General features: G+C 37.8%; 1 protein-coding gene across 1 annotated transcript; it reads left to right on the forward strand.

Moving 5' to 3' along the window:
- The first annotated feature begins 17,113 nt into the window (after positions 1-17,113).
- On the forward strand, positions 17,114-119,958 carry LOC125228594 (LIM domain only protein 3-like). The gene is made up of 8 exons (XM_048133222.1): positions 17,114-17,487; positions 40,117-40,149; positions 81,895-81,980; positions 102,674-102,905; positions 103,431-103,556; positions 106,194-106,335; positions 117,453-117,626; positions 119,373-119,958. Exons 3-7 carry the CDS (start codon positions 81,935-81,937, stop codon positions 117,594-117,596), a joined length of 690 nt encoding a protein of 229 aa, XP_047989179.1. The 5' UTR covers positions 17,114-17,487; positions 40,117-40,149; positions 81,895-81,934; the 3' UTR covers positions 117,597-117,626; positions 119,373-119,958.
- The last annotated feature ends 24,221 nt before the right edge of the window (positions 119,959-144,179 follow it).

Here is a 144,179-nt window from a genome sequence, read left to right on the forward strand (position 1 = left end):
CGGGAAGTGGGTCAAATTTAACTCGCAAGTTTTGATTACAGACAGACAATGGGACAGGTGAAAGTAAAGAAGGACATTCCATACTGGCGCTTGCACTTTCAAGTAAGGATTTGACTTATCTGGCTAAGACGTTTATGTTAACAATTGACTATTTTACATTTACTTTTGTTGTTAATTATATTCAGTCATTTATAAATTATAGATTGGTTATCACGATTTGTTAAAAAACATCCATTAACATACATAAAACATGAAATTAAATTTGGGCGGTGATAGCTTCATCAGTTTTAGTAGTAGCAGCTATCAACGACCCATAGGTCGGTAATGACTATAACGTCATGTTAAGTTTTTTCTTTCTTTTACAATATTATTCTTTAGAAACATAAGTATGTTTATAGATTATTTGAGACCCAAATAATAGTTTTTTTTCAAAAAGCTATTAACGACATACACATTTGTACTTAGTTTTCTTCTTTTGACGTTGTAAAGTTTACTAAAATAACAATATTTTTGGAAAACGGATATTGTGTAAGACATTGTTTGTGAAGGAGTTTTACCCATAAAAACTGATTTTATGTCAAAAATTTTGAATATCACGTAATAACAAAGTGTTTAGTAGCCACAACAATAATAAAATAACAATAATAATGTTGTTTAATATGGGTCGGTCATACATTTTACGTTAGTGCTTACATATTCTTTCAACGACTCATAGAAATCGCTATTACAAACCATGAGAAGGTATAACCGATCGTTCCTAAATAAGTAGTTACGTTGTTTCTAAGCTTGAAAAATACTGTTTTGTTTAAAATAACACAATATATAATTGTTTTGATTTGTGATTTCATTTTGTTTTATTTCTTAGTGGGCATGATAGACGTGAAAAATGTTATATGAATAGGTACAAAAGTAGGTAGGAATAGGTACAATAGAAATGAATCTTCGATGACAATGCTGAACATGTTTTTAATAAATTACCCGTTACCTGTGGACTATGCCACTATACTAGGTGTTGCTGTACTGTGTACTCGCTGGGCGTTCAGGTAATTACTCATACTTATAACACAATCGGTAATAGCTGCTTAAAAATCGTTGATAGCTTCATATGCATTTTTATGGGTCGCTAATGGTAGCAATCGACTCAGTAATTTAAAAATAGATTTTTAATATCATAATGTTTAATTTGAGTACAAGTAACACAATATTTACCTTTTTTAATTATCATAGTATCACATATAATAGGAAAATAAAATGTTTGAACAACGTGTATACTTAATAATTAGACTCGATTGTAAAATTGCCTTAAGGGGGGCGTTAATAGCTGCGTTTACCCTAAATAAAAGCTTGTAAATAACATTAGTTTCCTGTGACTGTGAAGTATTCTACAACGCAAAACTCGTGGTAAGGGGCTCCGTTGTAGATTGTTGTAGATTCGACTCCCGATCAAACAGTTAATTAGACTTTAAGCGGCTTTGAACCCTACCTTACCATACATAAAACATGAAATTAAATTTGGGCGGTGATAGCTTCATCAGTTTTAGTAGTAGCAGCTATCAACGACCCATAGGTCGGTAATGACTATAACGTCATGTTAAGTTTTTTCTTTCTTTTACAATATTATTCTTTAGAAACATAAGTATGTTTATAGATTATTTGAGACCCAAATAATAGTTTTTTTTCAAAAAGCTATTAACGACATACACATTTGTACTTAGTTTTCTTCTTTTGACGTTGTAAAGTTTACTAAAATAACAATATTTTTGGAAAACGGATATTGTGTAAGACATTGTTTGTGAAGGAGTTTTACCCATAAAAACTGATTTTATGTCAAAAATTTTGAATATCACGTAATAACAAAGTGTTTAGTAGCCACAACAATAATAAAATAACAATAATAATGTTGTTTAATATGGGTCGGTCATACATTTTACGTTAGTGCTTACATATTCTTTCAACGACTCATAGAAATCGCTATTACAAACCATGAGAAGGTATAACCGATCGTTCCTAAATAAGTAGTTACGTTGTTTCTAAGCTTGAAAAATACTGTTTTGTTTAAAATAACACAATATATAATTGTTTTGATTTGTGATTTCATTTTGTTTTATTTCTTAGTGGGCATGATAGACGTGAAAAATGTTATATGAATAGGTACAAAAGTAGGTAGGAATAGGTACAATAGAAATGAATCTTCGATGACAATGCTGAACATGTTTTTAATAAATTACCCGTTACCTGTGGACTATGCCACTATACTAGGTGTTGCTGTACTGTGTACTCGCTGGGCGTTCAGGTAATTACTCATACTTATAACACAATCGGTAATAGCTGCTTAAAAATCGTTGATAGCTTCATATGCATTTTTATGGGTCGCTAATGGTAGCAATCGACTCAGTAATTTAAAAATAGATTTTTAATATCATAATGTTTAATTTGAGTACAAGTAACACAATATTTACCTTTTTTAATTATCATAGTATCACATATAATAGGAAAATAAAATGTTTGAACAACGTGTATACTTAATAATTAGACTCGATTGTAAAATTGCCTTAAGGGGGGCGTTAATAGCTGCGTTTACCCTAAATAAAAGCTTGTAAATAACATTAGTTTCCTGTGACTGTGAAGTATTCTACAACGCAAAACTCGTGGTAAGGGGCTCCGTTGTAGATTGTTGTAGATTCGACTCCCGATCAAACAGTTAATTAGACTTTAAGCGGCTTTGAACCCTACCTTACCAATCTATGGCTTCACTTGGGAGCGTTTAATTACCTAATATGCGCGATTTTTTTATCAAACTATCTATCCTACTATCGGACTTTTCACGCACGGTCAGAAGACCGATTTTTGAATTTTGAACGCACGAATTCGAGGTTCGAAAGTCTATGGAAAACGACAAAATGCTATTTTTTTAAACAGGACTAATCTAGTGGTAATGACCACTCGTTTTTGATTCTGTTACTAGAATTTAAATCGTTAGTAATGGAGATTTAATTGAACGAAATTCACGAAATCGAATGGAAAATATTCAAAAATCGACTCCCAGTTTCTACAACCGTTTGGTAGATATTCCACCAATTCGCACGAATTCGCTTCTTCTTTTCTTATGCGCACTGCCAAGGAGTGTAATTCCTTGCCAGCGTCTAAGTAGGTATATTTCCAAGGCGATATAACCCGGCAACCTTCAAATCAAGAGGGAGAACAGGCAACTCCTGAGCGAGCTCTATCGTAGGCCACGTCTTCGCCTCAGCTCGTCATGTAATTTAAGACGCTACAGGAGCGAAAATGCTAAAATGGAAAGGATCCCCCTTTCATTTTGGGAATTTTTTTAAATATACTAGTGTTATTAACCAGATTTATTAAAAAAAAAATGTTCATTCAGAACAACTCAGTTAAAAGATATTGCCAATAAATCTTTAAAATCGAAGGTCCGCGTAACAAAATTTGAATAACCATGAAATAAACCGTGTCGGACCGTTTAGTTTTTTGGCTAATTGTTACCAATTTTGAATACCATACCTTTTTTGCGCCATAAGAAATAAGGCCGTTTTAGGAAATTTTTGATGGGCTCTAGCATTTTTAAAAATAAGAATATCAAAAAAATCAAAACGGTGCGACACTGATAATAATAATAATTATCTGTGTTGAAAAAAATCATTGCTTTATCTTCAAAAACCAGGGAGGAAATAGTCGAGAGCGTTTGTTTGGAGAATTGACCCCTCCTGTATCGTATTAAGCCCATTTAAAGTGAAAAATATAATCTAATCTTAGACCGGAGTTTTGCGTTAGCGTCGAAATTTCGGGAGCTCAACTAAAATCAAAAAAGTAATCACGGTCAATATAAGTCCTTTTTCACCTTATTCGATCCGATATCCAAGATGGCGCCTATAATGTATGGGATATCGGTCCTACATCCGATAACGGATCGGAATATAACCGTGAATTATATAACTATTGAAAATAACCGTGAATTATTCAAAACTCTTAATCCAATCTTAAGACTATCGACAGGAGGGGTCAATTCTCCATACAAACGCTCTCGACTATTTCCTCCCTGGTTTTTGACGATGGAGCAATGATTTTTTCAACACAGATTATTATTATTTTTATATGTGTCGGACCGTTTTGATTTTTTTGATATTCCTATTTTTAAAGACGCTAGAGCCCATCAAAACTTTCCAAAAACGGCTTTATTGATTATGGCGCAAAAAAGGTATGGTATTCAAATATGGTAACAATTAGCCAAAAAAACTAAATGGTCCGACACAGATTATTTCATTGTTATTTAGATTCTCAAATATCTTTACGATTGATTAAGTTTTGAAGGAGGAAACAGTCGAGAACGGAACCTCGATTTTAAAGATTTTTTCACAATATATTTTTGCTGAGTTGTTCTGAGTTGTTGTGGACAATTTTTTTTCTTTAAATCTAGTTAATAACACTAGTATATTTAACTAAAATTCCCAAATTGAAAGGGGGGCTGCTCTCCATTTTAGCATTTTCGCTCCTGTAGCCTCTTAAACTGATTAAGTTATCACCAATCTGGCTGATTGTTAATCATAAATGAATCTATTGAGACTTCACTGACTGTAGTCATCAAATATTAATAATAAATGCCAGTCTAATGACTCCATTACATTTATACCTAATCCGTCCAATCGAAGCCGCACTGAGCACCATAATGATGTTAATGAAGGACCACTTAACGCTAACTTTAATCAATATGTCATTATTTATCTCACGCGACCATTAGAGCTGCATCAGACGTTTATTTTTGTCCGATGTTCGTTATGAATCCAAAGTAACATCCGTTGTTGAGGTTCGAACTAGAGATGGGCGCATATGTGGCAAGTTTTTCAATGTTTGTTTCTGAATAGTACGGTTACATTGCCAAATATTTATCGAATAAGCAGCATTGTAAGAAACTATCATAAATAGATAAATATGCGTGAAAAATAGTTGAGAGTTGTGGCTGAAGAAAAAAACCTTTTGAACTACTTAAATTTAGTTTCAGCAACGACGATTTAATACGGGACTGACAAAGCCTATACAAAAAACCGTACCCCTGAATGGGCCTTTTAGGCTTACAACTATATAGCGTAGTTTCGCAGCCTTAAAGTGGCCAAAATCGTATTTTACCAAAATATTTTTGCGTTTTTATTTTTTATAAGAACAAATGACATATTTCTTTATGTTAATATCATGATATCAAATCAATATATATTTTGAAAAAAAAAAAATCGTAGGCATCATCAGTGTTGTTATGGTAGTATTTAATAGATTGTAAATCCTATATGTATAAATCCTTGGTTTATGGTTTCAGTCACCTTTATCAGTCATCTACTTAATAATAAATAGGAATCATAGTAACGTCTATAACCATAAACAATTATGGAAACGTTTAAACCACATCCACAGTTGATTTGAAATGATACGACTAGCTCCCAACCCCCCTTCTCCTCACACGCACGCAAGAGGAAACTCTTGACCATGAACAATCCTGTAAAACTTTTAAAAAAATATGGCGGAACCGTATTCGGCCCATCACTAGTTTCGCCCCCGGCCCCCCTCCCCCTCCCTTCCTCAACAAAACGAAAGTCATGAACAATCCTATAAAAATTGTAAAAACATCAGCTTTATAAATATGGCGGAACCAAATTCACTAAAATCCATACTCGGCCCATCTCTAGTTGAAACTAAAAGCCTGAATGATGCCCCCCCCCCCTCCTCTCCTCGGCAAGTGTTCCGGTCGTAATTACATTCCCGTGTCTAACAAATGGAGAATCGGTGTTGATTTGTGTTTAGCCGAGTCCGTGATCCGCCGGCGGCTGTGTGAGTGCGCCTTTATCTTTATCTGGTGTGGACGCTGGTTTACTTCAAATTACGTCATAGTGATTTATCTTCGAAGTTTTAATTTGTGTAAATTGTGACAGTACAAAAAAGAGCTGGTAGCTAAGCGGTACGTGCGACTTTCGTTCCGGAGGTCGCGGGTTCGAACCCCGGCTCGCACAAAACATAAATAGTAGAGTAGGCAGAACACATAAAACTGTTCAAGTTTTAGCGCCAGTCTTAGCAAGGGGTTGACAGAAACCGAAATTGATATATGAGATGTGTAGTTATTGTATTAAATATGACAATTAATTCATATTCATAACACATTCAGAGTGGGGCCTGTAACAAAAGCAAAAAATTAAACTGTAGGCTATTCTCCTTATACTGATCAACATTTGTTCAGCGACTTTTAAAAATAACTTGTATTTTGATTTTTATCACCCTTGAAAGTTTTTTCTAAGAGGTAATGTATTGCGAATTCTGTTAAGTCTAAAGTGTGACAGACAACGTCAATGACAACAATAATGGCGTACATTGAAGCTAATATTTATTTTGTATGAAAAATTGAAAATTTAAAGACTTCATAATTTTTAAAAGTCACTGAACAAATGTTGGTCAGTTTAAGGAGTATAGCCTACAGTTTAATTTTTTGCTTTTGTTACAGGCCCCACCCGTATGGATTGGCTGTCACGTAAAAAGTTAAAGTAAGTATTTTTTCTCGTCGCCTTTAATCTCTCAACTTTTCAGTGTTGGATAGTCTTTAACATTTAGAGACCAATACAACAAGACGGCCCTTACAAGGCGACTCGCGGTCACCAAGCATACGACAAATCAGGTTTATAAAAGTTTGAACGCGTGCGACACCGATCAGTAGCGCCCAAGTATACGACCCGCTAACAGTGTTCGTGTCCGCTCGGGAAAAAATCTTAAATAACCAAATTTGGTTGCAAACAATGGTCTCTTGCAGCATAAAGTGGTGTGGCAAGTCTTCTAACACTTCTACATATAAAAAAGATGGAATGACATTCCACAGTTAAGTCAAATTAATTATTTTGTTGAATATTGTTTATTATCCGCGGAGTTCATTTATACTGGTCAATATGGTTGTGCTGAGCGGCGCCGAGGCGCGTCCATCCCTTTTTGCCTAGTTAACAATGTGATATGCTATCCCTTTCACGTAAACGACTAGGCATGGGGCCATATTAGTTTCTGTCTGTTGCCGGAACTTCGCACTACCGTTCGTACCATGTGCTACCATTTTATGAAATATAAAAGAAAGCAGATTTGTTATTGTTAATAATTATCTAGAATCTGTAGAGTCTGTAGTGTTATTTAGTTCATTGATTAGTTTAGAATATTTAGTTGGTAATTTAACTTGGTAAACGTAAGTAAAAATGCACAGTTTAGTTATTAGTTACTAGAATGATTTTTATTGAGGTGCTATCACAATCATCATCCTCCTTGCGTTATCCCGGCATCGGCATTCGCCACGGCTCATGGGAGCCTGGGGTCCGCTTTGGAAACTACTCCCAAGATTTGGCGTAGGCACTAGTTTTATGAAAGTGACTGCCATCTGACCTTCCAACCCGAAGGGTAACTAGGCCTTATTATAATTTAATTATAATATTATTATAATTTGTTGTAAAACAAATTCACCACAGTACTGGTACCGGTACCATTGTCTATAATAGACATGTCCCATTCCCATCCTACTGCTAATCGTAAAGGCGCGCCATTATTTGAAACGACCAATGGTAGCACCGTTCGCGCCCGCCTCACCCCGCAAGGATTGGTGATTTGCGTCTCGAACAATATCGCTTGCATTTGGCTTCTAGTGGGGTGTTCTGTGTGGATAGTCTTTAACATTTAGTCAACTATAATAGTATTTTATACAATCGTGATATAATACACAGCTTTTCAGTCGAGTACCATGTTTAGGCCACGAAGCTTGCTGAGTGGCCTAATAGTACGTTACGAGAGTGAAAAGCTTAATTATATCACTATTGTATACAATACTTTTTCTATGAGTCATCACAAATACACATGAGACCAATATGTATATGAAAAACCTTTTTACCCTGACAATGCCTTTTCCAAACGTAATATAAATTGAACGTGCAATACCTTACTCCGGTAAATTAGTTGAAAGCCTACCGTCATAGACTAAGAGCCAGGCCTGGAAATGGTACCCATATGGAGTGCAACGGAAATCTATCGAATTGTCGATGTTGCTGTAAAGTCAGTTAAAATAAGGGAACTCCAGAAAGAGCGATCATATTTCAGCTACTGGTTACAAATTCACTCAAAATTTTATGTGCGATTCAAAAGTTTGTCAAATTCAGAGGTGGGTGAAATCGCACATACATAAACTCATGCCTCAATTCCCAAACGGGGTAAGCAGAGTACATGAAACAGATGAAGTTTCAGTACCACTTTTGGTAATCAAGGGATTGAAAGAAAATTAAATTGTGATGTTGCAGTGACAGGTTACCAGCTCATCATCGCCTACACCACGGTGGAACCAATATCCCACAATCGATCGACTTCTACGATAGTAACGACACCCACCGGAAGAAAGTTTATTGCTCTCATATCAATCTACTTGCGTCTTCGAAAATTGCGTATGCTCAATACAGACTTCCATCCCCCCATTTTAGGGATTTGGGGGGTTAGAAAGAGACAAAAAGTAGCCTATGTCACTCTCTGTCTCTTCAACTATCTCCACTTAAAATTACGTCAATTCGTCGCTCCTTTTCGCCGTGAACAAACAGACACACGCTTTCCCATTTATAAAGTTAGTATGGATCATATACCATTTCCGGGGCTACCTCTCCGTCTACCATTGCATTCCGTGCAAAGCTTAGGCCACTAATTGCGCGTATAACGACTACGTTGAAACGAAACCGTAGCCTAAAAGGTTCGAGGAAGATAGAATCGGCACACGGATTTTCCATTAAGCTTTTTACTGTGATGTGTGACGAGTTGGCATATTACAGCGGCGGAGTAAATATAGACGCAGCTCTTGGTACATTTTTTACTTCAAAATATTTTCATAAAATCTCTGCACTTTATCACGCAGTTTAGAATGATATTGAGGTATTATTATTTACCAGTAGCAGTAGCAGTAGCAATGGTAATATGAAAAGCCCACCCAATGAAAAGGAATAGATTAGGTATTTGAAATAGATATCATGCATCGAAGAAAAAGCGGTCAAGTCCACTGGCGGCAAATTGAAATGTCTCAAGTAATGCTGTCCTTTGCGAACAAGTGCGGAAAAAAACACCATAATTATGTACTGTAAAATGTCGTACGATACAGGTGCGAAGAAGGAATTCGACACTTGCGTTAGTATATTTTTTTTCTGCTTTGCCTAGGTTGACTGTTAACGATACAAGTGCGAAAAAAAGGAAGTTCGAATAGAGTGGCGATAAATTAGTAAGCCTCATTATTTCGCACTTGTATTGTAATGTAGGTACTATATTACCACTTGTTTCGAATTTCCTCTTTTCCGCATGCGTATCGTAATGTACTACAATATCTGACTTAATATTTTTAATGAAACATGTTTATGCATGCCACAACGGTCCTGTCACGGAACCTTTAATTAACCCAGTCGATGGAATAGTGTTCCAGCACTAAGTGGAACTTTACCGCAAGCGTTAATTATTATCTGCGAGGAGTGCTCTTTGTTTAGTTGCCAACTCTAAATTAGTTTTCGAAATGGATCATTCGCACCCTGGTAACCTAGCCAATGCCACAACTTACGCTTCGTAAGCGGTTTGTAGCTATCCAAATTGCTCGAGTGATTTCATAAAATAAGTCTAAATTTATCAACGCGCCATCAATTTACCTCAGTTTAACCAGTAATAATATTATTGACTACTCGGTGTTTGCGTGTTATTTATATTGATTGGTGAAGTTTTAGTGCTCCGGTGCATATACTATACTGAAATAATAAAAATAATGCCTAGAAAACCAATAAAGTTGTTAAAATATGGATTAAGACGGTAATATTCCATGTAAAAAACAGTCGCCAAACGGTCACCAAACGGTCGACAAACGGTCGCAAAATGGTCGCAGCGTACACGCGTGACTGAAAGCAGTGAATATTTATTATATTTTCAAAATGGCTTCTTGTATTAATTTTTTCCAGGTATCCTCAAACTTTATAAACAATTAAATATGCCGTCGTACTCAGTTGCCCTCACTAAAGAAGATTAAAAAAAAATTGTAACGTGCGTACCGAGCTGCTGGGTTGTAAAGGATCGGGGATCATATTATTATGGTCTTCTATAGAGCAACTAGTATTTTGCGGCATTTCACAATTGACACTTGTTGAAGTAGTCTTATATCTTATATTACTATCAACATTCATTTCAGTTATCTGTACTTCTTTTGTCAAGATTTTTGTATAGATAAGTGTCTACAAATTTGTAATGTTAAAGAGACATAAATAAAACGTAGTAGAGTAAATAATGTGTTTTTTTTTTGTAACCCAAACAAAATACTTGTAGATACGAGTGCGGAAAAGAGGAAAATCGATACGAGTAGCGATAAATTAATACACGAACGAAGGGAGTGTTTTAAATCGACACGAGTTGTGAATGTCCTTTTCGCACGTGTATCGTACGACGATTTTCAGTACCTAAATCTAAGCTAAGAGTTTCGACCAGACAAGAAATGAATCATTGCTTGATTTGCTCGCACTACTGCGTTAAAAAAAGCAGCATCTGTACTGAAAAAACTATCATTGCGCAACAGAAATTCTATTAATATCACAGTAAATACTCTATTTCATTTGATTCCTACTTTTATTGTGTAAAGCAACACTACACTTCATTTTTATCAATAAGAATTAAAAATTATATATTTAATACATTAAGTAACTATAAAGTGATGCTTATCTATTTGTATTATCATTCTGCACTTTTCTTAACTTTCCCACATTTCTATAAAATGTCGAAGAGTGCTTAAATGGTCGTCGTCGTTTATTATTATTTAATTCGCTCATATTTAAATGATTCAAAGCAACCAGTCCACAACTTCACAAGACAGTTGGAGAAACCTTCGTATTTCAGATTGTCATTTGCGGATACAGTGGTTTAGGAGCAGTTCGGTAATCAGACCTACACATGTGTGTACAAATTCTGTCAATGTCACTGTCAGAAACCGTTCTGACAGTGACAATGACAGCCACAAATTCGTCCACATGTTGTTACCGTTATGTGTGCAAACGTCGACTAATAAAGTGTCGTTAAAAGTCATTCTGACAGTAACATTGACAGCCACAAATTCGTACACATTTTGTTACCGTAACGAGTGCACACGACGACTACATTTTGTTATTGTATCAATACGGTCGCATTGTTTGCACGACGTTACCACGCGTTATGTCACATTTGACAGTTAGTTACTGATTTGAAGATTTTGCGACTGAAATGGTTGTATGGGATGTAGGTCTCTATTGCTCTTTAGGGTACGTAGCCAAATTGACAGACGCTTACGATATTAGCTAGCTATGGATGAAGTCACATCTATCGGCAAATCGGCATCTACGTAGCTGCATTTTGTGTATGAAAAATTGCTCTTTAGTATTGAACATGCGTACAGCTACGCAAGCTTTCAGCTTTCCGATGCGTAAAGCGTCTTTATACTAACAAGCCATTTGTCATACTTACATAACATCAAAGATTATGGATATAGTAGATAGGTCCATCCCATACATTAAAATGCGATCGCCTAAAAACGCGCGAAATGTAGATGGCGTCACTACAAATGCCTTGTTTGCGAGAGACGACTGTTAGATGGCGTTAAGTGTCACTTTCGAGCCATAAATATGTTGTTTGTGATAACATGCAGTTCGATGCCGATAGACGTTACTTCATCCTTCTACCGATCTTCCGTATTGACGCGACAGAGCCATAGTTTGTTTTGATTAGCGTCTATAGCGTTAACGATTGTCACCGGTTATGTTGGCTATAGTCGCACCACAGAGCCAGACTGCGTTATGATCGGCTCTAGCGTCAACGATTGTCACTTACGCCAGGCCTAACGTCACTCGCTCGTTAAGTACCTACAGGTTAGCCGTTCATTCGAATAAACAAGTGGCCGAGGGGCGCCACGCGCCCGCCTGTGTGGTCGCGTGGCACGTACCTACTATTCATCTGAGTTTTACGTAGTAACTAATAATTAGTATTATGAAATAAAACTCTGGAAACGGATTAAATCGCGTATATGAATTTACAATTCATCCCGACGTTTCGAACACTTTACAGCATTCGTGGTCAACTCATTATGCGCGATTTAATCCGTTTCCACAGTTTTATTTCATGAGTAACTATCGCAGAAACGGAAGATAATTAGTATTAGTTAAATAAAGCGTAGGTATTTGTCGTTTTGCGGGCAAGTGAAGGATCTGTTACGTTAGTAACTTATTAATAATCTGTGCTTCCGCTGGCTACATTGGCACGATTGAGCCAGACTGCGCTGCGATTCGATCGCCACATAGCTTCAACTATTGTCACTTCGGCTATGCTGGCTATAGTAGCACGACAGAGCCATACCTTACGGCCCAGCCACGACATTGGTCTAAGCGCGACAGCGGTGGGCGGCAGCCATACATGAAAAGTCCCATCGTTGTGTCTCGCTCCAATGTATGGCCGCCGCTCACCGCTGTCGCGCTTAGATCAATGTCGTGGCTGAGCCGTTACGCCGTGTCTTGCGTGGGCGACGGTCGCGCGATCGTCGCCGTCGCCTCTCATCGCATCGTCTACTTCCATATCGATAATGTTTGATTTCGTATGCGTCGCATCGCCGTCGCGCGACCATCGCGCGACCGTCGCCCACGCAAGCCACGGCGTTACTGCGTTTTGACGGGCGTCTAGCGTCAACGGTTGTCCCCTCGGCTAGCCGTACAGTCCCCCCTGGAACGTAATTGGAACGTTCTGAGATGACACCACTCAGCTCTAATCAGTTAACAAGAAACCCACTGTACGCCATTGTGATTCGCGAACGCCACATTTCAATTGCAACCTACATGAGGGTAGTTCGGAGATTAATTTAAGTTTCGCCTTTCTGTAATTAGATATGTCTATGGTAGAAAATAGCGTAAACTTTACTCATCTATTTGCCCTATTCGAAGTTTAAGATAATTATGTAAAATAAGATTTACATACAATATGGTTCGGATATGTCAGAGTCAAAATGTGATGTTTTTTGAAGGCACGTAATTTTTTTTTATCTCGAGCTAATACGTGATACAAAATAATATTTCGAATCAGGCCGTTTGTTGAAGAATGTATTGAAATACTCTGCAGATCTACACACAAAATACTGTCACAGTCCATAGTACGAGTAGTTAAATGAATTGATAAATCTATCTGTTGACTCATATTATTGTTGTGACGACCTAAACTGGATGCCTCCGATTAGGTAAAAATTTTCAACATAAGAAAACAACTAAAACTTTCCTTATACGTATATTATTTGTATATAGAGATTGAAATTTCCCATTTCATACATTTTAAGTTCCTGTATTTCAGGACAGGTAATAAACAGCAAAGATCATTATTTTTCAGGTTGTAAGTTCATTATATATATTATGTTTTCACCACACCAACTGGTAAAGGCTTTCTTTGCTATTCGAACACAGATAGCAAAATTGCATTTATCTACAAGGGGACAAAGTAATTTCATACAAATTTTAACTCGATGTCTTAATCTGGCTGCTAGATTTTACCTATAAATGATGATTTTGAATTATAAATATTGAATAAATTGATGGATTTAATTTATTTCATATTTTTTTTGATGTTTTATAGTCAGTATTTTGTTCGTGTCGGTGTGGTGAAAAATTTTTCCCCTCACTAGCTCGGAAACACGTGTTTTGTCCTTTAATACCAGCGGGTAAAAACGCGTTTTATCCACTAGTGGGTAAAGTAATTTAACCTTGAATAAAGTCAAATTAACTGCTTTAAAATTGATAAAAGTAGGTGAATCTAGTAATAAAGATGATTTACCACCTGTGGAACTACTGGAAACAGTGATAAACGCATTTTTTGCGTTGTAGTTTCCTCGCTATAGTGAGGGGAAAAGTTTTGTGTTACACTCTCAAATGTATTTTACTTCTCGTGTGTTAAAAAACTCGCAAGTTCAGGATTCTACTCTCGAACCACTCGCTTCCTCGTGGTTCAACTAGAATCCTTTCGCTTGAATTCCACACTCGGCGTTAAAATATTGCCCCTTGTAAACAAATAACTTTGTGTTTCACTCGGTGGCAAAGTTTGTTTAACCTTCATGCCTTGATACCCTCGCAACGCTCAAGATTTCACTTTTTGGAATACACAATATTGGAATCTTTCGCTTGCTCGGGTATCAATATTGGCACGTGTGTTTAAACATTTTAAACAACTACTCTGCCCCCTTGTAAAACAAATAAGTAATATATGTAGATTATACCTACATAAAGCTATAACCTAAATACCTAGCAAGCTGCAGGACGAAGTCAGGGCGGAGTCGACACGCGTTAAGCTAAATTAATAAACTTGCAGTCCGGCGTTTATTAAAAAACACTCATTAAAGCAGAAAGTAGGAAGTCGCCGGTGGGGACAGCGGCGCTAATTGCGCCGCCTTTATTGCTTAAATAAAGTTTTAGTGGGGGAACAAGTTTTAATTAAAAATGTGAGAATAGTTTTTAATAAAGGACCGGCTCGGTGCGCGTATATTGCGAAACTTTGAGCGATACAGTACTGGCGTCGCCTGGGCACGAGGTTACAGGAATTGTAAGGCTGTGCGCACACGATCAACATATCGTCACTACTTTTAAAAAAACTTGTATCTTCGTCTGTCAATGAAAAGAAAATTGTAGTAAGTATGTATGGAATGCATATAGACTTACTGCGTTTTAACTTTGAGGAGCAGCGTGAGATACGAGATTTTTTCAAAGTAGTGACGATATAGGTACGCACTGGCCAGAACATTGTAGTCACCGATCTAGCTCTGGGTACGTGGCCGAATGGCACAAACGCTCACGAAACGAAACGCTCGTAGATATCTTTCTCTAACGCTCTTGCGTATTGGCGCGACAGAGCCTACCTTTCGCGGCGTTTCGTTTTCTTTTCGCGCCGCAGAAATGCCATTCGGCTACGGCACCTGGTCTGGTGACAATCGTTCAAGCTGTGTTGTCATCGAAAGGCCCTGTCTCACCGATACGGATGACAGATAAAGACAGATACTGTGAGTGATACCGTCGAAGATTACACTCTTGGCTGGACGGCCAAAAGCAGTGCTTCTCGTCGCCTGGACAGGAGGTTACAGCGGTTTTATAGGCGGAGGCCTGTCGAAACATTCTAGTCATCAGCGCCTGCAGCAATATTACAATCTTTAACGCTCTGTGGCAACAGATACGTAATTACATAGCTCTGTAGTTATAGCAAAAAAGGTTTGGTGTCGGCTGAACCGGATCAGGACAGGCATTGGAAACTGCTCATCTCTGTGGTGCAGATGGGGATGGCGCGAGTCTGCGGAGTGCCAGTGTGGCCACCCAGATCAGACGGTGCACCATATAGTCTTCGAGTGCCCCATCACCAAGTTTAGCGGAAAAAGGCCTGATCTTAAGACACTTTCGATAAATGCCGTTGAATATCTTAAATCTAGTCTTTTAAAAATTTAAGTAGAGAACAACCTGTATACGATAAATAAAATAATAGCAATAAACATAACCAATATAAGCATTTAGACAAATCTCGTTCAATAAATCAATACGTTGTGACAAACGGTAGAAGAAACTAATAATGCTGATTTACGCCCCTGTTATTACGACTCATGTGAAACGTAATTTCGGCGTAGCTAGTCACACACGGACGCCATGCAATACGTTTAATAAAGGAGGGCCGGGAGTAAATCCTTCAATTTCGCCGGCACAGCGTATTCTCGTTAACCGTGGCAATAAGTTAAACGGGCGGTGCGGCCCGGGCCGGTCGCTCCAGGAAATTAAAAAGGTTGCGCCCGCCGCGAGTGACGAACTCGCCACCTTACTAATCGTATTAATGTTAAGGTGATTCACATTTAGATACAGTGGTCGAAATATCTGTCAGTAAAGTTTGGGGTGCGTAAAGATAGCGTCTTGTTTTTATGTCAGCATGATTACATTATACATGACCGGTCTAGCCTATTTTATGACGGGTCTAGCCTAGCGAGTACTGACCTTGCCTGCTAAGCCGCGGTCCTGGTTTCGATCCTGGTACGGGCGCTGTGTGATGAGTACATTGTTCCTGAGCCATGGATGTTTTCGAAAAATATTTGAACATTTTATATTTTGCAGTAAATCTGTGTGAGAATGTCCTGTAATATTTATTTATTTATTTAACTATGCTGACAAAAAACATTTAATAAACACCTTGAAATACCAACTTCAGATGTAGTCACAACACACGACTGCCACTGTGTAGTTATTGTAATGTATAATAACATAGTTTAAAGTGGCACTGCAAGCGGTCGATTTTAATCAAAGTTCCTTCATTTCAAACTTAGCTCCGGCAGTGCGCGGTGTAATATGGGGCAAATGTAACTCTCGAACAAAGAATACAGCTCACGTTCCCGTTGGCTGTACTCCTAATTAGATGTTCGATGAAAGTGTAATCAGACGGCGGTCGGATCCGGGACGTAATTAAACGGCGCAGGCGAAGAGTGATTTATTAATAGAAAAGCTCGAGCCGTAATGAAATACTGGGCGGACAATGGCGAGGGCGGCCGCTCGGTGGAAATTAAATTCTCAGCGGCGATGCACGGAGCCGGACACCGGACGCCGGACGCCGCGCCGGCCGGCCGCATCTTCGCGACCACTGACCGACACTCGCTAAATAATTCACGCGGTGGTCACCACCGCACCCGGCCGACTCCTATTACCGAGAACGTATGGAGGAGTATAAATTTGTCGGCGAGGGAATGTAAAGAAGATTGGTTTCTACCGGAGCGGGCGGAGAAAGGGGTGGAATTGAATTTAGGCCCGAATCCACTAGCGGAGTGATATTACTTAACTATGTATGTAGTACGTGACGCTTTTACATCCGATCACGCACTCACATTTGATTGCGGCTAAAAGTGTTCGAATACACAATGCACTTCGCTACACGAAAGTGGTTCGATGTAGCTCTGCAGCGAGCTAAGCTGTGTTGTCAGAGTATACTTTTTCAATTAGAGTATTGAAGCGTTCCGACCCCGTCATTATATTAGAGTGTTGTTCCATTCCACCCCGTGCGGGACGCCCGCCCTCGGCGCCGGCCGGCCCGCACACTCCGTCGCGACCTCTCCCCGAGAGCACACGCGTTTGCTCGCGGCCTCCGCTCCGTAAACTTTACTCGAGAGCTCGCCGGTACCGGTGTCAACAACCAGGATTGTTAATCAGCCCTATCCCAAATACACATCGCGCGCCATCGATCTCCGTGCGTCCGTCTACTTCATCCCATTAAGGATTTTCCGAGTTATCAAATAAATCTTATTGAAAGTGCCAACTGGAGTGGACAAATACAAATAAGTGCTCCACTATCGTGACTGTGAAATTGTTTGTGGTGGATTGTTGAGGCCAGTTCGGAGAGGACCGTTTAATAAAGTGCTTCAGATATTTCCTCCTCAACGGGACGTAGGAAAAGCCACCGGTAAGTCGAATCTCCTGAATTTCAGGACTTGGGCGCTAGCGGTGGATGCTAGCGCACAGTAACTATTGTAACTAACGGGATATTTTCATACAAAATTTTACACAATGTTTTTAATTTTGAATTAGATAATGTGATAAGTGAAATACTATACATATAAGCGTACATGTAGAGCTACTTTAATTTTTGGTAGAGAAAATAACCTTTTTTAATAATTGTCAATTTTTTTTTCTGAAAATTTTCCCAAATCGTGAAACTTTAACTACCTAACAGTTACTTACTTTGTTTGTAATGTTTGAGCTCGGAAAGAGTTCATACAATATTTTTTACCCAATAAATAAATAAATATTAATTGGTTACAAAAGCAACCAATAAAGGTATTAAGGAAAATAAAGAAAAGTTTTGTGTAATGGCGCGCGAAAATGAACCCATACAACTGGGGTCACTGATCTTTGTTATTAGATAACTTTCAAAAATTTTGTATGCAGACATCAAAATGATATTTGAATCATATTTAGTTGTATAACATATGATTATTTGTCATCAAAACATATTTAAGGTAGGTACTGGCCTAAGATTCTTAAGCAATCTCTATATTCCATTAAGTATTTTGCAAGTGTGAATAAGCTTTAGTTATGTCTGTTTTAAAAACTTTTAAAGACTGCATGTTTATATTAAAAATAAAACAAATAAATACACTAAATAACAATGGGCCGTTTTAGGAGCCGGTACACCTTATTAACTTATTATCATAATACATGTTTTTATTAGTGATCGGTTGATCATGCTACTGGCCCGTTGTTACAGAAAAATTGTGCTTTTTCTCTGTGGTGACGGGCTAAGAATTTTACCACTTTCCTCCCGTGGGTGTAGTGAATCGACTCTAGGATAAGGGTTCTATAGTGAATTTCGTCATATTATTCCGAAATGCATGATATCTGGTTGATATTAGGGATTGCAATCCGGTCCGATATCCAATCCGGTCGGATCCGGCCGGATTTTGGTCCCAATCCGGCGGATCCGGCCGGATTGGCCTTGAGGATTAAAAGTGCCCAAATAGTAACTTTTTTTGTATGTTTTCAGCATAATATGAGAAATATGATGGTATTTTGCTTCGCGACTTGATATAAATTTGGTATGGTTATGATTTTGATATCGAATCAGCCGGAAAGTAATTAAACTAATTAGTGAACGGTTACTGGGGCAACGTGTCACCTCTCAACTTGTGATAACGATACACTTCACTAATAAACGGACATGACTAGGTGCATCTTCCTTTGATATTTTATATTGTTGTCATGAACATGCAGTAAGATATTAAAGATATAAGTACTAAGCATATGTGCCGTGTTTTACCCAACGTTTCGGACGTGACGTTAACTTAATACTACGTGGTCACAGTACATTTACGGTACATTCATTGCCGCGAGAGTATGTCGCCGCATGAGATAGATCACAAATCTTCTAGTTGCTGATTAATCACATAAGCCCCCTAGCTAGGTCGTCCATCTCGCGGCGACATACCATCTACCGACAATCGGATGTGCGTAACCCGTGGCAGACAGGCAATCAAAAGTACCTAAGTGTTACGACTCGAGATTAAGTCCCGTGTTCATATAATAATACATACATATAATCATGCCTGTATCCCATAAAGGGGTAGGCAGAGCACATGAATTACTAAGTTGGATGAATTGTAAATTCATTATACGCGATTTAATCCGTTTCCATAGTTTTATTTCATGAGCTTAATTGCTAGTTAAGCTGCCTAACCCTTTTGGAATACAAGCGTAAGTTTAAAATGTATCTATTTAATTAAAAGTACATTTAATAGAAATAATTAAAAGAGGCCGACGATGTTTTCTACTAGGTACTTCCCTGGCTCTAAGAAAGTGGTAAAAGTAGATCACTTGGTTCCCAGACTCCGCAACAAAAAGAGATCCGCATTAGATTAGCTCCTTCGCACTCCGTTGTCATTAGGTGGCATTGTGCCTGTTGAAAATGACACTAGATGACTATACTTATCAGAGATCGTGTTGTTATCTACAGCGTGTGGATTCCATACGGGCTAATAATGTATCCAGTTATAGTATCTAATCATACGAATCATATAGGATAATCATTTTATTAAAAAGTGTTATTAATTAAGAGTAATTATTTTTTTAAATCTGACCAAGCAGCAATGTACGCCGTCCATATTGACTTGACATGACATAAACGTCATGTCGTAATGACGTTTAGGTAGGTACGCTAATTGATGTGGACGTAATACATTGCGTGCTGAATTATTATGTATGAAAAAAATATCTCATCTATTCAATAAAAAAACCATGTAGTTATGCTCCTTAGGTCCAATACTAATCGTTATTCAAATATTCGCCCGTATGGAATACACACGCTGTATAACCGAGTAGAAACAGTCCTAGTTAAACCCTGACCAGAAATATATGACTATGTGCCATCTTACGGAATTTTATTAGATCTATTTTCTTCATACTAAACTGAACTATCATCACATACTTACATCAGAATAACAGCGCCCCCTGACAATAATCATATATTTCTATTTAGCTAAACCGTGGAATGAATTGTCGCCTGCGGTATTTCCGGACCGATACGACCTTCAAATCTTCAAGAAAAGAGCGTACACCATCTTAAAGACCGGCAACACACCTCCAACACCTCAGGTGTTTCTGGTGTCCATGGGCGGCAGTGATCGCTTACAGCAGGCGACCTGTCTGCTCGTTTGCCTCCTATCCCATTAAAAAAAAACTGGACAGGCTTTAGAACGGTTTAACATCGGATGTAGGAAGGTCAAAGGTAAAAGTCAAAAATGGTGTTTGATTATAAACTCTGTCAAACAAGTCTGGCAGTAAATAAGAACAAAGAAAACTATATGCATCCTTTTCTTTAGGGTGCTAGAGAAAAGGATACCTATAGTTTTCTTTGTTCTTATTTACTGACAGACTTGTTTGACAGAGTATATATCGACCCTGCAGCCGGATCGTATAATGTGAAACTCAGGTCGGATTTAAGAGTCAAGTCGCCAAGAAGAGTTAGTAAGTAATTATTATAAAAAAAATATATATAGTCAGCTGATCAGCTCTCAAGCTATCATAAGCGAAGTACCGTCACCGGCAATAACATCGCACAAAAAGCAGGCAGCATAAATATTTGAAAATGGCTCTAAAAATAAAATTGTGTCAGATGTTTTTGCGGCCTTTTTTGTGCAATATTATGATGCCGGCCGGTGACTGTACTAGGACCTCAGTACAGGACGGTATAATGTTCAATTTCCATGTGCGGATCCAGGGGGGGGGGGGGGGGGGGGTCATGGGGGTCATGATCCCCCCCCCCTGGAGCCTAAGTTGGCCATGCAAATAGACCACGTGGACCCCGCCCTGGGGCCCCGGGCCTTTACCACGTGACCCCCCCTGGGCACGAAGCTGGATCCGCGCTTGTCAATTTCACTTACTGATTTACAAAAACCTAAAAGACCGCATAAGTAAATCATTCATGATTTTTTTTACGAAGCACTATAAATTGTAATTTCTCCTAAAGGGCCTATTTTAGACATTAGCTAGCTTTTAAGTTGAGTCTTAGTTTCTTATATAATTATGTAAATATGTTCATGTAAATAAAGAGATATTTCTCCTTATTGCTCAATAATTACAGTTTTTTGCACAAAAACCAATTAAATCGAGGATACAAGTACACATGTAGCGCTGATGGCAATAAAAACAGAAATTGTATAATTTGCTCTTAAACAGATGTTTTTAATGAAGTTATCTCATTAACTTTTGATTGCTCGTACAATTAAGTTTTATTATCCGGAGATAATTCACAGCGTGGTGCCATACTGAAGTCATTAGAAGATAAACATTTATGTAAACAACTGTTTAATTATGAATGCGTGTGACAGAAATCGCATGATATTATAAATAAATAAAAATTGGGGACACCTTACACAGATCAACTTAGCCCCAAACTAAGCAAAGCTTGTACTTATACTCATTGTCCGCACTAGTTAAAGTGGAACATTTCTTGTTAGATCGATTTCAAAGGGCATATGTAATGAGAAACGTCGTACGCTACACGTTTTCCACACTTGTATCATAATGTACCAACATTGTATGTCATTGTACTACACTTTAATGAATAGGTATATTTTTCAACGTTTGCATAATAAGTTCTCGTTAATTCTTGGAGTTGTCCCTCGTATCATGTTATTATGGCAGGGCTAGTACAACGCGACGCGTAATGACGGCCGGTCAAAGATATCAAAACTGAGGATAAGGCAACTAAAATTGTACTATTATATACATTCTATGCTAAAACCCGATTGGTTGATAAATTTCATCGCGCATCGCACGTGATGTAGAAGTACCTAGTGTAGTATAAAGACGCCTGGCCCCGTAGCCGAATGGCACTAACGCTCACGAAACGCCACGAAACGAAACGTAGTCCGATATCTATCCCGTCACTCTTGCGTATTGGCGCGACAGGGATAGCCGGACTACGTTTCGTTTTCGTTTGGCGTCGGAGTAATGCCATTCGGCTACGCACCCTGGTCGGAAAGAGTCGGCTGTCGATCGCGTGCTGCGTTCGTTCAGCCCGATTCCCTGAAGTTGGAGCTGCAGGTTATTCCGGCGGCCCTCCCACACTTCTCTCCCCAAGTCTTCTCGTTTTCCTGCAGGACAGAAGGATATCTTTGAGTTCGATGTCCTTCAGCGGTTCTTCTCTTTAACTGTCTGTGTGTGAGTGAGTAGTATAGAGTGCACGCTGGCTACATAGCGGTTTGATGGCTAGGGGCCGAAAATTGCATGTCATTTAGAAAATTTTACCCTGCTCCGTACAACAGACTTCCATTTACTTATGTCATATATGCCCTAAAACGGGTGGAACGCACAAATTCGACTAATGATTGATTTATATCATGGAGAGGCATGGGAAAAAGAAATATGTGCTGCGCTGAGACCAAGTATTTGTGATAAGGGCAAGCGAATGATGATGAATTAGGTCCTAAATTATGGTTATGATTTCAAAATGGCTGGCGTATACCCGTGTCTTAATACTCTGTATGACGAGATCGCATCACGCGCGCACGTTGTAACTGCACGCTGGTTTCGTGTGGTGTGTTGGTATTTTGGTGAATTTATGCCACGTCCTTACTTTAATATATAAGTCGATACGGACAGTGGATTAGTCGCGCGTATGCGACCCCACGCCCGCTTGTTATTTTAATTATTGTGTCTTAATTAAACTTGGCTCGGGCTTTACCGCGCACAATGGGCTAGTTAGTGCGATGGCTGTGATGGGATTCGGTAGTGCGGTTATTGTGAGATTTACATCTAGATGATAAAATAAATAAGTATAAATAATATATGTAAATCCTAGGTAGTAGATTTTTAAATGGGTTGTAATCAGTCAACAGATATAACGGAGCGGTCAAGGTGCTCACAAATATCTGAACATGCCTCTATTTAATAACAAATAATAATAAATAACTAGATAAATACTATTAAGCAAAATACTTACACGAAATCGAGCGATTAAAGTTAAATTTCAGACCTCAGAAATTATAAATTACAAAAATTGATGGTACTGAGGAGTGAGTGGAGGTGGTATTGAGGAGTGTACAAGTTTCTAATGGGTCGGCAACGCGCACGTGACACCCCTTGAGTTGCTGGCGTCCATAGGTTACGGTGACCGCTTTCCATCAGGCGGGCCGTATACCTGTTTGCCACCGACGTGGTATAAAAAAAAAAAAAAAAAAAGAATGACGTAATTAACCGTGAGTCCCATTATCGGTCAAAAAAATAAAATCTTAAAGTACTTAGTAAACAATTATAAGTAGAACGAACATTAATGGATTCATAAAAGCTGGTAAATATGCAATGAATTCAATAAATGCAACAGTTTTTAACTTTTTACTGATTCGAGTTCTATGCATGCTATTAAGGGGAAAAGAGGCGGCCGCTTCTCCATACAAATGTAGGAACACTATGGACTTTTTTTTCCAAAGTTTGATGCTTTAATCATAGCTATGGTTCTACGTTTAATTTTTTCTTTAATTTTCTACTGTTATTAATTTTATAATAGTTGAGATTAAATTGTATTTATTAATTTTCCCCTCACTAGCTCGGAAACACGTGTTTTGTCCTTTAATACCAGCGGGTAAAAACGCATTTTATCCACTAGTGGGTAAAGTAATTTGACCTTGAATAAAGTCAAATTAACTGCTTTAAAATTGATAAAAGTAGGTGAATGTAGTAATAAAGATGATTTACCACCTGTGGAACTACTGGAAGCAGTGATAAACGCAATTTTTGCGTTGTAGTTTCCTCGCTATAGAGAGGGGAAAACTTGTGTGTTGTTACACTCGGGTGCAAATGTATTTTACTTCTCGTGTGTTAAAAACTCGCAAGTTCAGGATTCTATTCTCGAACCACTCGCTTCGCTCGTGGTTCAACTATAGAATCCTTTCACTTGCTCGTTTTTCAATTCCACACTCGGCGTTAAAATACAACTTTGCCCCCTTGTATAACAAATAACTATTAACAATCAAAAAATAAAATTAAATCTAATGCAGTTTTGGTTAAAACTTTATTTCACCCCAATGAAACTCATCGAAATGAACACAACCTAATAGTGTGATGGCTGGTTAAATATGTAGGTGTGTAGTGTGTACATCAAATTGTGTGTTTTACAATACAAGTGCGGAAAAAAACAACTCCCTTCGGCCGTGTTTTTAAATCGACACGAGTTACGAACTTCCTCTTTGCACGTGTGTCGTACGACGTTTTACTCTAACAGTAGGTACCTACATACGTACATAATATGGCCATTTGAAGTAGTAGTAAGAAGAAGACACGTTAAATATTGTACTACTTTACAAACTAGTGCGAGAGAAATCATCATTTATGTACTTTACAAATATTTCCAGTATCAATGTCCGGAGAGGAAAATGAGGTCCACGTTTGTAACTATGGAGAATCGATCACTCATTTCCTCTTAAAGATGGAACAGTTGCGATATCCACAGCAAAAACTGAAGCATGCGTCTATTGTTCTTACATGGTTACTAATAAATAAGCTATTTATTACTTACCTACGATTGAGTGAGCATTCATTAGTGGAAACAATACTACATAAATTATTCGCTTTCATTAGCTTATTTCACACGAATTCATTTACACAAAATAATTGTTAACGTTTATGAAAACGACGGTTCAAAAGTACATTTCGTGTGAATAGTATATAACTAAGTTGTCATTAATGTCGGTAATAAATAGTCTGTGAAAACTAGTCGTTTTTACTACCTATAATCCATATATTTTATAGCCTGTTACTGAATGTCTTCATTGGATTATGATCCACGTAAATGTAAAAAAAAAAAAAAAACGTTTATTCTCAAAAAAACCCTTATTTGACAACATTAAATCTTCTGACAAACTGCAGGACAGTTTGTTGGTATGATTCTTATGTTTAAAATAATGCTTTTTGTTTTCCGTATAAATTAAAATAATAACAGTTTTAAATAATTCACGGTTAGTTTCATACGACTTATTATAAGGGATATTACCAGGTTGATGATGAAAACTATTACCTACTTGTAACACTTTTACTTTATTCGTAAATTACAAACATAATAACAACCAATTTACAATAAATATTTCAAGACTTCTTCACTGCAACTCGTCTGAATTCGAACTGGCCACCGTCACTGCATGTCCGCCATTTTTATAACAATCCAAGATGGCGGAAACCAGTGACTAGTATGAGTCAATTGATATTCTTTAATACTTTCATCATAAATAACAGTAAGATAAATCAAAATATAAGGCATTAATAAATAATTACTCTTACATTATATTGACCGGGATATAAACCGTTATTACCTTTTTGATTTTTATTGAGGTCCCGATATTGCGACGCAGTTGCATGCATCATGATCACGGGAAACCGAAGACGTCGGGTGATCATGATGCGTGCAATTAACTGCGTCAAAATGTCGGGACCTCAATAAAAATCAAAAAGGTAATCACGGTTTACATCCCGGTCAATATAAGTCTTATGAAAAGAAAATAATATAAGGAATAAAATATAATGAATGTTTACGCCTCTAGTATTGTATTGGAGGTATGCGTAGCTCAGTGACGTGATGCTGTTGATTAAGAATAGGTACCGTTTAGGTACTATTGCTCATTTGAGGTTTCATAATGACTCCACGAGTTCCACGACCCACGCGACAACGACAACGCCCAGTGAACCGGCTACTAAACCTACAAGCGACAATTGTACTAAACTTAAATTATTATAAATTAAAACGGGACTTCATTTAATGAAGATCGTGTTAGTTTAAATCAATAAACTTAATTTACTATAAATTGTCTGAATCTGAACGGTGTATGAAAGTTTAATCAAAACATTTCACTATTGGAAATTATATTAATTTCACTCTATTGAACGAAGATCGAAGCGCTGGTAGCCTAGCGGTAAGTACGTGCGACTTTCGTTCCGGAGGTCGCGGGTTCCTAGTGTTCCTACTCCGGCTCTAACCAATGAGTTTTTCGGAATTTATGTGCGAAATGTCATTTGATATTTGCCAGTCGCTTTTCGATGAAGGACATCGTGAGGAAACCGGACTAATTCCAATAAGGTTTAGTTTACCCTTCGGGTTGGAAGGTCAGATGGCAGTCGCTTTCGTAAAAACTACTGCCTACGTCAAATCTTAGAATTAGTTGTAAAAGCGGACCCCAGGCTCCCATGAGCCGTGGCAACGCAAGGAGGATGATGATGATGAAGTAGTTTTTACAGTTATTTTTATATTTGTATTAGGTACAAAGTAAACCGTGACATAATTACTTAGTGCCAGAAAAGGCCCATAAACATTTATTATTAAAAGTTTCTCCGTACATAAATGAACTGTCATACAAATCATCATTCCCCGCATCACTTTTATCCACAGAGTTCATAATCATAAACCTATTATTCAAATATCAATATGTCATAATTATACTACTTGCGTAGTTTAGTGACGTGAAGCTGTGTCGATTAGGAGTACCGTTTACTACAGTTGCTCATTAGAGGTTTCATAATGACTCCGCGGCCCACGCGACAACGCCGAGGTTACATCGCCTTAATTAACCGACTACAAGGGACGATTGTACTACTTAAACTGTGTCTGAACTTTGTCTATGATTTAAAAGTTTTATTTGAAAGATTTCACTCTTTTTGAAGGTGTTCATAATCTGACTGACTGTTTTCAAAACCAAGTATCTGACTAACCTAACAGAATAGAATTTATGTTCCATAAAATTTCATAATATACGTTTAGTGACCAATTTCACTACAGTGACACGATACTGATGATAATGGCCATTTCTGGGTCTCAATACCATTGGTACACATGTATCGTTGGTATTTATATGTTAGACGAGAAATGTACGGCGAAGTGAAACATGAGACTAATTGAGTAACAAAAACACAAGATTTCCCTTTGTTATGTAAAAAGACGACCTTCAGTTTCAGGTTTTGTAGACGATTCGAAATTTGTTATAATTTTGACATTGGCCTTTGTGACAATGTTTACCTAAAAGCGCATTTCATGTAATTTTTGGGTATTTATCGCCTTACTGGTACACTAAATCCTCACCAGTACACTGGCATAAAAACCCAATTTTTTTTTCTTGTAAGTAAGAAGATGAACTTGAGTTTCGGTGGCGATTCGAAATTACAAACTTCTGTCGTCTTTGTGACATTTTTTAACAACTCTAATGCCACTCATGTCTTATCATTTCCTGGTATTTATTAGCTTGTTGGTACACTAAATCTTCGCCAGTGCACTGGCACAAACGAGCACCATGTTCGGCTCAGAGTACGTAGGTAGGTAACTATGTTCAGTGTACTTGTCAGGCTCCGCACTACGGCAGCACCCAATTAGCGTAACAACAATAAATTAATTAAACCATTGTAAAATGATTGTCGGAATGCGAATAGACTTCACATCGTGTCTCAATTATAATTGATTCCATTAACAAAGCTTCGCCCATAATTGAAAGTAGACAGTTTCAGCAAAAGGGAGGGTAAGGTAATTACAAGATCCAATTTAGAATTGCCAACTCTACACTTTGCTGTTAGTTTCAAACAAAAGCTTAATTAATTAAGTCGAGAACAATTAAGCTCACTGCCGTAATATTCTCAGCAATTACTTGGAATTCGACGTATTTTGTAGTCGCCGGTAATTGCCAGCGAGACTCGAATCTGATTCTATCTGACGCTAATGCCAGTAATACTGCACACGCCCATTAATTATACGCGAATACTTAATTGGAAATCTACGCGGTAGCTAATTATTTAGGTAAGGAGATACGTAATCGATTATATTTATTTATAAATTAACAAGCGTTTCAAACGAAATATCAAATACTACTTTAATTGGAAATTTGTATGTTTATGAGTTATGCCGCCGAGCATGCTAGTCACTGTGATTGGTGTACTCACGTATTGTGTTTGATCGGAGGGTGGTAATGAGAGTTGTTAGTCGGCTCGTACACCTAGTTTAGGTTTCGGCTGTCAATTTGGATGTATGGGGCCTAATAAATCAGCGGCGTCGTTAGGCGCGCGGGCCGCTAACTGGCAGGTAGGCGCATGTAACGAGACACATTTCCCAGCGTATCCTTTCAATTAGAGAGCGGGCGCGGGCGCGGGCGCGGGCGCGGCGGCGGCAGCGGGCGCTGGACATCGCCAGCCTCGCTCGTTACCCGCCCGCCTCGTTAGGGGAATTGTTTGTTCGAGTATGTAAAAATGTGTTTATTTGCACATACGCTCTGGGGTAAAAATATATGAAAAGACCCTTTTAAGACTTTTAATGATTTCCCGGCAAAGGGAAATTGGGTTAGTTATTTTCCCCGGGGTTGCCCCTCGTTAAGTTTTAATGGGGTAGCTACGACGTAATCAAATGTACTTATTTAAGTTAACGACGTTTACTCCCTAAACGTTCGTGTACTTTGTCGTCTATAGAACTTATTAAACGCTCCCCGTCGGGCGCGTGGTCATGTGGTTTCTTTGTTCTTCTGGCATTAAAAAGCCGGACTAATTAAGGAGCACGATGTTGTTAAACGACGTACGAGGTATAGTTAATTAGGAATATGCGTATTTAATGTGTACTTTCTAAGGAACACGGTAACATAACGAGCGAGCGGGCTTCCGGCCGGCCCGGGGCGCGCCATATACCTGTTAGAACGTCTAATTAATCTCTAGTAAAATGTCGACGTCTCGCTTGTTTTTGCTGGAACTCGGCTCATTAGACCGACGAGGCATGTTGATTACATTTTGCAGCGCTTATTAGTGCAAACTCTCATTAGGGGCCACTATTGTTGTAATTAAACAAGAAGCAACATCGAGGACGGCTTAGCCGAGGCGGAGTGCGATCGAATGTCGCCCCTGCGTCGCGGCGATAAGCGCGCTCGCTTTGTTTGTGTGTATTGTGTGAATTTAATTAACAACTCAATAGTTACACAGTCGAAGAATGGAGCGAAGGGGGAGTTCTTATGGCGTCTGACACGAATCTATTGTTAGCGCGCAAAAACCGGAGGTTTGTTTAGAAGTGGTTTACGCAATTACGGAGGTGCTCCGTTCCGGTGCGGGAGAGCCCGGGCGTCGGGCGCGGGCGTCAGTTTAATTGGACAGCGGGCCCCGCAGCGCGGGTGCTCATCCTAACACTTCTAATTGGCTCGCCGCGTGTGAGCTTTTGTCTGAACACCTCGTCGTCGCTACTTGTGTCTGTATGACTTATTACTGCGCTAAGGGCCTTGTTAACTCAAACCCTCTACTAAAATACCTACGAGATACAGTTACGGTCATAATACTCGCGAAATAAGTATCAACTGTCAAAATTTACGTACTGGAAATGTCCAGGAAAAAATTGTCATGCAAGCGTTCATTGAAAACATTTTCTTGAAAATCAAGATTACGCATGTTCTCAAAGGTTGACGATCGCTTCATTTGATGTTCGAGGTACACACTAGTTTTTAATTAACACATCTAATGCCATTAAATATTACCTAAATAAATAATAAATATTACCTATAGGACATTCTTACACAGATTGACTGAGGCCCACGGTAAGCTCAAGAAGGCTTGTGTTGTGGGTACTCAGACAACGATATATATAATATACAGGGTGGGGCCTGTAACAAAAGCAAAAAATTAAACCGTAGGCTATACTCCTTAAACTGACCAACATTTGTTCAGCGACTTTTAAAAATTAATACGTCTTGAATTTTGTAATTTTTCATACAAAATAAATATTAGCTTCAATGTACGCCATTATTGTTGTCATTGACGTTATCTGTCACGCTTTAGACTTAACAGAATTCGCAATACATTAACTCTTAGGAAAAACTTTCAAGGGTGATAAAAATCAAAATACACGTTATTTTTAAAAGTTGCTGAACAAACGTTGGTCAGTATAAGGAGTATAGTCTACAGTTTAATTTTTTGCTTTTGTTACAGGGCCCACCCGGTATAAATACTTATATACATAGAAAACATCCAGGACTCAGGAACAAATATCTGTGCTCATCACACAAATAAATGCCCTTACCGGGATTCGAACCCGGGACCGCGGCGTAGCAGGTAGGGTCACTACCGACTGCGCCAGACCGGTCGTCAAAAACAAAAAAATGTATCTAAACTTTGGCAGAAAAAGTGCGAACAGATCCATTGGCAATATTTAATTTAATTTAAAAATATGTAATTTCGATAAAAAATAAGTTTATAAACTTAGTTAGTTTAGTAGTAGTACACGTATAGCTTTTTTTATTGATTTGTTCTCCTGAATACCGTGTTACTAACGAGTTATTCCGAGAAATGCTAGTTAGTAGCAGTAAAAACAAACCCACGCAGGTTGAGATTCTACCGCCCATCTAGATGTTCATATTCTCATCCATTGTTACTGTGCCCGTATTAGCAATGCACGGTCGAGAAGTTTCCAAAGTTGCAGAACATTCCTCATGAGAATTTTCGGTAACTTCTGAGAATGTTCTCGAGAACGAGAATTTATCAGAATACTTAGTAACTTCGTAGTTTATACCATAATTTCGTCGAACTCAGCAAGTCAAGACGTAGACTTATATTGACCGGGATATAGACCGTCATTACAATTATTGACGTGATCATGATGCATGCAACTGCGTCGAAATATCGGGAGCTCGACATAAATCAAAAAGGTAATCACGGTCTATATCCCGGTCAATATAAGTCTAATGAAAGTAACCGTGAATCATTCAAAACTCTTAAGTCAAGACGTAGTCCCGTGGTAGTGCGCTGGCTTCGTATGCCGATGTTCTCAGGTTCGATCCTGACAGCGATCTTTTTGTTTTTATTTTTTTTTTGTTTTTTTTTGTATATACATATATTGGCATGACCAAAAACAGGCATCAAGAAATAGTAGTTCGGTACCTAATTTAAAAAAGTCAGGACTAAAACTGTGAAGTCTGAAAGTCGAAATGTTCCCTGAAGTATAGTGAGAATTTAAGCAACTTATAGTGAGAATTTAGGTAACTTATCACTTATCAACAAAATAGCTAACTGTAATAGACAATATTACACCTATAATAACATATAGTTTTATATTATGCCCATTTAAACAATATTTCAAGTATATTATCTTGTTAGTATGTCGCAGTTTCGTTTTCTTTCAACCCCTTATTTGCCAAGAGTGGCACTGTAACTTTAGCAGTTTCATGTGCTCTGCCTACCCCTTTATGGGAAACAGGCGTGATTGTATGTATGTATGTATGTATTATCTTGTTTAAATAATAAATTGCATGTTGCGGGAATGTTCTGCGAACATTCTCAAGAATGTTTCCGCTTTTTGGGAATGTTCTGCAATTTCTACATTACTAGCCCGTATACGATGTTTACATGAAAAAACTTACATTAGGTATGGAAATTAATACTACAAATACAATTGAATTACTAGCTTAAATCTAAAATATACCTACTATTCAAGCCATATACCAAGGATATTCTGCGAGTCGTTGAGCGAAGAAAACGCCAGCTCTTTGGTCAAAGTTTTTTTGGGTTGGTTAAGATCCAGAATTTCATCACCCCAAAAAGGGAAAGGCATAAAGGTGCCTGCACTGTTGCTAACGTTGCGTCGAGCAGCAATCCTAAATTGGTATAGACGCCTAAAAATTCAAATAAACCAAAGTCCCCAAGAAGTTTTTGTTATTAATTACTTGCTATTCTACCGTAGCGTGACCTAGTGTTACAGTGGCGCCCAACATGGGGCCAGAACCCGCGACCTTCAGCTCAAAGAATTATACATAGTTTAACTCCTTCCGTATAGACAGATAAAGTCTAAGAAAAACACACACGTTGAAATCCTGTATTGAAAGATGACAGTTTTACACTGTGACTACTTACACATTTTACTTTGACAATTTTATTATACTAAAGTATTTGATACTAATTTCTGTGATACTGGCGCCCAACATGGGACTCGAACCCACAACCCTGAGTTTAAGAGCCTAATGCTCTACTGACTGAGCTAGACCGGGCTGGTAAGTAAGTATAATAAGTATAGGTAGCCAATAGCCAGTCTTATTATAGCGGCTTGCCCATTAAAGTATTTAAAACATGTTAATTGATCGTTAAAATGTTTTAGCCGCATGGCTGTAAGGTAATAGTGCGCTAATGAGAGAAGGTACACGAACGCTGAATAACAGCACGAATGTGCTTCCTTGTAGTGTACATTACTCTTTAAAATAAAAGGTAAAAAAATGCAAACAAAACCTGAACATGTACTTTTAACGCGACGCCAATTTTATAAGCACCAGGGAGACTATAGCTATACAAAGTGACAATGACAACCGTTTGCGCAACGATAAAATTAATGAAACGCTTTCTATCACTCTCATATTTTTGCAAAAGTAACTGCTCTGTTGCGTGTCTTCGTGCCAATCCTTAAAGATTTTGAACGAACGAAACGCAACTATCTAACTAGATAAACAATTTTAATGTAGATAATCAAAACAGAATGTACAAATGCAAACCTTGTGTTCCCCGGGTGCATTATTTAAATTATCTTCTTTGGCATATTATACGGCATATATAAATAGATAATCACTAATATGTCGTTTCGTAAATAGACATTATGCGGGATTCTAAAGCCCGGTGCCGTAGCCGAATGGCATTTCTGCGACGCGAAACGAAAACGAAACGCCGCGAAAGGTAGTCTGGCTCCGTCGCGCCAATACGAAAGAGCTATAGAGATAGATATCTACGAGCGATTCGTGAGCGTTTGTGCCAATAGAACTATTTTTTTTTTCATATTCCTGAACTGTCACTTCATACATCAGCATAAAACCGCCCTTGGCAATAGGCATATATTTCTGGTCAAACTTTTTAGTCTTAGGTCCACTTGCACCAACCACTTAACTCAAGGTTAGTGGGCTGTCATATGTCAAATTCCATATCAAATCCATTTTCGTTGGTGCAAGTGGCCCTTAATGTTATTTTAATCTGTCATATAACCCTACTGGACACTGACAATCCATTTGTAACACCCCCTACTGGACGAAAACAAAATCATCCATTTATAACCCATCTTCGTGCCAAATTGATTTTTCTACCTGAAACACTTTTAGACGAAATCGCTTGCGACGGGCAGCCGAATGCCGGAGCGATCTTGAAGATTTTGTTTCATATTTCAAGTTTAGAAGGGGAGGCAGTCTTGTCTAGATCTAGTAAACACATATTTGTTTTAGAATTTCCTTTAATTTTATTTTATTTACTCGGGGCATCAACAGCAATAAATAAAAAAATGCTTATTTTAAAATACAACACAGGAAGACATTTATCTAGAATTTAATATTATAAATGGGGAAGTGTGTATCTGTTTGTCAGTCTTTCACGGCAAAATAGAGCGACGAATTGACGTGATTATTAAGTGAGTTGAAGCCGTTGAAGGGATGGAGAGTGACATAGGCTACTTTTTCTCACTTTTTTATCCCCCTTTTCCTTAAAATGGGGGTGGAAGTTTGTTTGAAGCATTCCGCAATTTTCGAATTTAACGCGAGCGAAGCCGCGGGCAAAATCTAGTATTTAATGAAATATACCTAAAACTCATACTACAATATATTACTTTAATTGACTAAAGTTTGCGTAACGCAGATAAAGTTATCAAAATTAATGTTTGTGTTGCAGCCAATTATGTCGCTCAGTAATTGGACTAATTAAGAACTTTAATTAAATTAATTAGTTGATAGTACCTAATTGTGATCATTCATCAATCGTAATTGGGCCCTGTTCCTGTTTCGTGTTTCAATAGCAGGAGTCGAAAATTTTAAATTTTGTGGCTGTGTAATTTGAGAGGTTTTACATTAATTAACTTTAATTAGCGATATAACGTGAAATGAGGTTATGTGAACGCTCAGTATCATTATTTTTAACATGAATTGACAGTTGAAGTAAACACAAAACAAGTACCTACTCAATAGGCTACTTTTCTTCTACATTCTTCTAGGGTACATAGCCAACGTCACAATCGTTTCGTAAGCTAGCCCTCCTTATCACTCTTCTGTAGTGGTGCGACAGAGCCAGACTGCATTTTGACGGCTACACGTAGCGTAGTAGCGTTAATGATTGCCTTTTCGGCTTGGCCGGCTGCTGATCAAGTTGAGATTTTTATACGTACAATCAACCAATATGAACTAGGACCACAGTAAAACCTTTTCACAGTAAACGTCAAAGTGAATTCAATGGGAAATAAAGCACGATGTCAATGAGACACGGTTCTAAAGTAGCCTAAGGTTCAAATTGGTTGACAGTACAGTCTGACATTGTAGTGTCATCCCTTTCAAATCAATATGTGTGAGAAAATGCGACGACACTAGGATGTTGCCACTTTTTAGGGTTCCGTAGTCAGCTAGGAACCCTTATAGTTTCGCCATGTCTGTCCGTCCGTCCGTCCGTCCGTCCGTCCGTCCGTCCGTCCGTCCGTCCGTCCGTCCGTCCGCGGATAATCTCAGTGACCGTTAGCACTAGAAAGCTGAAATTTGGTACCAATATTTATGTATATCAATCACGCCGACAAAGTGCATGGTAAAATAAAAAGTGGAAAAAAAATCTTTGTTAGGGTACCCCCCCTACACGTAAAGTAGGGACTGATTTTTTTTTCATTCCAACCACAACGTGTGATATATTCTTGGATAGGTATTTAAAAATCAATAATTAATATTTTCGGTAATAATCGCTGCTAAAGGAAAAAAAAGTGGGTCCTCCCCCCCTCTAACTTTTGAACCATATGTTTAAAAAATATGAAAAAAATCACAAAAGTAAACTTTACAAACACTTTCTAGGAAAATTGTATTGATAGGTTCAGCAGTTTTCGAGAAAAATACGGAAAACTACGGAACCCTACACTGAGCGTGGCCCGACACGCTCTCGGCCGGTTTTTACCCGACTACGGCAACGCAAAAGGAGAGTTATGATTTTGACCGGTATGTATGTGGCTATGTATGTATGTATGTATGTATGTTCATCTGTTCCCTCATAACTTCTAAAGTACTCGTTAGAATTTGACAAACGATATGTCATTCGAATCGTCTTAATCGTCCGCTGGTTATAGGCTATATGACGTCACCGCAAACGAAACATGGCGCCCTCTAGAAGGCATAAAGTAACGAAGCAAAAAAATAAAATGAAGTTAGGATGACACGTTGTATATGATTTGAAAGGGCTTAATTAGCACATTTCAAATATGTATATATTGTTAGATTTTATTTCCAGCTTTACTTGATTACACCGGATAATTCATTAATTTCTCGGAAAAATTTACTATTTGCAAATCCGCAAGCGCTCTGCCATAGTTCCATGCATTCTCCGACTGCGGTTACACAAGAAGGCTTTTGCCAAAGGAAGTAATTTGGCTGCTTTATATAATTATTTTATTAAAGACTTGCAATATTTTTTCGACCTAAAGTTCAATTTCGTACAGCAAATTGTCACAATAACAACAAGATGTACCTAGTTTGACACTGTTTTGACATTCTGACATGTATCATAGATTGTAGTAAACCCTAGATAAAGGGTATGTTACGTCATCATGGCATAATGAGTTTCCATTACGACAATATATTATTGAAAGCCAGTATATCATCCAAAATTAATATAATTTTCATATAGAGAGAGAGAAAAATGCGGTATCACGATACTGATTGTCAGCTATACCTGTCTCTTTCAGTATACTGTATGCTTCATAAGAGTCTATATAAGTACATACCGTAACGCGGTCCTAAATCTACTTAAAGACCCACGCGGTCCTAAGCCGGGCGCCGAAGGCGCCCTCAAATTTAAAGTATCGGGCGAAGCCCGACCCACGCGGATCTAAGCCGGGCGCCTTCGGCGCCCTCTAACTTAAAGTGTCGGGCGAAGCCCGATGTACGCGCTTCTAAGCCGGGCGCCCTCGGCGCCCTCTAACTTAAGGTGTCGGGCGAAGCCCGACGCACGCAGTCCTAAGCCGGGCGCCGAGGGCGCCCTCTAACTTAAAGTGTCGGGCGAAGCCCGATGCACGCGGTTTTAAGCCGGGCGTCTTCGGCGCCCTGTAACTTAAAATGTCGGGCTAAGCCCGACGCACGCGATCCTAAGCCGGGTGTCTTCGGCAACCTCTAACTTAAAGTGTCAGGCGAAGCCCGACGCACGCGGTCCTAAGCCGGGCGCCGAAGGCGCCCTCAAACTTAAAATGTCGGGCGAAGCTCGACGCACGCGGTTGTATGCCGGGCGCCGAAGGCACCCTCTAACTTAAAGTGTCGGGCGAAGCCCGACGCACGCGGTTCTATGCCGGGCGCCGAAGGCGCCCTCTAAATTAAAGTGTCGGGCGAAGCCCGACGCACGCGGTCACAAGCCGGGCGCCGAAGGCGCCCTCAACCCTAAAGTGTCGGGCGAAGCCCGACGCACGCGGTCCAAAGCCGGGCGCCTTCGGCGCCCTCAAACTTAAAGTGTCGGGCGGAGCCCGACCCACGCGGTTCTAAGCCGGGCGCCTTCGGCGCCCTCTAACTTAAAGTGTTGGGCGAAGCCCGACGCACGCGGTCCTATGCCGGGCGCCGAAGGCGCCTCTAACTTAAAGTGTCGGGCGAAGCCCGGCGCACGCAGTCACAAGCCGGGCGCCGGAGGCGCCCTCAAACCTAAAGTGTCGGGCGAAGCCCGACGCACGCGATCCTAAGCCGGGCGCCTTGGGCGCCCTCAAACTTAAAGTGTCGGGCGGAGCCCAACCCACGCGATTCTAAGCCGGGCGCCCTCGGCGCCCTCTAACTTAAAGTGTCGGGCGAATCCCGACGCACGCGGTTCTATGCCGGGCGCCGAAGGCGCCCTCTAACTTAAAGTGTCGGGCGAAGCCCGACGCACGCGGTCACAAGCCGGGCGCCGAAGGCGCCCTCAACCCTAAAGTGTCGGGCGAAGCCCGACGCACGCGGTCCAAAGCCGGGCGCCTTCGGCGCCCTCAAACTTAAAGTGTCGGGCGGAGCCCGACCCACGCGGTTCTAAGCCGGGCGCCTTCGGCGCCCTCTAACTTAAAGTGTTGGGCGAAGCCCGACGCACGCGGTCCTATGCCGGGCGCCGAAGGCGCCCTCTAACTTAAAGTGTCGGGCGAAGCCCGACGCACGCAGTCACAAGCCGGGCGCCGGAGGCGCCCTCAAACCTAAAGTGTCGAGCGAAGCCCGACGCACGCGATCCTAAGCCGGGCGCCTTCGGCGCCCTCAAACTTAAAGTGTCGGGCGGAGCCCAACCCACGCGATTCTAAGCCGGGCGCCCTCGGCGCCCTCTAACTTAAAGTGTCGGGCGAAGCCCGACCCACGCGGTTCTAAGCTGCTCTATCTTAAAGTGTCGGGCGAAGCCCGACGCACGTGGTCCTATGCCGGGCGTCGAAGGCGCCCTCTAACTTAGTGTCGGGCGAAGCCCGACGCACGCAGTTACAAGCCGGGCGCCGAAGACGCCCTTAAACCTAAAGTGTCGGGCGAAGCCCGACCCACGCGGTTCTAAGCCAGGCGCCTTCGGCGCCCTCTAACTTAAAGTGTCGGGCGAAGCCCGACGCACGCGGTCCTATGCCGGGCGCCGAAGGCACCCTCTAACTTAAAGTGTCGGGCGAAGCCCGACGCACGCGATCCTAAGCCGGGCGCCTTCGGCGCCCTCTAACTTAAAATCTCGGGTGAAACCCAACGCACGCGGCCCTAAGCCGGGCGCCTTCGGCGCCCTCTAACTTAAAGTGTCGGGCGAAGCCCGACGCACGCAGTAATAAGCCCGGCGCCCTCGGCGCCTTTTAAGGTGTCGGGCCAAGCCCGACGCAGGCTTTCCTAAGCCGGGCGCCTTCGGCGCCCTCATACTTAATAAATAAAATAGTAACCCCAAAGTAAGTTAAATAAAAAATAAGTTCAAAAACTAAAACCCGACTACTATAAAATGTGCTCTAAAAAGTATGAAACAAGATAAAATTGTTTTATGAAATTATCATGCATGAAATTCACAGCTGTGTATTCTTTTCAATACATAAACTCAATGTTATAATAAGTTTGTAAATTTTAGAAATACTTGCAGAGATTCAGAAGATAGCCGTGGTCGTATGCCACTTACCTTAAAGTTTATAATTGTGGCATACGACCACGGCTATCTTCTGAATCTCTGCAAGTATTTCTAAAATTTACAAACTTATTGTAACATTGAGTTTATGTATTGAAAAGAATACACAGCTGTGAATTTCATGCATGATAATTTCATAAAACAATTTTATCTTGTTTCATACTTTTTAGAGCACATTTTATAGTAGTCGGGTTTTAGTTTTTGAACTTATTTTTTATTAAAGACTGTACTCGCAAGGGCCATCAAATGTATGTTTCGTATTTACAGCATCTCTAGTATTGCAGGGCAGTACAGTTGCCATTTAAAGTTAAAATACTAACATTGAGTAATTTAATCCGTTGTTTTGTTTGTGTCACGTCCGCGCCGCGTGCGTACAATGCATCAAGTCCAGAAACAATGGCCGTTTAGCCGCTTATTAAGACAACCTAATTAAAATCCCTTTTGTATTGAAAGGAAAGTTTTACATTTTGTGCTGGAGTAATTATTTGTCAATTAAGGTTGGAATTGATACCCATTGTGAGAAATACTGGTTAACATTTTCAGTTTTTACTTTTTAGCGTAATGCCTGAGTGACGCTCATAGGGACCGTCCACATACAGGCGACGCATGTCCTGAGACGCGGAACGGACGTCAGCACCGCGTCGCTTGAGTGTAATTTAAAAAACGTCTCCTTAGTAAGGGACGAGCAACGGACGCGCAAGGGACGTCGCTTGGCGCGCCCCAGGCGACGCGGCGCGCGCCAAGCGACGCGTCGCCTGGGGGCGCGTCTTACGTCCTTCCTATACAAAATATACTGAGGAGACGGTTTTTAAATTACATTCGGGCGGCGTGGCGCTGACGTCCATTCCGCGTCTTACAACATGCGTCGCCTGTGTGGATGGTCCCATATAGGGCGTGCAGCGAGTGGTGTATTTTTTACATACCTAAAGATACGGACTTTGTCTCGTACCATATGAGTACCTACTCGTAGGTACCTTATACGCGTTTAAATTCCGTGAACCTTGCGGACTTGGTCACCCTCCACAATGACGTACCTAGTCCCATGGATCCAGAACCTCTGAGGTTCTTGGATACTTTTGTAAACGGCTGAACAATTAAGCATTAAATAAATCCCGTGTTATTAATAAGTCAATTAGTGATTGATATAAGGTGCTTTGGGGGAATTTCGAAAGTCGTCTAATTTCGAAAGTCGTATAAAACCACCATTATTTCCGTCATATCAAGATTCCCCTTTCATAATTACCCGAGCATTTCTGTGATTCGAAATTACCCTAATGCACCTTAATGCATGACTGTGAGTTCAGTTGCGCACCAGGACACTACATAAACCGTGCACACAAGACAGCTATGAGCCGAGTTCGAGAACGTGGTCTCTTCGACACACTTCACCGGGCGGATATGAGAGGCTATTTAATTTCCGCGCCTTCTGATCATTCTGTATTCAAATATATCAATTCAGGCAGTTTTCACAAGCTTTTGGTACATAAAAGCGTGGTTTACATATGTAATAGCGTGGCCAAATAGGGGTATTAGGTATTCCCGCAAAACTATTATTCGGTGCATCTTCGAAGGGCTGTGGCCTGATTCACCACAGTGACAGTTGTCGTCCGACAGTGACTTCGCCGTTCATTGCATGTTTAACAAAGAAATATTTTATGGATGCTGAGTAATAAGGTTACTTATCAAGCCAGAAATAAGCACAGAATTGTCAATGTTACTATATGGTGAGTTAGCCCACTGATGCAACGCATGAGCTGAGAGGCAAAGGGCGCATTAGGTAGGGCAGGTCGGGTGAACAATGCCTTCATGAACTTACACCCAGAGGCCAGAATGCTTGTAGATAGTAGATCTGCTTAAATTATGATTTATCTACAGACTTATGCAAAAAAATGTGCACCATATTGATGATGTCAGGTTCTTATAAACTTAGGGCTTAACTAAAACTTATTTTGAAAGGTAAAATATTAATACTATATTTCTTTTATTTCAGATTTTTTATCAACTTTGCTGTATTTAGCAGAAGGTAAGCCATTATGATGTATCAACAAATTTTATTCTGTTTTTTATTGGTCTCCATCATGTCCATAGTCTATACTTAGGTATCTATAAAATGCAGTTCCTAATGTCCTATCCTGTTTAACCACGGCAACAGAACCCGACTTTGACACTTCACCTTTCATTGCTTGTCCAACAAGTAAAATGTTGAAGCTGAGTATATAGGTAGTCACCGGCATAAATAATAGAAGATTTCTGTGCCTTGTCATATTAACGTATTGTTTGAAATGTCATACGAAATTGTCAAACGATTAAAAGCGACCAAGTACAGAAATCATCACTTCCTTATGCCGGTGACTGTACCAATACTAATACGAATGTTAATTATCAATCAACTAAAAGTATAAAAAAAAAATCAGTATACACTCGGGTGCAAAGAAATCGGACCACCCCAGCAATTTTAACATTTCTTCAATTTCTGTAAAAACTGTAAGCAACACCGCGATGTGTTATATACCAAATGAAAGCTACGGCTTTTCTTTACACATTCATATGCTTTTCAAAAGTTTCCGCCCAACATTTTCAGATTTTCAGGGCTTCGAACATTGCTGCCCTAAAAATGCGTACTGGAGTTAAACTTATGCCTAACGGGAAAAGTGGGGTTGCAGGGAAAATAAGGAAAAATGAAAACAATTTTCAGCTTTTCAATAACGTGTATTGCCTCCTCTAGCCTTACGATAAGCAATCATTCGGTTTTTCATTGACCTTATCAATTTCACCACGACGTCTTGAGGGATGCTCGCCCATTCTTCTTCAATCGCATGCCGCAACTGCAGCAAGGTTTCAGGGGCGGGATTTCTGGCCCGAACTCTTCTTTTCAACTCGTCCCATAGGTGCTCGATCGGGTTCAGGTCTGGACTTCGTGCTAGCCAATCCATAACCTCGATGCCGACCTCCTCCAGGTACTCCTTAGTGATCCGGGCCGTATGTGGTCGAGCGTTATCTTGCATGAGGATGAACTCGTCGCCGATGTATCCCGCGAATGGGATCACGTGTTCATCCAGGATTTCCTCGATGTACCGACGAGCAGTCAAACCACCCGGATTTGGCCTGGTACCTGGCCCTGTGATGAAAACGATGTCCGTCTTTGCTTCCAAAGAAATTCCTCCCCAGACCATTATTGATCCTCCTCCATAGGCGACACGTTCTTCGATGCAGCATTGCGAAAACCGCTCTCCAGGTCTTCGGTAGACTTGTGTCCGCCCATCGTTGCCGAACAAAGTGATCCTGCACTCGTCAGAAAAAAGCACAGGCCTCCATTGCTGAACGGTCCAATTTTCATGTTCCCGAGCGATGGCAAGTCGTGCAGTTTGGTGGTCTGGGGTGAGCTTTGGGCCATTGGCAGGTTTGTGAGCTGTCAATCCCTTCTCTAGCAGTCGTCTTCTGATGGTCCATCTGCTAACAACCACATTCCGGGTGTCTCGTAGCTTCTGCTGAAGCTGAACAGCATTCAGTCGACGGTTTCGCAGCGAGCATGTTACGATGAATCGGTCATCTCTCTCTGAAGTGATGCGATGTCTGCCTGATCCGGGTCTTCTGGAGAGAATGTGATCGTTGAGAAACCTCTGGTACACACGTTGAACTGATGATTTCGATAGGGTTAGTTGGCGAGCCACTTCACGCTGACTAAGACCATTTTGCAACAGGGCAACTGCTTGGCCAGCTTCAGCCTCGGTGGTATCCATTTTTCTTCAGTTTTTCCGGGGCAATTCGATGAGAGCAGTATTCAAGATGACGTATCAATCAGGAATGATGCACACACATTGACAATTACTGATTTTATGCCTAATTGCAAGTTCTTGTCAGTACATGTCTCAACGAGACATTTGGAGGGGGGTTGAATTCCCCGCCCAAATTTTACTCAATATCCACCCCCACCCTTGAATATTGATGTCATTTGATAGGGCAGAAAATTATCTAACACGTGGTATTAAAATTATTTCAGTCACGCTTATAGTTTTTACACAAATTGAGAAAACGTTAAAAATGCTGAGGTGGTCCGATTTCTTTGCACCCGAGTGTAGAAACAAACCAGAATAGATCTGCAATAAGTATATTAATTTCGACATACCTTTGAATTAGCATGCCACTTGCATCTTTTGTGCACTGGCAATCGGTAATATCGTTGATTAAACTACACCCCATCTCCGTGACGTCCCATTAGTATTAGTACCCTGCCGCAGGCATCAGTTAAGATAACGCACCCTACCCGCAATGATATTTACATTCAATTTAAACGTCGGTATGACGTGTGGCGGGGTGAAGTAAACACCTCAAATTTGAACCGACGTATATTGCACTTGAGCATACAGTGTAAGAGGGCAAATCTTGCGTTAGATTTAATTTATGACTTGTGAGTGTATGAGTGCAAGGACGCAATCTAGCGAAAGTTATTATATTCTCTATATACCGCGAATATTCGCAAAGGTTGTGTACACACATGTGGGGATACGGCGAATGTTTGCGACGGCATCTCTTGCTACCCAATGACGGCATAACCACAGTATAAGGACGACTCAGTAGTTAATCGGTATTTGGCTCTTTCGCATGCGCCGCGCGCGACACCGCAGCGCCACGGAGCGTACTGACGCGACCGGCATCCTCCGGTTCCACATGTACTTTCTGCACCTCGCTGCGTGCGAGCGCTACTCAAGGACAAACCGCGCGACGCAAAATTTGTTAGAAGAATTATTACTGGTTTTATACTGTGGCATAACTAATGTTCGCGCGGCGAATGTTTGCGTATCTCGCCACGCAACGACGACGCCATCTCAAATGTTTGCCAAATTCCTGTGTGGATGCAGCGTTTCATGCTGCTTGACGAATGTATGGTAAATGTTTCGCCGGCATTATTTTGGTTTTTAGGGGGGTGATGATATCAAAATTGGGGGGAGTGGAGTGGTCGGTGGTGATAGCAATGTTATTAAACTTATCGTTTGATCAGCTACCATCACCATCACTGTCGGACTAGCCGGGAGCCCCTTTGACGTCGACTATGCAAAAGGGGTGCAAGGGAATGTTGCATCGAAAACCTACCTGACTACTGTCTTAAGATGAATGACGCTATTTATGATTATGGGGAATTGAAACTTACAACTTTGGATAGGATTTAATAGGGTTGAGTAATAGAGCTGCTTAAATGATTTTTCCCCTCACTAGCTCGGAAACACGTGTTTTGTCCTTTAATACCAGCGGGTAAAAACGCATTTTATCCACTAGTGGGTAAAGTAATTTGACCTTGAATAAAGTCAAATTTACTGCTTTAAAATTGATAAAAGTAGGTGAATCTAGAAATAAAGATGATTTACCACCTGTAGAACTACTGGAAGCAGTGATAAACGCATTTTTTGCGTTGTAGTTTCCTCGCTATAGTCAGGGGAAAAGTTTTGTGTTATACTCGGGTGCAATGCAAATGTATTTTACTTCTCGTGTGTTGAAAAACGAGTAAGTGAAAGGATTCTATAGTTGAACCACGAGCGAAGCGAGTGGTTCGAGAATAGAATCCACACTCGGCGTTAAAATACAACTTTGCCCCTTTGTATAACAAATGACTATTTCCCCTCACTAGCTCGGAAACACGTGTTTTGTCCTTTAATACCAGCGGGTAAAAACGCATTTTATCCACTAGTGGGTAAAGTAATTTGACCTTGAATAAAGTCAAATTAACGGCTTTAAAATTGATAAAAGTAGGTGAATCTAGTAATAAAGACGATTTACCACTGCACCTGTGGAACTACTGGAAGCAGTGATAAACGCATTTTTTTGCGTTGTATTAGTTTCCTCGCTATAGTGAGGGGAAAAATTTTGTGTTACACTCGGGTGCAAATGTATTTTACTTCTCGTGTGTTAAAAAACTCGCAAGTTCAGGATTCTATTCTCGAACCACTCGCTTCGCTCGTGGTTCAACTATAGAATCCTTTCACTTGCTCGTTTTTCAATTCCACACTCGGCGTTAAAATACAACTTTGCCCCCTTGTATTGTAAATAACTATTCTTCACTATTATTTACAAGGATTTATCAGATTTGTTTTTTAGGTCCAGGTGACTTACCAGTCTTACCACGTCACTGCTATATCATTTATACCTGTATATTCTTGTTGGCACAATGAATAGGTACCTACTTCGTTGGCACGTAAGCGCCAGGAGATAGCGCGCGTTGCACCTCGGAGACCAAAGATAAGAATAGGTAACTTCGTACAGCAAAATCTGTAAACAGAATCGAGCTTATGGTAAAGTACAGTAATGTTATTCATAAATTTTACTTAGCTGTTTTTTAACCTACAATATAATACGAGTAGTCTTCAATGCCCAATTACCGCGCATAAGTTTTAGTGTTTTTAATCCTTATTTAATAATTATCATAAATAAAAATATAATTTGACGGCCATAATATAATTAACTTATTTAATTTATTTTCTATTAATTGAAAAACCTAAATTATATAAGCAATTTATAGATTCATATAGATAGTAATCTTATAGAAATTAATTTTGAAATACATGTTGATTTAATGTTGTAAATATCGAAATAGATTTAATAATTTTAATTGTATCTTTAATTTAATTTAATTTTTTATATTTAATTTAATGTCTGAATTTTATCTTTATTTTTAAATTTTTATTGACGATTTTTCAATGTTTAAATTCTGTGCTTTTATTTTTATTGTAATGTATATATCTATGGGTCATTTGCCTAAAATAAAATCTTTGATTTGATATTTTAATAGCGAGCTTAGCTAAGACGCCAAAAGTTGGTGCCTTAGCGAACGAAACGAAAACCTATCTTTGAGATAGGTACGTAGCTATTTTCATACCTCCATTATTTTACTTTCAACTGGCCTTTTCTATCGGTCGTCTTTTGAACAGCCCCTCAGGTGTGTTAAAACAGTAAAAATGCATTTATTTCTACCTTCTTATGAAAGTTAAGGCCGCCTTATGTTTTGAGTGACAAATCCAATTTCATTCTCGACTGCCCCTGCCCGCCCCGCGCCCCGCGGACCGATCAGACCTTATCCAAATTGGATCTTGAATAATAAAGAATCGGGCCGATTGGATTTTATTCCTTAAATTCAATTAGCACGAGGGTCGTGTGTGACTGCAGACGAAAGATAGAGGCATATTATCGTATTAAAAGGGTCGCATGGGTTTATTTTGGACGGAGTGTACTTTAAGCTGAAGACTAAATCGCAAATCACAACACCCTCCATTTTATCGGATTAATCTTTTTAAATCTATTTTATACCGAACTTAGAAATGCTTATTAAAATGATTTATAAACACCAAAAACATTAAGTTGGAATATTTACAAACGTTTATAAATAAATAAAATAAAATAAAAAAATAAATAAATATTATAGGGCATTCTTACACAGATTGACTGAGGCCCACGGTAAGCTCAAGAAGGCTTGTGTTGTGGTTACTCAGACAACGATATATATAATATATAAATACTTATATACATAGAAAACATCCATGACTCAGGAACAAATATCTGTGCTCATCGCAAAAATAAATGCCCTTACCGGGATTCGAACCCGGGACCGCGGCGCAGCAGGCAGGGTCACTACTGACTGCGCCAGACCGGTCGTCTGAAGAATATTTTAATAATTTAACCATTTTAAAAGATACCAACCAGTTGTTTCTATTTTACAGTTAAGTCGAAGTCATAGAGTAACACCGACCTAAGCTGACCTCAATAATGGCATTAATTCCTAATGCATGTTTTAATCTGTTCTCCATATAAGTTGCCTTGTTTTGAACTTCTCTAACGGTTCTTTGCTCTTTATTCCTTCGGTCATCCAAGTTGACAAATTTTTTTCATTGTCATATTTTTTGGAATCTAGTACCTACTGCCATTTTATTACTTATCTGTGTGGATAAAGTATCCGTCACGCTTTGGCAAGTATGTCAGTGTGAGAGTGACAGATGTCTTAATCCACATTATGATAAGTGATAAAGTGATAACATACACCGGCGGAAACAGTAAAAAAATAAAAGAGCGTGATTTTTATAACAAAAAAAGTTTATGAATTTCTAAGCGTCTTTTATTTGATATTTTTCGTCTTCGTACAAAAAATGCTGTACGAGTAGATTATCTTCTTAGGCCAGAACCAAAATATACCACAATAATGGAGATGAAACAGTCACCAAATTAAATGAGAATTAATGTTAGTTTCGAGACTTGCTAATGGAAAAATATTGTTAGTTAGATTCTACATATTGAATGTTTTGTAAACATCAGCTAAGTCCGAGATTTTAAGAGACATTCGAATTAAAAGCATTATCTTGTCTCTCAAAGTTAACGTGTTATATTTTATAAAAAGCTTAAGTATAATAGTTATAATTTATATAAGGAACTCAAAAAACCGGCCAAGAGCGTGTCGGGCCACGCTCAGTGTAGGGTTCCGTAGTTTTCCGTATTTTTCTCAAAAACTACTGAACCTATCAAGTTCAAAACAATTTTCCTAGAAAGTTTTTATAAAGTTCTACTTTTGCGATTTTTTTCATATTTTTTAAACATACGGTTCAAAAGTTAGAGGGGGGGGACGCACTTTTTTTTCCTTTAGGAGCGATTATTTCCGAAAATATTAATATTATCAAAAAACGATCTTAGTAAACCCTTATTCATTTTTAAATACCTATCCAACAATATATCACACGTTGGGGTTGAAATGAAAAAAAATATCAGCCCCCACTTTACATGTAGGGGGGGTACCCTAATAAAACATCTTTTTCCATTTTTTATTTTTGCACTTTGTTGGCGTGATTGATATACATTTTGGTACCAAATTTCAGCTTTCTAGTGCTTACGGTTACTGAGATTATCCGCGGACGGACGGACGGACGGACGGACAGACAGACATGGCGAAACTATAAGGGTTCCTAGTTGACTACGGAACCCTAAAAAAGGTGTCAACTGTCAGTTACTCAGATCTGTAACTGTCAATGTTATTCAACACTCCATTTGTAGGTTCTAATCGCATTCAAATAATATTTGTGTACTTTTGTAAACATTTTTACAAATTGTGCAAAACCTTATAATTCACTTTGAATGTAAAGATAGTTGTAGGTAAGTAATTGATTTACTTTAAAACCACTCTAGACATAGTTAGTTAGTATAGCTGTGTAAGAATGTCCTATAATATTTATTCAATTTTATAGTTACCTTGTATGAATATTCACGTATCATACTTCTAGGTGATTTCTTGTTTATTTATATTGCAGTAATAACAGTTATGCATACAATTATGTAAATAATGGTGTTTATATTAGTCTGCTAATTCGAAACATGCACTTGACATTCTTACTTGTAAGTAAGAATTGATATTGAAATTAAATCTTAGCTCTTTCACGAAGGTAAAGTTCTCATAACCCCCCCCCCCCCCCCCCCCCGACATAGTGGACCGATTTTCATGAAACATGACTAAGAACACTCCCGACTAACTCAACTCAACTTTCAAACGAAAAAACTTAATATAAATCGGTTCCCCAAGCTAGACGAACAGAAATAAAAATCTATGAAAATAATTATGTTAGAGTTTCAAATTTCTAAATGTCATTTTTCAATAAAGGTCTTAGTCAAGTTACAAAGCTAAAGCCAGTAATTAACCTCAGTCCATTAAACTGTAATAAATTGCGATATTATCGGCTGCATGTGACATTACATCGAAATCTACTCAAAGTAATGGAAGCGATTTAAAGAGAATCGGAGCGATAAGAGTGTTTTATAAAAGGGTCCGTTCAGATTAGGACCGCTATATTTCTAAGGCAATTAAAATATTATTAATGTGTATTAAGCCTATCACGTCACGTTTAATTGGTCTGAAGTTTAAAGCCGCTTATCTTGAAGCCGATTGCACGAACGCCAAAGATTTCGATGGTTAGGATAAGGCAAACTCAAAATTATTGTAGAAAAAGTACCATTTTTTACATCAGCATTGTTGAAATTTATAATTATAATAATTTTGACTTATTATTCTTGTTTCTTGCGCCTTGGTGGAACGCTGCAATGCGATTGGTTGATGAGTACGCATCGCGCGCGCGATTGGTATCATAGATTGCACGCTTGGCTCGCTTCGCGCATAAAAGCGACAATGGTCACTGTAGGTACTGGCAGCATTTTTAGTAAGTACCAGTTTATGTTCATATAGTCTTACTTTAGACCATATGTCAGGCAGGTCCTTACATAGTAATATAAATATCAATGACGAACGCTATTTAACTTTCGTTCCGTAGATTTTAAATGTTAAAGTAACTTGCAGCAAGTTCAGAGAGCGGAGTTTTTGAACAAATGTACTTAACGCCGTGGCTTGCGTAGGCGATGGTCGCGCGATGGTCGCGCGACGGCGATGCGACGCATACGAAATCAAACCTTATCGATATGGAAGTATGAGACGCGACGGCGACGGTGGCGCGACGGTCGCGCGACCGTCGCCCAAGCAAGACACGGCGTAACGCTTTTATTTATACCTTCGAAGACCGGAAAAATTATGTGACACGCTCTTATGGCTCTACAAATAAGATCGTTCATGTTATAGATTAGATAGCATAATTGCAAATGACATCCAGCCCCTCTAACACCACTTGCCTTGTCGCGCGCGAGTCCATACTTGAAGTCGCGCTTGATGTATGGACTCGCGCGCGACAAGGCAAGTTGTGCTAAGGGTCAGGTATATACTGGTACGCTTAAGCTTCGTTAGTTTGACGGAAGAGCGTAGAGAGAGCTAGCTAGAGCGTATTTATGTTTTATGTGGTACGTTTTGCTTGAGAACGCCACATATGGTCTGTAGCACACTGTCCTTATGGCTTAAACTCACATAATATGGTGTTAATTGAAACAGCATGCTCCGTTGGTTCACACTTCGTAAGACCCTGGACTGTTCATGAAGATAACTGTAAGTCAACACACTAAGAGCTATATTTGATTGGCTGACTCATTAAAAGGATTACAACAGACAGTACCGTTTTTTGTCCATTACACGTCCATTAATATCAAACTGTAAGCATAACAAAACGTATGCTAATTATTAGAATTACATGTACAGGCACAGACAAGATGATATTGCGGTATTAGAAGGTTAGGTATATCATGAAATAGTAGTTAGCAATATTAAAACAGAATAACTTTATTACTAACTGGAAATTAGTAATAATGTCATAAACATTTATTGGCCTGATTTCTGCGCTTTTGCAAGAACTTAATTAACAACAAAACTAAAGTTCCTTTGAAGTCATGTTCTTATAGAAACTAAATTAAAAAACCGGCCAAGAGCATGTCGGGCCACGCTCAGTGTAGGGTTCCGTAGTTTTCCGTATTTTTCTCAAAAACTACTGAACCTATCAAGTTCAAAACTAGAAAGTCTTTATGAAGTTCTACTTTTGTGATTTTTTTCATATTTTTTAAACATATGGTTCAAAAGTTAGAGGGGGGGGGGCACATTTTTTTTCCTTTAGAGGCGATTATTTCCGAAACTATTAATATTATCAAAAAACCATTTTAGTAAACCCTTATTCAAAATACCTATCCAATAATATATCACACGATGGGGTTGGAATAAAAAAAAAATCTGTTCCCACTTTACATGTAGGGGGGGTACGCTAACAAAACATTTTTTTCCACTTTTTATTTTACCACTTTGTCGGCGTGATTGATATACATATTGGTACCAAATTTCAGCTTTCTAGTGCTAACGGTCGCTGAGATTATCCTCGGACGGACGGATGGACGGACGGACAGACGGACAGACGGACAGACAGACATGGCGAAACTATAAGGGTTCCTAGTTGACTACGGAACCCTAAAAAGAATGTATTGTATACGTTCTATATATAGCTTTCATCTAGCTATAGCTGGTCGCGCGATAGACGATAAAATATCAGGCCGTCCCTATCGCACTTACAAATAGTGTGCGATAGGGACGGCCTGCTATTTTATCATTTATCGCGCGACCATAATTGCCTGCCTGAACGTTCATTTATATACACCTTATATTATATTAACCTCGTAAGGCCACCATAGTTAGTTATCCTATTTTCAATTTGAACCCTGTTATTTATATATGTAAATTGGTAAGAATTTCGAGTGTTTCAAAAACCAATGAAACAAAAGAAATGCTACGTTTAAAAGATTCAAATTACTTAGGTTGCAACAACTATGTACATTGTAATGTACATTGGGCCTTACGAGGTTAAAATACTGAATGTTAGGGATGAGTGTTGATGGACGCAGAGGGAGAAGTAAATCCAAACAACGATGGGATGACAAAGAGATAATAAGTGAGTAAGTGGTGAGATGTCGAAAGATAGAGGAAGATGAATGTAACTTGTACCAACCCCGTGGGATAAGGGTAGGAGGAAGAAGAAAGTTAGTGCGCTTTCACATTATCTGATCCGATATCGGATGTAGGACCGATATCCCACATATTTGACAACCGGTCTGGCGTAGTTGATAGTGACCCTGCCTGCTACGCCGCGGTCCCGGGTTCGAATCCCAGTAGGGGCATTTATTTGTGTGATAAGCACAGATATTTGTTCCTGAGTCATGGATGTTTTCTATGTAGGTATATAAATATTTATATATTATATATATCGTTGTCTGAGTACCTATAACACAAGCCTTCTTGAGCTTACCGTGGGCCTCAGTCAATCTGTGTAAGATTGTCCTATAATATTTATTTATATTTATTTATTTGAGCCGCCATCTTTGATTTTTGCCTTTGAAATGCTTTCTACATCCGATATCGAATCGGATAATGTGAAAACTCACTTATACTGAACAAACAAACGGACGCAGCAGGGATTTTGTTTTATATTTATTACTAAATTAACTACGACTCGCTCCCATGAATGAATAGCTACTAGTCCGCCAACACTGGTCACTGCAGTCGCGTGATGTTAGTTAATTAAACTTTAAGCTTAACGGAAAATTTAATTTCCGGAGCGCACCAAGGGATCGTGTTTCTCTTATTTTGTTTATTGCAAACTTGCTCATTCAACTCTATAGAGATTCTTTTTGTTTACAGCATTTCCTTAATTTAAGTCAGGCCATCTGGGGTTTACAATTATGGTATTTGGACTGTGTTACGCACCAAGCTTATAATTATTTGAAGGATAGTTACAATGAGGAGGCACACTTAAAGGTTATGATAGATTTAGGTTATGATTTTATAAACCTTACAAACAAACATCATCGTTTTAGATCAAACACGTAGTTGGTACTTAATTCGGATTGGTCATGGCTCGATGAAGAATTGAACATAATATCTCGTAGTTAACTATAGCTCGCGTTTTCATATTTTGTTAGATTGCGATATTCGTTTTTAATTTAGGAAATTTAATCATATTTCTTATCAGTATTACGATCTCATTCGATTGGGTTTATTAGGGCTGGTCTGGTATGTCATTATCAATCGATGTTCCCTTTTGGATGAATCTGCCTGTGTACATTGTACAGTGAATGTTATTTGTAACCAGGTATAATATTTAATATACTGTTTACATTTACATACAGTATACTAACATGGTTTGTAATATTAGTCTAGCGCCATTTTTGAATTATAAAAATGTTTCAATAAAGGTCTTTTCAGACAATGTGACGTTAATTATCTCTTTCCAAAGACCGATGTGCATTCTTTACAGCCCTTTAACCGCACAAGATTTGCAATATGTCTCCAAATAGGTACAATAATTGTAACTACGTGTGCTAGGCGTGCGGCTGGCGTATGATGCGAGTACCAGACCAGCAATGGCGTGCACCACCTTAAAGGCAATATCCGGCGCCCGGCGCGCCGCGCGGAAATGAACCGGAAACGGCGGTGTATTAAGCCGCAGGTACGGCCCTTCAATTTATAAACGCTCCTCCTGAGCTCAGATATCCGGCGCAGTTAATTTGTAACTTGCACTATAAACAAACTGTTATTAGGTGGTTTATGAGACGCAAAAACATATGAACTCCGTTTAGACAGATAAAGTCTAAGAAAAAAACGTACCTTCAGAACCAAGGATAATTTATACTTAGGATTTACAGTCTCCATAAAAATCGTACCTACACATTTTTTTTCGCAATGTGTATTGACGTGATATCACGATATTAAAATGAAGAAGCATGTCACTTGTTCTTATAAATAAATTTTTCGAAACAGCGCCATCTAGTTTTAAGCTTGAAAGGCCCATACATTTCAGGGATACGCCTTATTGTATGGGCTTTGTTTGTCCCGTATTATATGGTCCTAGCTCAGAACCGTAAAGAAAAAGGTACGGTGGCTTACATGGGACCTTACCTTAGGGGCTTACCTTTGGGGGACGGACGCTCGGATAGATGGCGCTAATATTAATATTTGACATTTTAACACATATCAAGTTAAGAATATAGGCCAAATTGTCAAAACTGAGGTTCAAAAGTTTCAAACCTGTGTCGAGAGATGGCAGTCTATGCACTGTGATTACACATTTTACTTTGGCAGTAACTCTATAATACTCGATCCTCTTTGATGAGAAGCTAAATTACCTGTTCAATAAGCTAGTGAAGATGATCAAAGACCGCTTTGATTAGGACTCTATAGGGCTTCTCTAGCAAAGGTAGACTTGGATAAGGTAATGGAAGTGTTCGATCCGCTAATGACCAATAGGACAACCACACTGCCACAGTTTTTAGATAAATTAGTAAACTAGTAGTAGTAATTTAGATAAGCGAAGACATTAACCAAAATTGCATTCTCCGCAAACAAAAGTTTTGCAAAGTCGATTTGATTTGGTGCGACGGTAAACATTGGTATCCCTTGGCATCCCCGTCAGTGACTTGAGATTGAAAGTGTCATCTATTGGGACACTGTCGATCAGTGGGTACTTTAAGACACTAACTTACCCTACTCTCCCTCAATAACTCTCGTCCAGCACGGTAATTTAGATAAGCGCAAGCTTTTGCAAATCAAATAGTGCGATAGGTATCCCTTGATCGGTGACTTGAGATTGAAAGTGTCATTTGGGTACTTTAAGACACTATTTTATCGTCTATCGCGCGACTTTGTTTCCCGTGCAGATAGAATATTATGAAGTAATTTAGATAAGCGCAGATACCAAAATTGCATTCCCCAACAAAATAAAGTCCGCAAACAAAAGTTTGCAAATCCAATATGATTTGGTGCGACGGTAAACATTGGCATCCCGGTGATATCGAAACGAATAACATTAAACTTTGTATGGATTGAATGTAGAAAACCAATTTCGGTGCTCGGCGAGTGCCAGCCCGGGATGAGGGTGTCAGAACGCTTTGACAGCTCCCTGATTGAAAAATACGGAAGGCTGTTTATGGAGCAAGTGCAGACGCGGGTGATGCTCATTTGACTCCTTGAAACGCTTAAATCTAGGCGTAACTATGAGTTTTTATTACGTTTCTCGATAGCGAGACTGTCACCGAAAATGTAATTGTTCGTGTAGGGTTGACAAAAGGCAGTAGGCGCACCATATCATATTTATTTTATTTTATTTATTTCAAAAGTAGTGATACAGCATGACAGTATTAAATACTAACTCACTGCAAAACTAAAGTACCTAATCATTTGAAACTGCTAAAGTTTTACTGTCACTCTCAGCAATTAAGCAATTAAAGAAAATGAAATTCTATTAAGACGCTACAGGAGCGAAAATGCTAAAATGGAAAAGAGCCCCTCTTTCAATTTGGGAATTCTAGTTTAATATACTAGTGTTATTAACTAGATTTATCGAAAAAAAATTGTCCATTAAGAACAACTCCTTTAAGATCTTGCGAAAAAATCTTTAAAATAGAGGTTCCGCTCTCGACTGTTTCCTCCTTCAAAACTTAATCAATCGTAACGAAATTTTAGAATCTGAATAACAAATGAAATAATGTCTATGTCGGACAGTTTAGGTTTTTTGGCTAATTGTCACCAAATTTGAATAGCACACTTTTTACGCTATATACGCCAATAACGCCGTTTTTGGAAATTTTTGATTGGGCTCTAGCGTCTTTAAAAATAAGAATAACAAAAAAATCTAAACGGTCCGACACAGATAAAAATAATAATAATCTGTGTTGAAAAAATCATTGCTCTATCTCCAAAAACCAGGGAGGAAAAAGTCGAGAGCGTTTGTATGGAGAACTGACCTCTTCTGTAGCGTCTTAAGAACTATTTCTCATAGAATTTTGTCGAACAGCGCCCTAACACAAAATAATAATAACTGATGGAGGATACAGAGTTTGGCATATATTTTGACGGAACCTATTCATAGACATGCGGTTCACTTTACAATTTAATTTTAGTTTTTTTCTTCACAAGTCCGATAAAAACCATCTGTTGGTAACACGAATGCTTAAAAATTATCGTTAATAATACATATATACCGAAGGCACTTTAACAAATTTTCACCTATCTGTCAAAAGCCACTAACAATGTGTGCTTCAAGCTAAAATATATTCATTAGCGCCGTGCCAATTTGGTACGAACCATTAGCGTACAAAAAATGTGTTGGCGACACGGCCATTTTTAGAGGCCGCACGGCTGTGTGTAGTTTTGAATAGGTATCTATTCAAAACTGACATTAAAACGATATTAAAAGTAATTTGAAAATTTGATAGGACTATATCAGCTCCTTTTGAATTATTTATCTGATTAACTATACTAAAATCTTATAAAAATACATATTTTATTAATCACTCACAACTCAAGTGTCAAAACTAAGTTAATATTAACTTATTTTCTTTTTAAGACGTTATTAAAGAGGGTATTGGACTGCAAAGTGCTTTTCGGCGTCAATATCGCGTCAAGTGATAAATGGATTGTGAATTATGCACGTTATGAAATATCTTATAAACAGGCGAGGCGATCACGGTCCGATATATCACGGTTTTGGACATCGGCGCCCTCTATTGGAATTTTGCCGAAGATATTTGGAATTTTTACGATTGCGGCCATCTATACAGTGTAGTTAGAAACGGCAAACAATGGGAACAAGAAGAGTTTTGAATGAGTCACGGTTAATTTCATTAGATTTATATTGACAAACATCGAAAAGGTAATCACGGTCTATATCCCGGTCAATATAAGTCTAATTGTAACAAATAATATAATTATGACGATAATAACTTGTAAAACGGAATTTAATCGCGTGAAGTTACGTTTTAAAACTAACCTCTGACATTTTAAAGCCGGTGTAGTCCCCGTGGTCTCGGAAAAGACTGGCCAACGTTGACTAATATTAGGTATATTTTTAGGATTTCATACTTCAAAAACAAAACACTTCTAAGTACTCCTTATAGGATCACTCGTGCGTCTGTTTATTCGTCCTTAGGACTTACAGGCGATTTATTTTTCTCGATTACAAGATATAATAGTACGTGTAAATGTGTAAGATACCTGTTCTGATATTTATGTAGGTACTTATTACTTATCTTTTGTTATTAAGGATCAAATTACTAATGGAAAGTTATTGTTGCCAAAATAGCCAGTCAACCTCTTCATACCCATAAAGGTTATATTATGTAACAGAATACTCATACCCACATCAATTATTAAAGAGTATTAAAACCGAAATATGATCCATTTGCGTAAAATTCCATTCCAGCAATAACTTTTTTACGACAAATTTAGTTATTTCGCCGGTGGTGAGTACGCAAGTAATGTGTATGCATTTAAATTACACTCAAATGCGGCATATGTGGTCCCGCTCTCGATGTGCACTCGCGATAAATTACCTTTTACTGTAGTAATGACATAGCCAGCCATTCTTTTCAACTTATCGATTTAAATGAAGAAATATAGCAGTTAAAAGTAAGATATCCAGTGCTGGACACGTTCCTATAGTGGACACCTTATTGTTACATTTACAGACAAATAGGTACTTATAATTGAAAGTGACGTCTACTGGGATAATATCGAGCACTGGCCATTTAACCTTATTACAACTAAATTACCGGGTACTGTAGAAATAACCTATTGCCTATTTGCACTATTGCAGTCAGTTGTCCTACTTATTTAAATATATCTTTATTAAGTATAACAACTATCTACTTTCCTCTAGCGGTCTCCAAACTACAGTCCGTAGACCGGTTCCAACCAAAGTTCCAACAAATTGGGGCACTAAAAGCCCCTAATTCTAAACAAGGCAGAGCAGTCCCAACTGCAGAACTCAACTCAAAAAGTGTGAAAAATCCCAATTCTAACTTTCGAATAATATATAGTATCATATAATTGTTCGAGAGCATTCAAAAAATGTAATAACCTCATATCGTCCGTTCGATCCATTGTCGTTATCAAAATGTAATTACCTCATATCGTCCGTTCGATCCATTGTCGTTATCGTATTGAAAACGTAAGTCTCCGATTTCTTTCGAAAGCGCCTCACGAAACTCTATTGTGCTCTCGCGTCTTAATTACAAAACGGGTGAATATTTAATTAAAAACTTTCCGCACGCGAGCGATTCCTTATTCCATGTATACGAAATTGAGTCAGCGGCGATTCCTTTCTGCGAACCGTCGTCATTCGACAAGGGTTTTTAATTGAACGAACCCATTGTGCTCGTTAAAGCGATTCAGAGTTAATCACCACGTTTTTCGTCCGGCGTAATGGAAGAAAGTAATTATCAATTAACTGCTCGATAATGGATCGCGGCCGCTTATCCCGGCTTATCTCGACGTATCTATCTAGCTGTACGCTCCCTCTGGGTTTATCTTATTAATAATGAATTTAAATTTGTCATCGATCATTACTCGGCTTATGTCAACATCCGGACGCGGCCTACACTAGATGCTTTTCGAGATTGGTCAACTTTGTTTATTTCATATTTATGCAGTCTCGGAAAGTTTTGTTACTTTACATGTGAAATTGGATATTTATTTAAATTAGTATTTTAATCGCGTTAAGAAAATGTTATAGGCCATTAGTATAGGCAAACATATCTAATAGATAGGAGCATTACTGTCCAAATCTGGCCAATTACTGGCCATCCTTCAACGCAAACCTTAGAACATCAGTTTTGACAATTTGACTTTGATATATCGTCGCACAATCAATGTCGCCATCTAACCGACTCACAAACAAAGGTGTGGCGTGTGGCGCCATCTGAATGAGCATTTTTTTTAACTTTACTAGAAGATTTTTATAATATATTATCTTTATCGGAAAAATTTGATAGGGCATTAGTATAGGTGTTAGGATGCGTGACACAGGGTGGGTGAAAACGAGAAGCGTGGCGGCGAGGCTGCAGAATTAGCATTGTAAATGCAATCACAGGTGTCAGCCGGCACTCGCTCATCGAATTTATACGCCTTCCGCTCACTGCCATCCATGGGCGAATCAACTTTTTGACCGACATTTTTGGTGTCTCTGGCGTTACTCAAAATGTCTCTGGAGTTACCAAGAAATCGAACTTCTAATGAACAAAGTTTCAGTTTATTGGATTTAACAGTTAGGGTTATGTTTTAATATACAGGGTAAAGTGAAAAATACCAATAAAATTCATTATTTAAGGGTGAAATTTCACAACTATGTTAAGAATGTGCGGACAGATTTGAGTCGATCAAAAAGTTGATTCGCCCCCATACCGCAATTTACTGTCTTTAAATGAATGTTGGCTACACACCTTGAGTACAATGATGCATCATTTAGGACATAAACTATACGTATGATGCTTTCTTCATTTTGAAGGGGATTTCCATGTCAAATCTAATGATGGAATGTATTAATTTTAACAGTTTCAACGCCTGCCTCTTATATACCATCATAAGTGGAAACGGCACTTGCTCATCGAATTTATACGCCTTCCGCTCACTGCCATCCATACCGCAATTTACTGTCATACACATTCCGCTCGCAATCCGCGCGCATTCCGCTCGCAATCCGCGCTCGTTAGTTCCCGCCGGCGTCCGCTGGGCGCAACGTCAGCGTTCATCCGGCTCACCGCTATCATTGCGCTCCGCTAACGCTCCGCCTACGCTCTCACAACGCGCATGTGTGACCGAGCTGTAAGTCAGATGATGGAACATTTGTTCCAACGGCTGCCGCTAGCATTATTATTTGAAATGTTTAGATTACGTGTATTTTAATTATCGTCACTGCCCGCACTTTGCCAAAAGCGGAGATATATTCTTAGTTAGGTACTAGTCCTCGACACGCTCTTGCTCATCAGATCACAGGACCCTTAACACTAAAAGTGTCATCTACTGGTGCACTGTCAATTACTGGTACTTTTACCTAATTAAGTCTTTATTTACTTATTAAGCGTTAAGAATATCAATAAACTTAAAATCTCATCAATCGCTATTGATGTCGAGACCGGATCGTGATGTTGTCAGATAAAAACAACCATTAAGGGGATTAAAACATGTTCGGAACCAATTAAGGTCTTAAGAGTCTTTCGAGCCGACAATGTAGTTGGGACTAGGGATTGCAATCCGGTCCGGCGGATCCGGTACCCCGGCTATTCGGCATGTTTAGGAGCTACAGGATCTGGTAAATTAGAAAAATACACCTAAGCACAGAATGTTATGCGCTGAGACGACTTTAAGGCGACGAATGAAGGCAAACATGAGTTAAAAAGAACAAAGAACGAATGAAAACGTTTTACATTTAAGATACTTCCATACATTTTGTTTGTACAGTTAAATTAACGTTACATTTTTATATTAATCATTGCTAAGTTGTTTATTGTTAAAAAGTTCATAATTCATAAGTATCATATATCAACAAAAATTTGCAAAATCCGTCATTTCCTTATTTTGCATGTCCCTACAAAAACCGGATCCAATTTTCGGATCCGGCCGGATTAAAAACCGATCCGGCTTTCAATCCCTAGCAGAGAAGAGTTGACGCACCGCTATTAAACCTCATTAAAATAGCTAGGGCGATCACGAATGCTTATTTACTGCGTCAGGTCCAAGTTATTGCAGTTTAAGTGAACGTTTAATCGTATCTGAGCGTTAATTAAGAGGGAGGGGGACGGACGGTGCTTCATACAAAGGCAGTCCTCATTTTCCTCCCTGGACCTGGATATTGATTAAATTAGATGCATATTGACTATAGCTATGACATTACACAATTCGATGTGGCTATGACCCGTTAGTTTGTTTCCGAAACAAGGAAAAAAAACTCCCGTTTAAAAATATTTTAAGCGAGTTACTCACGTGTTAAGTCGATATAACTTTCGACATGTATGGATCGAAACATGTCGAACGTTATATCAACTTAACACGTGAGTAACCCGCTTAAAATATTTTAGGAAAAAAAATCAATGCAAATTTTAAATTCCCTATTATTTTCATAAAAAAATTTAAAAACGGATATTATCTTAAATTAAAAAAAACTCGAAGAAAAACCAACGGAGCAAAGAACGTGGGATTCATTGTTATTAGAGATAGTTTATTGTTTGTTAATTTTGTACCTAATTAGTGATGTTTTGTGATGTTATTGATGAATGTTCTATTATGTTGTAATTAGGCCTACAAATTAGGTTGCAAGCTTCCCTTGTCAGCTATGTGGCAAAATATGTCGCTCTCGCATACTTAGGTCTCTTTAGTCATCAAAAGCGATGTCTCTCGGACATTGCACCATAAATCATCTGAAATAGACGCTAAGGCCAGTAGTAGGCTTACATGAATAAAGTGGGAAAATGAGTAGTCCTACGTTTGTATGAGGAAACTGTATTCCCCTTTCCTCTTAATTAAGCTGCATAATCAGTAAATCTAACGCACTAGCAATAACAAGGATAATGATAGACTGATAGTATTTATTTTTTACCCTTCTTGTACAAATACAAAAAAAAAATACAAATGGCAGAAATCATGGAATTTTCTACCAGTCGAACAGAGATAATAGTAATATGCTGTTCACATCAAGGAATGTAGATTAATTTCCCTATGAAGGGAATATTCTTTTCATAGGGTTAACTGGTAGAGATCCCTTAAAGGGTTAAGTTCGCCTTTGTACTAGTGATAAGCTCTTTCTCTTGTGTCTTGTATTATTTTCTGGTACAATAAAGTGTTTTACTAATACTTCTACTACTAAAATTCACTTCGGACTGAATATTCCGGGAATAAAATAAAAAAAATACATACATATTAAGGAAGTATTCCTTTTGTAGGTAAAATTTGCTCCGGGTGGATATTCCCGGGAATTTAGGAAAGTATTATAAATTCGCCATTAAAGGTAATAGTCTTGTCACTGGGAAAAAATATCTATGGATAGAAAATTCCCGGGAACATTACCGTCTAAGCCTGTTGAGCGTTGTCAATTATTTTGCTATTCTCAAATTTCTCATCTTTCACGATACGACCTTCAACTCGGTTTCGAAACTCCTGCCTAACAAGCGACGTTTTAACAGGGTATCAGTAATATTATATCTTATTTATGTAGCAAAACATAACAGCTAGTACCTATCAAAAAAAAAACTAAGTTAGGTATAACCCAGCAATCTTCAAATCAAGGGTGAACAGACACCTTCTGGGCAAGCTCGGCCCATCGTAGGTCACGTCTTCGCCTCAGCCAGTCTATGATCATCGGCCATGAGTAAGCCCATTTATAATAAAAAATAAAGTTGATAATTAAACGAAGAAATTTCTCATGCAGCCATATTGAAACTTACCTTAGATTTGATGTTGTCAGCAGTTGAGCATTCCTTTTTTTTGCCACTTTTCGAAATGTGATATTTATGAAAAAAAATATGCTATTTCTACTCAGAATCACTAGCTTTTTCAATCCTAGTAGTTAAAAAAATTGTCCCATACGATTTTTTCTTACTTTGTTACCATTTTCCGTACATGTTGGGTAACAAAAGAGGAAAGTAACAAAATTGTATGGAAATTCTGGGACACTTTTTGTCTCCCAGTGAGATTGAAAGTACTCGTGATTCTGAGTACAATTGACCTAAAATTCCCTAAAAAAAATCAAAATAAAAAAAAGGCAAAAAAAGAAATGCTCAGTTAACGATCGCTTAATTTAATGTTCATGGCATTAATTATCAACTCACTAGAAATTGCCCCTAAAACTTGGCAATTGATAAATGTTCGAAAAACAATACCGAGAACATTCGCAATTTTGGAAAATCCTCTTCCGTGCATTGTTAGGGCTAGCTCTAAAGACTCTTAGGTTTCCATACCTAATATGGTAGTAAAACACACCTTTCTAAAACTATCACAGCAATTACATTTTACGTATGTTTAACCGCAAAACTTAATTGGTCTGGTCTGCTGCCAGAGTGTATTTATACAACGTTTAAATTACTGATTCATTACATGTTAGTCATTAGTACCGGCGGCTATTTCATTACGCGATCGTGTCCTGACAGCCTAGCCAAAGTGACAATCGTTGAGGCTACGCGCTACGTGGCTATCGAAATGTTGTCTGGCTCTATCGGGCTACTACTCGTACAGGTGCCGCAGCCGAATGGCATTTCTGCAACGCGAAACGAAAACTAAACGCTGTGAAAGGTAGTCTGGCTCCTCAGTCTGGCTCTGTCGCGCCCATACGCAAGAGCGATAGAGATAGATATCTACGAGCGTTTCGTTTCGTGAGCGTTTGTGCCATTCCGCTACGCACACAGAAGAGCGATGATACGCTTGCGAAGCGTAAGGATTGTGACATTAGCTAGTAGCCACCACTACTACATTTCGTTAATGACTGAGTCTTATAAAATCAATATGGATATAAATCGTTTTAGAGGTTAGAGTTTTAGCTGTAATTAATACTTGCATGTATAAGTTTAGCCTGATCGACTATTACAAATTAATTATCTACTCGTATTATTGATTAGCTAAATCAACAAACTTATGACCAAACCAGATAAACCACACGCAACTATGGGAACAAATCAAATTATTTTAACAAATATTTTGATTTGTTTGTGTTTTTATGTAGTCACACTACTATATATAAATTAAAAATCGAAACACCAGTCTCTCTAGCTATATCGTAAACCTGTAAATATTACGTATAGGAGGTGCAAGCACCTAGGTACTGCTTGCCCTTAGAGTTGGTCAAAGACGCCCAGTCTTACAAAGATGACATAATTATAGAAAAGAAATTTCGACGGCTTCCGCTGTGACGAGTGCCCTAGGGGTTCATGGCGTTAGCCCGGATTGCTAAAGACGCCGGTTCGAATCCGGCCTTCGCCACTGGTGGTGTCCGTCATTTTTTCTTTAATATATGACATCTTATTTCGATTTTCAGATAAATCACATTTAGTGAAATGTGTATATTCAACTTAATGAATTTTCAAAAACGCCTAACAGTTAAATTATAAAATACGTCACGCCTTATTAGTTTATAGACACCAAGGTTAGATCACAGTTTTGAATTAAAAAAAAAATTACATACTTGGCGTGTCGTGTGTCGTGTCGTGTAGGTACCTTGTGGTGTTGTGGAGTATACGATATTTGAGATAATATCACCCCTTTTAAATTTAATCCAAAAAAAATTCAGTCATAACTACAGTCCACTTCCTTGCTATAAAACGCGAAAGCTTAATTAAAAGAAATAATGACTTTTGTGTAATGATGTTATCTAAATTCGAGCGAATAAACTTTCTATTTCATTAGAACCATCCAGTTTATTTGCATAAAATGATTTGCTATAAAAACGGAATTAATTATTTGACATTCCGTTTTTTGTTGCTTTTAGATTTTAAATTACTAAATATAATTTAAATAATTATATACATATCTGCATCTGTTATCCAAACAGAAATTAATTTTCATCATCATCGCAGCATATTTTATCTTTCTATCAGCCGGCATCTCATAAATCACACGCGTTCACATTTTTTTGGGAATCACTCATTACTCTTTCGTATCCACCTTTTCTTCGGTTTTGCTTTCACATTTATTCCATCTACATATACATTTCCAATACCTTTCTCATTACACATTCACATACCTATTTAAAGTCACTAACAGTAAAAGGCCAAACGCGATTCAATATCATTATAACGTTTCGGCCAGGCCACCACCATCTTACCACGGCCAGTGCAACCTTTTCAATTTTTTTTTTAAAATAAACAAAATGCAAAATACCATCCCAGGCGCAGGGACCATTTGGAATGGTTAGTTGGACTCCCCCTATAGGCTAATGGGAAGCGCCCGTGAGGTTTTTAAAAGCCCTCGAGCCGCTCAAAGAAACTACCGGTGACGAGAGCTCGCAGCACGTTTCGCAACCATCCGCATTGCTATTCAGCGAGGGAATGCTGCCGCAACCATGCCGGCCATATTCAGACGTATTTTAGTTTATTTTTAGTTTAGTTTAGTTTTTAATTTAATTTTAAGTTGTTTTTTATTGTTATTTTTAGAGTTAGACATGTATTATTATTTGTTACTTAAGTTTTATGTCTAATAAAAATATATTGAATAAGGTAAAATAATGATATTTTAACGTGTTCGACCTATTAGTTAGTGAATTTAAAAATGTGTGCAAAACACGAGAACTTAAAGTGTTACTTTTCTTGTCATATGACTGTAATCGACAGAAATCTATGTTCTAACAAACATTGAAAAGATGCGTTAAGTAAGCTACGTTTGACTTGATGCTGACAACATTCTCTCGCTAAATGGCTATAACGTCATGCTTTATTTAGCTGTAAGCTATTGCAAGTTATGAGGCATTTCCTGCCAAATAGGACAGAGTTACAAAATATCCGTTGCAGTGTTAATTGATTTTGCATATGTGTCGCTTAACTTCAAACTTGGGTAAATCCATTTTGCTTTAAGGTTGAATATATAAAACATATAATATGATCTGAAAGATAATCAACCTTATAACAGAATGGATTTACCCAATTTTGAAGTTAAGCGACACACATGCAAACATACAATTTTGATTCAAAGTGGTATCCAGTAAGATTTAATTTGGTCACATGAATGTAAGTAAGTAAGTAAGTAAAAACACTTTATTGTACAGAAAAAGAATACAGCACATAATATTTAAAATAACAAGTTTCAGTACAAAGGCGAACTTATCCCTAAAAGTCTTCTTCTTCTTCCTCCTACCCTTATCCCACGTTATGTGGGGTCGGTACAACATGTCTTCCTCCTCCATTCTCCCCTATCTTTCGTCATCTCAACACTCACATCTTTCTTTCTCATGTCCTCTTTCACACAATCCATCCATCGTTGTTTGGGTTTACCCTTCCCTCTCCATCCATCAACATTCATCTCCAACATTCTTTTGCCTATATGACACTCATCCCTCCTCATTACATGACCGTACCACGCCAACCTGCCACTCCTTATCTTTTCCGTTATAGGCGCAACTTTCAAACTTCCCCTAATATACTCATTCCTGATCCGATCTAAAAGTAAATGAATGAAATAAAAGTAAATGGATGAGTGGTGAATGTAAGTAATTCGGCGAATCAAGTATTTGATCGATAATTTTGAGAGTCATTTCCGGCATTGATACCGCAATAACAATAGCGCTTAGGTATATTTTCACATACACCATATAACCAGTGATCGGAACTATGAGAGCAAAAGTTAAAACTTGCTAAGTGGACATTTTAGAGCCATGAAAATATTAATATCCTTGTAGTAATGTATTAGAAATCTTGGATTCAGGTATAGAATCAAATTTAACACGGATTTGAAAATAATAATCTTGGTTTTATTTTAAATTTCTGTCAGCTCTAAGGTTTTGTTAAAGTTTTCCTCCCATAGTTCCGATCACTGACCATAGCGTAATAAATACAGTGACCATCATCATCATTCCCTTGCCCTTTTCCCATTATTTGGGGTCGGCGCAGCAGATCATCTTCCTCCATTTCTCTCTATCAGCCGTCATTTCCATACTAATACCTTTCACTGTTGTTCACCATTCCATCCATCTTTTCTTAGGCCTTCCACTACCATTGTATCCATCCACTTTCATATTTACCACTCGTTTTATAACATTGATCCATTACATGCCCATACCATGCTAATCTACTTCCTCTCAATTTCTCTGTCACTGGCGCTACTTTCAGGCTTCCTCTTATATACTCATTCCGAATCCTATCCAGTCTTGTCACACCACACATCCATCGCAACATTCTCATTTCATTCACATGCAGTCTTCTCTCATCATTCGTCACAGTGACCATAGCGTAATAAATACAGGGTGAAATAAAAAGTACCGTTCAAACTTTGCATGTAACTTTTAATGAACAACTTTTATTATGGAACCAATGCCACACAGACTCGAAAATAAATTTGGCTGTCCATAGAAATGAGCGACTTCATAACTGTCGAATGTATGAAACGGCCAAATTGTTTTTTTGCGATTTCAGCATTGGTCCCATAATGGACCTTGTTCATTATGACCTCAAAATTCACTATGCAAAGTTTTAACGGTCCTTTTTATTTCACTGTGTATAATGCATACTAATATTATAAATGGGAAAGTGTGTGTGTCTGTTTGTTTGTCCGTCTTTCACGGCAAAACCGAGCGATGAATTGACGTGATTTATTAGGTGGAGATAGTTGAAGGGATGGAGAGTGACATAGTCTACTTTTTGTCTCTTTCTAACGCGAGCGAAGCCGAGGGCAAAAGCTAGTAGGTACCTATATAAAACCTACATTTTTACAACGAAATGTAAATGTTGTGGACAAAGATTTGCATCGGTAAAAGTTGATCCATCTAAAAACACATTATCATGCTAGAAATCTAGATAACGAGGACCAGTTAGTATAATCGTATAAATAAAGCCTCAGGAACAAATGTAACAAAATTTAATAGACGTTATTATAGCACACATATCAGTTTAGCTTACGGTACCTGTATGTCAAATTAATGGTAATTGGTAATTATCCTGGATGTATTTATGGCGAGACTGGTTGAGCGGGGCGAACGCGATTTGAGTTGAGACGCGTCGTTGGAGGTGGTTGGGTGTTTCAAAGGCGTACACAATGAGTAAATGATAACAATTTTGAGATCAGAAATTTCACATTGTTCTCCTAGACTGGCATTCAAATCAGTTAACTGGAATACTACTACTATACTGGTAGTTAACGAAAATAATATTGGCTTCTTATAATCGATCGTTTATCTGATCGGGGTGAATCAAAAAATCGCCGAATCAAGCCGAAAGTCTAGGTCTCTCGCCAGTAAATAAATATTATTCATTAGTTAGTAAATTACTTACTTACATGTTGGTACCTATAACAACATAACTTATTTACCGTTTGTCTAAACTCACTGAATCACCAGACTCATTTTCTCTTAAGCCTGCTTTACAGCTCAGCCAATTATCGCTTCTCAAATCCCACAAAAAATAAAAACTGTTTAATAAGCTTTTAGCCGCTAATGACGTGATTCACGTGATGTCTTTTGGATGAAACCATTCGTTTTAGGATTTCACAGCTTGACCCCAATGACCAGTATTTCAAATTGCATAATTTAATTATCATAATTTATAATAAACATTTTAAATGCAAATCTTGTAAAACATTATGGTGATGAATGGAAACGCCCGGCAATATTAAGTATGGGACAACAGGTCTGCCTGTACTGTAGTGAACACTGAGTGGAGAGCACTGCAACGTACAGCGACTTATGGTGGTCACGACCCTCAGTCATGAGGTTTCGACGAAGAAGAAGAAGTAAACACTAGTGAATCTTCCTGCGAAACCGATGGTACTGGGTTCGAAACCCGGTAAGGGCATTTTGTTTGTGTGATAGACACAAATATTAGTAAGTCATTGTTGTTTTCTAAGCATATACGTAAATATGTATTTGTCTGTAAGGGGCGAATTAGAAGGGACTTTTGAGGTCATAATGAACAACTTTTCTTATGAGACCAATGCTGAAAAAAAAAAAAATTGGCTGTCAAAGTCACTATGCAATGTATGGCTGATCCTTTTTATTTCAGACTGTAAACATAGTCGCCAATTACCCACAATTCATGGCATTTATGCTTAGTTTGAGGCTAAATACAACCAGTTTTCATGTTCGTTCAAGTTTTTTGGTTAAAATAGCGCCTACGTGCTCTTTGGTTCAAACAACAAGCTACTTGTCATTTGAATCGGCAATATATTTGAATCAACGAGTCGATTTTATAAAAACAACCTGACACATATTGTTTTAAACATACGTTTGGCTGATTCAAACGGATAAACCGCAACAAGTCGAACTTGTTAAATTCACAATGCAAATTTCTCTCAGTGTACATTTGCCAGTGTAAGATGTCTCCCCAATATTTACTCGTATTTGTGTTATTAACGGGCGTGGGCCGCGAACCGAAAGATTCCATCAAATTACCTACTTCTCTATATTGTAAGTATTGAATAATTCCCAAGTAATCGCCGATAGCATCAAACCTGGGTGGCTAGCCGAATGGCACAATCGCTCACGAAACGAAGCGCTAGTAGATATCTATCTCTATCGCGCTTGCGTATTGGCGCGACAGAGCCAGCGGCGTATCGCTTTCGTTTGGCGTCGGAGAAATGCCATTCGGCTACGGGGCCAGGCACGCAAAGTCGCGACGCAATAAAGGTAATGTAGGCAAGGTATTTGCCAATATCCTCGTGGAGTGGCCCTCCGGAATATCTTGAGATTGTATTCCCCCTACATAAAAATTGTTCCCGAATAGAGATACTACCCGGATAAATATTCAATTTCACTACGGACGAAAAAGATTTGATACCTTTTGTACGTACCTAGCTTTATTGGATAGAGTTTGGAATGGAGTGGATAATCGTATTCATAGTTTTTTCGAAAGATTGTAAATATATCTCAGAACCGGTTTATTCGCAAAATTACTTTTGCTACTTATCTTTAGATTATCATTTTATTTTAATGGAAAAATTAAACAAAAAATGTTACCTATTCACGATCTTATATGTAAAAAATAAAAATACAATTTAGGTTACCTAAATAGATACTAATTATATTTTGAATATCACGATTTCTATCGTAAAGATACATTTAGCTACGAACTTTATAATGAAGTGGTTCCTGATTTAATAATCAATTTATTAATATTGAATAGCGTGTTGGCGTGTCTCATTTGTTCGCGTAAATAATTGGGTGAGTATAATATAGTATAATATACTCACCCAATTATATTATACAGAGTGATTATAGTGACAGTGAGCGATGAGAAAATAATCGGCGTATCCACTAGTCGATGGCGCCGGTAAGAAAACGACATGTAGATGAAAAGGGCAGCTGAATCTAATACAATCGGGGAAAGCGATACTCCGTTCTTTACTTAGGGTTGTCGACTACCTAATTTTTAAAAGGTCTTCGATGTAGGTCAACAATATACAGGTGAAATAAAGAGGACCAGCCATACCTTGCATAGTGACTTTTGAGGTCATAATGAACAACTTTTATTATGGCACCAATGACGACATCGCGAAATAGTACATTACGATACAAGTGCGTAAAAAAGGAAGTTCGAAACGAGCGGCGATAAATTAAAACACGACCGAAGGGAGTGTTTTAAATCGACACGAGTTACGTATTTCCTTTTCGCACATGTATCGTACGACGTTTTTCAGTACAGATGAGCCTCCAAAGTTTCCACCTGGCATATAATGAACTACTTCTCGCACTAGTGCGTAAAAAAAACACCATCTGTACTGAAATAGTAGATGTTGTTTTTTTTACGCACTGTACATCGTTGTAACATCTGTACTGAAAATGCTTTTTCAGTACAGATGGTGTTTTTTTACGCACTGGTATCGTAATGTACTATTGTCTGTTCCATACGTTTCAACTGACGTGATGCCGCTCATTTCTATGAAACACCAAAATTTTTTTCGCGATTTCACCATTTGTCCCATAATAAAAGTTGTTCATTATGACCTCAAAAGTCACGTTGCAAAAGTATGGCTGGTTCTTTTTATGTTACCCTGTATTTTAATTGTAGATATTACGGTATAGAAATTAAAAATAAGAAGGCACTTTAAATGATTTGTTTTGATTACCTACACTTTACTTGATTCGCTTAATTGCCGTTGATCCGCTACCAATTTTTTTTTTCCTCCCATATAACATCATTTCAAAGACCGCTTCCATGAAGCACAAATAAGGGTAAAACATTTTAATTAACGTACGGTTTTCGCATTAGTAAACATTTTTCCTCATTTCTTACTTAATTAAATATTATAATGACGGTGCGCAGACATTCATTTGGTATGCTGAGCGATATTGCTTCTGTATTTCATTTAATATCGTACTCAACGGTTACACAATAAAAGCGTAATACGTGGCTATAAAATGAAACGAACAATTCTATATTTATGCCCCATTTCCTATCACACGCTGATAACTATGGGGAAGTAGTTAAAGAGTAATGTAAAGTTTTATTGCGTTCCGTGATACTGGGCGCACAAAGTATGGCATTGTTAGCAACCCTGCGCGGGCTGCTAGGGTTGCCAGGTACAAATTTCCCCTGTAAACTGTAATCCCGTACTTAAACCATACAGTGAGGTCACTGTCCGAGCAAAACGGAAAACTGTGAAATTAAATGAACTAAGCAAAGGTTGACTTATTTTAGTTATAAGGCAGGCAGCTTGCAAAATTGGCATGCCAGCAAAGTACTTGCATGCCAGTAATTTTGTACGCGGCTGTCATGTCAGTTGTGCAAACTAAAAACATATGTATCGCAGACCTAAGACACGCCACAGCCAGTCTTAAAAATTCATAATCTTAAAAAAGATTTGTATGCAACCTGTCAGTTCAAACTGACATAATTTTCAGATTGAACTGACAGACTGCATACAAGCTTTTTTTTAAATCATGAATTTTTAAGACTGTCTGTGGCATGCCTTAAGGTGTTTATAAATCTCATCTACTCGTCAATCAAGTCTTAACATTTCTGGTATACTTTAAACAACGAACATTATTATCAAGACAATTATTTCTGACAGCTGGTAACCCTAACAGGGACGCCGGGGTATTGAATGAGATTGCTTCTTACTTCGGCAAATGGATCACGTAGTGGATGAGATGTCACAGTGTTTTAACTTATCCCAATTCGACTGATCTCCAGCCCGATAGGTAGACCTTTTAGATTCGATATTAGACTTGGGTGCGATAAAATCTAATGGGTATTTTGTTCTTTATTTGAAATTTTATGTTATGCGCTACTCTTAATACATACATACATACATTTTAACTGATATTAAGATATAATAGATTCATTTATTTATAAACAACATATAAAATAATACAATAAACACTTAAATTAAAACTTATAAATAAAATATTTGGCCCAGGTCTTGCTCGTTGGGTAAGGTGCCCAGAAGAACAAAATAAAAACGTTCATTCAGCCATAAGGCCACAAGGGCTCCTTTACACTTCAATGGGCACAATTAAATACGTGAAATGCGTAAACTTTACATTTTTAATTATCTTCAAAATAAAATAATAATAAAAAGAGATGTATAAAAATATCATAGTAAATGGAAAAAACTCTAGATAAAATGCTATAGGTACTTCATATGGTCTTTATTCAAAATTATATTCAAATTTGTCACTAATTTCGCGAATTATATACTGCATGTTTGAAAAATCCATACTAATATTATAAATGGGAAAGTGTGTGTGTGTCTGTTTGACGTTTTTTTAAGTCCATAGTCTTTCACGGTAAAACGGCACTAGCTTTGGTACGAATACGATAAAGTTCAAAAATAAAAAATGGAAAAAAATGTTTTATTTTTTGTAAGGGAGCTGAATTTTTTTTCATTCCAACCCTAACGATATATTGTTGATAGGTATTTAAAAATGAATTAACATTGTTTTTTGATAATATTTATATTTTCGTCACTCCTAAAGGAAAAAAAAGTGCGTCCCCCCTCTAACTTTTGATAGGCTAGTTTTTGAGAAAAATACTTTTTGCTCTCTTTTGTCTCTTTCTAACGCGAGCGAAGGCGCGGGCAAAAGCTACTAGTGAAATAATGTGGGTTAATCCGCGCGTGACTTAAAATAAGTTTAGTGATACATTCACAACTGTTTCTAATCCATAAAGCCATTTTAATAGGTGATAAAATGACCATAAATAGCTTAAGTTGAAGGATACGTATAATCAAATACGTTCACAGGCTGTAATTGGGAAATTCCCGCGCGGGCCCGGAGCGGGTGGGTGCTGAAAAACAATTTCACGCCAAATCTTAGCCTGTGTTTTCCTATTTCCTTTTATTTATCTTTTCTTTTCTTTTCTGGAGAATCAATTTCACGGATGAGTGTGGCGATGATCGCAGTTCAAAAAGCGGGCACGTATGCAGTGGACTTGTGTTCGGCGATAAGGTACAGTAACTAGGGAAGATTATCTTGTTTGTTTTGCTGATGTAGTTGTTACGTTTTGAGAGTTTTCTGCAAATAATTAGAATTGAAATGCCTAGATCGATATTTGTTTTAGACAGTGTAGGTTTTAGTTCCGTCATTCTCAAGACGTGAGGGCGAATTTTAATTACCGCTACTCATTTGTTTTGAGTGGAATTTCAGTTCTGATTCTAATTTATCAAAATTCAAATTCCACTGGATATAGAAGCGTCGCGGCAATTAGAATATGGACTAGACGATTGAGAATTAAAGAGTCGGGACCAACTAACGGATCCGTGGGTCAGTTAGTTGGTCATACGATAAGATATTCAGTGTTCCAAAATTTTGAAACCTGCCAGAGAATTGTAATTTTTTTCTAAATATTAATATAAGATGTACAGTCAGCTGCAGAGAAAAGGAGACATGCCATACAAATTTGTATGGAAAGGGGTCTACTTTTCTCTGCAGCTGACTGTACGTACGTCTATTCATTCTACCTAAGCCCTGTTGACTAACTGGTATCGACATACTTTAACAACTGCTTGAAACAGTCGTAAGTTAATTAAACAAGCGGGCAATAGAGTGAAATACCAATGCTCCCACACAGTTAAAAGGGAGATAATCCACTGACGGAGTCCGGTCCCGTCCGGGCCACCGTCGTCATTACCGGCGCGTCGGAACACTCGGAACCCCGTCCCGATAATAAGCTTCCTGCTCCCTGCTGATTGTGCTAACAATTAAGAAATAAACAAAGTAAATAACTCTCTTATTGCTAAGCGCTCGAGGTTTATATGTAGGTAAAAGCGATTAATATGAGGCCAATAACTATAACAATCGACTTGTAGTGTCAATAAAAAGGGGAGTTAGAAAATAAACAATGCAATATTAGCGTGTGCATAGGAAATAGATAGTTATTACCCCCTATTATTAAGGGTGAAAAGTTGTATTTTAACGCCGAGTGTGGAATTGAAAAACGAGCAAGTAAAAGGATGCTATAGTAACTATAGTATGAACCACGAGCGAAGCGAGTGGTTCGAGAATAGAATACTGAACTTGCGAGTTTTTTAACACACGAGAAGTAAAATGCATTTGCACCCGAGTGTAACACAAAACTTTTCCCCTCACTATAGCGAGGAAAGTACAACGCAAAAAGCGCGTTTATCACTGCTTCCAGTAGTTCCACAGGTGGTAAATCATCATCATCACTAGATTAACTCACTTTTATCAATTTTAAAGCAGAAAAATGACTACATTCAAGGTCAAATTACTTTATCCACTAGTGGATAAAATGCGTTTTTACCCGCTGGTATTGAAGGACAAAACACGTGTTTCCGAGCTCGGCTCGGCTTTTTCCCTAACTAGCTAGTTAGGGGAAAAAGCAATTACTATGCCTATAACGACAGCAATCACTCTACCATTGCTAGTATCGACAGGAATAAAGCGAGTAACTCACTGGTTGGGTCCGGTAGCATCCGGGCCGCCGTGCTCATTATCGGCGCGCCGGAACCCCGTCCCGATAATAAGCTTTCTGCTCGCTGCTCCTTCTGATTGGATGGCCGATGCGTGTGTTATCAGCGTATGCGGCGTGTGACACACGACCCAATTTTCTTTAGGACTCCATAACCAGTCTACTCAATTTACTGGTCCGCATTCTGCCAAAAAAGAGAAGAAATTAATAACCTAACCACAAAATATAAATAAAAAAAAAACGACATAGAGGACTTACCTCCATCAAACTTGGCTAAGAATACTCCTGACTACTTCAGCTTTCAAACATCAAAATCTAAATCTAAATTCGTTCATAAGTTCGGGAGCTACAATGCCACAGAGAGACACAAATAGTAATTTTATTAGGAAATAGTCTTAATGTAGATAAGCTTAGCATAGATAAATTGATGTCCACACTAAATGTTATTGAAAAATCTGGTGTGGGGAAAATTATATTATGTGCACTACCTTATGCAGAAAATGTATCATATGACTATAATTGTAAGATAGCTTACTATAATTCTTTAATGTACCATGCCATAGCTGTTAATAAAAAGTACCATTTCTTTGACTTAAATAAATTCATTGAGCGCTTCATGCTAGCTCCACGGAAGGTATTTTTGCCAAAGAAATTATTTGTATATTTAGTGGAGTTATTGGCCTTCAATATTGAGCCAAATAGATGTAATAGTGTTATATATAAGTCTCAGTCAGCTGACAAAGCCAAGGACCCCATGCCTCATTTAAACTAGATTGTAAGACAGCGGAAAAACACCTGAATATGAACGTTGTTCACCAGAATATTCAGGGTTTTTCCAGCAAAGAATTAGAAGTAGGATTATTTTTAGATAGTAATAATGTTGAAGTTATGTGTATTACTGAACATTGGTTGAAACAAGAACAGTTGATATTTGATTATGTTAATTTTAAATTAGCTAGTTTTTTTGCCAGAAAATCTGCTGCTCATGGTGGCTCCCTTATTATTGTTAAAAATTGTATGAAGTGTAAAGAGCGCAAAGATGTTGTAAAATATTCCATAGAAAGAACTATAGAAATTTCATGTGTTGAATTAGACAGATATATTATTGTATGTGTTTATAGACCACCATCAGCTGACTTCAGCATATTTGAATCTACAATGGAAAATGTTCTGAATTTAGTATGCAAGGGCCAAAAACATGTTATTGTATGTGGAGATTTTAATGTTAACTTGCTCGAGTCATCTAGTAATACTGTTAAAATGTTCTGTTTGTTTAAATCATTTAATTTATTTAATTTATTTCTTGAACCTACCCGGGTAGGTGTGACTAGTGCAACATGCCTAGATAATATTTTTTGTAACTGTGAATGTATAGATAAGAAATTATTTAACTGTTTTCATTCCGATCACAGCGGCCAAAGGGCAGCTTTCTTAAACGTTATTCATGATACTCCACAAACAATAACATATAGACCCATTACTGGATCTCGCTTGGAATCATTCAAAAATGAAATTCTACATAGTTTGTCTATAATACCATTTTCGCATTATGACTGTAATCATTTGTATCAAGATGTTTTCAATGTAATTCTTAATCAATTTAATAACAATTTCAAAGTGAAATCTATTAGTGGGTCAAAAGTTAAAACAAAGTTTAGTGAATGGGCTACTGTAGGTATTCACAAAAGTAGAAAAAGACTTTATGAACTTTATGGTGAGAGAGAGCTGAACAAGAATTCAGAATTCCTGGACTATGTAAGAAACTACTCAAGAATCTTCAAGAAAGTGTGTTTAACTGCCAAGAAAAACTTTATTAGTTCTAAATTGAAAGTGTCGGACAACAAAGTGAAAACAACTTGGAGTATTATAAATAAAGAAGCTGGTAAATGTAAATCACGCGATTGTCATGCAAGTCAACATTGTATCAGATAATCAACAAATAGTGTCGAACAGCGATGTTGCCTCGGCATTCGAAGATTATTTCTCAAATATAGCCGTTAACACCACAAAATGTTTACATTCTTCTGCGGCTCAAGCCCATTCATTACTTTGTGCTAATGTTAAGAAATGTAATAATTCATTTGAATTTAGTCAAGTAGACTCTGTAAATATTGTTAAAACATTCAAGTCACTCAATTTAAAGAAAACGGAAGACTTATGGGGAACATCAGTTAAAGTAATTAGTCATGTCATAGATATAATAGCACCTTACTTGGCCGTAATATATAATATTTCAATTTCACAAGGCACCTTTCCAGATCTTATGAAATGTAGCAAAGTCATACCGCTTTTTAAATCGGGTGATTCGAGTGATATAACCAATTTCCGTCCCATATCAATACTTCCTGTACTAAGTAAAGTCTTTGAGAAGCTAATGTTAAATGATCTACTGGGACACTTCAACAGACATAGATTACTTACAAGCAAACAGTTCGGTTTCACAAGGGGCCGTTCCACGACCGATGCTGCTTCGGTACTCATTAAACATATATATAATTTTTGGGAAAATTCTTGTGATGCAATTGGCATATTTTGTGATCTTTCAAAAGCCTTTGATTGTGTGGATCATGGAACGCTCATTTTGAAATTAGAACACTATGGTTTGTCTATAAATGCCCTAAACTTTATGTCTTCTTACCTTAGCAATAGAACACAAACAGTAGTTGTTAACAAAACTCGCTCTAGCGGGACTGTAGTCCAATTAGGAGTGCCACAAGGCTCAATTTTAGGTCCATTCCTGTTTTTGGTTTATATAAATGATTTGCCATGTATAGTGAAAAACTTTTGTGAAATAGTACTTTTTGCTGATGATACATCACTGCTTTTTAATGTTGACCGAAAATCTACGGATTACAATGTAATTAATAGCACGTTAGCTGATGTACTGCAGTGGTTTACTGTCAACAATTTACTTCTTAATTCTAAGAAAACCAAATGTATTCGATTTTCTCTGCCGAATGTTAAACCAATCGATACAAAAATACTTTTGAATGATGAATGCTTAGAGATGGTAGATACAACACTGTTTCTTGGTTTAACATTGGACAAAAATCTACAATGGAGTCCTCATATAAAGAAACTAGCAAGCAAATTAAGTTCAGCCGCATACGCCGTTAGGAGAATCAGGCAACTGACTAATGTTGAGACAGCTCGCCTAGTGTATCATAGTTATTTTCACAGTGTAATGTCATACGGTATTCTGGTTTGGGGCAAAGCAGCTGACATACAGACTATCTTTGTATTACAAAAGAGAGCCATTCGTTCTATTTACAACTTAGGAACACGTGAATCAGTAAGAGAACTCTTCAAAGAAATTAATATCTTAACTGTAGCTTCCCAATACATTTATGATAGTATAATTTATGTTGTTAAGAATTTAGACTGTTTCACTAAGAATTCTGATATCCATAATTATAACACTAGAAACAAAAATAAGCTTGCCATAAAGAAGTTTCGTGTCCGTAAAGTACAGAAGTCATTTGTTGGGCAATGCATTCATTTTTATAATAAGTTACCTGACACTGCTTTGAGATTACCCTCCCAGCTCTTAAGAACTACTTAAAAAAATCATTGATGTTAAAGGCTTATTACAGAGTCGAGGACTATTTGACAGACAAACATGCATGGCCCGAACCAGAAACTACAAAAAACGAATAGCAATTAAAATAATTGTATTATGTATAGAGGACACAGTTCAGATAAGAAAGCACATCAAATATTTTATATTTTATGTTGTGTAGGTAAATTACATATTTAATGATATTGAGATTCATATTATCTTTTTCTTCTATGACAATTTGATATGTTTTCTCTGAAGAAGAACGACGTATTATTAAGCAATAATATAATTTATTGAAATTGATTTCCATAGAGTACCTAGTCTGTTCATATTCTTTGATGAATACTTTTGCATGTTAAATTGTATGTTGTTATTTAATGCATGTTAATTATAAGATGTAATGTTTTGAAAAGAAGTTGCCCGCCGAGTTTCTTGCCGGTCCCATAGTGGATACCCCCCTCCCAACTGAGGGGGGACTGAAATCTTCTCGAGGCTGAGGCGTAGGGTTAGAGCCGGCGTAGCTTTATTTGACGTTCATATGCGCATTGTAATATGCCTACTTGAAAAATAAATATTTCATTTTCATTTTCATTTTCACACACACAGACAGACTGACAGATGAGTAGAAATTAAAAAATCACATCATCGTAAGATCGTCCCAATTATTTACATACCGGGTGAACGGGTGATATAAAAAGGTCCAACCATATTTTACATAGACTTTTAAGGTCATATTGAACAACTTTTTAGTAAGGGACCAATGCTGAGATCGGGAAAAAATTGGCTGTTTTATAGACATGAGCCGCATTGTGTCAGTCGCAGTCAGGATGTATGTAACAGCCAAGTTTTTTGACCTGATCACCCTTAGCGACGAGGCCAATAAATGGCTGATTGGACTTAATTTTAACCTATGAATGTTTCTGTTCTTTGCCATACCTACGACAAAAAAAAATTTTTTTAGCGATTTCAGCATTGGTGCCATAATAAAAGTTGTTCATTATGACCTCAAAAGTCTCTATGAAAAATATGACTGGTCCTTTTCATTTCACTTGTTCAAATTTCATGTTGATTTGAACGACGATTTTTTGCCGGGCTGTACTCAATTTACTGCGTGTATGTAATTAAATGGAATGTCGGGCGCGTGTAGGGGTTAAGTAGTGAATAACAGTGATTGTTTTGGCGCCCACCCAGTTGGAATCGGCTCTGCTGACACGCAATAGAAACGCTGTATTGCATTTATTGCTTTCGGTCTCAAATCATGTTGCTAAAATTTTGTTTTTATGTGGTCGCATTTTTAACCCCCGACGCAAAAACGACGGCGTGTTATAAGTTTGACGTATGTCGTCTGTGACCTTGTCTGCCTGTCTGTCTCTGTGTGTGTGTCTGTCTGTGGCATTATAGCTCCCGAACAGATGAACCGAGTTAAATTTAGTTTTTTGTTCGTTTAAAAGCTGAATTAGTCGGGAGTGTTCTTAGCCATGAAAAAATCGGTCCACTATGTTGGTTTTTTTTTCAAAACTTAAATTTTGTGGTTAGGTTATTATGTGGTCGCAATTGGGTAATATAGTTTTGAGCGGGTGAAACAGATAGGCCGTTCAGAAGCCGTCCAAATCGTCCGGCTCAAAATTGTCCGGGCGCCGGGTGCCCTCGGAATTGACAATTTTACGGGCGGTTTATTTCCGGACACCGAACTTCCTTGGCCAGTCCTCATCCTCTTACCCTCCCCTTTCATTGTTGACGGTATCCATTCATCACTTACAAATATTGACTCTGTTTTAAATCAAGTGTGTAATTAAAATATATCGTAATATTAAGTTACTGAGTTTTTGGCCATATGATATACGTTAGGTACCTACTCTAAGTAACTATGACGGAAAGTTACATTCATCCTATGGAGAAGTGAACAGTGCTTCCAAACGGTTATTAATAGAACCAAAAATAACACACAGAGGCTCAGGAGTGAGTAAAACCTACGGTAGATTTGAATAAGAGCTGTTCTGTGTACCATTTGTTCCATAATTGATACCTACTACACCACTCCGAGCTACTTACATAAAATTTACATTGTATGTAAGTGTCTTAAGCGAAAGCTTCCCAGTTAAAAGCTCTACAAATGCACTGAAAGCTCTTTCGCGCACTAATCCCAAACCTTTTAGCTGCAATCAAAAGCCCCGAGAGCGGGACGACACCGACGTGATGCTTGTGGAGGCGCCTAGGAATTTAATTTACATTTTTAATTAAGTTAAATTTTGTTCAGAGCTTTCACGGAATAGGAGTTTTCTTGATTAGAGTTCAGCGGCTGAAGTTTGAGATTGATTAGTGGGGCTTTAATTGCTGCCGGTGAATAATGAATACGATCAGTGTGGAGTCAGAAGGGACTGTTTAACAGATTACGACGTTAATGGATCAAATTGTTCAGCTTCACTTTGCACGTGTATGTTATTAGCTGTATTAAATTAGCACCTACACTTATTGCCTATGTAGTGTTAAGAATTTCACCAACGCCTTTCTTCCCGTAGAAGTCAGTAATCAGTATGTTTATTGCTTTCATACAAGTGGTGGTACATTATATTTGGTCACCTATGAAACCCTTTAGTACACTGCAATTTTAACTCAAATCTAACTACTATGTAGTCGAGACCGAGACTATGTCGACTGTAGGATATCGTCACTACTTTAAAAAAAACTTGTATCTTCGTCTGTCAATGAAAAGAAAATTGTAGTAAGTATGTATGGAATGCATATATGTAGATTTACTGCGTTTTAACTTTGAGGAGCAGCGTGAGATACGAGATTTTTTTCACAGTAGTGACGATATTAATTAACGAATTTCACGAATACGAATGGTCGACATTCAAAAATCGGCTCCCAGAAGCTAAAATTGTGGCGTAGGCGAGAGGCCGGCAACTTGTCACTACAATGTCACAGTTTCGTTTTCTTTCAACCTCTATTTGCTAAGAGTGGTTTCATGTTCTCTGCCTACCCCTTAATGGGATACAGGCATGATTGTATATATGTATGTAGCAGTACCAAATATAATTTTTATTTTCCGGCTTAGCGACAACGGGGTTTAAAAAAGGCATGTCCATAGTTTCCTCGCGCAGCGTAGCCAGTTGGTGAGCGGTCGGGGTGAATTTTAACGTAATGCTATTTAATTGATGGCGTTGATAACGCAATCATAATGGAGATACGGATAGTCGGCCCCACCTCAATAATACCCAAATGGGTTTCCGCCGCGTACTTATCCCAAATTACTGGAAGTGCCTGTAATGGCCTCTTCTCTCCGCTGCCCGCTGGGACGGCAGGACGTTACATCGATAATGCTTTCTGTACACGAGATCAAGGCCATCAAAATTTACTAAACTACCTATTCACGGACGTTACGCTATTATAGCCAGTTAGTTCACTTTACATCAGTAAAAATATTATATGTACAGCGAAGTAACTAAAATACTTAGGTATATCCATACTAATATTATAAATGGGAAAGGGTGTGTCTGTTTGTTTGTCCGTCTTTCACGGCGAAACGGAGGGACGAATTGTCGTGATTCTTTTAGTAGAGATAGTTGAAAGGTTCGAATTTATAGCGAGCGAAGCCGTGGGCAAAAGCTAGTCTGGTTATAAAATCGTCTCTCAAAATATCCCATACAGAAACCGAAATACCCTAATGGTGCCTTGTAAATCTGGTAGGGCACAAAAGAGCTTTACTGAGGTAAAAGCGAATAAATAAGAGACTTGTGCCAAGCACTTTCTTAGAGTCGAGTCGAGAGCCAGTGACGTACGATTTGACGTAGAATATTTTATCCGGGCCCGCGACGTCGCCATCCATTCCACTTATCCCGGCTCTCTGTTGAATTTTTGACACGTCGACCGAGGATGCCCTTTTCTGTGGCTGGTTTAGTGTGACAGCGCCCTTTAAATTTGTATTATACGGGCGTGAAGCGAGCGACAATTACTCCTTTGTCGGCGTCGCCGAGTCGCGGACGGATTATTGCAGGGCCCCGCGCTCTGACTGATTGTTCCTCAACGGCGATGACATCACGTAAGTATTGTGTGGATACGCTCTTTGACTGCTTTTATGACCGCACAATGGGAGTTAAGTATCTTCAGCGCCGCTCTTTTTACTGTCATCAATTTTGGATTACACAGAGCCCGTGCGGTCCTGGACTTATTCTTTTGTGTGCGATTAAATTTGTATTCCGAAATGAGATGAACCGTGGAGTGGATCACGGAGCCCATTACCGTGATCCGCGGAAGGGGCGCAGATGGCCGCCCCCACCCGCCAATCGGACCGAATCCGGCGCACAGCAATCCATATTAGATTTGCCCGCTCTCTCATATCCATTCTGAGATGTTCATATTTTATTGGGGCCAATAAAACGGATTCATGAATATGAGAAATGCATAACGAATACCGTATTTATGGTTGGAGGCGCTCGCTCGCGGATATGTCGCGGGTAATTTGATAGCCGCCTTTGTAACAGGTGCTGATGGGAATTTAGATGCGGTTATAAAACTTTTTTCATTCACCCGATTCGTTTAAGTGTGATAGCGGAGGCGTTGGCTTTTATTGACCATGTAACCGCATTTATTACGGATTTACGATATTGTAATATTTCATAAAATGAGAGCACTCCTGACTTATACTTTTATTTATAGATATCTAAAAAATGGAACACAAAATGAGTGGTTACTTGACTATGATTTAAAAACTGTATTTACTATTCGGCGGATTAAGCTAAGAGTTATTAATGTCTAAAGTTTCAATTTCCAGCTTTGTATGTACGTCTAAACCTTCACGAAGAAATACCGTCTGAATGTGCGTTTGTTATCCCTCTTACTTTGAGAATAAACTCTCTGTCCTGCACACAGGATAGAAAATTATAAAGGGGCGGCTGATGTTCACGAAACTTTAGAAAAGGAGTCGTATTGTGCGGCGAATATAGTAGATTTTTAGAGAAAACTTGTAGAGCTTGGTTGGTGCCGTTTGACAGCAGTTTGTCGGAGTAATAAGGTCTCGCGCGGAGTGGACGTAAGGAGAGAATATCGTTTATTCTAATGAGGTTGCAGTGAGACGCGTGCGCCGTCCGCTCTTAGCGATCCCCACATGTATTGCTTCTCGGCGAAAATTCTTTGTGTATAAAATGCGAGCTTCCGTCTCAAAGAAGCTAGTCGCACAAATTGTTTAAAACTAAGCATCTAGTAAAAAGGTCGGTTCTAGTTACCGGATTAAATATAACTGACTGAGTTTCTCTCTTTTATCTCCATCATGAAACATTTATGTTTTGAAGAGTTTTGAATGATTCACGGTTATTTTCATTAGACTTATATATTGACCGGGATATAGACCATGATTACCTTTTTGATATAAGTCTAATTTGTCTTATGTTATTGTATTTGGTCAGTGTTAAATAAAGGTAAATAAAGGTTGTATTATTGTTCCAGGTCTAATATAGTTGTGTGATGCAGAAGTGACGGCTTCACCATGATCCGAGACCCCCCGGCCATGCACAAGCCTGACAGTGCTCCCAGTGAGTATTCATGATAAAAAATTATATTTATATAATTAACCCCCATTTATATATATACCGAGCCAGATGCAAACTTTGTCAGTGACTACATCACTGAATGCTGGATGGGTACCTAAATAGACGCCCGATATATTGCGCTAAACAAAATACATACACAAAACGACAATTTCGTTTTGCTGACGTCAATTCTTCATATTAGGACAAACAGGTCGCGAATAAAACGCGGGAAGGGTTGCGCCATAAACCGGCCGGCAGTCCACGCGATATTAAAAAGGGGACGAATGATATTGCAATATCACATTTATGCGAAATGTATGTCGGACACATACAGATTGTATTGATAAAAATAAGCGATTTTTTATTGTCCACCCACAAAGTAATCTCGGATTGTAATAGCTCTAGGTTAATGTCTCAATTTCGCTTTATTAGCGACTTGTGCAGTTTTCTATCGAATTTACTCGCCGCTCTAAACAAGCAGCGCGCAGTCGCGAGTCCTTATCGTAATCAAATCGTATTTTACGCTGCTCGCTACGTGGTGAACCAATATTCTACGATATTGAGCTTGAGAGTGAATTACAGCGTCATAGATAGTGAAAAAGTATTAAGCTTTTGGGAAAGTGAACAATCTTTTGATTACTCTTTTATATCGGAGCTTTTGTGAATAATTTTAGCATTTATGCGGTTAGTTGAGTTCACTCGTGGAGGCGTGACATTCGTAATTCACATGGGCACGCTGTAGCATAAGCACAAGCAGTGGCGGAAAATTGTTTAGACTAGTCGCAGACGGCGCGGCGGCGGCGACTCGGCGGAAGCGGGCGGAAAGCGCGCGGAGGCCGGCCGCTCTCCGCGCCGCGCTGGGCGGCCCTGATAAAATTTATGGCCACTTCCCCTTTAAAACAATATTGAGGGCTCAGTTGGGATTTATGTCTCGCCGCTGCAGCGACTCAATTTATTCTTCAATTTTTCATACAATAACTCACACACGTATTACAAGTGATGGATGAAAAGGACTAACTTTCGGGCTTTAATAAGAGCTTCCAGATGCGAATCTCCAAATTGGATGAAGTTTATTGCCCACTTATGTCAGGCTTAAGTTTCTCGAGTCTTCGGAGAGAAAATAATTTATAGCGCAGATTGTCTCTACTTTCTACAAGTTTGACAGCCGTTAAGAAACAATGAAGTGCTTTACTGCCGCTGCAGTAATTCTGAAGGAGAAATGACACCGAGCAACTCGTTTAAACTGAAATCTTTGGCTGTAGCTGGTAGACAATTGGTGGAAAAGTAGGTCAAATCAAATAAGTGTGCAAGTCACTGTAATTTACTGCTGAAATTCAGTGGTTACTATACTCAAGATGGGGTCCGGGCCAAGAGGTCCGATACTTCATTTTCTACAATCAGACACTAACATCAAGTAATTAGGTAGTATTGACCATCGTAAAAACAAAATGGCGTCCATCGTCGTCTAATTTAGTAATCTAAAGCATCCTAAAATTGCATTACTTGAATAATCTAATTAATCACAGTAAATGATTAGGTACATTATTAATCACTTGTGATCAATGGTAATCCTGTCAATTAGATATCCCGGAACTTTGGGTTAATAAAAGAAAACACTAACTTTTATATAAATATTATTACCTAAGCTTCAATATAGAGCTTAGGTAATAATAATATCGCAATTTAGAAAGCTAGCTGAATCAATTGACTCTGGAGTCATAAAATCCTGGCACGAGTTATGATTTCACGACTCCAGCCTGCACCAATTTTAGTTTAGTTTGGAATGGTATTTTTATTATTGTGACATTTAGGCCCACTTGCAGGGGGTTAACCCTCCATTTTCGTTGGTGCAAGTGGACCTTAGGAATTCTTTTGTTCTAATAGTTAACAGCCAAATATAGTATAATAAATTTGTTGTATAGATATTGACGCTGATCACGTAATTGTTTACTCTAGATAAACATAATTCCCAGGTTTTACCTCGGCATTGTTAGTATAGCAATTATTACTATGTGATCAACTCCAAAGACGCAAAAAATTGTCTTTTCAGCAGCCAATTTTTAATGTGAACCTAGAATAGGTTTGTCCCGATAAAATGTTTCCTACTTAATATGTTCACGTTGTAGACTTTTTAAAAGCATCCTGTATAAATTTATTCATATTTAATTATTCATTGAAAGGTAGGTAATTATTTAGGTAATTGTTTTCTTACCTGTTAAAATAAGGTAGTTATTACTTCCCACGTAATAATTAATGCTTTGTGACGACGTGGCAGTATCCGACGATAATCTTATTAAATCTTATTAATAGCCGCAATTAATAACGATCGTTCTCATTTCGGATATCAAATTCAATTACAGCACGGTTTGAGCCATCCGATAAATTAAATTTTATATTTGCTCAAACAGAAAACTCTTTCCTTGGAAATCGTTTACCACTGCTATTAGGCTTAATTCAAAAATTAATTTAAACTTTTACAAGGTTGGCGAGCTCCGCCGTAAAGGCAATATCAATTTCATAATTTTAATTAAAAAAAACTAACTTCTCTGATGACAAAGTCGCGTACTTTTTTAATAACGGAAATGTTCGGTGGCCGCGCGCCGCGGGGGTGGTATTCTGTAGCGAATTTACGCCAATTAAAGCTGGAACACACTATCACACTATTCAAATTCGCCGTACAATAAATACACATTGTCGGCGATGCGACGACATGCTTGCAATTATACCGCGTTTCAATAGAGTATTTGCGCCGTGACGGCCTGGGGGTGGTCTGAAGATTTAAACTTACATTTTAATGAAAATTACGCCATGTCGGTAGATACAATTTGCCCGACTCGTTTGCGCAAATACAGGTGTATTATTACGTAAGTACTATAACAAAGTTACATTATTTATTAAAATAAAGTTCCTCAGATTAAGCAAAGAATATACCATCAGATAGCCCTGTGAGCTGTGACTATATCCGATACCTATATGCTCGCCACACGGTAACAGGTCTATCGTTTCTCGTTTCCTATAGATACCTATAAACCAGATATTTTAGTGTCAAAAATGATTATGTTTTGTTACTTTTCATAGGTACTGATAGATCGGTATTATATCTTAGAAGCATGCAATGTTATTGAAACCGTTAATTAAATCAATTTTCAAGTTCCTTAATCAAACAAAGGAGCAAATGAAACAAAATTAATTAAATGTGGATTTCCGTAAAGTAATTTCCGGTTCTCTAAATAACAAAGCATAAAGGTGTACCTGTACATTCATTATTAGAAACAAACTAGTTACGAAATAATTACCAAGTCACAATTTAGTTAAAACAAATGTTTAGTATGCCGACAATTAAATTACACCAGCAGGCGTGCTCGTTAAGTTTTTACATGCGTTAATAGTGATGTCCCAAAACTCCCGAATAGTGGTCTTGGCCGAATATATTCGGCTCTCTACTTGACCGAATACGGAATATTCGGCTCCTTCTCTCGGCCTGTCACCTGAATATTAGGCGGTCGAATATTTGGCGTGACATTCGTATGTTTATTATTTAGAGTGATATTTATTATAAAAACTTTGCTGACAAAGAACAGGGTTCGACAAGGTTTAAATTTTGTTGCTCAGACAGACAAGCACAGTCGCACGATAAATGATAAAACATCAGGCCGTTCCGTATCGAACTTACAAATAGTGATGCCCTGATGTTTTATCATTTATCGCGCGACCATGCTTGCCTGCCAGAATTAATTAATGTCAATAGTTACAGTTAATGTAAATCGTCACCACGATAAAAATACATTTATTTGAAATTAAAAAGTTCTCAAAATAGGCTTTCTTGTATCACAAATTTGCAAAAATATTTTTATATAGTAAATATAGTACCTAACGTTGGCGCTAATTCTTATTGTATTTTTGTTTTACCTTTAGTTAGGTATAAAAAAATTTCAGTATTGATCTTTCAGTAAAATTCGTTCGAATACCATGCATGTTTTTTTTTTTCTTACTCTTATGTGTTTATTTGTTATGCTTTTATGTATTTTTAGTTACTCAGTGCTTTGGTTTTTACTGTCATACTGTATATGTAATACTGGCACACTGTGTAATGTATTTGAAAAAAAAAAAAAGATAAACGATATAACGTCAGACCGTCATTTTCCCACTATTTGTAAGGGGATAGGGATGCACCGATGCGATAAAGTTTATTCAACTAGTATGCTACGCCCGCAGATGTTTGGCAAAATGGCCGAATAGGCCAAATACCGAATCTTGGGCCAAATTGCCGAATTTCGGCTAACGGGCCGAATAGGCCGAAAACCGAATAGTTGTCGAATTCATGAAATCTCTAGTTATTAATGCAAAACCCGCATTTGGTTAAATCTAATTAGTGCCCGCATAATGGAATATCGCAGCGGTGCAATCAGGCCCGTGCTTAATTAATAATAAGTGACCGACGACTAAAACTAAATATATTATCTATGCATCGTGGTAAAAGGGCTTATGGCGTGAAATAAAATTTTCAGCTCTTAATTGCATTTTCGGAAACCAAAATACCAGTGCTCAACACGTCAATGCCCAGTAGATGACACCTTTTTGCCACATCAAATCGAAAGTTGCATCTACTGTGAGTGCTGGTACTTGAACCTTACTATAGATAGAGTGGACCTTGGCTTCCGACATGAAACCTGGCCCGAACATGTGGATACAAATTATCTCTAGATACGACATACATGTGACATAAAAGTATGTGTGCATGGAGTTCATTTCTGACGTGCGTAATGTTCGAATAGGGCCGACAAACAAATACATACTTCTTCATCCTAAGCTTGTCCAATTTTTGCAGCGCAGCTTGCTGAAATATTTTTGAAAATTCACAAATATTTAAAGGCAATATTCCAATTTGGTATAAATATCTGAGCGTACGCGTGGTACCATTGCGAACGCCTAAGGATCCTAATGACTATTTGAAAATTAGTAAGTTTGTGCATAAGCCCATTTACCATGCAGCCAAATATATGAATATACAGAACAGCTGTAACCGCAATCATTATACAAATCCATTAGTACCGCACGTTAGAACTCGATGCGATATCACGTTTCCGCGTCGACTTATATATTACTTTAAAAGGACATGGCAAATCTAAAATGGTGTCCAATAACACCGCAATGCACGGATGTGAGCCAAGCGTGCAGTCTATGCGTCCAATCGCACGCGATGCGAACTCGTCAACGAATCGTGTTGTAGCTTTCCATCAAATGAGAATGTTCAGTTGAGGACTGGTCTGGCCTAGTCGGTAGCTCGGTAGTGATGCCTAGTGCTACGCTGCGGTCCTGGGTTCGAATCCCGGTGTGCACAGATATTTGTTCCTGAGTCATGGATGTTGATGGACGTCGTTGTCTGAATAACCCACAACACAAACCTTCTTGAGCTTACCGTGGGACTCAGTCAATCTGTCTGTGTTATTTATTGATTGCCTTATCCTTACTTGTGAAATCTTCGCGTTTCCGTAATGAATTCGGACACGGATTCCGTTTTTAATTTACGTTATTCGCGGTGTTCTTTCGTGAGAATAGTATAATTAATTAAAGATGATTGCTATCGCAATCTTTATGGCAATTAGTGTTTGATTGGCTTGGCTAAAGCAAGTGTAGAAAACTGACGATCCTTTCGTCGTTACTTTTGTTGCGTTCATTTTAAATTCTACGGGCATAATGTAGGAAGGGCAGGAGATTGAAAACCCTTTTATTCTGACTACTTATTCCAAGGATTTATACAAATTCGTTCTTAATCATGAGACCATGCGCTGCCTCTGCGGCCCTATCATAATCTGGAAATTGCTGGATCTGCCGGGCAAGCACTTTATTTCTATACTGGGCCAGCTGATACGAGTACCCTGGACACCCTGTCATAGTTGATAAATCTGCAACTTTAACTAATATACGACTGACACTTAATAAGACATAAAACCACGGATTATTAATAATTTACTAACGTAACAGATTCCTCACTTTCCCGCAAAACGACAAATACCTACGCTTTATTTAACTAAAAACTACGCGTAAATAATAGGTACGCGCCACCATGCGACTGTATACACTAGTAGGTACGCGCCATGCGACTATACACAGGTGGGCGCGTGGTGCCTCTCGGCCACTTGTTACCTCGAGGCAACTGCTAGCAGGTAGAATGATTCGATGTATTTTCAAGACAAAATTGAGTTCGTTTTACTTTCAATTTCTCAATTTCAAAGGATTAAATGATAAATATTGTTTAATGGGCCTAAAGTACAAGATATTAGGAACTTAAATTTACTGCATTTATGAGAGTGAGCTTATCAAATTGTACATAATAAGATCTCCGAAATCAGTGCTTCACGCGGTTTTTCCTAAACGAGCATCAGAAAAAAAATATTACCAATTGAATAAGCTTTTTCTTTCATATGTTTTTTGTTTAACCTACGGTTAATAACATGTTCTAACTGAAACAAGGACTGTTTTTTAGTATGGGTAAAGTGTACAATTTTATCGTTGAATATTGCGCATTTTACAATATATCGCCATTTTTTGTCATAGCGCTCTTAACGCGCAACCGCGAGCGAGTGACATAGGCCTGATAATACTGACTCACGCACCATTAGCTCAAGAATATTATTAAGCCATTAAGGCCGTCGAAGAAAATTCAGAAACTATTAAAAAATACATATTTAGCACGCATTCTGCGTTATCTCGAGTCTGTAATTGGCGTGGCATTTACAAGAATAGTCGGAGATGGAGATAGCGAGTTAATTGTACGCAGTCAACGATTGTAAATTGTACACTCAACAACACAGATGTGAAGACAAAGTGCCAAATATGTGTATACAGAACTTCATTATCTGTACATTAAGGTGTGTATACATGTTTTAGGCACTTTGTTCACATCTGTGTTGTTGATTGTACAGAATTGCAACCCGCGTCACGACGGCTCATTACGATAGCGCGCTGAAACGATTTAATTCAAATTTATACATTTTAAGACTTAAAGGGACTATCTTTTCATACAAACGTAGTTTAGTTATAGTTTCCATTTTCTTCACTGAATATATTTATATTATAAAAAATATTTACAATACAGTTGTACTATTAACTGCGGCTATGCTCTTATGTTTGAGTTTTCGAATTATTATTATAAGCATTCTAAATTGTTATACAACCCGTTTTTCGCTTCTACTTTTTTGTAGGTATTAATAAAAAAACTGATAAAAGACCAACTTAGCCTTCGTAAATACCTACGAGTATACGTCAAATTATGCAAACAATAATTTCATGTCATATTCTAATCTACCTTCGGGTTGGAAGGTCAGATGGCAGTCGCTTTCGTAAAAATTAGTGCTTACGCCAAATCTTGGGATTAGTTGTCAAAGCGGACCCCAGGCTTCCATGAGCCGTGGTAAATGCCGGGATAACACAAGGAGGATGATGACTCTAATCTACCTAATACCTGCACACAGTAATACCTGATGTATGAGTTATTAGCATATCCAATTCTCAAGCCAATGAACGAAAGCGTGCAGCCAATACAATTCCGATATAATGTAGGTCCGTCAAATATAAATAGGAGAATAAAGCCCCCGGAATTTAATTGAATACGAGGAATGTTTGCAGTGTTTGCACTCGCATGGTTTAATGGCAATGCGATCGTATGCAGATATAATCGCCCTTCATGACTGTTTGTCCGTCAAGCTACACTTGATCTCTTGGTCAGTTTATAAGAGCTAGTCTTTCAATTTTTTTATACCTCAATAACAGCTTATCTTGTTCAGTCCATAAAAATAAGGGTTCTAGGTTTTTGTTGGATATTTTTAGACCCAGCATTGCCGCGAGAGTATGTCGCCGCGAGATAGACTACCCGTCCTTATGTCATTAATACAGTTAGAAGAAAACGTTTTACTCTTCAACGCGCAGCTAATTGGCGCCGAATCAAACATTACCTATTGCTGTGACAAAGGCACAGACACGCCACACTTTACAGTGAATTTGAAAAGCTAACTTTTGTGCCTTCCTACGCTAGGCAATGCCTGTCCCGTAGGAAATCAAATTACAATTAACCGAGTTACAATTACAGACGCGAATTAGTACAGAAATATAATAGATTTGCTTACATATCTAAGTTCTAATTGTCCAAAACATCACATCACACCTATGCTAACCACCGTTGTATTAATTAACAGACTCAAAATCATCAGGGTTTATATTCTTTAATTTTCCTCGAATTATATAAATAAACAGTAAGTAATCTGAAATAGCAAAAGGCCATCGCTAGTCCCGGAAGTTTCCGTAAGAAAGGACTTTCAGAACAAAAGGTCATTACAGATTCCATTTAGATCTCATGTTTAGAAGCGAATTCGCCGGGAAATTAGAAAATTAATTTAAAGTTAGTAGAGTAGTGCGGCGAGAGAAATCGCGGGACGTATCCCAGTCAACGGAGCTTAATTGTGTAGTTCAACTCGATAAGGGTATTTTTTTTAAATGTTGAACCATTGAATTCGTGTATTTGTTTTAATATTTTGTCCAGTACTGGGTATTTTAATGATTATATAATATTTAATTGAAAATTAGTCAATTCCACTTCATCAAATTTTTTATCGATAGTACTTCAAAATAGCATTTTGCCCTTTTTCTGTATCTGTTCGAGTGATGAAATCTAACGCTCACTATAAAAAGAAACGGCTCCTTGGGTTAATATTATAGCTAAATATTATAGGACATTCTTACACAGCTTGACTGAGTCCCACGGTAAGCTCAAGAAGGCTAATATCATCCAAAATTAGCATTACATGTTCTATTTCGTTAGGTAATATATATTATGCTCTGAGAACTATATTTAAATTGAACCAAAATATTTTTTTCAGTACAGATGGTGTTTTTTTACGCACTAGTGCGAGAAGTGGTTCATTATATGCCAGGTCGGACTTCGGAGGCTCATCTGTACTGAAAAACGTCGTACGATACACGTGCGAAAAGGAAATTCGTAACTCGTGTCGATTTAAAACACTCCCTTCGGTCGTGTTTTAATTTATCGCTACTCGTTTCGAACTTCCTTTTTTACGCACTTGTATCGTAATGTACTATTTCTAAGAACGGCTATTTTTTTCTTCAAGGAGCTACTGGTGCCCTCGGAAAGTTTTCAAAGTTTTCCAAAGTAATTCTGTATAATTTTGTATGGGACCATTTTGTATGGGACCTTACATATTCGATTCCATGCGAAATCAAAAATTCCTCTTAAAAAAAATGTTTCCGCCGCGCCGTTCTTTGAAAACTTTTCTCAATATTCACACCTCTGCGACTGGCGTACGCCGCGTCGCGCCGAAATAGCAATATTATGCTCGCACCATTGTCGCTCCTCTCACGCCAAAATAAATTACTTTTCATCCATTTCCGGGTTTCTTTTCATCCCGCCTTAATACGGCGCCGGCCGTGTTGGCTGCATTAATACTGCCCGGGCAGTTCGGTAGCCAAGACTCTATCAAATTCCCGGCCCGGTAATAAAACGAAAATAATACGCTTCTCCCACCAGCCGATATTTATGTGCCCACCACATATTAACTCACCTTTTATTGGTTTACCGTATGAAGGTAATTGGTTCCCCGCTATTGCGAATAAAATTACATGGTAAGTCTTTATCCGATATTTAATATTGGAATAAACCGCTGAAGGCCGTGGCTCTCAGCACCCCTAGCACATGATTGCCGCGGGAGTATGTCGCCGCGAGATAGATCACACGTCTTCTTCTAATCGTATTAATGACATAAGGACGGGTAGTCTATCTCGCGGCGAGATACTCTCGTGGCAATCATGTGCTAACCCTGCAGAGCTTGGTACTCCGATCGAAGGTTAGAGAGATTTTAACACTTTCGAAACCGGGCTCTACGCGGCGCTACGACATTTTCGCTACATACGGGGAAACCCAAGTAATCGGCTACGCTTCTACGAGCGGTGTACCCGACAGTCGGGTTCTTGGTAGCGAAAGTGTTAAACTCTCAGATTTTGCGCTCAACTTATGAATATTTTAGTGATGAAAGCACAGTAGGCCTAGCACATGATTGCCGAGAGAGTATGTCGCCGCGAGATAGATCACACGTCTTGTTCTAACTGTATTAATGACATAAGGACGGGTAGTCTATCTCGCGGCGACATACTCCCGCGGCAATCATGTGCTAACCCTGCTGATGTCATATATACCATAGATCAAGCAAACGTATCTACTTAGCGTGTCAAATTAATTCAGTAAAATCCACTGAGTTGTCCGTCTTTCCTCGCAGCTTGCAGCTTTCGGGCGTCAATTTTTGTAAGTTGAAGTCAACTAAAACATAATAAATGCCTCGTTACGTGATATTTCATTGCAACAACACAAAAATAATGAACACTCAAGAGCCTGAGACATATTTAAAGTAACAACTTCAGTGACACGCTCGGCCGCCGTATAAATAAGCAGATGGACTTGTTTCTTATATCTGATGAAAGGGTAGGTAGTATATGTGAGAGTTAGTGTATGTTCACTTTATTAAAATCTGACTTATTTATCTGACAACCCTCAAGCGGTTTAGACAGTGTAAAATCGACCCATCTGCATCATAAGTATATTCTCAAAGACGAGATTTCTTATGCAAGATCAAAAGCTCGATAAGAAACTAAATGGAGTCTTTGAATTTGGAATAATTAATTGGTTATTCTATATGCTTTTGTAACAGTAGTATAATCCAAGATGCATGTAACCAACACCGTAGAGTTTGCGTATTTTCCAGCTTGCTGGCCTTAAATATTGGTAAATTTAAACGGGCAACCTGTCCCCGTAGCCGAATGACATTTCTTCGGCGCGGAACGCCACCAAAACGCCGCAGAAGTGTAGTCTGGCTGGTGCAGTAATACGCAAGAGCGATAGAGATAGATAGCTACGAAAGATTATCGTGAGCGTTTCGTGAGCGTTTGTGCATTCGGCTTCGCATACAGGATGCTGCTAGAATCTCAAGGCGATCGCATCGCGAGGGCTGGCGTGATGCTCAGGTAGGCAAGTATGGTCGATAAATAATCAGGTGCCATAGCCGAATGGCATTTCTGCGACCCGAAACGAAAAAGAAACGCCGCAAAAGGTAGTCTGGTTCTGTCGCGCCAATAAGGATGAGAGATAGAGATAGATATCTACTAGCGTTTCGTTTCGTGAGCGTTTCGTGAGCTACGCACCCTGGCCGTCTCTATCCCACTTACAAATAGTTCGGCCTGATATTTTATCATTTATCGCGCGACCATGCTTGCCTGGCTGGACGCGTAAAGTGGCATACTCATTTTGAGTCATCGCGCCACCATCGCGCCAACAAAGTGTCTCTTTCTTGGTCATATTTATAACAACAACATTTTGCACACTAGGTAGTTATTTGAAAGCGTTAGCGCAATAACTATATGAGTTTTAAGAGCTTACAGAAGCTTCGAAAGCCACATGCATCTTTTACTCCAAATAAGGCATAATTACACTGACTGAGAAAAATGCCCACAATTCGCTAAACTTCCTAGTAGGCTTTAGTTTAGTCTACTGCATCGATAATATCGAACCATTGGAACGGGCCCCGTAATTACGCCATTACACCTGGAATGGGCATAACAGCGCGACGTCGCGTTCTTCGAAGTACTTCGATTGTGGTTACGATGACATGCTGCGGACAAGAAAAGTGCGTTTTATGAGCGTCCCGTTTACTACAACTTGGACAAATAGCATACATATCGTCACTACTTTAAAAAAAAACTTGTATCTTCGTCTGTCAGTGAAAAGAAAACTGTAGTAAGTATGTATAGAATGCATATGACTTACTGCGTTTTAACTTTGAGAAGCAGCGTGAGATACGAGATTTTTTCAAAGTAGTGACGATATTGTACTGCTTCAGAGTTATCGAGTATCCTATACCTAGGGTCGGGGGTGCAAACACGGTGCAAATCACCTCGTATTATAATTTCATTATACAATATACGCTATTTATAATCCGTTTCCGTAATTTTTCATTCAACCATTGCAACCGAAACAATGGTTACTTATTAAAATGTAGTAGGTATGTACATATATTTATGTTGTCTGGGTACCCACAAAACTAGTCTTCTTGAACTTATCGTGGGACTCAGTTAATCTGTATAAGAACGTCCTATAATATTTCCTTTACATATTTATGTATTCATAACAGAAGAAGTCCGGTTTCTCATCTATCCTGCTAGTTTTCGACCTATACGTTTATGCATGCACATATTTTTCCTCAAATACATTAGCGTTGGTTATGTGGCAATTAAGCGCGCAATGTTTTCTTTTTATCGACTAAGCGGGTTTTTATCGCAAGAATTTCCTACAGTCACCGTCAGAAATATCTAAGCGCTCGAGGTGTTCAAAACGTCTGATCGCGCACTCTAACGCCTTGTCGATATAGGCGTGTTCAGATATTGTGAGCACGTTGGCCGTTTAGATATTTCTGATCGCTGTTTAGGTAGATAGATAAGGAAGGGCTATTATTTGATTAAGGCATGGCATTTCAAATACCCAACCGTCTTGGGAAACAAGAATCCTAGTAAATGGATAATAAACGTGAAATGGGCGTGAAGAGAATTGTCACAGTTAATACAATGACACGGGTAATAATATTTAGTTAATCGATATGAAAGAAAACTTTATTATGACTTTTATAAGCAATAAAATTATTAAGTAAAAGTAGACAAACTTAAAAATTACTATGGTTGTTTAAAACTGTCGTCATTAGATTAACAAGAGGCTGGTAACTTGTTGGCGTTATTTAGGGCCCATTTAGACGGTACGAGAACTCGCATACGAGTTTTTTACATTGCGGTATTTGATGGCTGTGCAAAATCGTATGTACCCTCAACATCCCGCAATGTAACTAAAATCGCATACGAGTTCGCACGCCGTCTAAATCAGGTCTTAGTCAGGAACTGGGTAGTGAGAGGTCTTATTTTTTCTAGTAATTATAAGAAAAATACATCTAAAATGCTGCCCATTTGTACAATCAGCTGCAGAGAAAAGTAGACCCCCTTGCATACAAATTTGTATGGCAGGGGGTCCCCTTTTTTCTGCAGCTGACTGTACTAAGCTGATACAAGAAATATGAGTTTATGTCGCAGTAAACTACATTATCACTGCTAAAATCGGAAAGCGGCCATCACCACAACACACACTTCTGAAAATACCCACAACAAATAATTATATCCCAAAAGAGTTCATAATCACGTCACAGTATAAAAAGGAGTACTCGTTTTAAACCGTCCCGTGATCACGTTATACCCAATCAAAATGAAAAATAGTACGTTCAACTCTGGCGAAGACATTTCATTTGATCCACCATAACATGTCTTAGAACCTTACACGAAACGGAGCCAATTACCCGATCAAATAATTACGCGTTCGTTATTCGTAAACAAAACAATAATTAGAAGACGGGTAGCTGAAACCCAATAACCTCCCTCCGGGCGATCCCTCGCTAATTACGACACGGGGGGCCGTGCGTCATCTTTATTATTTTATTATTAACGACGTCATTAATATTGTCCAATTAACTTTATTGTCGCGACGGCTTCGATAAACGAGACCATAGAGAAATGAGAATAGAGCACTCGGTATACATTAGTTTTCGTATCAAAACCATTTTCATCATAGTCGACATCTTGCTTTATTTTCAATTTATTTTTAAAGGATGTTTATATAATGGTACCTATTAAAAAGTGTCCACATTATAGTGCCGTTCCTTTTATTAAATCAATATTTATTATGTAAGAAAACATAACTTACATTATGTTGTTACTTTTTAATTTGGACTCTTTTTTGCCAGGCTGCTGTAAAGAAATGGAAACAAATTCTAGTGACTAGTGAATACTCTATTCTTACTTACTCTCTATACTCTTACAGATGAGTAATGTCCACCTAGTTGCCCTTCAATTGGTCCTTCGTTGGCCCATTTCTATTTTGAGAATATATCTCATAGCATAACAGTAAAACCTAGGCACTGTGAAACTAAAGGTATCCTGCAGCGGCGTGCACCACAAACGGACTGAAAACATCAGTCGAAGATCTTGTCAACTTACACGTAGTGTCAAATTAATAATGAAATCATGATCAACTAGATGTCGTTTACGCAAATAAATATAATTTTGAAACGAAAACTGATGTATGGAGTGAGTTGAGTAGGTCCTCTATTCCTACTTATTACTCTATGCCGATACGTCGCATGTGATAGGTCGAGACTCGAGATGAGTAACGTCCACCTAGTTACCCCTTCAATTGGTCCTTGATTGGTTTGACGTGCCCATTATGGCGTGCCGATAAATTGGAACTGATTGTTTGATGTGGCGACATATTGATTTGTTTTCTATATCGGTTACATTACGGAGCATTTGCAACGTCCTTTTACGCTTTATAGGACGGTTATATCTAGCTTCTTCACCCAATGGGCTGCGTTCACAACAGGGCTGAGCAAGTCCAGGGAGTGGCCAGTGTATTTCCTCTTTAGGCAGTCATGAATTATGTGATGTATTGTCTGGGCAGAGGCTCCGCAGTCACAGATAGATATAAAATTGTAGTCCTTAAGTTGATAATAGTTTGTTAGTAAGCGACCAGTTTATAGCCATACGATTAAATAAATAGGACGGTTTGGATATTGATGATGAAGGCTTGCATTGTGGATTATTATTATTATTGTTTATTATAAATGGGCTTACTCTTGGCCACAGGCTAGCCAAAGGCAAAGACGTGGCCTACGATGGAGTGAGCTCGCCCAGAAGATGCCTGTTCACTCTTGATTTTAGACGCGTGCTCGATATTACTCATCATCATAAATTGTTAGTGCGTTTTCACATTATACGATCCTGTATATGTATTTTTATTATAAATTTACTTACCTACTCTTGGCCACAGACTAGACTAAAACAAAGACGTGGCTTAGGGCGTGGCGGCGGTTGTGGTATATCGGATGTAGGAAGGACCTTTAAAGGCAAAAACCAAAGATGGCGGCTTAAATATATGGGATATCGATCCTACATTCGATATCGGATCGTTTATTGTGAAAACGCACCTTCTTCTTCTTCTCAGCAAATTTCGTCCACTGCTGAACATAATTATTATGCCTCTTTCATGGATTTCCATTCCGTTCTATATGCGGCGGTTCTGTGCCAGGTCCATCAACTTACCTGTCCTAGATTTGGATACACGCACCTACCCTACCTATACCTAAATAGATATTGCATGGCGAGCATTGTACAATTTAACCTTTGCGTCTATAAAAGACCGAATAATTACAGAAATAAACTCTTTTAAAGCACCGCACAAACCTCTCACCAATTACAGTAGCATGCAACCCTACTAAGCCCGCCATCTGTCTGGCTCGAAGGATAACAACATAATTAAGTCTAAGGACGATTGAAATTAAAGCTCGGACCTAATGAATTCTCTTTGGCTGCACACGGGTGGGTAATTGTGCGTAATACGCTACTCATTATGTCTACACACGGTAGGGTTATGGACAGTATTTTGACTTCAGAGCGTATGCAAAAATAGGCCACGTTAGTCGTCTAAGAGCTCAAGACTACTCAACTCGTCCGAATCTGGTCAGGCCCCGTAGCCGAATGGCATTTCTCCGACGCCAAACGAAAGCGATACGCCGCTGGCTCTGTCGCGCCAATACGCAAGCGCGATAGAGATAGATATCTACTAGCGCTTCGTTTCGTGAGCGTTTAGTGAGCGATTGTGCCATTCGGCTAGCCACCCAGGTGCCGTAGCCGAATGGCGTTTCTGCGACGCGAAACGAAAACGAAACGCCGCGAAAGGTAGTCTGGCTCTGTCGCGCCAATACGCAAGAGTGATAGAAATAATTTTCATTGTTATGACCAGAATAGGAAATTAGTACTGTGTGGAGACTTTAACATTAATATCCTTGAAGATAGCAAACACAGTAAGGAATTTAAGAACATGCTTGAAAGTTTTAATATGAAGCTATCAGTTAATAAGCCTACACGTTTGAGCAGTGGCACCTGCATAGACAACATCATTCATAACGCTCGTGGCTGTACCGTTAATCTTCTCGAATTTGCTCTATCAGACCACAGTGCTCAGATTTTAAAATGCCCCGTGAAAAAATACTGCAAACTGAGATTTTGGTATGTTTTTAAGCGGGATTATTGCCAGGAGAATATATCTAAATTTTACTACTATTTAAGCAACATTAATTTTGATGAAATTTATTCTGCGCCTACCGCAAATGAATCATTTAATCATTTCATGGATATTTATAAACTCTTTTATGACCTTTGTTTCCCTTCTTTGCTAGTAAAAGTTTACACAACAAGGAAACCGAAATGGATCTCTCGAGGAATAAAACTATGCTGCAGAAATAAGAGAAAAATGCTTTGGATATACAGATCAACTAAGAGTGAAACCGATAAAACTAAATATAAAACCTACTCTAAAAAGCTAAAACAAATCATCCAACAAACGAAGAAGTGTCAAAATAATTATAAAATTTCAACAGCTAACAATAAAGCTAAAGCCACCTGGCAAATTATAAATGACTCCAAGGCTTACTTCCCAAAGCAAAGTATTACAGCTATTCTAGCGGATGGTCAAAAAGAATTTGATGCAAAAATAATTACTGAAAAATTTAACGATTTTTTTGTAAATCAAGTTAAAGATAACCCTAATATATCCGCAAAAACAACTTTATCGCGAGCATATAGCAAACACAATTCCATGTTCATGCAACCAACGGATGCAAATGAAATTTTTAAAACAATTATTAGTCTTAAAAATACACCTAGTACAGGCTATGATGATATCACAACCAGCATAGTAAAGTTAACAGCTCAAATTATTTCGCCATTATTAAGTTCTATTTTTAATAAATGTATAGAAGAAGGATCTTTTCCAGACAAGTTAAAAGTAAGTATCATTAAACCACTCTTCAAAAAAGGTGACCAATTAGACATGAATTCCTATAGACCTTGTTAACAATATTCTCAAAAATTTTCGAAAAGGTAATCCATGACCGACTATACAAATACTTTGAAGTCAATTCTATCTTATGTGATGAACAGAAAGGCTTTAGAAAAAAATTATCAATAAACATGGCTATATATGACTTTCTACAAAAAATATACACTAGAATGGATGATAGTGTCCCAGTTTTTGCTATCTTCATAGATATGACCAAAGCATTTGACTACGTTGACCACAAAATACTACTGGACAAATTGTATTTATACGGTGTTAGAGGCAATGTGTACAATCTGATTAAATCATACCTTACAGGTCGAACACAGCGCACTAATATAACAAGAATATCTACTCACACTAAAACCGAATTAGACTTTCTCTCTGATGAAAAAACAGTTGCGCACGGAGTGCCACAAGGTAGTATTTTGGGCCCCTTACTTTTTCTAGTATACATAAATGACCTTCCAGGAGCTATCATACATCCGACAGTCCTGTATGCGGATGATTTCACGGTAGTGCTTACACAAAAAAATCAAATAATTAGCTGCCTTGAATCAATAGTACATTGGCTAGAGAAAAATAACTTGAAAATTAATTTGCAAAAAACCACAATAATGAGTTTTAGCCAAAGAAAAACGGAGGATAGCGCTACTGTAGTATTTAAAGATACAAACATCTCAATCACACATAGTACTAAGTTCTTAGGACTACTCATAGACGATAAAATGAATTGGGCGACTCATACTGATAGTCTCTGTAACAAACTAATGAAATATTCGTATACCCTATATATGCTTAGTAAAACTGTAAATCGCGATGCTGTTATGTCTGCCTATCACGGCTATGTATCTTCTGCACTACGATACGGTATCATTTTCTGGGGGAACTCTAGCCAAGCCGACGATGTTCTCAAAGCACAAAAACGATGCGTAAGATCGATCTGTAAGTTGAGATATAATGCCAGCTGCCGACCACACTTTAAGCAACTACACCTACTAACTGTGCCTGCTTTATACATTTTAGAGACAGTATTGTTTGTACGAAAAAATTTACACCTTTACACACGTGTTGCAAGCGTAAGACATTGTGATAAACTTTACCCTGTTCCTGGCAAATCAGCTCTTTTCCAGAAGAGCATTTTCTCAATGGCGCCGAAAATCTATAACGGTTTGCCTAAATCATTAAGGTTGGTAAATGATGAAGTCGTTTTTAAGAAATTGTTAATTAAGTTTTTGCATGAGCACTGTTTTTATTCAATGAAGGAATTTTTTAATATTAAGGAATGACTTTTATGACAACGATTATTCAAATTAATTACTTGATATAATATTACCTAATTTAATTATTTATTTTGACCTCAGATAATTTTATAACTTTAATTTTGTATTGTAAATATGATGTAAATAGTTTTGTAAATATTAATGTTTTAATTTAGGTAGGTATTTTTATAATTTGCATGCCATATGGGTCAATGCACTGATACCATGTATATATTTCCACCATTATACTATGATGTACGTGCTAAAATGCAAATAAAAGTTTTGAAGTTTGAAGTTTGAAATAAATATCTACGAGCGTTTCGTTTCGTGAGCGTTTTGTGAGCGTTTGTGCCATTTGGCTACGTACCCAGCTTGGACAAGATAAGGTTTTAGAGAGCAATGGCATACATGCTGGTAAGCTCGTAACGTGAGTTTAATTATTTACTCACCAGCTCACCAGACCTATAATAGGTTTAGTATAAATCTATTTGTATCTACAAGATTTCCGGTTTAAGTTGAGTATTTATCGTTAGTTTTGATTTGAAATTTAATTTCGTGGGTCTATTGCAACCATGCAGTATTCTTAAAAAAAAACTCAATTTGCGTAGGAAAGTACAATCGACGGCCTAAACATGCCCTTTAAGAGCGCGGGCCCGTTTCTCGAAAGGTACAAGCCTTGTATTACAAGTGCGTGAACTGTCAAATCGTATGGGTTGTCATGGTCGCAAAAAAGACCACTCTGTAAAATTATCCTTTTGTATTTTATTCTTGCTTAGAATTTTTAGGACTAGAGGCCATGAGCTTTAAATTCGCGATTTTATCGAGTCAATGTGTGTTCCTTTATTTTAAAGCGAAACATGTAAACATACCTTCGTCGACACCACGTCATGATACTGGCAACAAAATCTTCACTGTCCCCGGTCTTGATTGTTTTCTACTGTCTAATTGGTCCAATTAATTCAGGCAGAGCCGCGCCGCGTGACACGGCGCCATTGACGTCACTGCGCGCACGCACAAGAAATGCAATTAATATAGCTTTTGTGACAGAAAAATACGGACAGCAAAAACTGTAGCACGCTGTAGTGACATGAGAATACAAGTAAGAAAAACAAAATGATTAAAGCGAGTGTAGTGTCTAATTTTGTATTCAATAAATAATGAGCGTGAAATGCAATATTTATCTACTTGAGCCAGAAAATATATATGCTTATGTAGGGATTTTTCAATGTATTTATATGGTGTATAGTACCTACGGGTTTCTATAATTCTTTAGGCTTTAGGAAAATTTGGGGTTACTTTGATGGTATTTGAACTATTTTGAACATTAAATTTACTGAAACTGTTCATGTGACTAGTTAGATCAATAAATATTCTTGGAAATTTACCATAGAAAATCGAGAATCCACTTACAGTATGACTTTAAAACTAAATTTTCAAAGTCGCCCCTGTGTTTTAAAGCTAACCCGGTTGACTACGTAATAATTATCTACATACACAACGTTTTCGATCGAACACTCCCGCCAACCGTGTTCACATAATTTTGGAATGACGTGATAATTCCGGAAGGCGGTACATTATTTCAAGTTAATTAACCTATAACTCGTTCATATACCGATCACTTTTTAAAGTAAATTACTTCTATAACTCGTTCTCAACGAAAATATGGAAAGGCCAAAAGCGAAAGGAAATTACATAGAACTGACCGATCATTTGCATATAGGGTATTGCATAAATTAAGCAATTAATCATTTCTCGACTCGACTTTAACATATACCTACAGCATGTATTTATAATATTTAGAGTATAACTTAAAAGTATGAACTTTTATATTTATAACTTTACTAGCTTTTGCCCGCGGCTTCGCTCGCGTTAGAAAGAGACAAAAAGTAGCCTATGTCACTCTCCATCCTTTCAACTAGCTCCACTTAAAAAATCACGTCAATTCGTTTTGCCGTGAAAGACGGACCAACAAACAGACACACACTTTCCGATTAATAATATTAGTATGGATACGAGTATACTTTATAGTGTATAACAATTAACTATTCTTTTTTATTATTATTATTTTTATAAATGGGCATACTCTTGGCCACAGACTAACCAAAGGCAGAGACGTGACCAGCGATGGAGAAAGAAAGAAATCTAGATAACTTTTGTGCTCAATTTTATTGTCAAATAATCTATTAAAGCAATTATCGAACTAAGCAATTTATTTAAAAATATAAGCATCTAATGTTTACAAGGTCTTTGCCATACCCAATGTTATCAACAATACTTTATTGTTCGACACAAGTCGTCTGGGTCATGATTTTAAAATCTGATGTCATGCAACGGCTGAAAATTTTACTATAAATATTGGAAGTTTGATACATAGGCGAGGCTGTTCCTATAGCTTGGTAAGACTCTTCTTACTTACTTACCAATTCAATAAAATCTCTTGCCCTCAGGTCAGCAGGATGAGAAGTACGCCCTCAGCAGCAGCGTAGCCAACACGGGCGGTGCGCGGCTCTGCGCGCAATGTGGCAAGGTCATCACAGAACGATTCCTCCTCAAGGCCATGGAACGCTTCTGGCACGAAGACTGCCTGAAGTGTGGCTGCTGTGACTGCCGATTGGGCGAAGTCGGTTCCAAGCTTTACTACAAGGCCGATCTCATGCTGTGCAAAAGGGACTATCTTAGGTAGGTTATTGTGAGCGCAGTGTGGCAAGGTTACAGAGAGGTTCCTCCTCAAGGCTATAGAGCGCTTCTGGCACGAAGACTGCCTGAAATTCGGCTGCTGCGGCTCTGGAAGAAGTCGGTTTCAAAATTTACTATAATACAAGGCCGATCATAAGATGAGCAAAAGCTCTGCAAAAGAGATCGTCTTAGGTTAGATAATTATACGTCAAATATATGTGCCCGTTGTGTAACTTGGTTAATTGGTGATCTCCTTAGGTTTGGCTCTAGAATGATTCCTAGTACTTAACTGCTGATCTTAGAGAATTGTGTATAAATATAGCAGTATAATCTGCTTAGGCATTCGACCCTAGTTCGGACCTGATGGCATATTACTCTTTTGTACTTTTGTGTACGACCAAAGTTATGGCTAAAAAAATTAATAAAAAAAATAAGTTTATTAACCTTCTGAATTTTATTGCGTGCTCACCAAGTACTGCTTAATCTGCAAAGCATTTTAATGTTTACAACCAATGATTACTTTTATAGGTTATTTGGAGCCACAGGCAACTGCGTGGCGTGCAACAAAGTCATTCCGGCCTTCGAAATGGTTATGCGAGCCAAGAGCTTCGTTTACCACTTAGAATGTTTCGCGTGCCAGCAGTGCAATCACAGGTGAGAAATGGATTAACTAGAACCTTTTTAGTTATTACTGTGTGGTAATATCAAGTCAGCCGTTTAATAAAATTACGTAGAGCCTGACCAGACATATATATGACTATTATTGTCAGGAGGGCGCTGTTATTCTAATTTATGGATTGACAGTTCAGTATAGTATGAAGAAAATAGTTCTATTGAAATTCCGCAAGATGTCGCGTAGTCATATCGTCACTACTTTTAAAAAAACTTGTATCTTCGTCTGTCCATGAAAAGAAAATTGTAATAAGTATGTATGGAATACATATAGACTTACTGCGTTTTAACTTTGAGGAGCAGCGTGAGATATGAGATTTTTTCAAAGTAGTGACGATATATTTCTGTGTGCGTAGCCGAATGCCGAAACGCTCACGATTCGTGAGAGTTTTGTGAAGCGTTTGTATATTCGGCTACGCACACTGGTCAGGCTTTATATTGTTTTTTTTTACTCATTACTTTGATTTCTTGAAAATACGTAGGGTTTTCCCATAACTGTGTTACCAATTATCTCTTTACATTCTCCTTGCTTATCCCGGCATTCACCACGGCTCATGGGAGCCTGAGGTCCGCTTTGACAACTAATCACAATATTTGGCGTAGCGTAGGCCGTAGGTTACTTTTATGAAAGCGACTGCTATCTGACCTTCCAACCCGAAGGCTAAGTAACTCTTATAGAATAAATAGAATAATGTTTATTCAGGCAACACACAGTATTGCATTACATAATAACAAATAAAGTACAAAGAAACAATTATAAAATCTAGAAGAAGAAAACAATACAAACAGATGAAAAGAATATGTGAAGCTGAAATGGTCTCCACTCAGCAATGCAGTTGGCACGACTAGGCGTTGCCAACGGCGCTGGTATTCTGTGGAGCCAGCGAGGAGTGCGGGACGGCATATTGCGCGACTTAAGTAATACAATTGGGTGTTACATACATACGTATATTATAAATAGGGATTATATTAATTTATAAATATTAAGGATGTGATTGTTCCAGCGTTCTATATATATATATATATATATATATCTTATACTATTAAACGAGCAATTCTTGTATATTTATTTATTTATTTATTTATATATACCGACGATCTCGGAAACCGCTCTAACGATTTCGCTGAAATTTGTTTTGTGGGGGTTTTCGGGGGTGAAAAATCGATCTAGCGTAGCCTTAGATCCCGGAAAACGCGAATTTTCGAGTTTTCATGAGTTTTTCTTTCGCATTTGTAAACGTAAAATATGGTCCTTAATTTCGCCGCGCGCGCATCGATTCCGCTTAGCTCAGTCGCACGAGGTCGGTCTAATGTACGCAGATAGATCGTAGGTGTCAGGGTTTCGAATCCCGGCCAGAAATTAAGTTTTTGTTTTTTGTCTTTTTTTTTTGTTTTTGTATTTATAAGAGTTTTTTTTTATCTAAAGACGTGATATATTAAAATAGAACCGAGCGAAGCTCGGTCGCCCAGATATTAGGTAATATAATTATGCTATTTACCAGTAAGTACACAGCTACTTGCGGCTTAATAGTAATATAATTATTATTCGAGCTATTTAGACTGATGCCATTGGGCAGCAACACCTTGTTATTGTGCCATTAAATGTATTTTTAGTTTTGCCTTAAATCCACTAACTGTACTTATGGGGATTAGTCCGGTTTCCTCACGAAGTTTTCCTTCACCGGAAGGCGACTGGTAAATATTGACATTTTTGCTGATTTGCATTTTTCGTAATTCCTGAAAAACTCATTGGTTCGAGCTGTAGGCCTAGCACATGATTGTCACGAGAGTATGTCGCCGCGAGATAGATGACACGTCTTCTTCTAACTGTATTAATGACATATTGACGGGTAGTCTATCTCGCGGCAATCATATGCTAGGCCTACTGATGGCGTTCGAATTCGAACACGTGACCTCTGGATAGAAAGTCGTACGCTCTTACCTCTAGGAAACCAGCGCTTTTATCTCTCTAGAAATATAATCTGGGCGACCGAGCTTCGCTCGGTTCTGTTTCGTATCCTTGACCTGTGTCGCCATCTAGTTGGAAAATAAATAGTACCCACATCGATCAATCGAAAGAACTCTCAGTCTTAACAACACAACTACTCCACACGAGATGGCGCGCGTTTCGTCACAAAAGCTCAGAGTGTATTTTTCTATTCGTGTTAGCCTTGACCTGTGTCGCCATCTAGTCTTTGAAGTAAATAATACTTACATCGACCGAAAGACTTCTGTCTCAACAATACAACTACTCCACACGAGATGGCGCGCGAAGAAAAACGCGTGAAAACTCGAAAATTCGCATTTTCCGGGACCTAAGGATATGTTAGATCGATTTTTCACCCACGAAAACCCCCACATAACAAATTTCAGCGAAATCGTTAGAGCGGTTTCCGAGATCGTCGGTATAAATAAATAAATAGATAAATAAATAAATAAATAAATATACAAGAATTGCTCGTTTATCTCTTTAGAAATATACATATGTGTAGATTTGTGCTATTGCACGCCATGGTGTTACATGCCAGATTTTGCAAAACACTTGAAATAGGGACTTTTGAGACGTGGAAAGTTTTTGTCAAAGGGTTGAAAAATAACCGTAACAATTGTTTGGTACAGGTTCTGCGTAGGCGACAGATTCTACCTGTGCGACAATAAAATCCTATGCGAGTACGATTACGAGGAGCGGCTCGTGTTCGCCAGCATGGCTGCCAACCCTAGCGGGCTTGCGCACATACGTCGCCAAGTCAGCGGCTTACAGGTATGCATCATCATGTGTTCTACCCATTGACTTGTTTATCCATCGACTTGTTCGGTACAGGTTCTGAACTGAAGGAGGGCAAGCGAAAGCATGGCAAACTCCTTCGGTTCAAGGATGTCCAAGAGCGTCACTTAAAGAGCTGTGACATAGAGCCCTCTCAAGCACTTGGCAGCACAACTATCAGAATAGCGCGATTAGGGATCGAAGTGGTAGCATTGGCCGAAATCGGACGGACTCGATCAATCATCACAGCTTCTGCGTAGGCGACAGATTCTACCAGTGTGACAATTAAACCTATGGTACGACTACGAGGAGCGGCTGGTGTTCGCCAGCATGGCTGCCAACCCTAGCGGGCTCGCGCACATACGTCGCCAAGTCAGTGGCTTACAGGTATGCATCATCTCATGTGTTCTATCCATCGATTTGTTCGGTACAGGTTCTGAACTGAAGGAGGGCAAGCGAGAGCATGGCTAACAACTTCTTTGGTTCAAGGGTGTCCAAGAGCGTCACTTGAAGAGCTGTGACATAGAGCCCTCTCAAGCATTTGGCAGCACAACGATCAAATCCCCAAACCCATCGACGCAAAATCTCTAGCCCACCAAAAATCGCTCGTGAGTATGAAGACGCTTACGCGTCGTCATCGCTGAACGCATCCGTACGCATGTTCATAAGCGAGCGATTTTTGGTCGGCAAAAGCAGATTTCCGCGTCGATATGTTTGGAGAAACCCTTATAAAGTAAGTAGGTACCATTGCGCGACAGTGACCTGCAGTACATGCCACTTTAAATCTTAAGTAATTTGTGTATAAATGTGACAGAAGGGTCACCTAATGGACATTAACGTGTCAAGCACTGGTACTTTTACCTTATACTTTGTACGGGAGTCAATGATGTCAGCAGAAAGGTGTCATAACACTGCTTCGCACTAATGCGAGCCAAGCGTGAAGTCTATGTTACCACGCGATCAATCGAGCGTGTGATGCATAATACATATAATCATAAACAAATCGCCAGAAAATTTAAGCCATCTGAGATTCTACTCCCTATTTGCTTTTTGCGACTGTTTTAGTAGGTATCTAAAGCGTTAAGCCAGACATAGTCACATTGCCTTCTCTCCTCCACAAACCGCTTGCGCTATTCATCACAGGTATTTATAATACACTCATATTTAGCCTAGACTGAACTAGTTGCTTTCGGAATCTGGAGCTCTATGAATAACAACATCGATTGCCCTCCTTATGTCTGTTTCTGATATAGCCTTCTTTGGAATATTTTAAAGCAGTGTGATTATAGCCGTCCGGTGTATTCCCACGTCACGGAAAGAACGCATATTATGTGTTGACGTGGGCCAATGCGGTCTGTGAGACCGCGAACCCGTTCATAACAAATTATGGTTAACTTAATAGCTTCAAACCGGCATTACCACAACTACCCCCGTCTTTATCGATTTATTACGCCTGCCCATTATGCACGCTTGTTTGCAGTCTATAAAACATCGCCATAAAATCAGAAATCTCATGACGATTAGGTCCTTCGCCCACGGAGCTACTTAAAAAAAATTATTACAAACTGAAATTAGGTACTAACGAGTTACTGCGCTCATACATTCTCATTGAGGTTTGCCCACGACGCGACTAAGTTACCTACTAACCAGTATAATGTTGGTAGTGGCGGAGGTAAGTAATAAGACAAGACTGTGGTTAACTCTGTATATTTGACTGAAGATACATCGTGTTTATATAGTAGGATATTATCTAATTATCTATTTATGTGGGAGTTATCATGGTATCTATTCCATGATACTATGTTCTCATATTTCAAAGGTTAATTGGTACTTGATACTTTATTATCTTATTGTTAATCTAATGTTCTCTAAAGGTTATCTGTTTAAGATGTGTGAGTGTATGACGCTGCTATGACTGTGACCTCACTACAGCTTTCCCCTTTTTTTTCAAGACAAAAATAGTTCAGTAGTTAACTATTTTTGACTTACTTTTATGTACTTAATTCTATCGATTATACATTTGTTTTGGTTAAACATATTAAAATAAATCTTATTACTTAATTCTATTAGTTATACATTTATATAAGTATTAAAAGAAACCTTAATGCTAATTGAATACACAAAGTCGCTTACAAAGTCTATTTATAATATTTAATTCATAACATAAGATAGTGAATGAATACCTACAATGCTACCTGAACAGATGTTTACTTTTCTGACATCTCAGCAATAATATGATACCTGTATCAACCTGTATATTTGTTGCGCATTTTGCGATTCTTTATTTAGATGGTGGCATCTGATCTTGAGATTAATTTATTAGTATCATTGAGGAGAAGTTTAGAACGTATGTATTTAGCATATATTTGAATGTATAGCAGTAAACAAAAAAAAAATTTTTTTTTTTTTAGAATAGGTACATGCTCACCCTTTTTTTTTAATAATTATTTTCTTGGGTGCCTTCATTCTGAAACCTGGTGAGGCATTATAGCTATGTTTATACACTAAAAAAAAAACACACTTAAAATTAAAGAAATAGTTAATGTTGTTTGCATTTTACATAATTATTAATGTCATGTCCAAGATAAATACTTGTGTTTATCAACAATTCAGTTTTAAATATGGTTTATGGTTAATTGAATACATTGTTGCACGATAGGGTTTTACTGTTACTGAGATGTGTAGATATTTAATATTTGCGAGTTAGAGATTCCTTATTTGGATGGTGTCATCCGACCATATGTTTTAATATCAATTCATAAAATTTATTATTGAATTTTATAGCTTTAATTTTAAATAAAAGGGTAACGTAATGTAACAATATGGACTGTTCTGTCTGAAATAAACGAATACAATACAATACAATAAATGTTTTATAAACTTCAATAAGATATTTGAATGTAATCTTTTGTGGTTATCTGTCCTATTTACTTATGTATTTATGTGAAAGGGATTTAAAAAAACAATATAACCGTATTTTTGTTTGCAGTCTAAGTGCATCACAAACGGCAAGGGCACGCATTTTCATTTATGGCTGTTACTCAGCTCAATACATATTTATTTGTTCAGGATACAAGAAATAGTTTAGTTAGAAGTTTTTTTTTTGTTTACATATAGGTATATCTTAATGGTTACAGGTATAATAATTATTTTATCTAAACAATCTAGATCTTAAACATACAATTAAAAAAAAAAGTTAAAGCTATTGGTAGGTATACTTATAGTACATAATTTACTTACTAGTCTATATATAACACTTCATTCATAAGATGGTAAATGATTACATTGTTGCATGACAGGTGTTTACTTATACTGAGATATGTAATATGATATGTAATTGATGCGCTTTAGCGATTCCTTATTTGGATAGCGTCATCTGTTGATATGTTTTAATTACTAGTAACATTATTCAGAAATGCTTTATAAATCTTAGTTAGATAATAATATTTTGTTATTATCTATCAATCTATTTTTATTTATTTTAATTATGTATTTGTGCTAAGAGGATAAAATACCATTGGTAAGTGTGCTGGAGTCCAAGTGCATCACTAACGATAAGGGTACCGAAATAAAATATTTATTTGTCGCTCACGCTGGCAATTACAACATATTATATAATATTTCATATAATATTGTGGCATCACTTTTAAAGCATCACACAATTTCACTAATAATTTCGTGTTTGTTTCGCGTTATGCTTTAAGTATATATTTTTTTTAAAGTATTTTCTATTCATAATTATTTAGTTAGTTTTTTTTTCTTCTTCTAGCTGCGTTGTGTTTGTGATTTTAGTTTTACTACTACACGCTATAAAAGAAAGGATGTAATTGCGTACAATTACACTTTTGGTTTTGGGTATTTATATTGTGGTGAAAGTAGTTCGACTTCAAAAAAAATTTTTTTTTAAATTTTTGATACCGATTAATTTGAAATTTATTGTTGGCTGCTTTTTATTTGTATTAAGTTGGTTGTTTTTTTTTTTAACGTGTTTGTAAGTGGGTTGTATTCGAGTTATGTATATTTTTGTCATTTTATTTTAGTAAGGTCTGATTGTTTGTGGTATTTTTATAGATGATTTAAACTATTTTGTATAGCGTAATCACGCTATAGTATTTTTTTAGAATAATTTTACAAGAGAATGCCAAGAGATGTTAATTTATTTGGTAGTTCAGTTTTTTTTTTTTTCTGCTCGAGATAAAATATAATACATTAGTTAGTTTATTTGAACTTTCTAATTTTGAGGTAATAATATATATTAACCCAATGGTTGACTGGTAGAGAATGCCTCAAGGCGTTAAGTCAGCCATTTGTACTCTTTTTTGTAAATTTGTGCAATAAAGTTTAAATAAATAAATAAATGATATTTGTATTCTAGTTACTTTTGTGAGTTGTGTATGCAGCAATTCTGACTTGTGATTTGAGTTAAAAAAAAAATGTTGTACGTATAGCGATTGATGTAGTGAGTATTGTGGTTATTTTTATTTTTCATATTCTTATCCCCTCTTTTTTTTGTGTTTTTTTTTTTAGATTTAGATAGATAGATAGATAGATAAAGACTTTATTGCATAAAAATATCATGACAAAAAAAATTAAGTACTATTATATAAGAATACAACTTAGGTCTACAGAACTAATTCCTAGCTTACTATTTGACAATTTAGTTTTTTTTTTTTTTTCTCGACACAATTTCGAAAAGGCGCCGACTCAGCATGTGCTGCTGCATTGCTGTCGCAAGTGCCACAGCGCTGATATTCTGTCGGGACCTAGCAGGTGCGCGCGTAGATCTGTGTGGATCTACCACCAGTTACAAAACATACAAGAACAAGAGAGCGTAATGCATAACACGATCAGGAATTTCAATTTTAAATACCTACAATCTGATTACAAACTATGAAATAACAAAATATGTATGTCTAGCTATAATATAAAACATACCATAACAGATATCAATACATGAAAATTAGAAACAAAAAGTCGAAAATTGAAGATTGAGAGCTTTAAGTATTTGCCTGCTTTTGGACTGTTAGTAAGTGTTGTTTGTATTTACGCTTAAAGGAGTATACCCAGGTCGCGTCGCGAATTGGTGGGGGAATGTTTCCTGTTTTAATTAATTTTTATACCTATGTCGTTTTGTGATATCAATTTTGTTTGGGGTAAAAGTATTTGTTTTTAGTACCTACACCTCTTTTTCGCAGATAAACCTGCTTACTAAGAAACTTGTTAGAGGTGTTTTTTTTTTACTACTGGCGATTACAATTATACTTTTAGTATTGTTCATACATTTAGGCATTGCTTTTAAGCATCACACTATTTTGTGTGTCCAAGAGTCTCCACGATTGATTCTCGATCGAATCATGGTCAGCCGTCAAGGATTTCATACCTGCTTGTATTATATAGAAATCAATTCCCATGAGCCATAGTACCTTAATGTCTGCATTGGGAAATAATGTAAGCTTCTTCGTGATACATAAAGTTCACTTTTCTTTTAAAGAGTACACTGCGCATTTTAGCGCATCCGGTCGGCCGACCCTACATTACAATATATAAATATTAAGGATACAAAAAAATATATTTATTATAGCGCGCTGATACATACTCAATAAATGTAGTATGTTTTTCCAGACATATGCTTTCACACATTAGAACACAATAGCTGTGCGTGTGCCCAAGGACCTTCACAATTGAGAGCTCGCTCGAATTGGTTTTGGTTTCAAGGGGCCTGTGTCTGGTTTGTATCCTGGTGTACTCTGCTTACATTATAATTTACTAGCTACCCAGTATTTTTAATAATGTCGGTTTGAAAACATAAAAGCATTTAAGAGTCACAATAACTTTTAGGTGATCAGGCTAATCGTTGGTTGCGACACTTAACTGATTTTGCTTTCCCGACAAGACGTTTGTCTTATGTTTTTTTTTTTGTTACTTGTAAACATACTTATGTTTTTTTTTTTTTTAGTTTATACAATTTATATTATCCTCTTTTTACTATCATTAAATAATATTAATTATACCTATCAGCAGTTTTTTTTTTTTTTTTTTTTATATATATATTGATATTGTCCTTGTCCTTAGTTCCTTACAGCCTGAGATCTATCCGGTCTCGCTACTACTGAGAGAGAAAAAATAAATTATAATATCTATACATTACTTTTTTATTTTATGAATATTAAGTGATTACTGGATTTAGGCTATGTTAGTTTATTTTTTTAACTGCCTGCCTGATTATTAAATAATAGTAAATACATACGTTTGATAAGGTGTTTTTTTTTATATATATTTACGACCGGAACCGTACAATAAATTGGAAAGAAAAAGATTAATTCTATTCGATAAAAATCAGTCAATCTCAATAGCAAGACTTTTATTTTGTATTCGATTACTTTAATTTTTATTATAGTACATATAGTACTGCAACAAAACAGAATTATATGGAAAAAAAAAGTTTTTATTTTTATACCAATGGCATGGGACCATTTCTCGATTTTCGAATTTCTTTTGGGTCCCATATAAGCTTTTGATACTGTACAGTAATGGGATATTTGAATTCAACAAGTTGTATGTTGTATAGATACTTTATATCTATATGATTTTTTTTTTTTTCATGGAACATGAGTCCTGATTTATGTATTACTAGCTTTTACCCGCGGCTTCGCCCGCGTAATAAAAGTATTCATTAAGATTTTCATTTGGATCCGTAGGGACCGTAGGTTTCTCTGTAGGTATATTTATCTGCGATTATTTCGATTGCACATAATACTTTTGCTTGCAATGATTGTAGACATATTACACATCGACCACAGCGTAGGTAATTCTATATACGCTGGGGAAACCTTTATAAATATCCCATGCACATAGCCCGTATTTCGACACTATGATCGGTGGGTAAAAAGTACTTTTTTCTATTATCCCTTACAATTTTTTACATTTTGCTTATACTTATCGCAAACGTAATCTTCAAGCAAGCAAACAACGATCGTCTTAGAGCACATTGATTGTAAGAGACCGCCGACCGATTATCCGTATCCCTCTAACGATACCCATATTATCCGTATCCGTATCGCTATCGCTAACGCTATCGCTAACGCTATCGCTAACGCTATCGCTAACGCTATCGCTAACGCTATCGCTAACGCTATCGCTAACGCTATCGCTAACGCTATCGCTAACGCTATCGCTAACGCTATCGCTAACGCTATCGCTAACGCTATCGCTATCGCTAACGCTATCGCTAACGCTATCGCTAACGCTATCGCTAACGCTATCGCTAACGCTATCGCTAACGCTATCGCTATCCCTATCGCTATCCCTATCGCTATCCCTATCGCTTTCCCTATCGCTATCCCTATCGCTATCCCTATCCCTATCCCTTATCAAGATGTTTAATGATATAACACTTTAAGTTCTCGCGCTTTGTACACATATTTAAAGTCACATACAGGTCGAACGCGATTGATTAACATTATTTTTACCTTTTTTCCCAACGTTTCGGCCAGGTTGCACTGGCCGTGGTCGCGGAAGACTGGCGTCCCAGCAAAATGTCACCGGAGATGTAAACAACACAAAACTACCCGATATTAATTTATATAAATGTTCGGGGTAGACAAATAAATATAATCTACCCGCTTTTAGTTAATGTTTATTTCCCACCATGTTTATTTTAAAGGTAAAAATAATGTTAATTAATCGCGTTCGACCTGTATGTGACTTTAAATATATGTTTAATGATTTCTTATCAAGTGCTAAAATATAAAGTTTCATGGTTTTATCATTTAAAATTAAGAAATCCCATACAAACTTTCAACCTCTTTTTCAACCCCTTCATCCCTTTTTTTCGAAATAAAAAGTAGCCTATGTTCTGTCTCAGGGTCTAAAGATTGTCTGTTCCAAATTTCATCAAAATCGGTTGCGTGGTTTAAGCGGGAAAGCGTAACAGACAGACAGACAGAGTTACTTTCGCATTTATAATATTAGTATGGATTAGTATGGATGGATAGTATGGAAGTATGGATGGATAAGATGTCGTGACAGAGTTGTTTCACCTTTTATTGGTAGTTATTAATTATGTGAAACTTGATAGTTTCGTATGAATTTTCCGCGATCTACTATTTAATTTTAGAAATTTTTTATTATGATTTGTTTATTGAGTCTGTTTGTCTTTTCTTTTGTTATTTTGAAGTATAGTCATTTATGAACTAATCGATTTCTGGAGTCTGATAGACTCAAATAGTCTTTAAAAAAAAATCTGGTGTTTTTTTTTTATAACTCTCTTTAAACATTTTTTTCTTTAAATAACTACAAGAACTTTAATATAATTATTTATATATATATATATATATATATATAATATATATATATATATATATAAAATTATAACATGGAAACATAATAACGATCAGTGTGAATATGTAATGGATTTTATATTTTACCATGATCCATCTTACAGCTACGCGTCTGTGTGTATCGTGAATGTGTTGTCATTTGAGACGTCCAGATGCCTATCGTAATGATGGTGGACTATTGATATCTTTCTATTTTTAACTTTGTAACTACATCTTTACACTGTTGAGTGTAATCAAATTCTAGATTTCTATTTAAAGATAGTTTTTTTTTTATAGTTAAGTATCTTTTTAATTACTTCATTGTTGACTTCGATATTTAAATTAAAATTATTGAAAGAGTCTTAATTATACAATATATCGTTATTTTTATAACACTCAACTAAAAACTTTTACTTAAATACAAGAACCTTGCTTATATAAAGAAAAATAACTTGAAAAATATTTGGCGAAAAATAATAACCACTATTATAAATATTGCGCTAGTTAAATTATAATAAGTTTTATAATATTATACCTCGGTTCGGTGTATGGTCGGATTCGCTGGGCTTGGGCTGACACTGCGGCGCGGTGCTGTTGTAGTGCGAAGCCGTGGGTGGACGATGCTGCGGTGGACGTTGTGGTCCATGGTCCGCTTTTTTCGCGCTGGGCTGGAGCGGGTGCGGTAGCTGCGATGCGGGACGGGGTGCTGCCTGCGGTGCGGAGCCGTGGGCGGACGACGCTGCGGTGGACTGGCTCGGCTTACGCATCTTCATCTTTTTAGTTCAGCATTTCTTCTTTGATGTTAGTGCTGCTGGGGCGGCGTGGCTTAGCGTGGCTGGGGTGACTTGGCGGCGCTCGGCTTACTCATGGTCGGTTGGGGCGACGTTGTAGCTGGGTGATGTAGTCTCAGAGCGTGCGGCTTGGTGACTGCTGGCGCGGTTGTAGCACAGGGAGAGCGGGCGGGGTGGGCTGCCTCGAGCAAGTGGCTAGTGCTCGAGCAGCCCGACTGGCAGGATCGCCATATAATGTTGGTAGTGGCGGAGGTAAGTAATAAGACAAGACTGTGGTTAACTCTGTATATTTGACTGAAGATACATCGTGTTTATATAGTAGGATATTATCTAATTATCTATTTATGTGGGAGTTATCATGGTATCTATTCCATGATACTATGTTCTCATATTTCAAAGGTTAATTGGTACTTGATACTTTATTATCTTATTGTTAATCTAATGTTCTCTAAAGGTTATCTGTTTAAGATGTGTGAGTGTATGACGCTGCTATGACTGTGACCTCACTACACCAGTTTGTAACGCGTTATGGTAATTCGTAATTACACTCGGCTACTGACGATTTTCAAAAGGAAAAGGTTTGTTTTCCAAATAACGAGGCACGTGAAAAAGTCGGCCCGGAGTAAATAACTCCCACAAGGACACTGTTAGTGGGAGATTCTATCTCCACTTTATTATGTTTCTTTTGTATAAGATCATTAATCTTTCTCGTACGAACGCTTGTCGGAATGCGAATGTGGGGGAATCTATTTCATTTTATGAGCGAGTAGAGGGCCCATTCAGCTGCGCGACATTTCTAATCGACTTTTTGATTGCGTACACGGTCTGTCGAGGTCTTGACTGAATGGTGCAATGGGGACTTAAATTGAGGATTTCTTATAAATGACAGCAATACGATGATTTTCTTTGTTACTTGTTTAAATAGGTGCATATATATATAATTTATAGAATAATGTTGCTTATGTACCTAATTATACAGAGTGGGGCCTGTAACAAAGGCGAAGAATTGAACTGTAGGCTATTCTCTTTATACTGATCAACATTTGTTCAGTGACTTTTAAAAATTATGAAGTCTTTAAATTTTTAATTTTTCATACAAAATAAATATTAGCTTCAATGTACGCCATTATTTTTGCCATTGACGTTGTCTGTCAGACTTTAGACTTAACAGAATTCGCAATACATTACCTCTTAGAAAAAACTTTCAAGGGTGATAAAAATCAAAATACAAGTTATTTTTAAAAGTCGCCGAACAAATGTTGATTAGTATAAGGAGAATAGCCTAGAGTTCAATTCTTCGCCTTTGTTACAGGCCCCACTCTGTATAATTTATATGGCATTTAATGCATGGAATATGCCTATAACGATTATATAACACATGGATATAATATGATGACTATTAACTAATTGATAAGTGTCGAAATCAGAGAATTGACTTCTTTTGTGGGATAAAACAGGTACAATGACAAGCACTTATAAATAGGATGAGACGGGTCTTTGGACAGGAACGTCAGCACGTCCCACCAAAAGGAGTAAGCGCTGAACGAACGAGCAAAAGATAGTCGCTCTTGTGTACAGTCAACCAATTGGAACCCTAGGCCACTGTAGAACTGTGTCATAGTGACGTTATAAATCAGATTGTAAAAATCTCTTACTTCTTTTCATTTAGACATGGTTGTAGAGTGGCCTAGGGTTCCAATTGGTTGACTGTACCTAATAAAAAAATCGCTTACTCGCTTATAGTTGGACCAGGGGGGCTACCATGAAGTGCTAAAGCCGTTCAGTTTAGGTTGAGAGAAAGGGACACAGCTATAGCAGTTACATAGCCCCGTCCCTCTCTCTCAACCTAAACTGAACGGCTTTAGCACGTCATGGTAACCCCCCTGTACTAGTGATATCGGGCGAGTACTAATGATACACAAATATAAACTTTAGTTGTGTTCCTAATATCTCCTATCCAGATAAATTGTGAGCTTGAATCTTGATTGTAATTTTTTCCTCGCAGTCGCCTAGCGCAGGCTACATCGGCGGCGCGGGCTGCGCCGGCGCGGCCGCGGACAAGGACGGCGGGAACTGCGCGGGCGCCGACGACGCCTCCAGCGGTTACGGCAGCCCGCCCGACCCCGACGTGTGCGATGCCGCGCGATGACCGACGATGCCGCGCCGACTTCTCGCCTCGGTTGGTATTCTGTACCTCTATACTTAGTCCAAACCTCTATATCCAGGTGTTTGGATTTTGCGTGACTGGTGACGATGTGACAGATCCCTCAGGCGATTATTTTCGAATTTGGAACGACCTAAGTATACTCATAAAAATGAATATTTGAAGTAGGATTGTTGGGTTTGAACTTCTTGTCTTTCCTTTACTGAAGTATCACTATCATAATGGTGAATTTTAAATCTTAGGGTTAGGGTTTTTATAACATTATAAGAGTTACGTGCCAAACGGTACAAAATGACTCTGTCCGTCTTTCTGTCACATTGCTCAATATCACAAGAACTATTTTAATGCTATCGATTTCAAATTTGGAATAACTGTGTTGTAAACAAATTGTTAACCTCAAAACAGTGAATATCAGTGAATCATATAAATTCAGCTGCCAGATTTTGTGACTTTTCGTGTTCTGTAGATATTACTATTGTACTTAACATGTTATAAATATTTATAATAGTCCACATTACCGATACTCATTACTTTAAAGCTTAGGAAGAGACTGGTAGCTTAAGTTTGTTGATGCTGGCCCTTATTCGGAATATTTAGATCTTCAAGCATCATAAAATATTACCATAATTGGCTACTTACATGCTTAATTCACCTACGTAAGAATCTAAGTCATCGTGGATGGCCATTATTATTGTAATATTTCATGTTCAGAAGGTATTTCGTCACTACTTTGAAAAAGTCTCGTATCTCACACTGCTCCTCAAAGTTAAAACGCAGTAAGTCTATATGCATTTGCATACATACTTATAACATTTTTCTTTTCATTGACAGAAGAAGATACAAGTTTTTTTCAAAGTAGTGACGATTTGTCTGTTATACTCCTACATAAAGAATTTTATGTTATAAGTATGTATGTTTTGAGAGGTTTGAAAGCGATTCAATGAAAGTATACTACTTTAATCATACAGTAAATGTGCAATTGAACGCAGGCGGAGCGGGAGTTATATAAAAATGATTCTCCCTAATCATCATCATGATGAAATTTCTAGTACCGTATTTAATGTTTATATATTGTATTTTATAAATATTTGTATATTGCAAGTGTGATGAAAAACACTGTGTAACTCGGGGCGTAATAATATTGCAAATTATTTTTTTAATACTACGTCGGTGGCAAGGAGTGCCACGTGCGCGTTGCCAACCCATTAGAATCTTGTACATTCCTTTTACAAGTTCTAAGGAGGGTTCGGGTTGCGGACGGCTCAAAAGGACAATAGACGGAACAGATTAGTTCCATAGGTCCTTCCGTCACCATCACACCGCACCCTCGTTGAGCTCTGGCAGCCGTACTCACCGGAAAGAACACAACACTATTGAGTAGGGTCTAATGCTATTTGGCTGCGGTCTTCTGTAACTTGCTCTCGTTAGCAATATTCAACTTCCTCCCCATGTCGTACAATGTACTTGAAATACTATTTGACGACCGGTATGGCTTAGTCGGTAGTGACCCTGCCTGCTGAGCCGCGGTCCTGGGTTCGAATCCCGGTAAGGGCATTTATTTGTGCGATGAGCACAGATATTTTGTTCCTGAGTCATGGATGTTTTCGATGTAAATAAGTATGTATTTATCTATTTAAGTATGTATATAGTCGCTTAGCACCCATAGTACAAGCTTTGCTTAGTTTGGGGCTAAGTTGATCTGTGTAAGGTGTCCCCAATATTTATTTATTTATTATACTAACGAAAACATTTGTTGTCCAGGTGAAACCCCACTAGTGTCGGCGGGACGCTCTGGCCGTCGCAGCATCGTCCCTGAGGCGGCGTTTTCGACTCTGCAAGCACCAAGTCTGGAAAACACCGCAAATTACGTGGCAATCCCTTCTTTCATTGTAAAATAACCATCAAAATAAATTATTTTGTTTTTATAAACATCAGAATTAATTTTAAAATGGAAAAAATATTGAGTATTCGCTGACTAGGGATGAGGTCTTGGTAGCTCAGTCGGCAGAGCGCTGGAGTATCGATCCAGTTGTTGTGAGTGCAGTGCAGTATTTTTTCCACTTCTAAATTAATATCCAAAAACACTACTATTTATAGGTACTTAAAATTACAAACGAGACTTTACCTAAAACCAACCTCCGATGTTTCAAGGACGGCATTGTCCCCGTGGTCGCGAAGCAGATTAGTTAAAGTTGACATAAACATCTTCTGGCTGTACGGAGTTCTTCGAACTACCCGCACTTGGTCCTGGCCCCGTAGCCGAATGGCACTTCTGCGACGCGAAACGTTACCGAAACGCCGCAGAAATGTAGTCTGGCTCTGTCGCGCCAATATGCAAGAGCGACAGAGATAGCTACAAAAGATATATTATCGTGAGCGCTTGTGCATTCGACTACGCACACTGAGGATCGACTATTGAATTTCGAACGCACGAATTCGCCGTTCGAAAGTCTGTGGAAAACGACGTAATGCTATTTTTGAAAAAAGACGGCTAGTAATTTTAAAACGAGTGGTAATGACCTAATGACCACTCGTTTTCGATTCTGTAAGTAGAATTTAAATCGCTAGTAGTGGAGATATTATTGAACGAATTTCACGAAATCGAATGGCCGAGCTTCAAAAATCGGCCCCTTGGTACGCGATTAAGTCCCGTTAGTAATTATAAGTATCTGTACAAGTCATGAAAGTTTAAACTACAATTTGTTTAGTTTGAATTGTAAAGTTTTTAAATCAAGCCGTGTGGATTTCGCTCCGTATTTCAACGCACGGGCACATTAGTCAGGCGACTATGGAAATATGGGCACTTTACAAATGTCCGGGATGAGGCGAGATAGCGTTGTCTGAACACGGTATTTCCATTATGTAAGTATACGATTTGAGCACTTGTTTACACGTTGAGAGAGCAGCGTGGGTAGCACTCTACAGAACCGGATCACACTCAGGGGCTTTATTCGACATACATAACTGTATTTTTTTATTTATGACATATGATTTTATGTCACAATGATTGTACAATCAAAACATAATAATATATTCATTGAAAAATAGACAAAAGGTTTTTTATACAATACGATTTATACCTAGTAATTTTGGTATGGATGATATTGCTAATCTCTAGTTTTGACAAAACATTGTACCAGCAAAGTGGGGTTACTTTGATACGCGGGATAACATTGGTCATTGAATGTTGAGAAACAGAACAGGATGAGTTTTGAACGAGATCTTAATTTGTATGATGTGGTTGACATGCTTAACTTAAAATAGACGATGAAAACGTTAAGAAACGCATTCTTTATAGTTTCAAAATCGATGAACAATGTTACCCCATGAATCAAAGTAACCCCAGTTGACATAATCTCGATAAACCATGATGTTTCCATCATAAACGAAAATTCAACACGAAATATCGTCACTACTTTGAAAAAATCTCGTATATCACGATGCTTCTCAAAGTTAAAACGCAGTAAGTCTATATGCATTCCATACATATATACTACAATTTTCTTTTCATTGACAGACGAAGATACAAGTTTTTTTTTTAAAGTAGTGATGATATCAGTTTCCGCGTGTCTAATAAAGCCCCAGAAGCAATAACAAGGCGACATTTTTCATCTAAAAATATGTAATTATTGCCTGGCGTTGCGAAAATGGGGTACAGATTTGACACTTATTATTGCTTGTGACAGGAAATTCATAATTATCAACTTTTTCGGTCATAAAAGAAAGTAGAGAGCGCTGATACGATGTTCTATATGCTTCAACCAAGTCTGCTGTATCATACAATAGTTATAAAATCAATCAATTTTAACACACTGTCGCATAAGGTAAAAGTACCAGTCGTGGACAAGAGTCCCTGTAATTGCCACTTTAATTCTAACACTTTAAATCTTAAGGCATTGTCAATAAATGTGGTGAGAAGGGTGTCATATATTGAGTATTAGCGTGTCGATTATTGGTACTTTTGCTTTTCTATAAAAATAATGATAGTTGTAACAATCGCATGCAACGATCAAGGTCCAGGCACATATAAGATGTATTACAATAATTGTTGATCGATCTCATTGTTATCGAAATGTTTGTACTTTAGTAAACCTAAATATTGTTATCATACGAGGTATGAACTTTTATTGAGGATTTGGTTATTATTTTTATTTTCCCCTGATTTGGTTAAGTAGGGTATATTGATGTTATTTTACCAAAGACAAGTTTCCGTTGATAGAATTTAATTTCGAGAACGATTAAGAGCTGTTTATAAATCGAATAGTGATATAAATTATACTCTGGTGAAGTGGTGCAATGGTTAGTTAAGATTCTGTATAAATATTATAAAACTAACTGTTTAAGGTGTTTCAACCTTTGTGTTATCTCCCGCCATCGCTTCAGTGACTGTTCTTCGCTTATCAAATGTTCCAACATCATTCCATATGCTGATTTTGTGTTACGCAAAATTAAAAAAAATATATATTTAAAAGTGTAAAAAATTATGAAATTGGAATATCGTAAAAACACGAACAGATGTATTTATGTAAAAAAAATCAAGTCTCATTAGTTAGCAAATATTGGCTAGAATAAATGTTTCGATCTTTCGTAAACATCGACAGAATAAGGTAAACGTCCTAGTGTATGGCAGCCTCCAATAATTTACAGACCGACTTGTCCTGTTTGTTGCTTGGAATTAGTACCTACTGTCACTGGGACATTTACGCTAAAAGCTTCATTTCACAGTTACTAATGTAAATAAATATATTTATTTAATGATTCAATGAACGTGTTTTAATTGCCTTACATGCCTTTATCCCTTTATTTTTACAAAATAATCTAGGCCCATGAAAAGAGTACATAAAGTACTATCTCTCTATAGGTACCTACTGTTAATGCTAATTATCAGATATAAAAGTTATGACGAAGTTAGGCGATGTACTTTTTTGTGAGAACCATTTAAAAATAATTAATTCTGAGAGGTATTATTAATTGAGATACTATTGCCACTGAAGATAATCCATTGGCTCTTTTTCGTATGAAAAATAAACCCCCTAGGAAGATCTCCTACAAGAGTCTGACGCATAATGATAGTTAATTTATTATAGAGGATCAGAACGTCCCGCGTCCCTTAATAATCTAAAAGGTATCATAAATACACAATTCAAATATACTACTCTTAATTGAAACTGGAAACCCTCTATAATATCATGGATCTTAATTATTACTTATCCAATTTACGTATAATTCAATTATCCTGAACACCACAAATCACTAATTTACCCGCTAACATTAAGCGTGCCAGGTACCTTAATACCTTCTAAATTGCTTTGAAAATAAACGCGCGTGCCCCGAATTTATTGAATTAAAACTTGCTGGATAATTCGAATGTACACTGACATTGGAATGGTGTTTGAGTTACTTATCAACCCCTAAATTGGCACAGAGTTGTCATTTGCAAGTGTCAATGTCACTGAGGTGAAATAGGCCACAGATTGTTTAATTTGATCACCTGACCCTCTAGCACAACTTGTACTTGAAGTCGCGCTTGATATATGGACTCGCGCGCGACAAGGCAAGTTGTGCTAAAGGGTCTGGTATAAATTACGGGGTGAATAGGTAAATATAGGTACCTATGTTGGTCGTACTGTACAACGTCCACTATAGGACCGATAGAAAACAGCAGAGACAGGATGTTTGATTACTGGTGGATTGATGATACCAGCTATTGTTTTTACGCCATTTTGGGGTTGGTCCTGCAGTTAAAGTTGCTCAGTAAGTATGATGTAGATATCGGTAAGTAACCTACTAATCTGCCCGTAAATAGGGCGAATAAATAAATATAATTTTTCACAAATTATAAATACGGACATCAATCGCAATGAAAAAATCAACTGTGATCGACTCTGGCCAACGTAGGACTCGAACTCACATCCTTACAATACAATTTATGCACCCTATGAGCGAAACGCGCTGAAACATGGAGCTTAAAAACCCTAGATAAGAATGATTGACGCTTTTGAGTTTTGGTGGTGGAGAATAGGAGGGTGGTGGTGGCCCCGTAGCCGAATGGCATTTCTATCGACGCAAAACGAAAACGAAACGTCGCGAAAGGTAGTTTGGCTCTGTCGCGCCAATATGCAAGAGCGATAGAGATAGATATCTACGAGCGTTTCGTTTCGTGAGCGTTTGTGCACGCAGGATCCCATGGACTGCATTCAGAACAAACGAGTCAAAACCGCTAGAACAGGCATCTTCTGGGCGAGCTCACTCCATCGTAGGCCACGTCTTTGCCTTTGGCCAGTCTGTGGCCAAGAGTAAGCCCATTTGTAATAATAATAAAAAAAAACTAAATATCACCAAGCGGCTTTCCGCTATTTGTCAGGAGAGAATACTCGGGTTCTTCGGGCATAGCATGCGTTCTAACTAGCACACTCTCCAAAAGAACAGTCGAAGGCCGACGCTCCAGGGGTCGAATACCAATAAGGCTGACACTGTGAAGGAAGCTTGTCATTCTATGCAGATGGCAGTCCATATGGCCCTAGAACGCTTCAAGTGGAAGGAGATCTGTTGGTCACGATCATCAGCCATGAGGGAACGACTTAGAAGAAGATGAGTGAAAAAGGACGATTATAATTTTTTCTACTCCCGAACTGTTATTCGTCATTTACAGGGTCTTGCATAGATCTTTAAAACCCTACATAAAAGTCTATTCCCCAAAGCCAGCGTCCGCCGGCTTTCCGCGCATGCGCGCAGTATGGAAAAAACTGAAAACGCATTGTTTGGCTCTGTGACCATGGCAACGCATTGTTATAACGATACTGCGCACGTGCGCGGGACGGCTTTGGGCAGCTGAGCTGACAGTGCAAACCTTTGCGTCAAAATACAGGAAACAGTGTAAATTTCACGAAAGTTATTAAAGAAAATTATTAAAAACTAAGTGCATGGTCGTAGAAAAACTATTATAGGCATATCGGTGTTTAATTGAGTCAAAAAACAGTTCTGACGTCTTAATAACAATTTTCGGCTTCGCCTCAAATTGTTACCGACGCCACTCGTCTTTTTTGAACTCCTTTAAACGCCTGTTGCATAATAGTATTTTATTTTCGTGAAATTCACACTGTTTCCTGTATTTTGACGCGTCGGCCTCCCCTCTGTTCCTGCCTCACCCTGTCGCTCTCACTCCCCCGCGCCGCCGCCGCCGCCAGCCCCCGGCGCCCCGCGCACCCACGCTATATCCCTTAAAGGCTACCTAACAATGCTTTAAGAGCAATATCGTATGCGTGAGTGCGCGGGGCGCCGGGCGGGGGCGGGCATCTTTTATGTAGGGTTTTAACGATCTATGCACGAAACTGTAAATGACGAATAACAACACGGGAGCAGAAAAAATACTATAATTCACATTCTAATGTCACTAACGTTCGAATCGACCTGTTATAGAAAATAACGTACCTGTAGACACCATTGCATGAGTAAAGAATTCGGTAACATTAAAGAAATGAATTAGCCCGAGTCGGGAGACAGCACGTTCACCCGTGAAAACTCACTTAAACTTTTTTAATTAAATTGGAGATTTTTCTGAGCTTTATTCCAAACGTTGTATTAATTAGACTGATGGGAACTAATGACCAAAGTAATCGGATTTCACACTGTCGCGCCCGCAACTCATGATTGTAAATTTAAATGTGGGTGGGTTAGGTTTAGACTTTAGGTTTAAGATGATACAGGAGGGGTCAATTCTCCATACAAACGCTCTCGACTATTTCTTCCCTGGTTTTTGACGATAGAGCAATGATTTTTTCAACACAGATTATTATATTTTTTATCTGAGTCGGACCGTTATGATTTTTTTGATATTCTTATTTTTAAAGACGCTAGAGCCCATCAAAAATAACCAAAAACGACTTTATTGATTATGGCGCAAAAAAAGGTGTGGTATTCAAAGTTGGTAACAAATAGCCAAAAAAATTAAACGGTCCGACACAGATTTTATTTCATTGTTATTCAGATTCTCAAATTTCGTTACGATTGATTAAACACCAGTATTTACGCCTGACGGTAGTAATTTTATGTGGCTGAGCTGATGATGGAAGGTCAACTCCTCAATGGTTAGGAGTTAAAGGATAATTCTTTCACTACTGTACATATATTCGGACTGATACATATAATATCACTAGGAACCACTAAAAATCAACAAATAAATTAACTTTTTAACAAAAAATAAAACCGCCTTCAAAAATAAGCGTGTTACAAAACACGGAGAAACTAAAAAGCAAAAAATAATAAACCTTTGAATTCAGATTTCTTAGACCAACATATTTAGAATATAATAGAATAGAATATACTTTATTTAACATCAAATTTGACAAATAGATGAAAATAAGCTAATATAATAGATATAGATAAAAACCGCCTTCAAAAATAAGCGCGTTACAAAACACGGAGAAACTAAAAAGCAAAAAATAATAAACCTTTGAATTCAGATTTCTTATCGTATTGCAATAATCTAAACATCCAAATTATAAACAAATCAATTATTTTTGGAGTCGGTACCAGCCTGTGTATGTTTGGGTGGGGCAAACAGGAAATAGCAAGGCGACGAACAGGTCTGGTACCGACTACAAAAATAATTGATTTGTTTATAATTTGGATGTTTAGATTATTGCAATACGATAAGAAATCTGAATTCAAAGGTTTATTATTTTTTGCTTTTTAGTTTCTCCGTGTTTTGTAACGCGCTTATTTTTGAAGGCGGTTTTTATCTATATCTATTATATTAGCTTATTTTCATCTATTTGTCAAATTTGATGTTAAATAAAGTATATTCTATTCTATTATATTCTAAATATGTTGGTCTATAGGTAACATACCTATACCTATAGGTATGTTACCTATAGTAACCAATTAAACAAAGATTATGTAGGAAACTAGGAACATCATACAAAAATGATAATCCTACCTCCATCATCCGGTGGTCCATTGTGTGACTAGCTTATTTGAAATTTAATTACATGGGTGTAACCGAATAGCATTTCCGCGACGCGAAACGCCACCGAAACGCCGCAGAAACTGGCTCTGTCGCGCCAATACGCAAGAGCGATAGAGATAGATATATAGCTAAGAGAGAGATATTATCGTGAGCGTTTCGTGAAAGTTTGTGCATTCGGCTACGCATACGTCACAAAACTCCACGTTGCGCACTGATGGTCCATTAATCGAACTATTTCCATTAATTGAATCAATAACTTATCATAATTAAAATCCTGATACGCTTTTATAATTGCCTATTTCATGTCCCACTGCTATACAAAGGCTTTTTGTAATTTTGTATTAATTAATATTTTAATGATAATTAAAGTAGGAATGTCATTCATTTTAATGGAAAAAATAAGTTAGGGCTTCAACAAATAGGTACAGTCAGCAACAAAAGTAGCGGATCAAATAACGCTTCAGAAGTAAGTACCACTTCGTAACCGCTAAACAAAAAGAGATGTCGGTCTATACCTACCCACACAAAAAAAATGATTGAACTTAACATTTGGAAAAATGGGCCAATTATAAAAGTTATTCAGGATGTCATATACTATTGTTGCGTTGATTTATCCGCTACTATTGATGGTGAGGCGTGACTGTACACGTCCGTATGTTTCGGTTTAAACACTCAATGATCGGCCCATGTTAACAAATACTTTTCTCATTAAATGTTTAAGGCAACACTGACAAGACATATTACACAAATACCATTCTGCGGATCCGGAACTAGTGTTGGCTGTAAGTCTAGTATGAGTCTAAATATAACGTTTTGAGTTATTTTTAGATACTTTTTTCTTCTCTTGTCCCCTTATTCATAACCGTTCACTAAAGTTATCAATCCGATAAAGTTCGTTTGTCTCTTTCTATCACATCAATACGTCGAAAAGGGACAATCCAACTTTATTGGCTTGATAACTTTAGTGAACTTTTATGAATAAGGGGCTTAGTCTTTAGTCTTAATTCCAATTCTTCGTAATTTTAAGATAATTCTAGAATTGTGACAGTAAATTATAGTTTGCGGTTTAGGCAGTGCCCAAACATAGGTACTAAAGTGTGCACACTGCCTTTGAATAGAGTCTTCAGAATAGAAGCACAGACTCGAAAATGTTTACCACTAGGTACGTACTACTCGCAGAGTTAATGCTAGCAAGATCAGCGGCAGCAAATAGCTACGCTATTTGGTAGGGTTATATGTGGTAGTTATTATAAAGATATGTAGGGTAGGCGACCAGGAGGTAAGACAAAACGCCAATGTCAACGTGTATATTTATTAAAGATAGGTACTTAGGTATAGGTACATTGCATACATAGCAGGTCATTCAAACTGGTAGGTACTTCCTAGCTACGGAAAACCTTATAGTGGCGGGCAAGGTTGAGCTCATCCACTATAGGTGCAAAGAGCCAAGGGACAGTCTATGAACCTATCGCCAAGGCACTAGCTACGACCTAGGGTAGATCGGGAGAAGACTGCAGGTGGCTATCGAACTACTGAGCCAACGAGACTCGCCAAAGGACAGTCGGAGAACCTATCGCTATGGCAGTCGCTAGATAACTGATTTGAAGCGGTGGTGCGTCTTCATTCGACACCCCTGCTGGGGTGTGAGTGGCCCCTTCCGCGCTGGGCGCTGTGGGGACTGTGTCGGGGCGCGCCCCATCCATGTGGGGCGGTCTGACGCCGTCATTTTATGGACGACTTGGCGATCCGGTGATTGCTAGCCCTACTGCTACCGGCCGTTAAAGCGACGCGGACGCGGCCTTTTATTTGATTCCTTCGGCTCGCGCAGATCTTTGGGCGCGCTCGGCGGCTCGTTGCTGTGACGCACTCGGGGCGCGCGCGGTTATAATTCGTATTGTTACAGATATAGTTTAGAATACATTTTTTTTGCAAAAAAAATATTTTTTTATATGTGGTTGTGATTATAAAAATGATTAGTGTAGAATATTTTTTTTTGCAAAAAAAAAAATTGGCACAAGCTTTTATCGCCGACTGTATCTTTCTTTCAACAGTCATCTACTGCTCTCTGAGACTTTCTAAACATCCCCTACTCGATGGGCATACGACGTTTCATAACAGAGTTCCTATGATCACATTTCTGCTCCATCATCAGTTCAGCTCCATGATACCATAATATTGCATTGTCACGTGATTTACATATGTGTGCAAAATTTCAGCTCAATAGGAAACCGGTAAGTGGGTCAAATTTAGCTTCTACGTTTTGACCCAAACTAACATACTAACAAGGCAAGTTGAATTAAAACTTGTAAAAACCGAATCTAGGCTTCAAGCTCGAGCATAGACTCGAAAATTTTAGCCACCACTACTTGCACAGTAAATTCTACCTAGATCAATGGCGGCAAATAACAGAAAGTGGTAGGGATTATAAAGATGATATAATAGTACTGGAAAACCAAGTCGAGTCTTCAATCTCGAGCACAGACTCGAACGTTTTTCTCACCACTATTCGCAGAGTAAATGCTACCAAGATCAGTGGCGGCTAATAGTAGTAAAGTAAGTGGTAGGTAGCGTTTTTAAATAAGGCCTAAACATTTAAAACTGAATCGAGTCTTCAAGCTCGAGCACAGACTCGAACGCTTTTCCCACCACTACTCGCAGAGTAAATGGTACCAAGATCAGTGGCGGCAAATAGCAGTAAGTGGCAGCGAATCCCGGCTAATGTGTTTGATCATAACGAAGTGGGGCTTTGTTTGCCTTTAATTAACGAAAACGTCGCAGTCGGTCATTAAGACGACCGATGGGGTTAGCACTAAGGCTCGGTACCGGTTTTTCTTGCAAAAAGTACCGGTTTTACATAGGCATGTATATTATTTTTATAGAACAGAATAGATAAGATTTATTTACCGCTGTCTAAAAAATGCTTAAGTTTTCTACAGAAATTTTTAAAAGATACATTGATACTAGTCTCCGTGAGCTGTACGAGTAAGTTCCGCTTTTTAACCGACTTCTTTACCGAAAATAAAGAAGAAAGAGGTTATGTATTCGGATCATTTTATGTATGTTACCTGATTACTCCGAGACCCGTGGTCGGATTTCCATAATTATTTTTTTATTTGAAAGGAGCTACCTCCAAGGTGGTCCCATATTAATCTGAGCTGTTCTGATGATGGAATCCATGAAGAGTTAAGGGAATTAACTCCTCAAATTTTAAAGGCACATGTATGGTGATTTTGGTGTTTTCTTAAGTAACTCGCGTATTAGTTTTTCTCGCAAAATAGCACTTTCATAAAGTGAACCGCATGATGATGGCTGTTCTTTTTGAAGTCGGTTGTATTTTTTTGTTATTATTGACACATCTGTATGGAAGTATGTAGCGATGTGGCTGAAACGTATTGTTTGCCAAATCTAGCTATTATTTAACGAATTAGTCGAATCGATTAGGCCCTATATATACTTGTACAAGGAGGACACTATTACAAATCTTGACTGTAATAAAAGTTACAAGACAAAAAATGGCTCAAAACATTTATACATACTTTCAAAATCAAAAATAAATGGTACCTAATTAAGTAATTAATATTCGATTCAATGCATTTTATTACATTTGTTATTAGTATCTAATAATAAGTTAATGGCGCCTAAGATGGCCCTGCGCGGAAAGCATGGTCGCGCGATAAATGATAAAACATCTGGCCGTCCCTATTGCACTTATTAATAGTGCGATAGGGACGGCCTGATATTTTATCGTCTATCGCGCGACCATGCTTCCCGTGCTGTTTTTAATCTTTGTCACTTTCAAAATTTCATATTTTCTTTCAAACTTTTGTAAGTGTCAAATTTGCTCGATATTAATTATTTTTAAAAACCGGGACTTAATCGCGTATAACTACATATTAAACTGACCTCCAACGTTTCAAGGACGTGACAACGCCGTCCTTGATACGTTGGTCAGTTTAATATGTAGTTATACGCGATTAAGTCCCGGTTTTTAAAAATTATTATGTGTAATAATCGTGAAAGTTTAAATCAGTGTTTTGCTCGATATTATTCTACTAAAAAACAGTCCTGCAACAATCGTATGGCTTATAATGTATCGTTAGCCTAAAGTAGACACACATGTGCGTATCAGTAGGTATAATGTAATTGGTCACTTATCGAACGGGCAATCGATCATGGAAAATAATTGCCTTCAGGCTACGAAGTGACGGAATCCGAACTTATGTCAACACAATTTACATCATGTAAACAAGTTATCGAATTTAATTACGAATATTTGTAATTAAGAATAAATATTCATAAGCTCGAGCGTGATATTTACCTTAAAAAGTCATTAGCCTTGTTTAAAAGGCAGTGGGGAAGGGAACTGTCAAAATTACATTTCCGACGATCGATGGTTGTTGCAAAAGCATGGAAGTAAATGTTTTTATTAATTGTTGTTTAATAAAATATAAATATAAATAAATATAAATATTGGGGACACCTTACACCGATCAACTTAGCCCCAAACTAAGCTTGTACTATGGGTGACAAGGGTTACAAGCATAGCCATATAAAAGGCTTTCGCATCAGTAGGTATGTCAAATGTAAGGATAGAATAAACGAGGAGGCACACTCAAAGGTTGTGACAGATGGCGCCACCCTATTAGTGCATACGTGAGAGCGAGAAGATGATATGATGATCTCTCTCACATATGAATGACAGTGACATGCCTAGACACTTGCATAGGCGCCGCCTGGCGGGATAAAATTTTAGTGTGCCTCATTGGCAAATGGTGTAAATTTTGAATGCCAAGAATACCTTTGTAAAACCATGAACAAAAAACTTGACACGTCTAGAAAAATAGCTCCATCAAGACCTATTCCCGTCCCTTCGTCAACCGTATATAAAATAAAATCCTTTAGTATTTTTCTATGGCTTTAACCCTTTATTTGAAAAGCATCGCACAAGGCGCAAGTTTCCGTCGAATCATTTAAATAAACGAACTCGCATCATTATATCAGATCTAAGGATCGAACAAATTGGCAATTAGCGGCGCTGGCGCTACGCTGGGCGCCACAGCCGGCTGGCGTGCACGGTGTATACATCCAGTATATTGACTTGAACCGACCAAGCCATCTTCCTTGCGTTATCCCGGCATTCGCTACGGCTCACGAGAGCCTGGGGTCTGAGGTCCGCTTTGAAACTGCCAAGCCATATGAAATTAAAATCTAATACTTATTTGGTACTTACTTGTTTATACAATGACAGGAGAACCGGCTTCATTCTAGAGAAGGACTAAATTTTAATTAGTTCAATAGTTAATTTTCCTTTTATTTCCAGTGACCTAAGCTATAGGATAAAATGGAATAGTGCAAAAAAAAATAAATAAATAATGAAAATTATTTATTTGGTAGCATACAATGTTTCCATAATTGGGCTAGTCTCTTAAAGTATTTGAAATACTTGTATTAAAAGAATACAGCTCTTCCACTACAGTTTTTAGTTATTTACATAGTAATTATCAGTCTTTAAGTAGAAACAATTTTTAAGTACGAGAGCTTAATTTATCTGCAACTATCTATACTATCAGTTTATTTGTCACCGGTTTTGAAAATAGTCTCGAATTAGGTAATCTATACAACTTTCTCGTAGATGTATTGAAGAATTAACTGACGACGACGAGATACTGTTATTATTAATCACGAAAACAAACATTGTTTTATGATAATTTGTGTAAAAATTATAAAATAGCTTCGAGCAGATTTTGTGAATATTATACAAAATTCATTGAGAAATAAATGGTTTTAACAATAAACCACAATGGAGTTAGTGTACTATCCTACATTTATATTGCGAAGTCGGCCCATCGAAGTAACGAGACTTGTCGCACCACTGCTGCTCTAAGCTTCCACAAAAGACTATTCTCTAATAAATAAAAAAAAACAAATAATTCCCATTGATGTATTGAAGTAACAAAAGTAAATAGAGCTAAGGAACAATTCATACTAGGTATATAATATGAAATATATTTTGATTGGTTTTAATTTTGTTTAAAGTAGTTACTTATAGACTCAAAAAAAATTGGTGAAATTTACTAGTTCTCAGTTCTAAAGTATTTGTCAAATTTACATGTTTCCACGGGACACACGATTAATTTAAAACCGACCACAAAAACAAGTCTTTCTTTCTCAGAACTTTTTGAATGTCGTAAACACTTTAATCGTTTTCTCTGTCCTATTTTCAATATTTCTTGTATCTACAGCTTATAACTTGACATGGGCCTACCTCATTTTTATAGGTTTATTAGTACTTAGCCATATGGAACAAACATATTTTCATATGATTTAATTAAAAAAATACTATAAAACATAATTTTTTTATACAAAATAATTCAGCACCCAATGAAGTCACCGACTCACCGATTATCACTTAGCTTAGCCTAGCTACAGCAGCCATTAAAGCTTTAATTCTTTACATAAATATAATTGTCAACTTATCTGTAACAATTTTGCGCCAAATTTGTAACTCGGATGTAAGCTGGTTACCTACAGCACAGGCCTCGCCTAGTGTAGGAACCAGGTCAACGTTATAAGGGAAAGCACAAGCGATGTTCTCTAAAAAAAAAAAAAATTCTTAAAAGCTGTTTTAAAAGACTTTTCCGCTCTGAAGTTGCACATAAAGTTAAGAGATGACAAAAGAATATTGCTTTGTACAGAAACGACTTCAACAAAAAGATAGTATTTAATAACTCTATTGAAAATAAAATTAACTAAAAAATCTTACACCATTTAACCTTTTCCTTAATTTTACCTATACGCGTCACTAATAACCTATCCTTCTCAGTCCTCGTGTATATGTCGCAGTAAGATAGATAAAGCCGTTATATAGTTATAACCCTAGGGATATAGTTATATGTCGTAACATAGTTAAACGAAAGCGATTAATTGCTATCTTACTAGGAATATAACTATAATACGTTACTAGTTTAGTGATATAATTAGATGACTGGATTCAGTTTAGTGAAATGATTGTAGCCAGGATTACGGCGGTGCGGCGGAGGTATTAACCCTAGGGATATAATTATACGCCGTAACATAGCTAAACGAAAGCGATTCCTTACCATCTTACTAGGGATAATATATTATAATTATAATACGTCTCTAGTTAAGTAATATAGTTACATTACTGGATTAAGTTCAGTAGTATAATTGTAGCAGTGTAGTGCGGGGATGCAGTTGAGACGGGGGCGGGAGCTTACCCGCTACCACAAGGCAGTCGTTCGGCATCAGTTGTCGTTCACGTCACGGTTGAGTTTTCGTGCATAATTATTTATTGAATTTTCGCCACTTTTTCTGTGATATCGTTATGTTACGGCATATAATTATATCACTAGGGTTATAACTATACCTCCGCCGCACGGCCGCACTCCTGCCTTCAATCATTTCACTAAACTGAATCCAGTCATATAATTATATCACTAAACTAGTAACGTATTATAGTTATATTCCTAGTAAGATAGCAATTAATCGCTTTCGTTTAACTATGTCACGACATATAATTATATCCCTAGGGTTATAACTATATAACGGCTTTATCTATCTTACTGCGACATATACATTTTTGTACATATTTTTTATAAAATTTATTTTATACTTTAATGAGTACCTAACAAAAGGATCCAAATTCATAATCAAAACAAATGCTTCTTTAAATGATTTTTTAAATGTTTATTTCACCATTGTAATTCGCTTGGTAAATTATACTTAATTTAACGGTAAAAGATGTAATATAACTGACAAAATAAAACGGTTTATCTATAAGCTTGCGCAATATTTAAATAAAATTAGACTAGCTAAATTCTGCGAAAACTAAAAATTCTGGGCTAACTTTCGTGAATCAATCTATAAGCATTTAGCTTAAGGAAACAATTTGTGAGGAATTTTACTAAAATTCCATATATACTACATAAAAATAGAACTCGGAACCGGTATTGAAATATTTGTAAACGTTCTTCCATATCCAATATATTATTATTTGTGTACCAAAACCGATTTAACCAAAAACACGTTCTGTTTCCTAATCCTAACCTAAATAGTAAAAAAAGATAGATTTGCTCGTTTTATCTTGCTATGATTTGATCATTTCAATTTAATCGGTAAATATTGTTCATTAAAAAAAAATCACGACTTATATACCGTTATTATAACCATTTCTAAAAACAGTTATTTAATCGGTACCTAATTGCAAATATTTTTCACCACACCAACTGATAAAGGCTTACTTTGTTATTCGAAAACAGATAGCAAAATTGCATTTTATCTACAAGAATGCAAAGTAATTTCATACAAATTTTAACTTGACATCTTGAGCTGGCCAGTAGAAAATACCTATAAATGATGATTTTGAATTATAAATATTGAACAAATTAATAGATTTGATTTAGTTTTTAAATTTAGTTTCATGTTTTATAGCCAGTATTTTGTGCGGTTAAACAACAACTTTGCCCCCTTGTAAAACAAAATAACTATTCATTACCGGCTGAATGGACCAAACCGGTTTCTAAGTCCTTTGAGAAAATAATTAAAATGCTTTTCCCGTAGTAAGTAAAATCTTTTTTTTTTATGCCTAAGTGTGAAAAATCAGCAATCCATCATGGAATAGCCATTATTCTGGCCATTTATGTAATCGGTTAATAAAGTTAACCGGTTTACTTTGTTATTCAAAACCGCTTTCTCCAAACAGTCTTTTAGCCGGTAAAATAACGAAACCGGTGTAAAAAAACGGTTTCAGAGAAAACGGTTCAGTACAAAAATAATTTAAAAACTCGTTTTCGAAGTAAAAGTACCGCCAAACGATTTTACAAATAGCGACTTCGGGTTCGCTCAGTATTCAAAAAATCGCAAATGTAACTTTCGGTACTTTTCATGGCAAAAGTATATTGGCAATCCATAATGGGATCGCTATAGTTCTGGCCATTTATAATATCGGTTATTAAAGTAAAACGGTTTGTTCTTCAAAGAACAGTCTTAACCGGTAACCTAAAACAAATAACGAAATCGGTACAAAAAAGGTAACGGTTTCCGAGAAAACGGTCCTGTAAGAAAATAATTAAAAACCGTTATCGAAGTAAAATCACCCCCAAACGAAGTCGGTGTTCGCTCAGTATTCAGAGTATCGCAAATGTAACTTTCGGTTCTTTTCATGGCTAAAGTATGTTGGCGGCAATCCATAATGGGATCGCCATTATTCTTGCCATTAATTCGCGTGGCCCGGCTTCCGTGCATTAGCGGGCAGCGGCGACGCTGCCAATCCTCGAGAAAGGGTCGCCGAACAATATACTCACACTGCTGCGTTGTGTAAGTGTAACTATACACGCACACGTAAGAGGAGCGATTAATGGAATTAGAATGGAACTAAATATAGTGCTTTTGATAACTTTATGAAGTACCTACATAAGATGTTAAGAGAGTCATAGGTGACCGATAGCAAAGAGGATCTAGACTTAAGTATTAAAGAGAGTTACTGTCAAAGTAAAATGTGTAATCACAGTGCATAGACTGCCGTCTCTCGACACAGGCTTGAAACTTTTGAACCTCAGTTTTGACAGTTTGGCCCATGTTATTAGCTTGATATGTTTTAAAATGTCAAATATTAATATTAGCGCCATCTAGCTGAGCGTACCCCAAAGGTGTAATGCCAACTAGGCCACCGTACCTTTTTCTGTGTGGTACTGAGGTACGTTTTTTTCTTAGACTTTATCTGTCTATACGGAGTTATATACATACGTCTTTACCGATAGGTATTAGACCAGATGGTAGGATATTATACAGTGTGTTACCACCACCCGGGCTGTTATTAAAACCAATAGTAATACAGTCAATTAGCTAATTAAACGTTTTGAATGATTCACGGTTATTTTCATTAGAATTATATTGGCGATTGATTGAGACGGTTTCCGTGATCTGCATGCAACGGCGTCGAAATATCGGGAGCTCGACAAAAATCTAAAAGGTAATCACACGGTCTATATCCCGGTCAATATAAGGGCGTTTTCACATTATCCGATCTGATATCGGATGTCGGACCGATATCCCATACATTACAGGCGCCATTGGATTTTTTCCATTGAAATCCTTCCGACATCCGATATCTGATCGGATAATGTGAAAACGGAGTAAGTCTAATTAGCTAATTATCAGTCAATTATTAATTATTTAAATTAACTGAAAAATAATTTTCCGAAATTCCAAAATTCAATGTAACGCGTGCACTTCTTCATTGTCATCACTCACATCGCTCATACTTATGAGCTGTCATCTCACTTGACAAGTGTGTGCTGTACATTGCTGGCAACAATTTTTGTGTTAGAAAGTTTATAAAGCCAACATTTTCAATTATTAATTAAATTAAGGGTGCATGTTTTATTAGGGTGCCCCCCCCTCGATCGATATAACTTTTTTTGATATTTTTTTAGTCATTATAACGATTATTTGATATAATTATTGAATAATATAACAACAAATAATATACTAACAAATTGTATAATTCGTTTTTTAATATAATGATAATTTTTCGAAAAACATTTATTATAACATACTTTTAGTATAAGTAATGCTTATTTCCGATAATAAATAAGTTGTATAACACAAATTAATTATTTCTAAAGCACATTTAGAATAAAAAAAATTTACAATAAATTAGATCCATCATTTACCAGAAAAGTAGATTAGCTTAGAACTGTGACCCCTACACACAACGCGCTGCTACCAGAAAAATAGGTTAGGTTAGGTTAGAACTGTGACTCTTGAACACATCTACTGTCAGAAAAGTAGGTTAGGTTAGGTTAGAACGGTGATCCCTTAAAAAAAGAATAAAATTAATTCATGAAATGTTTTATACTGTTTGCTAGTTAAATTATACTAGTCGTATATCAATAAATAGTTATACCATATAGCGGTTATTATAAATAATTGTTATACGAAATAATGATTATACAAAATAAAAGTAGATCCTTTGTGGCTATACCAAATGTTAATTATGTCAAATGAGTGATTATATCCTTTAAAAATATACCAAATGTTGTTATATCAAATGTTACTATACCAAAAAAAGTTATACCAATCATTACACACCCGGTTAAGTTACTATAACTAAGATTACGTTGCTTTAGAAAAGCCCACTTGTTGGTAATGCATGTAAGTGTACGATACATGCACACGTAAGTGGGAGCAGGGTCGATTAATGGAATCCGAATGAAACTAAATATAAGAGAGCTAAGAGCTAACCAAAGCGCATCGTCTCCGTTGGCTAGGTCACCTTGAAAGAATGAGTGAAGATCGGGCAGTCAAAAGAGCCTACTCGCCGTCCTGCTGGTCACCCAAAATATCGTTGGGCAGATAGTGGAGGTTGACCTCCGTGAGCTCGGCGTCGCAAACTTATGTGGCATCATGTTTCGCAGAAGCACTATCGGTCGAATGGTCATTTTGCAGGAAACTTGGTTGGCATTATTACTACAACCCTCACACATTTGGCAGAATATTGTTTTACAGAACATTACTCGACTTTGATTTAGCATAGTTTTATATACCCTAATAATCGTATAGCATACTATGACATGAGCAGAATTATTACACGATATCAAAAAGGAAATACTGCCCCAGAGTCACTGTTAGGTGCGACGACGTGCGAAATGAGAAGGAGAGTTAGGTATCTTGCATCCCCAACACATCCAACTGGCTATCAAAAAGCAAACTGCAACATTATGCAGTCTAAATATTATGCACAAATATTATCTGCGAAAGTATTGTTCGACTAGAAGACTGTTATGCACATCAACATTATGACAACAGACAATTCGGTATTACAAAAATCTGCGAAATGATTTATGCCAAAGCATATTCTGCCAATCGTGACATCTGCCAAGAACTTTTATACCAATCAAATATATGAGAAAAAAGTTTCTGCAAGACAATAGTGAACCGATTCTGTAAGTTAGATATCGCCACCCATTTCGCAAGAAGACGCGGCCATCCATAGCAAACCATGTTTTCTGCCAAATCGATCTCTTTAGGCTCGTGCGGAATAGAACCTTGTAGTTCATTTAACTATAATAAATCACTTTAGTAAATAACAAGACACATCATTGACTTTTGAAACTAGAACATGAGATGATTTTTTTTGGAAACACATTGTAATACATATTTGTAATCAATATCTGTGGTACAATTTAGTGATATTTTTGTTTTTCGTGACACTAGAGTCGCTAAAGCACTAATAAAATAAATCCGTCAAATCATTGAACAATTAGCCAAAAAAGCTAAATTGTCCCACATACATAATTTTATTATAAATCACATTAAGAAATAATCATGATAATCAAAATCAAGAAGATTACTTCGCGGAATAGGAAAATTTAATCTACGGATTAGAAAAGTAATTTTTTTTCTGCGTCGGCGAAAGCTGGCGCGATACCGCTCAAGACCGAGCAAAGTAGCGTGCTCTTGTGTTGGAGGCCAAAACTCATTTTGGGTTATCGCGCCAGCCAAGTAGTAGTAATGTTTTGATAGGTATATGAAGTTTAAGGTAGTTTGTGGTTCAATAAGATGTCAGGAGCGTGATCAGTTTTATTCAGGTACCTAACCGGTCAGAAAGTTAGCCGCGTAAGCCGAAGACGCTGAAGACTTGGTCACTTGATTTGTTTTTAGTTTTTGTTTAGTTTGAAGTAGACACCTTAGTCACAGGACTCACACTCTCACAGGTCTTACCCGTTTAGGTAGGCAGCCGTTTAGGTAGGTCCGAATTCTGTCAAGAAATTGATGGTTGTGGGTTCGCGATATTGATAGCTCACCGCTGGGCGATGTCTCTTTTATCAACGAAATTCTTTACCCGTTTTATAGCTGATACTCATAGCTTACTAGACAGTGCCCCTTTCTTATGTTCCTTGTTCTTTGTAGTTATTATTCTTTGTTCAAACCATTAATGTTATTACGGTTATTTAAAATAAAGTAAAAACATAACAAGTAATACTTCGAAATTAATTAACACCAGACGGTGTAAATAAATCCCCCATTTTCCCCCACAGATTGCATAAAAATAATCAAATAAGTGGCGTGGGCATTATTCAAGCGCTGCACGCGGGACCGAGATGCAAGTGTGCCGTCTCGCTCGCGCCCCCACTCACCCCTGAAAGAAAAACTCTCGAAAAACTAATTACAACTTGTAATTGAAATTTTGCGTGTTATATAATCGGATACTTGAGCCGTGAGTAATGTATAAATGGCCGCCGGACGAGATAACGCCATTTCTGGATTAATGTTCAGTTTTGTACTAAGTTCCTTTACAAAAATTGGCTTAGGGTCGATATTTGTACCTACGTTTATTGAAATTATAAGAGTTGAAAACTGCATTTAATTAGTCTTTAAGTTTTGAAGATCTTCAAAACTCGGCAGACGACAGATTTTGATCATTTCATATAAATTATAAATTCTAAGATCTGTAGTGTCTGATAGTGATCCCAACAAAATCTTTTAGCTCTCAAGCATTTTTTACTAAAAGCCCCCCAAAGGAGCACCATCAGAATAGTGGTAATCTAGGAAGCGATCTAACTCTATAAATTTCATAAAACTTCAACTTCTGCACTAAAACAACAACGAGATATTAAAGTTCATCATCAGAATTGTACCAATCCCCATGTTATAAATTGCACTTGCGACTCCATAACAAGAACAAATTCAGTAAAGAACTTGGAATTATAATAGACCAAAATCTTAATTTCAGAGAGCACATTTCTACTGTTTCGAGTCGGGTCCGGAAGCTAATATATACAATAAAATTACTACGAAATCAGCCGATTTTTCACTGTTGAAAACTATCTATCTAGCTCTCGGACAGTCCATCATTAATTACTGCATTCTTGCATGGGGAGGTTTAACTTCCTCTGTCATATTAAAACTTGAAAGAGCCCAAAGAGCGGTGCAAAAGGTAGCTTTAAAGAAACCAATTAAGTGATGTATACAATGACGCCCTAGTTCTCAGCGTTCGGAAGCTTTATTTACTAAGAGTGGTGTTGTTCGTACATAAAAAAGTACTAAGTTCAGCTGACTACAATTTACTACTTCAAAATCGTACACACACACACACGCACGCACGCACGCACGCACGCACGCACGCACGCACGCACACACACACACAAACAGGATATGCTTAAATAAGTGGAAAAAGCTGTTTTGTTATTTTAAATTTATATTCCAAGAAGAAAATTTAAGTTCCTTATTAGTAAGTGCGAAATGTCTATCTCTTGCTCTTTATTTTAATCTTGTGTATTTATTTTTAATTGTAAACACTGTTTATGTCCTACGTCCACCACAGGACAGGCTATGCCTAGTGTGGGGACCAGACTAAAATGTAACTCACTGTGTTATTTAAATAAATGTTTCAATGTTTCAAATGCAAATAATAGTTTTACTGCATTTAAATCAAAAAAGGAAAACACTGATTCCTACTACTAAGAGTACTAAGATGCTAACAAAATCGTTTAGCCCTCAAGCATTTTTTAATTAAAGCCCCTCAAACACTATCACAATAGCGGCAATCTAGGAACCGATCTAACTGTATAAAGTGATGTATAAACTGTATAAATGCGGGTAATGCGCAATCAAAAGGGCAGCGGCAACCACTCCAGGGTGCGTAGCCGAATGGCATTTCTACGACGCGAAACGAAAACGAAACGCCGCGAAAGGTAGTCTGGCTCTATCGCGCCAATACGCAAGAGCGATAGAGATAGATATCTACGAGCGTTTCGTTTCGTGAGCGTTTGTGCCATTTTGCTACGCACCCAGGGCTGCAATGAGTTCCCTCAACAACCAGAGACCACTTGTCTCGTAGACTCCGCGATTAATCTCATTTCATTCTTAAAGGCACGTTCCGTCAGTGGAAAATACTAAGAAGAAAGAGCTGTGTTCATTACAGAAATAAAATGCACTTACCGGGATTTGAAACCAGGACCATCGACTTCGTACACAGTTCACAATCCATTAGGTCAAACTGGTCAGCTTTAACTAGCATTTTTTTAAATTAAAATGCCCTTACGTAACGTCTAACACATTAGTAACAATCTAGGACGCGATTATACTGTATAAAGTGATGTATAAACTGTATAAATGCGGATAATGCGCAATCAAAAGGGCAGAGGCAACCACTCCAGGGCTGCAATGAGTTCCCTCAATACAAGAGACTAAATTTTACGCTTTCAATTCACAGCGAATTAATTCTATACTTTTACAGCCTATTCTGTCATGTGTTATGTTTTTCTGACTGTATTTCTGACAATGCTTGAATTTTTTTCATTTTTTTTATATTATCTGGCGAAAAAACGGCCATCCTCTTTAGAAATTTGTCCTTAGTAAATGTGTCGAAAACCAGGAAGGGGGTGTTGCATTTATTATCCCGGTAAGGGCACTTATTTCTGTGATGAGCACAGATATTTTTTCCTGAGTCATGGATGTTTTCTATGTATATAAGTATGTATTTACCAATTTAAGTATGTATATCGTCGCTTAGCACCCATAGTACAAGCTTTGCTTAGTTTGGGGCTAAGTTGATCTGTGTAAGGTGTCCCCAATATTTATTTTATTTTATTTATTAACCACTTTCAGGAATAGAAAAATAGCATAATAAAATGGTACGTGTGAACTACAATTTCTCATGCTTGTATTTTTTAAATCACGCTACTTTTATTAAGAATCCTGACAATAAAATAACAGTGTCACTGCCCGCAGGAACGCTCCTGCAGTAACGCTGACGCTGTCTTCCGCCGAACATCGTATCGCATCGTCTAATAGTAAAGTGATCTGAGAAACCACCCTAACCCCACTTCGTTGGCTTTTTTGCGAATTACAGTTTTGATTGCTTCGATATACAACCTTTCGTTTTATAGCCTTAATTACAGCCACTTGTTTTGTAAAGCACGTAAGGAATAGGTACACTATTGCATTTAAAGTATGATACTTAAAATGATTCCTTGTATTTCTTGATTAATGTGAATAGAACTAATAATCTACTTATAGGTACATGGGTACCTACACTGGAACTGGTGCACCATAAGAGCATACGTAAAGCTGAGTTTAGACCAGCAACTTATTGCTGCAAGTTTTGAGAAGCAACTATAGGTAAGAGTGAGTGGCAAATATCTGCATCTCTTTCTTGCACATACTTCTGTCTCAAAACTTGCAGCAATAACTTGCTAGTCTAAACTCAGCTTAAAGCACGCACCCAGGTATTTATAGTTTAAATTAAAACAGTAGATTGCTACGTTAGTACGAAGTAAAGAGACGGTTGCTATTTGACGGCATCGTTATCATAGGAAACGTAGGAAACCATATAGCAGCTATCCTCGTAAGAACTGTTTAGAAATCTTTAGCTGATCATCATCCTCCTTGCGTTATCCCGGCATTTGCCACTGCTCGTGGGAGCCTGGGGTCCGCTTTGACAACTAATCCCAAGATTTGGCGTAGGCACTAGTTTTTACGAAAGCGACTGCCATCTGACCTTCCAGCCCGAAGGGTAAACTAGACCTTACTGGAATTAGTCCGGTTTCCTCACGATGTTTTCCTTCACCGAAAAGCGACTGGCAAATATCAAATGACATTTCGCACATAAGTTCCGAAAAACTCATTGGTGCGAGCCGGGGTTCGAACTCGCGACCTCCGGAACGAAAGTCGCACGTACTTACCGCTAGGCTACCAGCGCTTCTAGCTTAAAGTGACGCGCTTAGAAATCTTTAGCTCAATAAATTGTAAACTCAGTCTGTGTTTGTTATCCAATTTGATTATGATTGTGTTTTATTTCTCATCCCTAACCCTCTATGCCAGCCCTAAGTGCCTAACTTTTATTAATGCAACCCTTTCCGAATTTCAGGGCCAAGATACGCCAGGCCCCGTAACCGAATGGCATTTCTGGGACACGAAACGCAATGTGTAGTCTGGCTCTGTCGAGTCAATACGCAAGAGCGATAGAGATAGATAGCTACAAAAGAGATATTAATTATCGTGAGCGTTTCGTGAGCGTTTGTGCTCTCGGCTACGAACTTTGATTACCTATTCAAAAACTAGTTCCAAATACGATACGATATGTACCGGATATATTATCAAACAAATAAATAGGTGATCATTTATAAAGTTCTACTTTTGTGATTTTTTTCATATTTTTTAAACATATGGTTCAAAAGTTAGAGGGGGGGGACGCACTTTTTTTTCCTTTAGGAGCGATTATTTCCGAAAATATTCATATTATCAAAAAACGATCTTAGTAAACCCTTATTCATTTTTAAATACCTATCTAACAATATATCACACGTTGGGGTTAGAATGAAAAAAAATATCAGCCCCCACTTTATATGTAGGGGGGTACCCTAATAAATTATTTTTTTCCATTTTTTATTTTGGTACCAAATTTCAGCTTTCTAGTGCTAACGGTTACTGAGATTATCCGCGGACGGACGGACGGACGGACGGACGGACGGACAGACAGACAGACATGGCGAAACTATAAGGATTAAGGGTTCCTAGTTGACTACGGAACCCTAAAAATGATGTAGGTATGTGTTAAAAAGTTGCTCTTGATT

The sequence above is a fragment of the Leguminivora glycinivorella genome, chromosome 8, assembly GCF_023078275.1.
Source record: "Leguminivora glycinivorella isolate SPB_JAAS2020 chromosome 8, LegGlyc_1.1, whole genome shotgun sequence".
NCBI lineage: Eukaryota > Metazoa > Arthropoda > Insecta > Lepidoptera > Tortricidae > Leguminivora > Leguminivora glycinivorella.

Excerpts from the sequence above, each read along its gene's own strand:
- LOC125228594 (XM_048133222.1), top strand. The coding sequence starts at position 81,935 with ATGATCCGAGACCCCCCGGCCATGCACAAGCCTGACAGTGCTCCCA. Across the intron at positions 102,906-103,430 it reads TGCAAAAGGGACTATCTTAG|GTTATTTGGAGCCACAGGCA; the intron begins GTAGGTTATTGT and ends TTACTTTTATAG. Across the intron at positions 103,557-106,193 it reads TGCCAGCAGTGCAATCACAG|GTTCTGCGTAGGCGACAGAT; the intron begins GTGAGAAATGGA and ends TGTTTGGTACAG.